This window comes from Rhinolophus sinicus, chromosome 4, assembly GCF_057876585.1.
Source record: "Rhinolophus sinicus isolate RSI-liver-muscle chromosome 4, RSI-T2T, whole genome shotgun sequence".
Taxonomy (NCBI): Eukaryota; Metazoa; Chordata; class Mammalia; order Chiroptera; family Rhinolophidae; genus Rhinolophus; species Rhinolophus sinicus.
Genome location: NC_142504.1, coordinates 19464107 through 19608285, shown reverse-complemented (window position 1 = coordinate 19608285; position 144179 = coordinate 19464107). Strand labels below are relative to the sequence as shown.

General features: G+C 36.8%; 1 protein-coding gene across 6 annotated transcripts; it reads left to right on the top strand.

Annotated features, from left to right (window-relative positions):
- Positions 1-55092: 55092 nt before the first annotated feature.
- ITGB8 (integrin subunit beta 8) lies at positions 55093-128206 on the top strand. 6 transcript variants are annotated; one of them, XM_019727478.3, is made up of 14 exons: positions 55099-56665; positions 79936-80021; positions 85937-86108; positions 93471-93717; positions 95077-95242; positions 95804-95962; positions 105752-105847; positions 109031-109120; positions 112521-112655; positions 115138-115543; positions 117907-118132; positions 119422-119528; positions 122502-122665; positions 122762-128206. In XM_019727478.3, exons 1-14 carry the CDS (start codon positions 56539-56541, stop codon positions 122882-122884), a joined length of 2304 nt encoding a protein of 767 aa, XP_019583037.3. In that variant the 5' UTR covers positions 55099-56538; the 3' UTR covers positions 122885-128206. The 6 variants fall into 6 exon arrangements, with proteins under 6 accessions (XP_074196927.2, XP_019583041.3, XP_019583039.3 ...); XM_019727482.3 differs by lacking the exon at positions 112521-112655 and having other exon boundaries at positions 55096-56665; XM_019727480.3 differs by lacking the exon at positions 105752-105847 and having other exon boundaries at positions 55097-56665.
- The last annotated feature ends 15973 nt before the right edge of the window (positions 128207-144179 follow it).

The following is a 144179-nucleotide window of genomic DNA, read 5'->3' as shown; positions in this document are numbered from 1 at the left end:
CACCTAAAGCACTTGGCAGATTGCTTAGCACTGAGTAGCACTCTGCAACTGTTGTCTTATTATTTTAGAAGATCCTGCTAATACAATTTTCTCTGTCTCTCTGTGCCTGTTACTCTGTGTATTACACCAGATACACAAACATATTATAAAAGCATTTGCATATGTAGCTGTACTTTATATACAGGTATGTACTCGTATAAATGCAACCTAGGTAAAACATACTATGACTTCTTGAGCCTGCCTGCATATAGTGGGGGCAGGGGCCCAGGAGGCTCAGCCACACGATAATGCAAAGCAGATGTTAGTCTGTTTGATCATTTTTTCTTTTTGGCAGATTAAAAAAAGAGGAGTTAAGTAAACATTATCTGGCATGTTTGAAGAATAAGGTAATCAAATGCTATAATGAATAGAGTGTTAGCACATAAATCCAAACATGGATTATCAATTTTAAAACATTTAAAATACAACGAAATGCATTTAACAGTAAATCTTAACTAACATGATTAATTCATTTTTATTTCAACAACTTTTTATAAATAATTTACTCTTTTCTTAGCTTTCTGCTAAGCAGTGACTTATTTTTTGATGAAATTTTAGGAACTTACAAATTTTGAAGATAATGGTTTTAAGTATCTTTTCTCTTCAGAAGTGTAAAAAAATGTAAGAGTTTATGCTAGCTCCATATATTATGATCTGAAGGTGTTTTATAAAATATTAATACTACTGACATTCACTTATTTGCACTGCATTTGCCTCTTTCATATAAATGTAGAATACAGAGTATAATATACACATAAGATGGCTGCCCTTCTTCTCTACAAATTAAACTCTTATGTCAAAAGCTAGGAAGCTCTTTTGTATTATAAATTTAAATAGTTTTCTTTATCTATCATTATGGGAGCTTAGAAGATATCTAATTCTTCGCTACCACATCCTTAATAAAAATTAATTCTGTGTTAGCATTTAGTAAGGAAGTATTTACTTGTTATAATTTGTAATAGTTAACAAAGTAACTGTCATACCTTTGGGCAGCTCAGCTACTGGGAAATTCTTCCCTATATTTAACAAAATCTTGCCTCAAATTTATATACAATATATTGATTATGTAATCACTGGAAACAACAGAAAATAAGTTTAATTGTTTTCATATAACAATCCTATATATACTTGACATCAATTCTTAAACCTCTTATATACATATGTACACACACACACATATGGATACACACATGTATATATAGAATGGATACACACATGTATATATATGTATATATTCAGACGATCTTAACTGGGGTTTATTTTCAGGGTAAGTCTTATTTTCGGGGAAACACGGTGTTTCCCCGAAAATAAGACTTACCCTGAAAATAAACCCCAGTTAAGATCGTCTGCCAGACAGATGCATTTAGTATGTTATGAAGATGTTCCAGAAGAAGGTGACATGACTGTATTTGAATAAATGTAGATTGTTATACATGAAAAAATAACATATCCCCTGAAAATATGCCCTAATGCGTCTTTTGGAGCAAAAAATTAATATAAGACCTGGTTTCATTTTCAGGGAAATATAGTACATACACACACACACACACACACACACACACACACACACACACAGAGGAGAGAGTAATAAAGAAATAGAGCAAAATATAAACAACTTGTAAATCTTGTGCTATTATTGCAAATTTTTGTAAGCTTGAAACATTATAGAAATTAAAAGTTATTACTACAAACAAAAGAAAGTTATAAAATGAAGCCAAAATCTTACCCCCCCCACCAAGTTTTGTTATAACAAAGACTTATATGCTATACTGATTATTTGGTAAATGAATGTGCATAAAACATGAAGTCATAATGCTAGAAAGTTTAAACCTAAAAATATGCAACAATGAGCTATTTATAGTGATAGTTATATCAATGACATTTTCTTCCCAACATTTCAGTTCAAAGGGAAAAACATCTTAAGAAATGAACTGCAGTTAAGCATAGGGAAATTTTAGTTAGAATAATTATGTTGATGTGAATACTTAGGAATGTGTCTCTTTATCTGCCAAATGAATACAAAACACACAATATTTATCAGTTTCAAGGACTCTATACCAAAACTGTGAGAAAATATTTTGAAACCTGAAACAAGAATAAATTCAGCTAATTTAAGGTCAAAAATACACTTGCTATATGTCCTTTAAACTTCAACAAATTACAAAGTGCATTTACAATTTTTTTGGGGGGTGTAGGTCATATGTATATAGTGGTTTCATTTTTCTTCTGTGGGTTAAGCATCCTTGTTGCCATTTCTGTTTTTAGATGAAACCTCACAATCCTACTGAGAACCCTCACTTTCATATTGTTTTTGAAATTAGACTTTCATGATGAGGTCACAAAACAACTCAGCAATAAAACACATTAAAGAAGCATGCTCTTTTGAATTTATATTTAGGGAATTTGGCAAAGAAACCATCATAATTTTACAAGTCAGAAGCAGCCTAGCACACAAAATCTAAAACTACATCTAAACTCAGATTGCTCATCCCTCTCCACACTCACTGATCTCTCAGCTTGCTTTCTTCCTCCCTCCCTCCCTTCTTGCTTTTTTTCCTTTTGTTCTTAATTGAGTCTTTGAAGAACTGGAAAATAGCACGCAGGCCAGAGCTGGGCAGTTGATTTCTCAGAACCATATGGTAGAAGCAGAGAAAAAATGCTATAGTCAACTCTACAATCAGGAATTTTGTCATAAGCAGAACTTGGCGACCTGGAGTAGTTAGTCACCACCACAAATTCAAGAAAACTTCATGTATAGCCACAAACATCCTATGGGTTTAGAATTAGAAGAATAACACCCCAGGTATTCCCCAGGTGGGCAGGGACACTCCCTTGGAAGTGGGTGAATTCCCACTGGATGTCCCCATTTCTGTTGGGGATCTCAGTTCACATTCCCTGCATGGGGAGCCCCATGGGTTTCATAGCTGCTTTTTTCAGGGATGGGAACAGAATTGAGAACCCTGCCATATTGGGGAAATCTAGACAGATCTTCATTGCTTAACATAATATGGGATAAACTAAAGGAATCCCAAGGACCCTTCCTGGTATGGCTTCCATCCCTTAACTCTGGTGAATGACAGGATTTAATCATTGTTCTATTGAAGAGACCCAGGAATTACCATCATGAAATTTCCACCTTGTAAGTAAAATGAGGTGGTGATTCAGTCCTATCTGCTCTTTAGATGTAGCTTCACAAATTGGTATTTTATTGATTGCACATATTTATAATAAGGAAACATTTGCATAGTAACAAACTAGCATATATATACATATATATGTATATGTGTATATATACCATCATCACATAAAGTTTAAATGTTTTGGCCTGCTGTCTTTTAATTCAAAAATAGCCTCTTTCAGAACACAATGGATGAAAGGTAGTCTTTTACAAGAACTGGTGCTGAACAACTAACTGGACATCCACAAGCATAAAAATGAATCTAGACACAGACCTTATACCTTTAACAGAAATTAACTCAAAATGGATTGCAGAGCTAAATGTAAAACACAAAACTATAGAATTCCTCAGTAATAACATAAGAGAAATCTACGTGACTTTGGGTTTGATGTTGACTTTCAGATACAACACCAAAGGGAGGCATGATCCATGAAAGAAAGAATTGATAAGCAGGACTTCATTAAAATTAAAACTTTCTGCTCTGCAAAAGGCACTGTCAGGAGAATGAAAAAACAAGCCACAGGCTAGAAAAACATATTTGCAAAAAAACCATGTAAGTTATCTACTACGGCATAGTAAACCATCCCAAAAGTTAGCTAAAAAACAATGATCTTTTATTTCTTTCAATTCTATAGGTTGGTTTTCTGCTCCACTTAGTGTGGACTTGGATCACTCAATGTGGCTACATCCAGCTCAGAATTCAGCTGGGGTTGGAACATTCAAGATGGCTTCATTCACATTTTTGGCAGCTGGTGCTAGCCGTCAGCTAAGATCCCTCCTTTCTCTTCTACGTGGCCTTTTATCCTCAAGGCCTTCTTTCCACATACCTTTTCCAACAGAGTAACATTAACTTCTTTATATGGCAGTTGGTTTCCAAATGCGTGAAACAGAATCTGCAAGGCCTCTTAAGTAGTAGGCTTGGAAATTGCATTCTATTGGTCAAAACAAATCAGGAGATCAAATTCAAGGAAAGAGGAAGTAACTCCATCTCTTGATGGATAAAGGGGCAAAGTCACATTGCAAAACATTACATGGAACGGAAAGGTTGCTGTGGAAACGGTCTCCGACATACACTTTTCCACACTACTTTAAAGTTATATTGTTTCTGAGATTTTAAATATTTGCAAACTGCAGTAAGCAAGTGTCCTGTGGAATTTTCTTTATAGAATAAAAGTTTGACTTTAAGTCCTAAACTTTTTATCAAAGACCAAATTATTAAATCGTTAAAATTGCAAAAATATCATCACATATATATTCCATTTATGTTCCTCCCCACAAAAAACCATCTTGACAATTTTTCGAGAGCTCCCAGAAGGGAGTGGGTGTGGATTATATGTTGTGATGAACTAGTCGGTTTATTTTCTAATAATAATGAGAAGTATATGTAAGCCATTATACTTCATTCTTTGCCTTGACTACTAAAAAGCATTTTGTTATATCACCACTAAAGACATATAAAAATAACGTCATTCTTTTGATTTATTGCTTGATTGTTTCTTTTATTCTGTATTAATGTGTTCTGGGATATTTTTTGCCCTACTTCTTTTTTGCTTTGGCTGTAAGCCACTTAATTTTTTAGGAAATAAAAAATAGATTTTAAATAATCAGTATTATGTTAATATCTAAAAACAGAACACAAGAATGATGGGTAATAAGGTTATTACCTTACAGATCAAGAAGCCAGAGTTATGACAAGTAACACGTCTCATGAAAGTCTTCTCATCACTTCCCACATAAATAGCAGGAAGCAGAGGAAGGCACTCACCCTGAGTCTCAAAATCCAAACAGTTTCATGATTATCATAGAGGAACAGCCTTCAAAGGACTCAAATTGGTAAATGTAAAGCTAAGGCACAGATATGGTCTTTCTTTTTAAGATTAGCAAGGAATACATGTTTCTACCCAATACTTATTAATATGCATGTACTCAATCCCACTCATAAATAAACATATTCTTTTAAAAATAACCAACAACTTTTTATCCAAAGATGTTTAAACACATGGTGGAGGAATCTTAGGGAAAATCCAGAGGCTGAATCTAATTTATTCCAAGAAAAGGACAGGAAATCAAATCAGTAAATAAACTCACTATTTGTGTACTTGAAGTGCTGTTGGTCTTGTGCACGGTTTGCTTATTGGTGATATAGGCATGTTTCTTAAAAATAGTGCTAAAATTTTCTACTCGGTCTAACTACATTTGTTTTGAGAGGGGAAAATTTTGTTTTCCAGATTCTAGAAAATCCCCATTGCCTTTTATATGTCTCAGTATGTACAATTTTCTAGAACAGACTTTTAAAGAACATGTAATTGAAACATGAATGATTCTCACAGCCCCATAACTGACCCATTTTTTTTATAGGTCAAACTGGAAAAAAACCAAAGAGCAATACAAGGTATGACATCACTTGTGGATTGTCATAATAGCTAGGCTTGACTTTATTTTTGGCTCCAGTTAAATATCATTTTCTTTTTTAATAAAACAGTGTATACTTCTTTAATACCAAATTTACAAAATATTTGACTTCAGTATTTATCAAGGTATAGGCTTATATTACATTGCTTCATTGTAATATGTAATATGGGTTGTCTTGTCACCTTGAGCCCTTAGCAAGTGATGCTGTGACTAACATCAGATAATCTAAATCATTGTTCCTGACACATTTCCTTTATTTGCAAGAAGCAAACCTTAGTCAAACTAACAAAACAAAAGAGGGGTTTATTAGAGGATATAAAATATCTCAGAATACTAAGACAGAAAATGAAGTATAGTTGGGGTTCTCGTGACCTGGGACTTCAAGATTGGAAACCAAAATTACTCAGTCTTTCAAGAACTGCCTAGATTACTTCTCTGTTTTACTCTATGAATGTATTCAATCTGCAATATCTTTTATTATCCTCTGCTTTCCCATCTTTACCACAGCCCAACATGGCTACAAATCCAACTCTGTGTTACTACCAATGAGTTCTAGGGCTGAATTCTAAATGACCCAGGTTCCTCTACCTTGAATCCAAGTTTCTAAAGAAGGTTTATGATCGTTCCTCTCTTTAATGTTTACCTAGATTGTGTCACTTCAGATTATCATAAACATCTGTCAACCTATAGGTTCATTTAGTTGTGACTGTCATTAAAATAGAGTCATTTGACCACCTGGAGCTCTGGGGAGGCAGACAATGATTAATATGTCTATTGCAATTTACTAAATATATATCTTGGAATAGGAAAATATATGAATCTGTTTCCTCATGTGCAAAAAAAAAAAAATGTTTACTTAAGCCTTGCCTACCCTTAAGTTCTATCTATAGGAACAAATGAGTTAATAAAAAAGAAAGCATATGGACAATCATACAGCACTGGAGTACAGCCAATAATAACACTTATATCTACTATCAATCAAATTGTTGATGAGGAAACATGCAATGGATAAAAATCACAGTCTCCTGATTGTATGTCAACTATAATTTAATAAAAAATAAGCAACCTCTCAAGATGTTGGGGACTTTGTACAGATCATTTTCAGTCATAACTTGGATAAAATCAAGAGTCTAATATAACTCAAGTATTTTTTTTTTTCTTCCCTGATCATTCAAGTTATAGTGCTTTTTCTGTAGCAACTGAAGAGATGATTCTCTCATCTCAATATACAAGGTTTGGGGGATATATATTGATTTCAAATCTTGTTTAAAAGTTACTATTATTGCAGGTGTGCTCATTAGGTGTGGAATTTGGGTGCTTTCTTTGACTCTTCTTTGCTTCCTTATTTCTATTTGATTTTTCTTTAGCTGCTGCTGGTTCTGGTGGTTTATTTATTTGGTACTTTCTATTTTCTAGAAATCTAGCAGTGGTAAGGACTTGAAGATAACAGACTAAAGAAAAAGGAAATTAGTAAAAAGTCCAAGCCCTGACAGCAAATGGAATTCATCCACCAGTTTGAAAAACCGAATGATGCTTTATTGAAAAATACATTAGAAAGGCAGAGGCTTGAAGTCTACGCGCATTTCATCTTATTCATTTTGGAATGAATGCTGTATTATCTGTAGATTCAAAATACTCTTACAATCCCAGGATGTTATGAGCAAGGACACAATTCAGCCTTTGTCAGTAGTAGGGAGAGCTTTTCATTCACTAATTATAATAATCCATTGACTTTTTAGCATTTTATATTTATAAATTATCATCATTCTCCAAATTTAGTTATAAATGTCTATGGGAGATATTGTTTTCACCAATTGCAACAGAGTATAGAGCTAGCTGGGATTTTTTTTTTTAATAAATTTTTCCTACAAGGCCAAATCAGCAAAACTGGAAATTCAGCCTTTCTACTTTTTCTGTGGAAATGTTCGACATATTGTCTACAAGAGAAATGCTTAGGATTCATAAAACTTTTTTATGATAAGTGACACAAAAAAATTAGATGATTTTAAAAGGAAAGTAGACTTTTAAAATATTTATTGAGCACCTATATGAATAAAGCATCACATTTATAACAAAGACTTAAACATTCTAAAAGCGGTTTTGTTTCTTGGGACAGAAATTCTTTGGGGGAGATAGGCAGATAGATCTGACAAAGTTACTAAGACTAAGGTACTATAAGCATGGCAAATGCCAAATGAGGAAGAAAGAATGAGCGTTCTACTGGTTCAGGTGAGAGAACAATAATTGATTGCAAGAAAAGTAGCTATGGATTTCATTTTTTGAAGGACATTAAATTGAGATGGGCCTTAAAGATAGGAAATATTTGGAAAAATAATATAGCATTTCGGCCAGAGGGAATAGCTCAGGCAAAGACTCAGAGATCAAGTTCCACAGTTTGAAGTGGGAGAATTGGTTCCAGAGCAGAGAGAAATCCCTTTGAGGAAATTTTACCCTGGATGGATCTCTGTCACTACATACCCTTTCTCCCCAAATCACACTGAAATAACAGGGGGAAAAAAAAGTTATAAGGTTAAAACCACAAAGAAAAGGGTGATGGCAGTAGACCAAAAATTCTGAGCGATTTCTGTAAATAGAAAGTAGGTAGGATAAAATTGACACAGAAACCAAAAAGAGAAACCAAGTCTACAGGGAAAAAAAAAAAAAAAAGTGAGTACTCTCTCTTCCTACAGGAGGCCCAGAAAAACTCCTAGCTCAAACTGACTGAGCACAGGGAGGAGTGAATTGACGTGTCATCCAATTAATCACATTAATTTATGACCAATTATGTATTTATAAATTAGCTAACTGATTAAAGATAATTTAATTGAAGATATCTTTATAAGGTAGTTGGCGCAGAAATACCTCTCTCCAACCCCATCATAGGAGCACTGGGCTACCAGTAGTAGCTGTTTGCCTCTAGGATAGTGTTTGTAATCTGCTCTAAAAATAAAATGCAGGATCTTTTCTTATAGAACTCATGCATTGGATATAAATGACAGGCAGGGAAATACTGAAAAAAAATGGGGAAGTCCACAATGGATAAGGAGGAAATTACTTTTAAAACGAAAGACAACTTTGCTTGGGAGTAACATATACTGAAGCTCTCTCTCTCCTTAGATTAAACTTTATTTTTAACTGAATGTGAGACCCTCAAGATTGCCTGTCCACTTGATGCCTACCAGTCCTGAGAGGCTTTGCTCTCCCCTTCTGAACACAGTACCTGCCACCATAGCCCCGCCATCAGGCAAATGTCCCACTGGGGAAATACGCATACAGACCGTGTGTGCGCTTGTGCGTGTGTGTGTGTGTGGGGGGGGGGCTTCCCCACACCAACAAGCAATTCCTGGACACCAGCATATTGTCCAAGAATTCAACTCAAATCAGACAATATCTACCCAAAGACAGAATCACATTCTACATGTAAAGACCTTGATCCCACAAGACCCCCTCCACTTCACATGCCAATCGCAAGCCCAGGTTTATTACCTGTGCTTCTGACCAACTGACAAATTAGAGGTTCCAATGACCCTCTCCAACTCAGGATGCCAGGTTGTTATCTATCCAGTAATCCCCCTTACCCATGGTTTTGCTTTCCACGACAATCTTGGTCCAAAAATATTAAATTGAAAATTCCAGAAATAAATACTTGTAAGTTTGAAATTGCACACTGTTCTGAGTAGCATGATGAAATTTCTAGCCATCCTGTTCACTCCATTGAGAGAGACCACATTTACATAACTTTTATTACAGTCTATGATTATAATTGTTTTATTTTATTAGTTATTATTGTTAATCTCACAGTGTGCCTAATCTATAAATTTAACTTCAGCACGGGTATGTACGCATAGGAAAAAACACAGCACTATCTTCATTTCCAGGGTCTCCTTGAGTTGGATTTATTTGCCAGAGTGCCTCATAAAAATTAGGAGACCTATTTACTCACTAGATTACCAATGTATCACAAAGAATATTATGATACAAATCAACAACCATATGAAGAGATGCATACGGTGAGGTCAGAACAAAGGAACTTCTGTGCCCCTGGAGCTTGGGGCCCCACAATGCGGCATGTGGGAACATTCTGGTTCCCTAATGTGGGAGCTCCCCAAACCTCCTTCCTTTGGGTTTTTATGAAGGCTTCATTATATAGGCATGCATGAACTCATTGGCCACTGGTGACTGATTCAACCTCTAGCTCCTCTCCCCTTCCCAGAGATCAGGGAATAGAACTGAAAGATCTAACCCTCTAATCACGTGGATGGCTCCAAAGTAACCAGCTCCCACCCTTTCCAAAAGTCACCTTATTAACGTACAAGACACCTTTACCACTCTCAACACATAGGAAATCCCAAGAGTTTTGGGAGCGGTGAGCAAGGAACTGTGGAAGAAGGCGAAATATATATATATGAGAAATATATCTGAATGACCAAATACGTATTTCTTATACATCACAATATCACAGTGAATAACAGTAACATCTAATAGATGTTAGATGAATTAAATAAACACCTAACTGGCGGCAATATCTACAGACATCATTAGTTGTCACAGTTGGGGTAGGGGACGTATTGGCATCTACTAAGTAGAGGCCAACAATGTGAGCAAAATTTCTCCCAGCACAGGGCCGTCCTCCACAACAAAAATTGTCCAACTTGAAATTTTAATGGTGCAGAAGTGGAAAAACTCTGTGCAAGACAATTTCTTCCCCTACACCTAAGTTTTCACCAGCATTCTGAAAAGAATTTTCTAATTCACCTCAGTATATGCTTCTAGAATACCCTCCTTCCTTCTCCATCCCCAGGAGATTCTCACTATTTTTATAAAGCTGTTCTCTCAAAATGTTGGAATCCTGAGAGTAAACATCACCTTGTTCTTGTTGACTATGAGCTTAGAATTTCTGTAGAATGTATTTGGGGGGCAAAAAATCACTCATGGTTATCCCGTTTACCAGTACTTTCATGTGTCTACGGGAGAATGGTTTTGCTTGTGTGTTTGCTCTGGTTTCTCCTTGAAGCTAAGTGCAAATCCTTTCTAATTTGCAGAAAGTTTTGACTGCTGACTCTCTTTTTTTAGGTCCTAGATAAGTTATTAATTTATTCCCTGCCTATTTTTGGGTGTGTGTGTCATTTCAATAGCATTTAGGGGAAGAAGAGAGGGAAGCACATATTGTTAGATTGCTTTTTTTAACTGAAAGTTGTTGGTTATTTTTGAAAACTTACATCCATAAAATTTACAGTACAAAGAATTACCAGTAACTGGAATTTGTGATCATTTTCAGGTGTGTTTTTTTTTTATTATCATAAACATCACTGAAACTATTTCCTATGTGTTTTTGAAAGTTTAATTTTGACATCGATATTTTTACTAGAGAAAAATTTTCTTCCTACAGTCATTTCTTAAAGTGGAAAATAATTTTAAAGCTAGATATTGATAAACATAATACTTCATATTTTATAGACTTTCAGATATGAAGTGCTTTCCTAAGCACATTATCCTATCTGAACCTCACAACCCCAGGAGTAGGTATTGTTTTGCTCTCTTAACTGTGAGAAAACTGAAGCTTTGAGAGGCTAAATGACTTTTAACTGAAGTAACACAGCTGACTGTAAGTAAGTCTTCTAACTCTAGATTTAATAGACCTGCTGGTTTACCACACTGCTTTCCTAATTAGAGGATGTAGAAATATATTTACTTTGACATTATATCAGTTGCTCCATCCCATAATGGGGAGGGAGTTCTATGGTGATCCAAGAAGAGGGCCTTAAATTAGACCTCTCCTGACATTGCTCAGTAGATGCCAGCCACAGAGCCCTATTAACACGAACGTATCACTAGGTCATTGTAATATACATACATACATACATACATACATACATACATACATACATACATACATATAAATCAATACACAATGACAGTGCTCATAACTTAGAAAAAACTTCTAAGGAACTTGAGGCATAACAAGCACAGCCAGGCTAACTTCTGGGGTATCAGACCAAAGAAAAACTATTTTTAAAGTAATTTTCCAAGTCATGTTATTTCGCGTGTACATCGTGTTATTGGGGAAGCAGAGTTTTTCCATAATCTAACAAATGTCATCACTTAGGAGCACAGCAGGAACAACAGAAAGATTATTTGTATGAACCTCCCACTAGAGGACAAAGACTTCTGTCTTCACTTTTCCTTAGAACTGATATTAGGAACGGTTTCTAAAAATAGCTAAAATTTACTCAATGTTTAATATGTCACATATTATTTTTTAAAGTAAGTATTTTGCATTATTTCATAGTCCTCACAAAATCCCAGTGAAGATAGTACAATTTTCACTCTGATCTTATAGAAATAAAAGGAACAGCAAGAAAGAAGTAGCAGCTTACCTAGGAAGTAGTAAAGCCTCAACTCAAATCCAGTCTGTCCAACTGTAAAGCTTGCTCCTAAATTATTTATTTCAAGTAACTTTTTCTTTTTTAGGAATAAAGGAGTTTTTCAATACAACATCCAATCTCATTTTTTACCATTTCTGACATATTTTTTCATGGTGAGCAAATATACCACTAACTTTTTTTTTTTTTTAACTAAAGTTTATTAGTAAAGTTACATAGATTTCAGGTGTACAATTCTGTATTACATCATCTATAAACCCCATTGTGTGTTCACCACCCAGAGTCAGTTCTTCCATCACCTTCCATCACCATATATTTGATCCTTTTTACCACTGACTTTTCACATACTGTGTGAGTCAGAGTTGTGGATAGAAACATCAACATGACATAAACAAAATTTTTATTGTATTTGCAACTAAAAATAATGTTTCACATTCCATAGAGTGGGTTTCATTAGTGTCTCTAAAGTGTTCGCATTTTTAGTATATGTGCTGCCGAAGTGAGCACATTGTTCACATTTTTGACAGAAGATTGTAACTTGGGTACATCATGGTTTTTGTCATGAATCCTTTCATTTTCATCTGTCTAGTTCTTGGTAAGGTCCCTTTCACATTCTCAAAGGGACTGTCCCAAAGCTCCAGCGTTGTCTCAGGATCATGACTCTCACTCTCACCTTTCAGCAAATACCTCTGCTTCCTGTTTCACAGACAACCATAGGCCATCACAAATGAATGCCTTCAAGTTTCCCCCTCCACACCTCTAACCTTCAGTAATGACACGCATTCTCATGGTCTTGTAATCTTCTGTGGAGGAAAGAATGCTCTTGATTCCTGGTAAGCTAAACTAGTTCTTCTAATTTCTTTTGAGATAGTAGACTAGCAATTTATTCTAATCATCTCTAATTTCAGTATTCCTCTTTCCATAATCTGTTTTTCCTCATACTACAAACATACTTTTAAGTCTTTCTATTAAAAAAGAAAAGAAAAGAAAATCCTTCCTCCTACAAACTAGACAAACTATTGCGAACTTCCCTCCTTCACTACTTCCTTTCTTGAAAGTTACATAATTTATATGCACCACTTCCTTAGATTCTTTCATTCCTCAGTCCACTGAGTTTGGTTTTTGTCACTATCGTTTCTAAAGTCATCTTTAGCTCACTAATGATCTGTGACAACTGTACCTACAATCAATTTTCAGTTTCCATCTTCTTCAATTTCTATAACATTCATCATGTTTAAAATACCCCCTTCTCGAAGGTCTCCTTCTTTGTTTTATTCGGAAAAGGGGAAAGGTATCATTCCTTTTGAAAGACTATATCACCTAGAATTTTATAAAGATTCTTATATGTAAATATGCAACATATATTTTAAATATAAATGGAAATGGAAATATTAACATAGATATTGAAATAACCTAAGCCGGAGTGATAATATGGATATCTTATGGAGTATCTGTAATATGAAGTTTAGGAAAGTTAATTTGCAGGAACAAACTAAGCACATATTTTAAAAGGGTAAGATTTAGCCAGAACTTCTTTGTGTCACATATATGTCTTTACTTAGCTAACCAGAGTAAGGCCATCCCTTTTCCTCCAAGCTGACCTGCTACTACTGTCCTGTAGTTTTCTTCTCTTCTCTCTGCCAACTCTTTCTTCGACATCTGCATGGGCTTCTCTTCCTCAACTGGCTTGTGACAACCTTGGGTCCTGCTCTGGTCTCTCACTCTGCCTCCTCTCTCTAAGTGACCTAATTCAAATTTATGGCTTCAACTATCATCTATTCAGTGACTCTGAAATAGTATATATTTAACCTAGAACTCACCATTTTTTAGTATACAGTTCAGTATTATTAAGCACATTCATATTTTGGTGCATTCATCACTACCATCCATCTCCAGAACAATTTTCATCTTACAAAACTGAAATTCTATACCTATTAAACAATAATTCCCCATTCCCCCCTTACCCTAGCCCCTCCCAGCAACCATATTTCTACTTTTTTCTTTATGATTTTGACTACTTTAAGTAACTCATATAAGTGGAATTATACAGTATTTGTCTTCTTGTGATGGACTTATTTCAATCAGCATACTGTCCTCAAGTTTCATCTGTTTGAAGAATATGACCGAATTTCCTTCCTTTTTGAAGTTGAATAATATTCCATTGTATGTGTATACCACATTTTGCTTATCCATTCATCCATCAATGAACTTTTGGGTTGCTCCCATGTTTTTGCTATTATGAATAATGCTGCTGTGAACATGGGTGTACAAATATTTCTCCGAGACCCTGCTTTTAATTATTTGGATCTATACCCAGAAGTGGAATTGGTGAATCATACAGTAATTCTGCACCATTTTATAGTCCCATCAATACTGCACAAGAGTTCCAATTTCTTTATATCCTGGCCAACACTTACTGTTTTTCTGTTTTTTTAAAAAAATAATCTCCTACCTAATGTGTGTAAGGTGGTATCTCATTATAATTTGCATTTGCGTTTCTCTAATAATTAGTGATGTTGAACACCCTTTCGCTGCTCATTGCCCAGGTCTTCTTTGGAGAAATGTCTCTTTGAGGCCTTTGCTCATTTTTAAATCAGGTTGTACATTTTGTTGTTGTTGTTTTTAGAACTGCTCTAAATATTCTGGATACTAATCTCTTATCAGCTATATGATTTGCAAATATTTTCTCCCATTCTGTGGGTTGCCTTTTCACTTTTGATGGTGTTTTTGGATACACAAAATTTTTAATTTTCATTAAATCCTATTTGGTTTTTCATTTGTTGACTGTGTCTTTGGTGTCATATTCAAAAATCACTGCCAAATTCAATGTCATGAATCTTTTGCTCTATGCTTTCTTCTAAGAGTTTTATAGTTTTAGGTCCTAGGTTTAGATCTTTGATATATTTTTGGGTTAATTTTTCTCTATGGTGTTAGGAAAAGGTTCTACTTCTCTAATCTTTATTATTACCTTCCTTCCTCTAGCTTTGGGTTTTTTCTTTTTTTGTTATTTTTTCTAGTTCCTTAAGTTGTAAAACTAGGTTGTTGATTAAGATCTTTCTTCATTTTTAATGCAAGCATTTAGAGCTATAATTTCCCCCTTAGCACTGCTTTCACTGTGCCCCATAAGATTTGGTATGTTGTGGTTTCATTTTCATTCAACTCTAATTTTTTAATTTCCTCTGTGATTTTTTTTTTGATTCATTGGTTAAGAGTGTGTTGTTTAACTTCAACAAAAGTGTGAATTTTTCAGTTTTCTGTGTTATTAATTTCTAACTTCATCCCATTGAGGTTGGAAAAGGTATTTTGTATGATATCTAGCTCTTTAAATCTATTGAGATTTAATTTATTACCTAACACATGATCTATCCTGGAAAATGTCCATGTGTACTTGAAAAGAATTTGTATACTGTTGTTGAGTAGTGTGTTCTTTATATGTTTTTTTAAATTATTTGGTTTATTTTGTTAAGTCCTCTGTTTTCTCACATCTGTCTGGTTGTTCTGTCCATTACTGAGAATGAAATATTGAAGTCTCCAGCTATTATTTAGAACTGTTTGTCGATTTTTGTTTCATACATTTTGATGGTCTGCTGTTAGGTACATAAATGTCTGTAACTGTTATATATTTTGCTGTCAATACAGCAAATCTTTTATTAACATACTTCCTTGTCTCTTATAAATTTTTTTGATATAAAGTCAATTTTGTCCAATATTATTATAGTGCCCCCCACCCCTGCTTTCTTTTGGTTATCATTTGCATAGAATGTCTTTTTGTATCCTTTCACTTTCAACCTATTTGTGTCTTTGCATCTAAAGTGAGTCTCTTGTAGACATCATATAGTCATATCATGTTTCTATTTTTTTAATCCATTCTGCCAATACTGTCTTTTGATTGGAGAGTTTAATCCATTTACATTTAAAGTAATTACTGATAAGGAGGGACTTACTTCTGTCATTTTGCTCCATTTTCTGTCTGCTTTATGACTTTTTTGTCTTTCATTTTCTGTATTACTTTCTCTTTTGTGTTTACTACTCAAAAGATAACATTTTTTAGTGAAATGTCTTAATTTGCTTCTGATTTCCTTTTGTGTCTGCACTTCAGTGATCAGAAGCAGCAATCGGGGATCAAAACACAGATTCCTGACATTGGGAGGGCAGGGTCTTTATTTCTACTCTGACTCCTGCAAGCTGTCTGTAAGCTGCCTCAGGAACATGTGCACGATGTTCGGCTGTGGAGTGGGGAATGGGTAGCTGAGAAGTGCGGAACTGGAATGAAATTTATCACACTTTGATGTGCAAGCCTTTCCCTGTAAGTAGCAAGCCTTCAATAAACTGCAGAGTTCCAAAATAATTACATCAGACAAATTCTGCCAATGTAACTATTATCTGGGTGAAAAGGCAGATTTCTGGTGCTTCCTATTGCACCAGTTTCCCAGAATGCTCTCATGCCCAGATAGCCTTTTTAAGGGTCATCAATAGCTTGCTATAACTGCAATGAATACAATGACTCATTGGAATGAGAATATAATTTTCGTAAAATAATTTCTAAATTGAAGATGAAATAGGATGCCAGGATCATTGTCCTACTGCTTTCTTGATATGTTTGTACAATTCTGAGTGTTTTTTCCAGTTGTTCTAAAATATACTCTAGTAGATCTGTTGAAGAATTTCTATTGAGGATTTTTAATAATCTTCATTTTCAGTGTTCTTTCTTATGGAATATTCTACTTAAAGACTCTTTAACTCAAATACAAAAAGAAGTTTGCTTTCCCTATGGGTTCCATAAATGCCTACTGAGAGAAATGATTTTCCTTGCCTGGCGATATTGCCTGTAGTATCCAAATTATTTGTTCTCACAGTCCCAACTTCAAGATTGGGGAAGAGCAAGAAGTAAAAAACAAACAGTAAATACCACCTAAAAACAAAAGTTACTAGACTTATGGTGATCACTTCTTAGGTATACAAATGTTGAATAACTATAGTGTACATATGAAACTAATATAATATTGTATGTTGGCTATTATTTTAATAAAAATCTTTTTAAAAAAGTAAATACCATCTGAGTCATATCTTTAAAAAACATATATCCAAATAACTTTTTTAAAGGACCATAATCTGTTAGATAAGAATAAAATCAGTGCACAAAATTGCAATAAAATATAAATATTCAGATGTATTTCTGAAGTGATGATATTAAGTATGAAAATACACGCTTTGACCTGAGGAATTTTGTTCTTTTGTTTATGATTATGAACAATGGTGGGACTGAGATAGGGGATTCTCCTTTCCCCTGGAAAATCCCTACTTCTTCCCTCTTAGAACTGAAAGGGGCTAACTCCATGTTACGAGGCTACTGGGGGATTTCAGCCAACTCCTGTGGGGAAAGAGATGGAAACAAGCATTCCTCAACAACCCGACTGATGAACCACAGGTTTCTCATGAGCATCTCTCGAATTCCCATAGGTCTCACTGACGGATAAGTGGGCAAAATGGAATCACCACAGTTAGTCATCCTTACTACACTGACTGCCACTAACTGTAACAACTATTCATTCTTCCTGAAACCTGGACCCGTCTGGCACATGCTAGAGGGTATGGGGCAACAGGAGGCCTTAGTGGTCATTCTCACTTCCTGGTAGGCTGGATCAGCTCAGTATCGAAAGGGAGCAGGAGATCTTTGAAATCAGATCGCCAGAAACTTGGGTCCATGCTACTACCAAAGTCATTTAAAATAAAAGTTCCACCAATTACATGGATACACATCTGTGTCACTTCCGGTTAAGCCACAACTTCCTACCTCCCTGTGCCCCTTAGTCACCATCGATGGAGCTCATCAGTCCTAGTATCCCCTCTTCCCTCTGCTCCTTTCCCTCTGAATGTTCTGCGTCTACTCTCATTCTGACCCTGCCACAGGTCTTTGGAACCTTCCATTCTGAAAAGCAAACAAGCAATCCCAAATCCTCTACATCCTCAAATCCTTAACTTTTCCCAAGGCCCCTCCTGCATGCCCTTTTCTCAACAGAAACCGAACTTTGATGGGAGGTCAGTTCTTCTTCTGTTTACTTTTCCAGTAGAGTCTGCACATTCTCTCACACAGCACCATGCACATCTCAGCCCCCGAGGCAGGGCTGGCATCCTCCTAGCTCTCCACTGACACTTCCTATTTATTATACATTTATTTCCATTCAAGAAGCCTCTTCTCCTTTTAAGCTTATGCTGTCTGGCTGTGCATCCATTTACCTGGACCTGCTGCTCTCATCTTCTAATCTTCGGATTATTCCCCGATATTTAATGAGAACATTGTCATCTGACCCATAGCCTTCATCCAACATCCTACCCTACATCCCAGCTACTCAAGTGACCTCCTCTATCCCAAAGATTTATAACTCCATTCAACTTCCACAATGTAATTCCAAAGTCATTCCATAGGTCTACTTAACCTCTGGAATTAATTCACCTTCAGAATCTTAAATTCTAACTGTAAAACCACTACCTTAACTCTTTTATCACATTTAGAGAAACAAAAAAGAGAAGAAAAAGAGAAAAGAAAAGGATGGAGGAAAGGAGGGAGGGAGGGAAAGAGGGAGGGGAAATTCTGTTCTTCCTCTCTAACTGCTGTTCCATTTCCTTTCCTTTCTTTCACAGCCACATTTCTTAAAGGAATTAGTTGCCCTCACTATTTCTAGTTCTTCACTTCACATTCTCCTTCAGTCTGTGACAGTGCAGCTTCTGCCCCAGTTATGGGACTATTGCCACTAAGGTTATAGTGTCATCATCTTCCTAATCACTTGGTACTACCTCACCTTTGAAACTCTTTCCTCGTTTGGCTTTCCTGACTCTTCTCTGTTCTAGGTTTCCGGTCACTTCTCTAAGTATTCCTCATTGAATTCTCAGCATACCTCTTAAATATTAGTGGCTCCCAGAGCTCTGCCTGTGTCTACTCTCCTTCTGTGCACTCTTTTCGAACACCCCTCTCCACTGCCATTACTTCAGCCACCACTGCTGTACAATGACTGCCCAGTCTATGAACATCAACCGGCAGCACTCGCAAGTTTCAAAACAAGATTTTCCTTTGCCCCTCAAGTATCTCCACTTTGATGAACTATAGATACATGAATATCAATGTGCTCTTCCTCCAGTTATTTATGGAGGACATTATACCACACAAGCAAGGAACAGGTAAGGCTGCTAAACTAAACATCCTGGGGCTCAAAGCTCTCTTTTCCGTTTGTATGGCTGCTTACTTACACACTAATTATTTCTCTGTTGAATTATTGCAATCACCATCCAGGCTATACAGCCAATACTCTCCTTTACATCTTTATATTTTATACTCACACTTCTTTTCCTTCTGAATATTCAAGATACATAATATACGATAAAACTTTTTAAAAATCTGAAAACCACCTGATATAAAATTTAAGAGGATACTGTCTCCTTTTAAACTGACAACAAATTTCAGTACTGCTCTTATTGGTTAATGAAAATCACATTTGTGACACAAGCCTCCTTCTATTCTTCTAGTCTAAAGGAATCGTTTCAGCAAAGGTCATTAGAAAATCATTTTAGAAGCCACAAGATCATTAGTAGAGTTTCAAAACAAATGAATTCAAGAATGTCATAATATTGATTGATCTAACCAAACTGGAATCCTGACAATAGAAAAGGTGTTTCTAAAATAATGGTCAAGTCCATGGTAAGTGAGTCAGTGGTATAAGCAGAACATGTCCCATCAGCCCATGCAGGTCCAGTCCCCATTCTTCTCCACTCTGTTTCATCCTGGGAGGCTATTAGGCCAAGGGAAAAAGAGAGGGAAGACCAAGAAGTTGGACTACTTCTTCTCCAATGCCGCCCTGTGTGATGGTTAATTTTATGTGTCAGTTTGGCTGGGCCACAGTACCCAGAAATGTGGTCAAACATTATTCTGGATGTTTCTGTGAGAGGGATTTTTAGATGAGATTTAACTTTTAAGTGGTGGACTTGAGTAAAGCAGATTGTCCTTCATCCAACCAGTTAAAGGTTTGAATAGAACAAAAGGCTGACCTCCCTTGAATTGGAAGGAATTCAGCCAGCAAATAGCCTTGAGACTCGAATTGCAACAAGGGCCCTTCTTGGGTCTCCAGCCTGCAGCCTGCAGCCCAACCCTGCAGAATTTGGGCTTACACAAATCACATGAACCAATTCTTTAATCTTTCTCTCTCCCTCTCTCTCTCTCCATATACTTTCTCTGGAGAATCCTGACAATTATACCTGCTTCAGAACTAAGTGTCTGGAAGCAGCTGCATCCCCCGCAGTACTACAGCTCTGGGAAAATGGCCTCTCCTCCACTTCTCCACTGTTCCAGTTCTGAATCAATCCATTGTCTCCTTTGTTCTTTGGTCATAAGGGTAGTACTGTCTACCCCCATTATTAGTCTCTGGTGTCTTACCATCCTTTGCTTCTTCACAGTACCAACACATCTGAAAGTAGTACCTTCATTTGAATCATTTGAGATGAATTTTGTTTCCAGCCACAACTCCAACCAATATGCTGTCATCATCTAAAATCCCCTTCAGTAGTTCCTCTCAAAGTTTAAAGGGGGAAAAAAAAATGTTTCTTGAAAGCCTACAAGCACCTGTATTTTTCATATATTTATTTTCTAAACTGTCAAAGAACATTTTACTTTTAAGACTGCCATTTTACTTCTCTCATTCTTTCCAAATATTCTAATCCATTCATTTGTACTCAAAAACCTGTCTCCCAGCTATTTTTTACATACATCCCCCTCCCCCATTTCTTATAGAATAATCTTTCTAATCAATGAAAGTGTATGACCTATATGGTAAGTTGAAACTTCTTGGTTAGGCATTAAAACCTCTCTACACTCATCGCAATCTGACCTTCCTAATTCTCAACAACCTTCCACCATCCCTGGTCCTTACATCCTACACTCTACCAAACTATTGTCTTCTCCTTTGACTTCCCTTTTTCCCTTCAAACCTCCACTTCATATTAACAAAGATCATTTTTCCTGCCTGAGACTCCCTCCTGTTCTTCAGCATCCTGACCCTTCAGTCCTTCAAGACTCAACTCAGATGTCACCTCCTTAATGAAGGCATCTCCAATCTCTCTATAATTTTCAATAAGGGGCAACTATAATTACTTAGCTCTCTGAGGACTTGGAGAGATTTCCTGAAGGAAGGGACTTATAAACTGGGACTGGAAAAGAGTGAAGGGGCAAGTGATGGGGAGATGGGAAAGAAAGGTTCAGATGGCTTACATAAAAGCCCAAAGATGAGACAGCACCCATAGCACATGTGTGATGAACTGCAACTATGTCTATATGGATAAACAAAGGAGACTGATAAATAATGAGCCTTATAAGGAGTTTTGTTTTAATCCTGATAGCAATGGAGTGTATAACTTTACAGTCATTCACAAAGCCATAGAGAAAAAAATTGGAGGAAAGAAAAATTAGAGACAGAGACCACTAGAAGATTGTCACAGAAACCCAGAAGTTCCTCACCTGAGGTAGGTCAGTGGCAGTGAAGAAGAAGGCAGGTGCCATTTTCTATATTAACCTTAAGTATAAAAATTATTCATTTGCATGCTGATTTGTTAAGATTCAGAGTAAGAATTGAACACTTCTCAGATTCTTTCGCTGTGCTTAAATATTATATGCAAATGCACATTCCTTTACAAGTTAGTCAAGTATGTTTAATGGCATATATGTAATAAATCAATTACCATCAGCCATGGAATTAAAAGTCAACCATTTCTTTGTTTTCCTTCAAAAGTCAGCAAGAGCTTTTTCTCATTCCACTACTTTTTTTTCTTTTCTATTTGACAGCCTTGCTGGCCATTTGAGTATATTTGTCTTTATAGGTACATATATAAATCTTGAAAAACCTTTTTTCAGTGTATAAAATAGATTTTCCATGAATACAGCAAAAACTAAATATTGTTAAAATGTCAGTAACTAGGAATAAGGGTGGACTCTCCATTACTAGCTCTGCTGTTGTCATGGTAGGAGAATATAATTCGAACACAGCATAACTCAGAGTTAGAATTCTATTAAAGGAGTTTTCTTTTATATATTGAAAATGTATTTACTACAAAAAAATGAAGAACTTAACCTTCCTATTTTAAAATAATTCTAGTGAGGATATTACATCATAGGGTATTATACACGCAGTAACATGAACCACACGCTACACATTGATGGCTGAAATGGCACGCAGCCATGTATAAAGCCAATGTCACCTCAGACAATCACATACAAAGACCCAAATGAGTCTCATTCAAAGCATCGGTTTGAGTTTGATGTGCTAAATCCTCCCTGTGAGGATTATTACCATACCTGAAAATTTCTAAGGCCTTAATTTTTTTAGGTCTCTATTGCTTCCATTCCTAAATCCATGCAGTCTGATGTCCTGGCATGAATTTCCATGTCACTTTTCGGGGATCTGCAAAAACTCACTCACAACAAGCATTCTGTGAGTCTAGTAACTTCAGTGGTCATGAGGAAAATAACACTACCCATAGAACAGCTGTCTTCCATCTCCTGTTGCCTCTGCTTTCTTCCCATTTTCATCCCTTCATTGTGTCCTCCTCTGCTCCTTTGTATACAAACAACCTTATCTGTACATCGTACATACACATGTGATTCCTGAACCCCTAGTGTGTCCAACACCATATCTGCAAAAACTTACCTCATCTATGAACTTATCTAGAATTTTCCAAATAAAACTTGTGCTCTCCATCTACTAAACAAATGAAAATTGCTTTATCTCATCATGTGTAATACATGTAAATGTGGAAGATAATCTTTGCCTAATGGAGTGTGATATTTTATCCAGGTCATAATCCATTTGGTATTTGCCATTATCTGTCAGTAGTTCTCATTACTCATCTTCATAGATTTTAACACATTATATTCTATGAAGAAATGAATGACATTGAGAAGAAAAACCTTTCTCTTACAAGGAAGGAAAGGGGGATGAGATGGGAAACTTGGAAAAACAAACTATATGCTATGTGATATATGCTATCTGAGGCATTTTACAAGTATCACCACATTCAATAGCTTTTTAGTTGAGTCTTCACAACAAATAAATAAAGGAGATATTCTAATCCCTCTTTGTTCAAATGAGAATCCTTAGGCTGAAAAAGACTGAGTAACTTTCTCAAGGTCACAACCACTATTAAGTAGGGTAGGTGAAGTCCACATTTATTCTGCTACAATACTGAATTAAAGATTGGAATAGAGGTTAAGTTTTCTTTAACATCTCTTTTTATAGCTATGACATCACTTTTCAACCTCAATTCTTGTTCCTGTATGTGCAACTGATCAAAATTTAAGCAAGGAGGATGTGCCTTAGCTAGAATTTAGGCTCATTATAGACCCATGGAAGAGAATTTCAGAAACCTAAGGCTTGGGATATCACCTGCTAGAAACAGTAATAGGAAATAGTTAATTTTTTATCTACTAAAGCAGTCATTCCTTGATTAATTTATCTTAACAACACCATCACCTTATTTTAAAGTCAAGATGAAATTTGAAACTGAACTTGGATCCTGTACTCTAACAAATCTGTGACCTTAACATATTTACCCAGACTTTTACCACTCACAGTCATCGCCCAGACAGAGGAAATGACTCATCTTTTTTAAAAACTGGAAGTGATAAAATTAAGATAAAAATACTGCTTTAAATATGTTATAGGAAGTATATATTGTGTTTTGTAAGTCTAATCCAATTGCAGACTTTCCATTCTTGGGTACCTATGTCGACCTTTCAGTAAAAGGAAACCCATAACTGAAAAATAAATGTATTAACAGCAGAAAGGAGCACATGTTCTTGAATTTAATTATACCAAAAAGTTTCATCTGAAATTTTAAAACTTATTTTTAAAAGCACGTCTATTACTATACCCCCAAATGTAACAAAGTTCCCCAAAATGTTGAAAATGAGAAACCATGAAGTACTTCATTTGATTACAAATAATCTATGATGAATTGAAAACATGACTGTGCTAATTTTTACTTAAAGATTTAGCTATTCTAAGACTCAGTTGAAATCAAAAGACAGATTGACTTCGACACAGGCATTGAGCAGGGAAAAGCCATCTTCACAGAGATGGTACCCAGTACACAGCATATATTTCTTGATATGATATAGCACAGCATCTCTGAAGACAGAGAGAATAGCTTCAGATGCATGCCTTGAAGAGAAACTAAAAAGGAAAAGAAATCTATATCAAAAGGAAGAAACAAAGGTTTGAGGTCTTGCTCAAAAAGAGAGATTTTGTTTTAAACTACACCAGAAAAGGAAAATGGCTGGCTGACATCCAAAAATGAAGAAAGCTTTGGCATTCCTGATCTTGGATACCTTAATGAATGACATACAAAAAGCCATATATGGCACAGTCCTATTACTAAACCGCTGTGCAAGAGGGAGGAATCACCCTGTGGGAGACAGGGTATATACAAGACAACTTCTAGTGGAAGGGTGCTGGTGCCAGGATCTGAGACACAAGGGTCCAAAATTTGAATGGATATAGTTTTCCAGAAGTGCCCAGAGTGAAAGCACTGAAATAAAGACCAAAGAAAATCCTGAAGTTTAATGTCAAGACACTAGGAAACAAAGACAAAACCTAGAGTTAATGCCTGGCAGAACAGAAGGTAACCTGAGCACACTGTAGGTGAAGCAAAGCAGTGAGACGTCAGGTTTTGTAAATAAGGTTGTTTTTAGGGCTTGCTTTTTTTTCCGGCTGTGTAGTAGAGATTGTGAAGGTGTGTTGTGTATGACCTTAAAGTAATGGGATATTGGAAGACAACAGGTCTAAATAAACTTGGTTGGACATCTGGTAATAATAGACATTCCCTACTCTTCGCTTTTATTCTCCTTCCCTTTGCTCTGGCTATTTTCCTGTAACTCCTATCTCATTCAATGACACTATCATACCCGTCTTTGAGGAACCCAAAAGCCAGGGAGTCATCTGGAGTCTTCTTTCTGTTACTGTACTTATCTGTTTCTAAATAGATTCAGCATTTTAAAAACTTAAATAAATGTGTTTAAATGGAAATTCTCATATAGTTAATTAAAATGGAAAACCACTATCAGTTACTATAAAAGAAAAACTTTTTTTAATAAAGCGGTATCATTCAATTTTAGCAGAAATCCACTCCCTCTGTTAGAAAGGTTGATTAGCAAATACCATTTAAGACACAGATTAGTATCAACCTAGGATTTTTTTCTCCTAAAATTAATTAGAGGGATTAAAAGATAATTGCCAAAATTATTTTTCCTTGTATGACTTAACTATGATTTAAAGCTGCAGCCTTGTACCGTCAAAATGTCATCTGTAGATGAGTCCCACACTTTGGGAAGCACTAGACTAAGGGACAAAATCCAAACTCCATGGCCGGCTATAATCATACTCCTGAATACCTTTCAATTTCATTTCCTGCCACCCCAGAAGCCACATACCCTGACTATATTTAGCCCCATTAATTTCCCCACTGTTTCTGCTAGGAAAATTCTGATGCCTCTCAGGTCAGGAGGTTTCAGATGTGAAGTCCTGAGAGACCGCCCCAGGTCCATTTCTCCTTAGCACTGACAAAGATTCCTCTGTGACCAAACTCTAGTCAGCTTCTTCTGAATCCTGTTCTTGACCAGGCTTTAACCTCGGCCGATGAAGGCTTCAGAAACCTTCAATAGACTTTAATATAGTTTCTAACAGCTCATAGCTGCATCCCTAGGATGACCCTAACGCCCTTAAAGTACAAGCCTGAGAAAACTAAAGGCTGTCCAAAGAACTCACTGTTTATTCTAGTCAGCACCTGAAGATAAGACCCTTGTCTCCCAGTCTCTTCAGAGAGGAGCCTAACTCTGATAAGTGCCAGTTAGCAAACCTGAATGGACTTCACATGGACTAAATCCCCTCTTCCTGCCTTTTGTGATTTTTTTTTTTAACTTCCTTGGGAAAATATATTAAACCCTCACTGGCTCCCTTTCCTACTCCCTCATTCTCCATTTAAAACACCACTCACCTTTGTACAACTCACAGTTGAGTTCACTTCACACTGGACTCTCTCCCTATTGCAATGGTTATTACCGAGTAAGTGTCACCACTTCCACTAGTGTCTGCCTTTGTTTATCTTCGACAGCACTTCCTACCTGATCCTAATTTACCGCGCTGTAATTACTGAACTCTCACCCCTTTTATTTGCTAAGCTGTGCTCATCTTTGTATTCCAAGAGTACAGTACCTGTACAGGGTCTCCCATATTTGAAATACCTTTTTTTCACTCACAGGTTAGTAAAGTGAAGTGATTGAATAGTATTTTGTCAGATAGATTTTTGCACTATATGTGTACTATGTGTGAAATAACTAAACTATGTTTTGTCACATAGATACCTATCCACCACTGAGGTGTAAATAACTGCAAACAGAAAGGGGAACTAAGTTATCTGACTACTGTGAACAGGGCCACGTGGAGAAGATCTGACCTGTTGCTTTAGCTTTTGTTTCAGCTTACAAGTCATAAAAGGGACATCACACATCACATTAAATTTTACAGCTTACAATATTTTAAAATCTTTGATCAGCTTATTTTCTTTCTTTCTTAACTTTGTCAGTATCATTTTTTTTTTTTTTTAATTCCAGTGTTTCCTTTAACCTCACATCTTCCTCTTTTGGATGTCCACTTCCTTTTAAAATAACAATTGTCTACTTCTTTTCATATCTTTTGTTTTCTATTAGTAAGAGCATTTCTATAACTATAGCATGGGGAATTTACATGAAAGTTATGGGAGACGCTGGGTTTTTACCTCAAAATTTGTTTTGTTTTATTTGCTTCTAACTTACAGGCAAAAAACGCTACTTTATGTAGAGGCCTATTTTATTCCATAAAATTAAATGAACCATAACCCCAAAGTGCAAGGAGACATACACAGCATGACCACATTATTTCAGAAAGCTGATGAGTTGCCAGTCCGTTGATCCGACTTTATGAACCACAGCACAGGTCAAACTGGTTTCCCGCAGCAGCTTTGAGCTTCTGTCAAACAGCCAACTGCAGGACTCTGAAAAGCGCAAGGTAAGGAGATTGCACCTAGATACATGTTTTGATAATGTTGACTTTTTTACCGAAGTTTATTTTGTTACTTTCATTGAAGGGATTGCTGTCACATCGTACATTTTTCTTACTTAAAGATAATACAGAAATTGTTAGGCTAGCACACTACTGAAAAGGTTAAACTGAAGGTGAGGCCTGTGTGAGTGCCCTCATTTTGCCAAGGAACAGTAAATGCTTCTTCCTATATACAACTGTACCAACACTAGACAATAGATGTAGATCTGTGGGTTGGATCTTTGGCACATCAAGTCTCTTTTTTGTTTTCAGTCGCTACCTGTTTCAGCATCACCCAGTTGCCTAACACCTTATTGTTTCAGTCTCTGCCCCAGCCCCTCCCTGAGTCAGTCCTAACGCAACCAGGCAATATCGAGTCATGAAATGGAGCCTGGAATTAACCACACATTCCTGGGCTCAGAATCCAGAGTGCCTACGGAGTGTCCCACGCATGCATGCACCCAGTGAACTGCAGCCCTCTCCCACCCATAATTCTGTTGCCTAGTGTTTGTGATTGAATGCCTATTACTCCCTAGGATGCAGCGGGTGACCTAAGCTAAACCACCACTGGTTTCACTGGTTGAATCTGGCCTAGCACCTCATACCTTGTACCTTGCCAGTGGCTGGAGCTCTGCTTCCAACTGACTGAGCTCTTTCGTCCCCTTGCCTGGAGCGAAACCACTAGCACTGCCAGGAATTCCTGTTGCCATAACCCCTCTCACCAGATTCCAACCCCTTATAAATCACTCAAGGCCCAGAAGCCCAGTCCATCTTCCCTCAGAAATTGTGACTGTAACTGCTGGTCACTCACCCATCTTGGTCCCAGCATCCTTTTTCCTGCTTACTTCTCTTCCTTGACCTGAAGCCCGGCACACCTCACAGTAGGTGTGATGTGGGATAGGACCACGTCAGGGTGCAAAGCACTCATCACATAAAATCCCGAAGCCATCGTTTTGGACTCAATGCAAACGCTCACTAGAATTAATCTGTTTAGTGGTTTCTATTGTTTAACAAAAAATAAACCTTTACACTTTTTCTGATGAGAAAACAGTATAGTTTCCTTTTGTTCTATTGTTCCAAAATTTGATAAGCCATAGAATCAAGGTGTTCTTTTTGAGATGTCATAATATGTTAGAAAGCCCAGCTAGTACTTGCATTAAGTAGTTAACTTTGTGCTGTAAGGAGCTTGATTCTTCCTATACAGCGTTCTGTACTATCTATATTTTGTGCTACTTAGTTTCCATGGCAACATGTTTGTTCCCATGGAGAAACAAAAATGAACACCTGAACAGAGTTAAACTTGAAGATATAAAACTTCACTCAATGGGGAGTTTGCTCAGAGGCTATTAAAGAGCAAAACAACAAGACACATAGGCAGAAAATACATCTAGGTGTCAAGTTCCAGCTCAAAGCTAAGAAACTGCTTCTGATTTCTTTTGATCTGGTATCTTAGTACCCTTTAACAACAACTTTAAACAGACTGTTCCTTCCCCCAAAAGCAGTTTTTAAAACTCACTGCCTAGGCAGAGGGCCTGTTTAATGGGGATTTGATGGTTAGTTTTATTTTAACAATTTGGTTCTCATAGTGGCAATTTGTATTTACATGTTTCAAGAATTACTGGGATTTTCATAAAACTGCCTCCAATTAAGTCAATTTGGCTTGAAAAAGGAAACCTATACACTAAAGTAATGAGACTGAGAACAAATGAGCATAGGATTATTTTTTAACAAAAACAGTCTGTTTCTTTCTTTCTTTAATGTCCAGTATTTTCCAAGCCCACCTATTGCCAATTTATGTCATTTGAATAGAGCTTGCACACTGCAGATGGAGGGCATTTGGGGTGCTTTGGATGACTATGAAGGGAAATTGGTGGCCTCAGTTAAGCCTCACACCACAATGCCAAATTCCTAAGACTGTTACAGCAAGACTTTGAATGATACCACTAAAATAATTCCCACCCATGTGCAAGCTGCACTCAAGTGATATAGTCTTCACTTGTAAAAAAACAAAGCAAAATCACTGGGCTCCAGGGCTCCTTGCTCTGCCACTTCCCTCCCTCCTGCCTGCCTACTTTTCTTCCCTCTTGGTAATCTAGACACTGCTCCCTCTCCTTTTGTACCCCACTTCTTTGTTTGCTGTTCTGCAGCCTTCTTTGTGCTTTTTTTGCCCTTAAGCATTGACCTCCTTTCCCCCAATCTGTTCTGCTCTTCCTCCTCTGCGTTTCCCTCACTTTTTTCTGGCTTCACCTTTGTTTTACACTCTCTTCCTCCTTCAATCTTTAGCTTTTCTTGTATTATCCTTATTTTCAGTGTCCTTCCCTGCCTTTATTTGCATTCTTGCCACCTTTTCCTCTATTTGCACCCCTTCTCCTGGAAACTTGTGCATTTTGCTCTATCTTATAAAAAAATTCTTATGTATTGTTTCTGGATGAATTCGTTTTTTCAGTTCTTCCATGTATTCTTTTTCCTGATTGTTTGAATCCCAGTCCCACTGACTTTGTGCAAAAGATTATGACTGGAACAATTTAAAGTATTTATTTAATATAATAAATGTAAGCAAAAAATCAGCCTTAGAAAACAAATCTTAAATTGTGGACTGCCTTTTTAAAAATCAGGCTCTTTGTCCCCTCTACAGATTCACAGAGAATAGAATCAATGAGATTTGTCCTCTTCTGTATTGTCTAGATCAGGCATTATTCACCCTAATCAATCAAAGCAGTGAAGAGCAGGATTATGAATCAGAAAGTCCAGCATGCTGAGCTGTCACCACTCAAGAGAAAGTGACTTTTGTATATTTTGTGGTCCAGTGACAAGCAGCAGGATAAACATGTGGCCCAGGATTTATTGTAGTTTTTGAAGTAATAGTTACAAGAAAACAGGACACAAAGGTTTTTCTCTTACTTTTTTTTTTGTGTTTTTTTTTTTGTGTTTTTTTGGTATGGTGTTTGTGGTGTGGCACTTCCATCACTTTATGTTGTTTATTCCAGAATAGCAGATAGAATAATAAAAATTCCGTGAATACAGACCTTTTTTTTTACTGGTCCCTTATCATCAAATGGGCATACATTTGGAGTTGCTTTCTTTTACTTTTCCTCTTTTTTTTCTCTTTTAGTTTTCGGAATTGAATGCCCATCTTTCTTTTATAGACTTTCACCTGATTTCCAAAAGCATGCAGTAGTGGATTGCACGTAAAGATAAATGGTCCATTCAGGTTTAAATGCATTGCTTTGAACTATGAGATATACAAGATCCTAATATCTGATTCATTCATAACCATATAGTTATGTAAATTATATGAGAGAACTATATATAACTAAATCCATTAGCATAAGGCAGATTCTTTATTTACGCTTCAGCATACTTGAAATTAAACTTTAATGTAGATAATATTTATTAAGCACCTAAAAGTCACATTCATCCCATGATAAACTTTCAGTCTTTGAAATCCATGAGAAAATATTGATGCCCCATAACATCTACTGGTTTTATAGCACTCACGGCCTTGGTCACTCATTTTCACTCACCTTCCTGTTTTCCTCAGTTTATTACTTTTGCATTTAAAGTTTTTATCTTTCTTAAAGGCTCAGGTTCTGAAGAAAGACCATGACTGGGAAACTAAACCACTAAAATTTTTAGTGCAGAGGAACTTTCCATATCTTCTTTACTTTTGATCTAATTTTAGAGCAAACACACACAGTCATGCCAGATAAGCAATGCTAGGCAGCCATTCTTGATCTACGTGTGGGGCCCTGTATGGAGTTGGATTTATTTTGCAATTCTCACTAAACTATGTCATGATCTTTTTCATCTGATGGACAAATTTTTTACTTTGATAATGTTGAATTATGTTTTGTTTTGTTCTCTAAAAATCATGAAATTTACACTTCACAGTTAAGAGGAAACTTAGAGTTCATCTGGTTCTCCTCTTTCATGTTACAGAGAAGGAAGCTGCTTCCAAAGAAACGATGTACAGACACATACCTCATTTTATTGCACTTTGCTTTATAGTGCTTCACAGATATTGCTTTAAAAAATATATGTATATATATACATATGTGTGTGTGTGTGTGTGTGTGTATATATATATATATATATATATATATATATATATATATATATATATAAATTGAAGGGTCCTGGCAGACTTATGTCAAGAAAGTTTATCGGTACCATGTTTCCAACAGCATTTGCTCATTTCATGTCTCTGTGTCACATTTTGGTAATTCTCACAATATTTCAGACTTTTCACTATTATTATATTTGTTATGGTCATCTGTGATCAGCGTCCTTTGCTGCTACTACTGTAATTGTTTTGGGGCTCCACGAACCACACCCATATAAGACAGTGAACCTAATCCATAAATGTTACATGTGTTCTGACTGCTCCACTGACCGTCTGTTCCCCCATCTCTCTTCTCTCCTATTCCCTGAGGCCTCCCTATTTCCTGAGACACAACCATATTAAAATTAGGCCAGTTAATGGTTTAGTGGTCTGTATAGACCAGGGGTGTCCAAACTGTAGCCCACGAGCCAACTGCGGTCTGCAATCCATTGTTAATTGGCCCGCAGCAAATTCCAAAAATATATTTAGTTTACTTAAATAAACCAGGTGAGGCAATACGTACCTCACCTCGAGTGAGTGGCCCGGCTGTTTGTGTATTTTACCGCAAATGGCCCTTGGTAAAAAACTTTGAAAAAAGTTTGGACACCCTTCGTCTAGATGATCAAACCAAGCACAACATTCTCTTAAATCAAAGCCTAATCCAGAGCAAGGCCCTGACTTGTCTTTAATTCTATGAAGACTGAGAGAGGTGAGGAAGCTGCAGAATAAAAGTTTGAAGCTAGCAGAGGTTGGTTGACGAGGTTTAAGGAATGAAGCCACCTCCATAACATAAGAGTACAAGGTGAAGCAGTAATGACCATGTAGAAGCTGCAGCAAGTAATCCAGAAGATCTAGCAAAGAAAATTCATGAAGGTTACACTAAACAACAGGTTTTCAAAGTAGACAAAACAGTCTTATACTGGAAGAAGATGCCCTCTAGGACTTTCATAGCTAAAGAGGAGAAGTTATTGTCTGGCTTCAAAGCTTCAAAGGACAAGTTGACTCTCTTGTTAAGGGCTGATACAGCTGGTGACTTTAAGTTGAAGCCAATTCTCATTTACCGCTCCAAAAATCCCAGGGCCCTTAAATTATGCTAAATCTATTCTTCCTGTACTCTATAAATAGCACAAAAAGCCTGGATGATATCATATCAATTTACAACATGGTTCACTGAATATTTTAAGCCCACTGTTGAGACCTAAAGCTCAGGGGAAAAAAAATCCTTTCAAAATATTATTGCTCATTGACAATGCACCTGGTTACCCAAGAGCTCTGATGAAGATGGACAATGAGATTAATGTTCTTTTCATGCCTGCCAACATTCTGCGGCTCCTGGATCAAGGAGTAATTTCAACTTTCAGGTCTTATTATTTAGGAAATACATTTCATAAGGCTATAGCTGCCATAGGTAGGGATTTCTCTGATGGGCAAAGTAACCTGAAAACATTTTGGAAAGGATTCACCATTCTAGATGCCATAAAGAACATTCATGATTCATGGGAGCAGGTCAAAATGTCAATATTAACAGGAGTTTGGAAGGAGTTGATTCCAGCCCTCATGGATGACTTCTGAGGGGTTCAAGATTTCAGTGGAGGAACTAACTGCAAAGGTGGTGGAAATAACTAGAGAACTAGAATTCGAAGTGGAGTCTGAAGATGAGACTGATTTGCTACAATCTCATGATGAAACTTGAACAGGTGAGGAGTTGCAGCTTATGGATGAGCAAAGAAAGCGGTTCCTTGAGATGGAATCTAGTCCTCGTGAGGGTGCTGTGAAGACTGTTAAAACAACAGCAAAGGATGGAGAATGTTACATAAACTTAGTTGATACGGCAGCAGCAGAGTTTGAGAGGACTGACTCCAATTTTGAAAGAAGTTCTACTGTGGGTAAATGCTATCAAACAGCATCGCATGCTACAGAGAAATTGTTCATGAAAGGAAGAGTCAACCCATGTAGCAAATGTCACTGCTGTCTTATTTTAAGAAATTGCCACAGCCATACCAACCTTCTGCACCCAACCACCCTGATCAGTCAGTCGCCAGACATCAAAATCAAGGCGAGTCCTTCCAATACCAAAAATATTATAACTTGCTGAAGGCTCAAATGAGGGTTCATCAACAAAGTATTTTTTTAATTAAGGTATGTACATTTTATATATAATGGTTTGCACACATAATAGACTATAGTATCATTTTCATATGCACTAGGAAAACAAAAAAAATTATGTTATTTGCTTTACTGTGATGTTTGTTTTATTGCAGTGGTCTGGAACTGAAACCAGAGTATCTCCAATATCCTGACCACAATTTTATCACTATACATATCATCAGAGTCAGGGTTAGAGGCAGCTCTCCTGATTTCTAACCTCAGGAATATCATTTTGAAGAGATTCCTGGTGACATAGAAAATATTACATTCCTACCACATAAATCTCATAGGTACAACTTTCTAGATTTTCAGCCTAACTTTACTCCTAGCAATTTTATATTCTGAACTGCTAGAAAACTGAGTAATATCTGGCTAATTCTCCTTGTGCAGCTTGCTGTGTAATACAGCAGCATACTAAATGGTTCTTGAGAGAGCGTGTCACCGTTTCCCTCGACTAGCATAATGGAGAGTACTTAGAAAAGGAGGTGTTCAATGCTGCTGTGTCATCTATATTACCACAGTATAATTTTGGAATGTTAACACTGAGTAATTGAAATCGAATTTCTTAGGAATTAGGATGTTTACTTTCCCAATAATGTATGGGAAACCACCAGTATATTTATCTTCTCTATGGAACTTTTCTTTATTAATATAATCAACCCACACTTTTCCTTGTCTTGTTTTTTTATTACTCAACAATAACGTGTGGTTTTGCTATAGTATTTTAATTTGTTTCTGTTCTCTTGTTGCGTCTAGGAAGCTTGTTAACTCCAACAGTACCGCGTTTGTCTTTTATTTGCTTTCTCTTCTCCATACAGCTGAGGTTAAATGTGTGCTATTTAAGTAGACAAGAACTGAATTAGAGAAACCATCACAGAAGTCCTGATTAATTGGAAGCAAATATCCAAATTTAGTCTTTGTTGCCAAAAATGTTGTCAAAGGGGTACCTCATGAATCTAAATGCTAACAGAATTAATCATTAATGAAAAAAACTTTTAAATGAAAATTATTATAAAACAATATCTAATAGTGATATTTAAAAGTGCTATTCTTCGAGTAGACTAATGTGTATTAATGACAAGAACAAGCCGGGAGGAAAAACTAGTGCTACTATCATAAAAACATGATAATTAAAAAACAAAAAATCCATCTTTCCCTCTTTTTTTAAAACTGAAAGAAGTATATGATGAATTTGATCATAAACTTTCATTTGAGAGCAATGAAAGAAAAAGAAAAACACATTAGTACTCTACGAAGCGATAGCTTTTGGCAGATGTTGCAAGAATGAGTTAGATCATTGACCTTTGTTTCTGGGGCCTGTGTCAACTTGGAGTGGAGTTTCCAATTGCACAATGAGCATCTGGAGAATTTTGACATCTTTATTACACTCTCTGAGTTCTTACAATGCTACCATTTTGTTTAAAGATAGTTTCTATCAAGATTAAATCAATTATTTAACTGCCAAGCATAATTAATCCCATGGCTCAATATCAAACAATTATCTTTCCAGATCTGGTTTCCTATATTCATAATAAGAATACCTGTTATTTAATCCGAATTAAGACTTGATTGGTTGTTTGATGCTATTAACATTCAAATTCATTTCTTTCTGGGCCTAATTCTGTTTCTTGTGTTTGCTTTGTACTGAAATATTGTGGCTTAAAGAGGCCGTTTAGCATGACCACTGTCAAACAAGATCATAAATTCTCATAAAAGCAGACTAAGGAATTCATAATCACAGCTCTTGGCCGCCACCTAAAGGTTTCTTTCTTGTTTTATTTTATGTAACACCTACTGTACATTCTTTTTATAATAACATTGTTGCCTGTATCGTCACGTTTCTAAGTATAGGGTAAAGAGACTTATTTCAGTATGCTTTTCACTTTTGTATATTTACATTAGCAGCCTATATAATTATAGCCACTTCTCAACCTGTTCCATATACAAAAGCAATTTAAAGTAGGTCCTCTAAGTGGTGTGAAACATTTCTATTCATTCAAGAAATAGCGTGTCCTTAGGTATTATGTACTGCCCTCACTCCTAGGCCAACCTTAGAAATAGAAAAATATTTAAGTCACAGTCTCTGGCTTCAGGAAGCATGTGACAGTTACCAATGTTGTAAGAAACTGACCTCTTCTGTGTCATAATCTGTATAGAATTATCATTAACTGGATGCCAAGGAGTAAATCTAGAAGTCTGAATAAAGACAAATGTTTCTCATTTTCAACTTTCCAAGGTAAAGTCAATCAAAATTATGTTTATTGAAGCATTGCTGAAGGCAATGTATATGCTAAACTCTTCAAATTTCATAGAGAACATTAATAACTGGTATAATCTCTTGATTATGCTTGAGGGTAAATGGGAAATCAGAATTAATTATTCCCTGCTCCATAGCCTACTCACACTCCCTTTGTTCTCCTGAAGAAACCCTTGATTAAATCAAACCAAATATCACCACCCCCCTACTTGGATTCTGACAGTCATGTTTGGAGAATGAAATCAATGCAATCTATGAATCGTGGTGCAAAGTTAAATAGGAAACTCTACGAATTTTTCCTTCCAAAATCTATAGCTATGAATCACCCAAATTATTCTTAAGCATGTAGACATGTTATATTAACATGAACACTTTCCATTTTAGGTTCCATTTATTTAGCCCTTGATTTGTTTAAAGGCTACTATTCATTTATTCATTAATTCAAGAAACGTTTATTAGGCACCTACTATGTGCCAGGCATTCACCATTGTCAGTGTTCAATGAAACAGACTGGTCTTTGCCTTCATGAGACTTGTAATGGAAACAGGAAATAAATAAAACATATAATACAAACTACAAAGAAACTTATCACACTGCCCTCTGACAGAGAATAATACTGAGGAGAAACAGACAGACATTAGGTAGGGTAATTAAGAAAGGCCTCTTGGAGGAGGAAATATTCAAACAGACCTGAAGAATAAGGATCCAGCTCTACCAAGAATGTAAAGAGGCAGAGGGAATTGCATGTGCAAAGGCCAAAATACTGAAGGAGAGCCAAGGGATCTAGAGCAGAGTGAACAAAGGGGAGTTTCATGAGATGGGATTGGAGAAGTAGGAAGAAATGCAACTGTGCAGGACTTTGAAAGCCCAGGATAAGGACTTTCGATTTTATTTGAAATGAAATGGAAAGCCACCATAGCAGATGAGTAATTTGATCTGATGGAATCGAGAAGGGATTAGAGGCAGCCAAGAGAAGATGGAGACAGAAGTGTAGTATAGAAATGCAGATGGGAGAGCTGATGGTGACATGGACAATGGTGGTGGCACTAGAGGCAAAGAGATGTAAACACATTTGAGATGAATTTTGGAGCTAGACTCAACAAGACTTAGTGGCAGGTCAGTTGACTCTTTGGTTCTGCCCTTTCTTCCCAGGTTGTTACCATTTGTTGATATGAATATAGCTCTGAAGCGCTGATAAAGTTTTCCATATTAGATTTAAATATCTATATTAGGTTTTACATCACATGTAAGCTTTTAATTTAGTAAAAAAATAATTTTAAGAAAATATCTTAATAGAATGAACTATTTGTACATCAATAATGAAACACTTGTTAGCTAACATCTTCTATAAATGAAGCAATCTGTGAAAAAAATTATGGATAATGGTAATTTGTTTGCTAAAAGTACCAAAGCTTGTTTAATTTTAAACACTTAGAAGGATTTTTTTCTATAATTGTTAAATATTTGCCCAATCTCTTAAACACAATATATTTAAAATAAGTTAAACTTTTCAAAAACTCCAGCTCACATGATGAAAAATAGTTGCTGTACTTCTGTAATATAGTGGTACCCCTAAAAATAGTGAGAAAAAAGGGTTTTCCCTATTCTGCAAAACTGAAAACTACTCTGTTTTGAAATAATTAAATTTTTGTTGATGCTTCAGTTGCTCCTAATTCTCTTTGTGTCAGGCTGTAGCCATCCACTCTGACCCTGCTACCATTAGGTTTTTTCCTTTGCTGTAAGCTGGAAACCCTGTTATCATGGATTGATGAAAGTTAATAGTATGTAGACTCCAAGTAAAGCATCCGCATTTGCATTTTATTTTGATTACACAGAAGTTTTGTGTGTGTGTGTGTTTCTTTCTTTCTTTCTTTTTTTTTTTTTTTTACATGCTGTTTTCTCAAGAATATTTTAGGTCATTGATGTTTCTTGGTCAGCAAAATTGAAGTCGGGGAGATGTTCTATACTAGCAGTTTATTTCCCATATTTTTCATGATGCTCCTTGAAAATGGTATCCACCTTACTATATACATTATCATTTTATGTTGCTACAAAGGATCTGTTCTTATGACACAACTTCAACTACAGCATTACAACTGCTGATTTTTCACTTGATGCCTAAAGTATAGTTTTCAAATACAACATAAAAGTATGTAAAATTTGACCATAAAACTACACCAAAAAAAAAAAATCCCTAGTTTCTTGACTTGTACTATAATGTTATCTCTTTCCTTTTTCCATTTTGACATGCATGGAAACTAAAACAAATCAAATGTCTACAAAACCCCAATCAGCAACACTACTTTCAAAGTGTCTTTTGACAAGTAACATGTGCATATTACCGACCCAAAGGCATATTTTTCAGCAGCTCTTCCAAATAGCTATGTTGCCCCAAAGCTCTCTCTGTATCACCACCTTGTTTCATGGGAGAAAATGTGCAAATACGTAATGAAAATGTGTAAATGATTAAAGCATCTGTATAAACAAAGAAAGTCTCAATGCACATAAGAATTATCTTGAGGACTTCTTGAAAAACCAGATACTAGATGCCTAAAGCTGAGCTGCCAAGTAACAATCTTTAAGAGAGAAGTCCAGAAATTGGCATTTGAATCAAGTATTCCCCAGCTTATTGATATAGGTGGTCCTTAGAAAAATCTTTAGGTAGCGCTGTTGTGGACTCCAGGTGAGCAATCCTAAATGATCTGCCTTTTCAACTTTATGGCAGATTGTATTTTCCAAAGATTACTGTACCAATACATACTATCCTATATGCTCTTCCTTTAAGGGGACATTGACATCTCTCCATCAAAAGATAGGGTTTATGTTCCCTCTCCTCGCATCTGGGCAGACTTTTGACTACAGTACAAGTGATGTTATGTGACTTCCAAGACCAATGAATAAAATGCAATGCAAGTCCCACCTAGTTTTCTCTGGACACTTGCCCTTTGAATCAAGCCACGAGGCTATGAGAGAGTCAAGCAGCCACAAGGAAAGGTCACGTGTAGGTCTTTCAGCGATAGCTCCCACCGAAGCCCCCACCAACAGCCAGCCATCAACCATCAGTCATGTAAGTGAGCTTTTAGATAATTCTAGCCCTCCGCATTTGGGCAACCCCAGTAAAGCAAAAACCAAGCTCTCTCACCTAATTATGGCCAAATTTCAGATTTATGAATAAAATTAATGTTGTCACTGTTCTAAGCCACTAAGTTTGAAGCGTTGTTTTTTCTTTACCTAACAACAGATAACTAGAATAAATTTCATATACTTCTGTGGCTTCTTTGGATGAAACATAAAGCCTCAGATAAACCTTCACACATTCCATTTTGCATATAAGGATTTCTACTTCTACCCATCCAGATCCACACCGGACCCTCTTGTTAGATCTTCCTTTAGTTTATTGCCTGGATCTGTGATTCTCGACCAGGAGTGATTTTGCCACCCCACCGCCAACCCCTAGTGGATATTTGGCAATATCTGGAGATATTTCATGATTGTCACCACTGAAACTCAATTGGCATCCAGTAGGTAGAAGCTAAGAATGCTGGTAAACACCCTACAAAGCGCAGCACAGCCCCTTTCCCCAACAACAAAGAATTATGAAGCCTAAATAGTGTAGAGGTTGAGAAACTTGCACCTATATCTGGTCCAACAGTGAGGAACTCCATTCTTACCCCTGATTTTCTTCACCGAAGTATAGTTCAGAGTTCTCAACCAGAAGTTGAGGAAATGGTGTGTGTGGGGGCGGGAAAGGGGGAAGTTAATCTACGAGGATTTTCTATGAGGATTTTCAACCTAAACAAGTAAGCTGTGGTGCTCAACCCTAGCAAACAATTAGAATAATTTGTCAAGTTTTAATTTTTTGCAAAATTTTGATTTTTACCAAAATGTTTTGGTAGTTTTCAAATACCAACTCTATTTAAGTACCAGCTCAATCCCCAACACTAGATATTCTGATTCAAAAAATACTGGATGCCAGTTTTTAAAGGCACCTAGGTGATTCTCATGACACTGACACTAACTAAGCATGAGAACCAGAGATGTGGGCCCCTTCACCTGCAGATTGTGAGTCTTAACTTGGGAAGAAGTGTTGGTGAAATCTGGAGAGCAACACTGGCAAATCCTGACCCGTGATTCTGTCGGCAGCCCTCTCCTCCTTCTGCCACTGAGAACCTACATGCTCCCCTGCACTTAGCCTGCCATGTTCTGGCAAGAAAAGGACCTGTGCCAGACTCTTACTTCATTTTTCTGCACGGAAGCAAACCTTAAGGCTTAGTTAATTCTTATGAAGCCATAAACAGCACCATTTAGTAAATACTGAACAGCCAGTTCTTGTATAATGGGCTCTGTCTGTTATGCACCCCTCCACCAACAAAATCAGCTCTATTTACTAGACTTTCCATTAATTGCTTAAGGTGGATATAAAAACATCAGTCAATATGCCTAGAATTTTACACTGGAGTGTCAAGCAAAATCAAATAATTTATATGATTTACATAGTACAACATGCTGACAAAAGTTGTTGAGAGGAAGTTATACTTCTGAGTTTCAATTCTTTCTAAATAGGACTTACCTCGTCCCCTCCCCCACCAAAAAAAAAAAAAAGTGAGGCAAATACATTGCCATCTGCTTCAGATACTAAGCAAATAAATGTCTGCTTATTAAAAAAAAATGACTTGGGTGGAGAAGGAAAAAATGTGAAATAGCCTATTATTATAATAATTACCTTGGCAAAAATGTGTTATTTCATCATGACAATAAGCTCTTCTGAACATATTATTATTACATTTGTGTTAAAAAATACCACTTGATTTTTCTTTCCAAAATGTATTTGTCAAAAAAAACATCAATTTAATACATTAAATTTTTCAATAATCATCGAGTTGCAACTTTTCTGCTTTTCAATCTTTACCACAAAAGACAAAAACAGAAAGAATCTTTAATGCCATAATTACACTTTTTATCTGTAAGAAAAACCTGAACGTCTCTAATGGCTTTGAGTACTAACTGTACAGTGTGTGTGTCTGTATCAGCTAGAAGACGGTCATGATTAAGACAATGAGGTCTTGAATCAGATTGCCTAGGTTTAAATCCAAGTTCAGTGTGATCTTGGGCATGTTATCTCATCTCTTGTGACTCAGTTTTCTCTTTTGCAAAATGTTAATTATAATAGTACTCAGCTCATAATTGCTTTTGATGATTAAAAAATAAATAGAAAATGCTTAGCATAGTGCCTGGCATGTAAGATGTACTCAGTGAATGAAAATAAAATCTAACTGTCAAATCTAACTGATGCTGGCTCTATAACAATTTACTTGAGCAACGTTAAGTCACTTTACTACACTAATATTCTATTTCTCATTTGTATGAATAAAGCTTTAATTCCTAAAATCTAATTCAATGATTATCCATTGTGCCAGGTTCATTCTCACTCTGAATTTCTAAGAATCTGGTCTCTAAAGCAGGTTTGGGCCTATTTTCCCATATCAGAGCTTCTAATCAATGCAAACAAAACATATGTTTTATTTTATCTGTTAACTAGTGTAGTGCAAAGTCAGTTTCCGTAGATCGATTTCACTTCTTAGGGCATCAAGTTAAGTATTTTTTGAAACACTGGGGTGTTTTAATTTTCCTGTCAAGTGTTATTATCCACATTACTAATTTTCTTTTCTTTTTTAATTTTCTTAGACTGAAATTTGAAATATCAATTCCTACCCCCAGGTAAGCTGTCTTATCGACATGTTTGTGTTGAGATACCAAACAAAAGTCTCCATACTGATCTTACAAAAATATAAAATACGGTGTGGTAGAAGAGAGTAAAGGGGGTCAAATATGTGGTGATGGAAAGAGAACTGACTCTGGGTGGTAAGCACACAATGTGATATATAGATGATGTATTATGGAAATGTACACTTGAAATCAATCTAATTTTACTAACCATTGTCACCCCAATAAATTATAAAATATGGCAGCATATGTAAAGATTCTCTGAGAGATATAGAAGTCTCACTCTCTCAGGTGATTCTCTGACCTCTTTCATTCTCTTCTCATCTCAGCATCTCAAAAGATGTCTGCAACTTGTTCATGCACTCCGTTTGGCTTCTAACGCGCCCTTCGTGGAGGAGGCCCTCCCTAGTGGGTCCCAGTTCAGTGGGGAATTGGAAGCTCTTGTGGCAACTAAATTTTCTGTAGCATTTTACCTTCGAATCACTCCTTCTTTTAAGAAATGTTTCAGCTCTCTTGGTTTCTATCAGCGAGTCTCTACTATTATTGTTCTCTTGCTTCACTGACCATCCTGTCTCAGCCTTCAATTGTGAAGTTTCCCAGATTCCTCTTCTTGGTCGTATTCCCATGAATGCCCACGACTTCATGAACCACCTAGAATATTTTACTCCCAAGTTTATAATTATAGTTCATACTTCTCTTTTAAGCTTCAAACCTGTATTTCCAACTGCGTTCAGGAAACCTCCATCTGAAATTCCTGCAGGCCATTTCTAAATTATCTTCTCCAATATATACTAGTTTTCCTCTTAAAGTTCTTAACTAATCACTGAATATATCCTCAATGTCTCTTTTTCCCTCCTAAATATCTCTTGAATGTATTACCTCCTCTCTATCACCAAATACCACTTTCTTGCTCGGGGTCATTTTCACTCCCACCTAAGCCTGCTCCAATCTCATCCTCTCACATTCGTTCTTCACTCTAACACTGGTGTGATGTATCCAAAACAATCATCTGCCTGGGTAGAACTTCTCAGTGACTCTTCCTCATCTACAGGACAAAGTCTAAGTCCTTCGCCAACAGACAGGGTCCTCCAAGGTTTATTTCTACACACTTCTCTAACCTTATCATTGGCTACTTTCTTCCAAAGTCAAACTGAAAACCACTATACAATGTAATACTCCTGTTCCCTTCTCTTCATTACCCCAGCATCCATTCACTATTCATTCTTCAAAGCCCAGGCTTCTCTCATGTAAAGCCTTTCCTGATTCCCAGATACAGTACATTTCTTACTCCCCTATACTACTGCACATGTTCCAAGAATATTGCTACTGTTGCTCATATAATCCTGTATTGTAGTTATTTTTTAAATGACTGTCTCCCTCAATATTCTATGAAGTCCTAGGACGTACAGACTATACCTTATTCATCATTGTATCATAGCACCAAGCAGAAAGATGGGTATACACCAGAGCTCCAGAGGTTTCTCTAATTATTAATAGAATAAGGATATAAATTACTTCAGTAATGACTTAACTAAGTATACAATGTATAAAGGCCTAAGATAAATACAGCATATAGTTAAAACTATTTTTTAAATTTCAGCTTTATTGAGGTATATATTTATAAGATGTTCTTTATTTATTTACATTTGTATTGTATATTTAAAGTGAGCATCATGGTGATCTGATATGGACATACACTGTGAAAGGATCCCCCCCATCTAATTAACACATCTGTCACCTCACATATTTATCTTTTTTTTTTTTATGAGAACATCTAAGTTCTATTTTCTTAGCAAATTTCAATTATACGAAACAGTGTTATCAACTATAGTCATCATGTTTTACGTTAGATCCTCAGCCCTTATTCATCTTACTAAAACTCTGAATTTTAGTCCTTAAACTTTTCACTCACACCTGGACTCTGCCCCCACACACATCCACCTCACCCCCACTCTGGTATCACCCTCAATCTTCCTGAGCCTGTTCGCTCAGCTGCTCGGTTTTTGGATGACCGCGTTCTGAGAGAACTTCTTGTGTTACACTTGAAAGACTTTAATCACTTAGTGAATCTAACATGTGCTACTAAGAATTTTATCTCTTTGAATCCTGCTCAGTCCTAAGAATGTTTCCCGATTAGCAAAACTGATTTTTCACCTTCCTCAAAACAAAAATGTACGTGTATTCTAATATGTCCTTGAATCTGCTGTCTTAGGGCCTAAAATAAATAAGAAAAAAGCAATACAGATTAAGGTTTTGGGAATGATTTTTCAAGCTCTTGTCTCCTCTTAAACGAAAGTCATAGCAATTATGCCTCAGATTGCTGTTTCTCTCCTTTCTCTAGAGACATGTTGCTTGATATCTGGGTAAAATACTTCAAATAAATGTTTAACTTCCTCAAACTCTTGTTACCTGTTATGCTCTCTAATCCTCTAAAGAATATTCATAGTTTCTTAAAGGTGCTAGGTCAAGGTCATACCGAACACTTCCCATAAATAGTAAAACCTGAGGCTGCCCAGTTGTTCTACTCGCACATCTTTGCTTGAGCATCTAATGGTGCCTCCAGCATCCATGATGGACAGTCATATTATTATGTAGTTTCAGGACCTAAAACCAACTGGGCAGGGTCACGTTTCATAAAAGTAAATCTGTTTTAATGGGGGAGAAGCTGCTGTAATTCTAAACGACTTTCTGCAGGCTGAATAAAACACCGAGAAGAGGCACAACTAAGTGAGAAAGGTCAGGACACAGGGCAGGTAATCACTATGGGGTAAAAGGAATTGAGAAAAAACTGTAGTTTTACTTATTCCACATCCATTTGGCTATAGTGTAGCTCCTGCTGCATTGCTATTCACTGTTTAGCTGATTCCAAGGAAACAGAGAACCAGAGGCTGGGCACCGCCCTCCCGCCTTTGTCCATGAGCCACTAGGGCAGGGATCACAAACTTAAACATCTACAGGACTGCACGTAACATATTTGCTAACCCAGCCGAGGCATATGAAAAACAGTAACTTTCATGCATAATGATCGCAGTGAAAAATGGTAACTGCCTCTCAGGAATACAACCGGAAGTGGTGAGGGCTGTGGCAACCTGGAGAGCCTGGCCCCTATGAGGTGGCAGCAGCTCCAGCTCAGTGCCCTACACAAATACAGTGCCAGTTGTGCCCAATATTGGGATTATGCAAGAGAAGCTGAAAATAGGATTTTATGAAATCTGATTTTAAAACATTTGGCAAAAAATTCCAACAATTTTTTAAACCACTCTACAGGCAGATCGCATGAGAACCAAACAAAATATGTGTTCATATTTGATTCTGAAACTTACATTTAATAGTCAATGCAATAGATCCAGGAAAGCCAAGCAAACAATTAGAGGTATATTTGAGAGGAAAGGGACCTTAGCTAGCAGCAATACAAATACTTAATAACTAGGCAAAGGTGTAAAATTTAGACTAAGAAACAATTTTTATGTTTCTTTTGCTAATCTTGCCAAGATAGATTATGGCTATCTTCATCAAGCCAATCTTCTTTCCCTTGGCCATCTGATCTCCTTTAAAGCCAAATACGTTGGATACTTTCCCTTTACCCATCCAGTTCCCTTCTCTACCTTCTGTGTGTCCCAGGAAGCTGGCTAGTGTAGACGGCATTAAAGGGTTACTTTATCTCTGGCTTCCACTGGGTTTCACCCATCTGGGGCATTAGCAGGAGTTTGGAGGATAGGAAGAAACTGATGTCAGGGTTTTTATTGGCCCTGCTTTTTCCCTGCTGGTTCACTGTTTGGCTCCCTTCTTCCTATCTGGAGGCCCTCTTTATATAGCTCCCCCTGACCCCCCCTTTGTTTGTTTGTGTTCCTTGAAATACTGCCTTTTCTTGACCCTTCAAGCCAGGGTGCTAAAGGCTCCCCCCACCCCCGTTATAAATCCCAGAGGACCACATCATTTCTTGTTCCCTTCCATAAAACCTGCCCTATAGGCTTCAATTACCCAGCTTAACTCTGCTTTCCATTTCCCGCTGGGAGTCTGTCTTAAAATGCCATTTCGAAGAACACAATCATTCCCCAGGGCTGGGATGGTAACTGGGCAAAGCTTCTCATCAAGTCCTTTAATTCTTCTTTTTCTGGGTCCCTTGGAAAAGCAAAGTTATTTGGCAGGAAGTATCAGAGGCCTTGAGAACATATCTAACCTTTGACTCAGTAACTTCACCTTGAAAATTTTTCCTAAGGAAAGAATCTTAAATATTCAACAACTTGAATAAAGATTTATGCAAGTATGTTTATTATTAAAATGGTCAAAAACTATAAACAACCCCCATCCCATCTTAGGTGTATGCCAGGTATCTTTTGTTTCCCCTACCAGCTTCCCACTCCACTTTGCTTTCTCTCTGCCCTGAGAAGCCAGATTTGCTGGACTCCAGCTACTGCACCACTACCTCTGGCTTAGAGATGGGCTTTGCCAATAGTGTGTCTTGATAGGAAATCAGAAAAGGGGAAAAGAATGAAGTAGGGATAGTTATTCTTTCTGTCCCTTCCCTGCAGATGACCTCGGGCTGTCTGTGACTCTTGCACCAAGGTGACAGACCTTTTCAGGTGATATCCACACAGTCAGTATCTCTGGGGTTCAGTAATTCACCCTTCTTTAGCCTTTTGAAGCCTAAGGAGAGGGATGCATCTCCCCACTGTTTCTAACTCAGGGAAACAGCACCATCGCTGATACCCTATCCCCATGTTTATAAACAGTCTCTTTATTAACAAATTCTCCTCAACTTATCCAGTTAGAGTATGCCATCTGTTTCACTGCCACGAATCTGGTGGAATCCAGCAGCATATTTAAGTACACTGAACAACAAACTCACTAGGGAATAATGTATAACATAGAAAGATACTCATGAAGAATGCATATTAACAAAAGTGGCAAATCCAGTATGAACAAAGCTACATCAAAATAAAGCAACTGAAATCCACCACGAAAATTCAATATATGTTTCAAATTTTCTATAATAAAACCACATTACTTTTTAAATGAAAATTTTTTATTTAACGATTATTTAAAAGTGAAAGACACTGTAGATTATGCCTAGAAGAATTAGGAAAGACTTCATAGAAGTGGCATTATAAATGATTCTTAACTATCAACTAGGACAAGTGAGAAGGAAAGGGGGGGAAAATGTTTAGCTGAGGATAAAGCCTATGAAAAGGCAAGTGAACATGCTTGTAGAAACTCAGGACTCTGTGCTGTAGAGCACAGAATAGATGGAGTTGGCAAGAGGGAAGGAAGATGTTATAGAAAATGGTACTGGGAATGTGAAGTGGGGCCAGAATAGCCAAGGTTTCATAGTTCATGCTAAGAGTCTCTTTCATGGCCTGGAGAAAGGTTGGGAAATGGCATAAGATGAACCATAGAAGGTTTTTTTTGTGTGTTTTTTTAACGGATATGTTTGTATTAGTGTTTCGGAGGGAAAACTTTCAGAGTCCTATGGGGATGAGATGGCTGAGAGTTTAAGAGAGAGAAGAGAAAAGCCTGAACTAAGGCAGCAGTAAAGACACTAAATAGAAAGGAAAAGACAGCAGATACTCCACTAATGTGGGGTTAATATAATTTGTTAACTAATGAAAGACAGGGGTAGGCAGTATGCATCTCTGAGAACAATAATACCTGGGACACACTTAAAAAGCTGATAATCTTTCTCTACTTCAAACTTCAGTTTGAAAAGGATTTGAATGACTGAAACATCATTTGCATTTGTTATGATTGTATATCATACTGAAATGGGCATCTTTGTAATTTTCTTGTATTTCCAAATCTTTAGAGGACTAACTTCCCAGACATGAGATTAGTGTTTCAAATATTCTAAGGTTTTATTTCATGTTGTCAATTGATTGCAAGAAAGTTTGAGCCAATTTACCATTCTACCACATATGATTTCCTATTTCAACCATCTATTGTTAGCATTAGGTATTGTCATTTTTAACTCTTGGAGCATTTAATGGGTAGAAATTGCATCTCCCTTTCTTAATTGTTATTTTTTGATAACTGATGAAGCTGAACTTTTCTCATGTTTTAAGCATTTGTACTCCCTATTCTTGAATTGTATGCTGATGTTCTTTGCACATTCAACTATTATAAACTAAATGTTTTCTGATTTATTTGTATGGACATATTCTATGGCATGTATTTTTACCCATTTCTGAGACGTTTATAAACATCAAGCTTGAAAGAAATCACCATCAAATTTGTTGATTTGTTCTTTTGAAACTGGATAAGTTATTTTTACATTTAGAAAAAAACTTTTTATTACTAATACTAGAAAAAATGATATATATAGTTTTGCACTAAGCCCTTTAATTCATCAGAAATGTATTTTGGTACAAAGTAAGTTTCTAAGTCAATATTGTTTTTTCCCAAATAGCTAACAATTGACCCAACACCATCTATTATTTCTTCCCTCTCCATTGATTTCAAAGCATATTTTGTGCTATATTAAATTATTGATATTAGTATATATTTCTGAGCTATTCTATTTACCAACTCAGTCATTTTTTTTCATTATTACATATTATTTCCAAATCAGATTATATCTTTGAGAAAAGAATTGGGTTTTACTGATGCTCATATTTTCCACAGGACATATACTAAATGTTCAATAAATATTTACTTATTTATTAAATGAATGTTTACATTAAATATCCTGTGCCTAATTTACCAAGAATTTCCTCGCTGTGTTAAAAGGTCACATTCTTCAAGGTGAAACATGAAGTAATTTTGAAATGGGAGAAGGGGGCTGAGAATGGAAGCATTCCAAGCATAAAAATGCCATGTGAATTTGATTAGAATAATTTAAATTTTGTAGTGACTTCATTCTCCAGAGGCGATGTGATCATGAGAAAATGCTGAAAGGGAGATGTTTAGTCGTGGGCTCCTCTGAGTTACTGAGGTTCCGAAAGGCCTTTGTCTGTGTGGTGATGTCCACGCCAGTCCACACGCCGCTGTGACTCAGCGGATTAACTATGTCACCCGTGGGGTGTCTCTGTAAATGTCTGCTGGTGCCTTTACTTGGGAGAACCAGCCGTGGACCCTTACCATCACCATATACTGAAGAGTCTGGAGCAATAAAGCAACAGTATTTATAACGTATTATATATGCATTTATCCTCCTCAATACGTATGTTTAAGCATGTTCAATTTTAAATAAAGGGCAGTATTAAGTATTTGTCACTGTCATGAACAAGTAAGTGAAGCTTTCATATAGTTTTATGTCAAACTGTACAAGGATGATTGCAGGCTGAAAATGATGTGGCACAGTTTTGTTTGATTGAGACATAAAACTAGGCTGTAATAAAGAATGCTAGGATCACAGGCTTCTATATAAAGATATGCTTGCTACATCTATTAATGTGGGTAAAGAATTGTATAGTTACCAGGAAAGGAAAGTTGTGTATTCAGCAAAACCAAAGACATTTGATGTTATTTTTATGGCAATATGTAAGTCTTGAAATAAGCATTTATGTGTATTCAATGTTGTTTGTATTGTGAAATTAGAATAATCTAAATTACCATTGCAAAAACCCTTGGGATAATATATGGTGATTTCTAAAATGTTTCATTCATGATCTCCTTTGATTCTCACGATAATCTAAGTTGGTTGTGTGTGTGTGTGTGTGTGTGTGTGTGTGTGTCTGTGTTATAGACTTTATTTTTCAGAGGAGCTTTAGGTTCATAGCAAAATTGAATGGAAATAGTGCTCCTATATGCCTCCTATTCCCACACACACAGCCTCCTCCAGTCAACATCCCATCCAAGCAGTACACTTGTAGCAACAGAGGAAGCTACACGACACATCATTGTCACTCAAAGGCCATAGTTTACATTACAGTTCAGTCTCGGTGTTGTACATTCTATGGGTTTTGACAAATGTACAGTGACATATATCCACTAGTGTAATATTACAGAGTAGTCTCACTGCCCTAAAAATTCCCTGCGCTCCATCAATTTATCCTTCCCTCCCCGCTTACCCTGGCAACCACCTTTTTACTATCTCCGTACTTTTGCCTTTTCCAGAATGTCATATAACTGGAATCACATAGCATGTAGCCATTTCACAGTGGGTTCTTTTCCTTAGCAATAGGCATTTGAGTTTTCTCCATGTCTTGTCCTGGCCTGCTAAGTCATTTCTTTTTAATGCTGAATAATATTCCATCGTCTGCATGTACATTTATTTATCCATTCACCTATGGAATGACATCTCGGTTGCTTCCAAGTTTTGGCATTTGTGAATAAAGCTGCCATCAACATCCACATGCAGATTTTTGTGTGGACAAAGTTTTCAACTCCTTTGGGTAAACACCAAGGAGAGCAACTGCTAGATTATTACATGGGAGAGTGTTTATTTTTATAAGAAACCACCAAACTCTTCCAAAGTGGCATTACTATTCTGCACTCCCACCAGCAATGAATGAGGGTCCTGCTGCTGTTCCACATCCTCACCAGTATTTGGTGTAGCCAGTATTTTGAATTCTGGCCATCCTAATTGAAATGTAGTGGTACTTTGTTTAATTTGCAATTTTGGTAGTTATTTTAATTTCATCATTGCATAAATGAATAATCAGAGGATCAAGGAAGTTAAATAACTTGCCCATGATTTCACAGTTACTGAGTAGCGGATCCAAACTTAGTTTTTTTCAGGCTCCAGAGCCTTAGTGCTTTATATTCCGTGGGTTGCCTTATGGTTAAACAAGAACAAAGCTCAAATTCACACATGGAGGACACCAGGGAGTAGTTTCCGGGATCCTTCAGTCCTTGTCTTAGGGAGGTACCTCCAGAAGAGGACCCTGAGACAAGGAAATACCAGGAAGCAGGGGAGATATGAGAGAGGTAAAGGTGGCCAGTGAGGGATATGTTTGAGTACAGTTATCATTGTGGGCGACTGCACTTTCTCCTACAGTGAACCTGGGACCAAGAAGCTCAGTATTACTCAAACTATGGGGTGTGACAGTACCAGTCCTTGAATTGTTTGAGACTGGTTCAGGATAAAGAATGTATCAAAAGTAAAAATAAGTATTTAGAAATTTTTATAACAATTTAACATTTTTGTATCCATTTTTTTAAAATAACTCATTTTATTTTTTAAAGCACAAATCCATGAAGGATTGAAAATAAAAAAACTTGTCCAAAAATAGTTTGAGAAGCACTAATGAGAACATAAGGCCCAATGTGATTCCACACACAGAGCCAGGGAGCTGGGGTACTTACACCTGACCTCCCATCAGGTCAGTCCTTAGTTGACAAGTGTTCATTCCCCAGCACTCTGGCTGTGTGGAATGCAACAGTGCGTCTGGAGGGACACAGGAAGGTCAACAAAGCATCTGTTACACACTTGGTCAATAGAGAATTTGATAAAGTCAAGACATTAATTCAAGCCCCACATCTCTATAATCATTCTAATAATGAATTAAAGGCTAAAGGAGCATTAGTTTGCTGCATGCTATGGAGGATAACAGAAAGCTAAGATGAAACTAGGCACAGGCAAAATGTCTCATTCAAAAGTACCCATGAAGATAACGAATACTGCCAACCGAAGCATCTATTAGTGGGCAGGGTAGCTAAATTAAAGCTTCATCATTACCCCAAATCCAATGGTAACGAAAAGCAGGAGCCCGTGAAAGTCAGGATATGTGAGTAATGAGCATGTGGCACTTTTCAGGACTCCCTTCGTCAACCTAAGAGAACTTTATGTCATCTTGTTGGAAAACGATATTAGATTTACCACTAACAAAGCCAAAGGCAAGGGCTCCTCCTCCACCCCCTCCATCCCCAGAGAGCCAGGGGACTGACATGTGACTAAAGTTCTGAAAGTTAGACATTCCTAACCAGATTCTGTATTTTGAGCAAGTGGTCGCAAGATGAAGGGATGATTACAAAGTCTTCTCCTTTGCTGACCACTGCTACTGCTTAATGCCTCCCATTGTTTCTGGCCCATTCAGTCCTGGTCCCTCAGCCTCCTGCTGACTCTGTAAACTCTCAATTTCCTTCCAATAAATTGCCTATTCACTTATGACAGTCACAGTGTGACTCTGTTACTTGAAACCAAAAGTCATCATGGACATGAGGTGGTGGAGAAGAATCAGAGCTCTGATTCATGGTTGCTCAGTGATTTTCTTGAAGTGAGGTCAGTCTCCTCACTGACTTGGTTTCCACGTTTGTAAAACAGGATTAGTTCAGCAGTGTGCTTTGTGGAAAACAAGTCTGTGAGATGTTCCCCGAATAAAGGGTTCTTCCTTTGGAGAATCCAATTGCATACAGGCCTATTTAAGTGTCTGGAAAATCCTCCAGCAAAGGATTTAACTTAATTTTAACCCAGCATTTTCCAAACTTCATTATGGAAGACCTCTCTCTGAAAACATTAACATCTCACAGAATTAAGCATCCATAGAATACCTGGGAAAGAGACATTGGCTCCAGCAGTTCATTTTTCTTTGACTTTGCATTTGATGCTGGAGTTTGTCAATAAGCCCACATGAGGCCTTTGAGGAATCTCTGTATTAATCCATTATGGCAGGGGCTCTTAAACCTTAGTGCATAAAGACCCATTCGAGAAACTTGTAGAAATGCACACTGCTGGCCACGATGAATTCAGAATCTCCTGGAATGGAACTAGTACCGTGTTTCCCCAAAAATAAGACCGGGTCTTATATTAAGTTTTGCTCCAAAAGTCTCACTAGAGCTTATGTTCAGGGGATGTCCTCCTGAAAAATCATGGTGGGGCTTATTTTCTGTTTAGGTCTTATTTTCGGGGAAGCACGGTAGTGGTTACTCACTCCACAGGTGGTTATGTTGGAGGCAGTCTTCAGGCCAAAGGATGAAGAACATGGCCTCATATAATATTTCGGTGAAAACTAACTTCCAGTGGCTTATGTTCTTTGTCATTGGTAGAAGCTAGGTGTCGTAGTCACCGTAATACATCCGACTGTCTGGGCCACTCATCATCTCTTAAGAGCTGTGCATGAAGTAGCTCATAGACAACCTGTGAACATCTGCTTAAAAATCTATGGAATATCTCCAATACCAACTTCAGAAAGATATGCAGACGGTTCTGACTTACAAAGGCGCGACTTACAATAGTTTTTCTTTACAAGGGTGTGAAAGCAAGATGAACTCAGTAGAAACCGTACTTCCCAGTCTGAACTTTGATCTTTTCTTTAACTAGTGATATATGGTATGAGACTCTCTCGTGATGCTGGGCAGCAGAAGTGAACCTCAGCTACGGGTCAGCCATGTGATCACAAGGGTAAACAACTGGTATTCTATAATGTATTCATTGTGTTAGATGATTTTGCACAACTGGAGGCTAGAATAAGTGTTCTGAGCACGTTTAAAACAGGCGAGCCTAAGCTATGATGTTCAGCAGGTTAGGTGTGCGAAATGCATTTTCGACTTACGGTATTTTCAATGTATGACGGTTTTTATCGAGATATAACTCTATCATAAATTGAGGAGCATCTGTAATATTAAAATGTGAATATGATTTTAGCGGTAACTATGAGGTCAATAATTTGGACAAAATATAGTTAAAAGGCTGAATACACGGTAAGAGGAGCAGTCTCTCAGATGTCTTTCTCATTCTTGCTGTGTATAGCTTATTCATTTCTCACCATAAACCGAGTCAGTGAGAAATTGAGGTTAAAGGAATAGAAAAGAAACTTAATTTACCTAATTTTATGTCTTGTTAGCAACTAAAAGACTCTGATGGTAAAAGGCTGGAATGAATAGCTAACATGTTATTTTTAGACGATCTGTAAATTTCATTTGCTCTCATTACCACAAATGATGAAAAATTCACTGTCAGAAATTTCAAAGCAAGACAGCAGAATATGACAAAAACAGGAATTAATCAAGTCACCATCTTCAGGAACATTTTTTTTCCGTTAGAATTCTTCAGGTAATATGAGGAAGATAATACCACATTTCTTCATAATATGCTGTACATCTTCTTACAGGAAAGAGAATGAGTTGTGGTGGCCAATGACATTTATTGGAAACAAGGAAACTTTTTGTTCCTAGGCTCCTAATTATATTTACTGTAAGAAAACCCTACAGATGATTTGCAGGGCTCAAGAGAATTCACATTTATCTTTATAGCCCAAAATGTACAGATAACTTATTTGTAAATAACTTAACAAGGATCACAGTGTCACAGCTGGGATATTTTGTCTTATGTTATTTTGATCACCAGAATTATAACCTCTTTTCAACTGGGAAGTGGTGATAAATGGTACTGTGCTTATTCCTCAATAACTCCATAAAACTGGCATCCTGACATATCAGCCTGGGCTTCATAAAACAAAATGTGGAAGTCTTTCTTTCCACACATCCTTATTAGTATTACGGATTGACTTTTTTCCTTTATTGTAGCACTGCCCTTTCTCCAGGGTGGCTGCATTCCTTTGGACTGTGAAATCATCTCTGGAAAATATACATGCTGCTTTATTGAAGGGTCACTAATCAGAGCTTGAATATATTCATTTTGTGCTTTAATTTCAACTCTTCATCCCCACCCAGCCACTTTTCAGGCCTTTCCTTTAAGACCACAGAAAGCAAAACTGCGGTTATTCAAACTTGGAACTAAGGAAAGAAAATAAATAATGAAGCTGAGCTGGATTTCATTCTACCTAGTGTACATTGCCTACAGTGGTATTTACAAGGTGTTTTCAAGTGCCAGCTTTTCACATTCGGATCATTCATTTGGTCTCAGAAGAAAAAAGAAAAAAAAAACCTGCTTTGTAGATCCAGGGCACTTGTAATTTTCCAACTGGGTTCCCGGTTAGCTTAGCTAATTCTGTGGGCTTCAATGTGCAGTCCACACCTGAAAAGGGGGAGTTTTCAATGTTGTGGTTTATTAAACAGGTACTTTCCATTCACTCAGTTAACAATTAGAAAACAGAAAGAAAAAAGAGAGAGAAAGCCTCCTACTTGTTTTTTTATTCCAAATATGGAGATGGAAACTATTGAACAAGTAAGGAGGGAAACTCCCGCATATTTCACCTTGACCTGGCTGGACTGGTCTGATGCCTGTAAGAGGAGGCTGTTCTATGAACGCGGTCAGGCAGGCTGCTGGTGGAATAAGGAGAGGTCAGATTTTACCAGCGGGAATCACTCCTGCCCCTAGAGGGAAAAAAAGAAGCATCACCCTGTGTCTCGGATTGGAAACGGCCTCGTTTTCAATCCGGTGGACTGGTTTCCCTCCCTCGGCCTAGCGTGGTAGTGACAGGACCCAAGGAGGCGTGCGGCTTCCCTGACAGTTGCCTAGCAAAGCACCCGCTCCCTGCTTGCACCTAAATTTCCGATCTACATGCAGGCAGAAATGCCCTCCCACCTCCTTTCCTAGCTTCTGTCCCGGTTTCACTGCGCATTGTAACTTCTTTGTTCCGTTTATTAGGAAGGTGATGCTTAAGGTCAAAAGACTCACTGTAACTAGCAAAATCCCAGAGCCACCACCAGACCCTGGAAAAAGCAGGGCTGTTCAGTCCAGGGCTGAGGCTCCGAGTGGGGAAGCAGCGAGAAATGTCGTCCAGCAACTCTGAGTACAGCCTCTGTGGACTGGCCCAACTCTCCAAGGGTCGGGGAGACGCCGCACGGTCTTGGGGTGGGGCAAAGGGTGAACTTCTAACTCTGCAAGTAAAGTGGGCAGTGCGCACCCGCGGAAAAGAGGGTGTTGGGGGCGGGGAGAGGCCCGTGGACTCCACTTTGTATGCGGCAGCTGCCGAGCAGTGAGTATCTCTGAACAAAGGAGCGCGCAGCGCCTGGGTGAAACGCTGGGGTTTGCGCGCAGCTGCCACTCGTGCCGAGCGACTCTCTACACCCGCTAGGCGAGCGTTGGGGTGCAGGAATTCGGGGGTGGGGGGCGGACAGGGCGTGCGATTCCTGTTGCGGGTCTACGCCTCAGGAGTTCTTGTGAACGACAGGAATGGCAACTATCAGAGCCAAGGGGGAGAAAAAGCTGGAGTGAGCAAAACAAAGAGCGAGTGTGGGCCGCGGTGACTTCATGCCTCACTAATGTCCCGCCCACGCTGATCCGAGCAATGGCTGTTGCTGCCACCCCCTCGCTCGCGAGCGGCCAGAGCAAAGCGCTCGGTAGCGTGGGGCGGTTTCCTAGCAACTCCGGGCCCGAAGCGCTCCCAGCTATCTGCACTTCGAGCGCCCACCTCCCCCCTACCAGGGGCCAGGGCAGGACCACTCCTCCCCGCCCCCCACCAGCTTGGCCTCCCTTGCATCCGCGCAGGGTGCACCCCAGAGCGCGCCGGCAGCCTGGGCTCTGGACTGTCGGACGCCTGAGCCGAACACCGGGGCCAATAGAACGAGGGCACGAAGCTCCCGCCCGGCGAGACCCGGGTCCTGTACCCCCGCGGAACCTCCCCTCCTGCGCTCGGCCCGGTGCGCTCCACTCCTAGCCAAGCAGGGAGCTGGGATGCCTAACTCTGTGTCCGTCGGCGCCAGAGGGGGCTTCTAGGGCGCTCACGGAGCCACCTCCCCCGGCTGCTGGCACCCGGAGCTTCCTTCCTCGCCAACCAGGACGCTGCCACTTTGACTTTGCCCGCTGTTCAGCTAACGAGGCTGCAAAGCAACTAAGTGGAGTTGGCCTCCCTGCCCACCTGTGGAAGAAGCTCGAGCTGATTGATGCCCCATCGACTTTTTTTTTTCCCCTTCAGCCTCGCTGGCGTCCCCTCCCACAGATACAGCATCACCCAGTGAATGTACCATTAGGCTGGTTTTTCCCCCTAGCTTCGGGCTTTGTTTGGGTTTGATTGTGTTTGGCTCTTCGTTAAGCTGATTTATGCAGCAGAATTCCCATCGGCTGGGGAGAAACAAAAGCTCTTTTCTTTGTCCCAGAGCGGGCTGCGGAGCCATCGCTCGCGTCGCCGCCCCAGGCCATTGGCCGTCGGAGGAGGTGCTTCTCGCGGAGATTTCGGGACCCTCTGTGCCGAGCTTGGAGGGCCAAGGGGCCCTGAAATGCCGAGCGGTGCCCGGGCCAGCGTACTTGCACCGCTTGCTCCGAGCCGCGGGGTCCGCCTGCCAGGCCTCCTGGAAACGTCCTAGCGACACTTGGTCCGCGGGCCCCGAGGTGCGCCCGGGAGGCGCAAGCGCGCATCCGGAGAGCAGGCAGTTGGCGAGCGCGGTGCGGGCTGCTTTGCATTATGTGCTGCTCGGCCCTGGCTTTTTTTACTGCCGTATTTGTCTGCCTGCAAAACTGCCGGCCAGGTCCTGCCCCATTTCTCAGGGCGGCCTGGGTATTTTCAGTTGTTCTTGGACTGAGCCAAAGTGGTAAGTTTTTTGTTTTTGTATGTTTCTTTTTTCCTTTTGTTTCTTTCTCTTCCCAAAGGTCTTGGGATGTCATGAAGAGCATCCTGGCCAGGTAAGTGGCCCAGTGTCAGCCTCCTTCCATCTGCCCCGAGAACTTCAGAGGGCGGTGTGTGGCAGCGTCCACCATCGTATGTGGCCTGAGGGAGGCCAGGTGTCAAGCATTTTCCGCCCCGGAGTGACAGCAATAACTAATTATACGAGGAGATACTGTGTTGCTCCCTGGTGTTGGGGAAGCAGTAATAGATTGGAAGTTAAGAAGGGTGGGCGCTCATAATTACAGAAGCCAGTGCAGGGGTTCTGCCCATCTTTGAAGCCATCTCCTTGAAGGCATCCTTAAAGATGCTCCCCATCTTGCTAGCATGTGGGTCTAACCACTGGCTTGCATTTGATACAAGGCTGACGATAAATTGGTGTAGTAGGAGTGAGTCTTCTGTTCTTTAGTTGATGGAAGAAAAGGATGGTAGCATAGAAGTTTCTTCTATTCCAGTGTTCAGCCTGAATGAATTGAAGTGCGAAACTGTTTTGGATCTTTTCAATCATATGTAAATGTAAGATAGCTCTGCTGGGTTGTTAGCAAACAGTAAAACATATAGTAAGTAATAGTAATAACCAGCAATTTAGGATGAGTTCGTATTGGTTTTATATATAAGCCAAGAACTTATTTTTGCCAAGGCAATGATTATTGCCATAGTTTTTTTTTTCTTTGTATGTACTTTACCAATGTTTGATCATCCAGCCCTTAAATGCTATTAGAGACTTGCTTGCACTGACCTCTCCTGTTGAAGGAAAATTGTGATTGTTCTGTAGACTAAAATTTTCTCCTATGCTTTGAATTGATGTGCCAAGTTTCTGCGTGCAGCTAATTAAAATGGTCAAATCATAATCTTATAAATAAAGGTTTATAATGGAAACATCCAGCTAGCTTCACTTACTTGTTGCATATATAGTTGTTTATATTTAATTCAAAAGGAGATTTACCTAACAGTTATGTGAAATGAGAGCAAGTAGAGTAAATTTTTATCTTGTGGTTATTTTTTGACTTATATGTTGATCTCAAAGTAAGTGAAACTTAAGGCAAAGGAAAAAGTAACATTCATTATCAATTATCTCTTAAGTGGAACGTGCACATATTTTGCAGCAGATTTTCCACTGAGCATAATTCCATCCTGCGTTAATAAATGACAAAATATTTTTTTAGATTTAGTAAACACATAAACACACATAATAGTAAAATAACCAAAACTGTCAACAGAGTATATTTTGTCGCCAATACATAGGCAAAGGAAAAAGTCCTACTTGGCTCTAGAATTTACTAATAATAGTAATAATTTTAAAATATTCATTATGCTTGTAAAGATTAGTCAAGTTCTCATGTAACATCATTGTATTTCCATCCGGTGACTGTAACTGATTTAAAGCAAATATTATGAATGGGCTCCCCTGCACCTGCAGTAGTGAAAAGGGAATGCTTATCTAAAATCAGAACAAGGCATCCTTTTCCCAGTCTCTGTCAATATACAGAGGTTTCTGATGTATACTGGTTTGCAGTGCAGTTAAAACATGCAAAAAATTTAAATTATAGCCAGCACAACTCAGAAAATTAGAGATCAGCATAAACTGTTGTATTTTCGTGATATAGCTACAAGTCTCAAATTATGTGTCTTCACAGTGCAAATTAGACGCTTAAAGCAGAATAGAAATTGAGGTTATCAGTTACAAAGGAAATTTTGTCCCCTTGCTCAGTAGTTTACACCAAGGAAATGTTGAGGGCAATAAAGCCATACAAAAGAAACTATAAACTGCATAAACAACAACATAACTTTGGGTTTAATTTTTGAAGTAGAATTTAGGTCCCAAATACATAGTGAGCAAGAAGGATGTTATTAAAATCTGAATATTTTTCTGATCTAGAAAAAAAGTTACTGTAGTTCATTATTCAACTTTCCCTGGTGGAAATTACCAACAATTAGAGCAGTAACACTAAAAAATGGTTAATGAGTAACTGGAAAACACTTAAGAATACCTAGTGGTTAATATTTAAAGAGTTAATGTAGCAGCACTGTTGTTTTTACATTTGCTAGTTTTGAATGGTTAAAAATATTTTTAACTAAATTTTTATACAACAGTTTAAGAGTGGCAAATTTCAAAAATTCCTATTTCTTTTAAAAACATGGTAACTATTATTGCAGTGAAATTTTATCTTCTGTGCCTAATCAATTATTTGTTTTTTAAATAACAACCAACTGGATTAGCATTGTTTTTTAACTGTAGTATTATCTATCTGTGTATTCCATAACATAAGTGTTCTCAGATTTCCTTATAATTACCTAGAGGATATTTAAGAGAACCAAGCCTTCCTTTTTAAAAATCCAGTCTTACAAATTATTTGCACAATAAGCATCCAAATCAATTCTATCTTTAAGCAACTGAGACACTTTCTGATTTAAAAAAAAAAAGTTTGTGCTGTATATGAAAGCAAAGTAACTGATAAGATTTGGAAAATGCCATAAAAATTATTATGCTCCCAAATATTCACCTGTTACCAAATTATTTGAAATTTCACCACTTAATGGATTTCTTTGGAATAAGAATGGCATTGACACTATGTTTCTTTTAATTTTTAACTTTATATGATTTTCAAATACATATAGAGTAAATGATTTAAGGAATCATAACCATCACCCAGCTTCATCAACCATCAACTCAAGGCCAGCTTCTTTCATCTCTCTCCCCACCCAGTTCATCTCTTTCCCCTAACGAGATTATTTTGAAGCAAATCTCTCATATCATTTTATCCTAAATATTTCAGTAAATTAAAATAATACTGGAGGAGAAACACAGTCATTAATCCCACAGCATGAATTTTTTAGCTGAACTTTAGGGCCACAAGAATGTTCAGTATCTTTGATGGGAAGAATGCGGAAGTGAGGGAGGGGAGCAAAGACAGTTTCAACCACTTACTTTTCAATGGTTCTATTATGGCTCCATTAAAATTATTTTTCTTAGAAATATGCATATGTCACAGTTTTTTGGTATGCATGTATATGAAGGATACATCTGTTTCCCTAGACAAAAGTATACCTTGTTTGAGTTTGTTGGAAGGACTGTTACCTGTGTCTTGAATCATCAGTTTTGCTCCTACTGGATCACTTACAGCATTTGCATAGCCATACATAGTATCTCTCCTCCATTTCTTGCTCTTCTTTATAGCCAAAATCCTTGAAAGACTTGTCCATACTGCTGTCTCCAATTCTCCTCACCTGCTCTTTGAATGCATTGCCGTCAGGCTGTCTTTAGCATGTCTGCAATTATACTACTCTGTTAAAATCACAGTGACTTCCCTATTGCTGAATCTGATGGCCAATTCAGTCTTCACCCTGCTTCACCCATTATCTGTCAGCAAGTTGGCACCGTTTACCACACCCTCCTTCAAAACACTTCTTTCCTTGGCTCCTGGACCCACATTCTCTTGGTTTAAGCTCTTTCTCCATCTCTGATATCAGTTCTTTCTCATGTTCCAAACTCTGAAAGAAGTGGCTCAGGACTCAGTCCTTGGACTTTCTTTTCCGGCTTATACTAAGTCCTCAGGTGGACCGATCCAGGGTTGGCTGTTAAGTCCCATTTCTATGCTGGCAACTCCAGTCCTGATCCCTTGTCTGATCTCCAGAAGGTACAGCAAACTGCCTGTTCAACATCTCCACTGTATGTCTAGTCTAAAAGAAAAATTAACCCTAACATATTCAAAAACAGACTTCCAGTTTTCTCTCTCAAGCTTACTCCTGTCATACTCTTCCTCACCTAAGTGGTAAATCAGTCTTCCCGTAGATCAGGGAAACATTCAGGCAGCATCCTTGATCTCTCTGCTTCTCTCCTCACTAGAAGTTGAACTTTAAGAAATACAGTTTTCTTTAAAAGTGGGTTCTACACTATAAAAGTTTGAACACTGTACGACACTTGTTTCTGCCGCCTCAGTCCACCTCAGAAAGCAGTCTTGTCTCTTGACCTTATAGGCAAGTCTTGGGCAAAGATCAAAACAGAGACTTAGTAATTTTTAATCTACATTTTACAAATTTGTTTTGCTTTCAAATTCTCTGTGATAATTATTTTCATTATTGGTAATTAAGTATGAAAAGTAATCCTGATCCTTTACCACAATCTATATTTTAAAACTGATTTCTATTTAGGCTATACAAACCAGAATTTGCAGTCCTTTGTAACCAAACACTAAAAAAGGTAATAAAAAGGCAAACTATTCTAATCCATTTAATTAACTATTATTCATTCAGATTTTCTTAAAAGCACCTACAGCCTTGTGTAGGGCACGGTTCTGGGTTCTACAGTTACAAGAATAACAAAAGTTAATATTTGTGAAGTATTTGCGATATGCCAGACACCCTGCTGGACATACGGTATGAAAATAAATCCTTTAATGCCTGCAACCCTCTGAGGTATACTGACACTCTCATTATTCCCATTTTATAGGTAAGTAACTTAATTAAAGAGACGTTGAATAACGTTTTCAAGATCTCTTAGCTAGTAAGTAATGGAACCAGAAGTCAGACCTGCGTGGGTTTGGCTCTGCACTCTCCATCACTATTATCTTCCAGTGTAGAGGAGTCTCTACCCTGCTCTGGTCCTCCCACAGGCAAGGAATCCATGGGGCATGCCTACCCAGAGTCTTCAATCCACTTCTAGGTCATCTCCAGAATTCTCTGTCCAAACAACTTTCAGGGCCATCCTCTGGGATGACTGTGCCATCTATATGCCAAACCCTAGGAGAAGGGAAGTAAACAGAGCTTGGACACGCAGGCTGGAGAGCCCATGCAGGTAACTGACAGGCTACCTGCAATGCAGAATAAAACTAGAAGTGAGAGTAAAGAAGGGCAGGTCAAGGGCTGGAGGGACAACCCTTCACACACTGCCAAGTTCCCAACCAGAAATCGAAAGAGTGTGAAATTCTAAATTCAGACCTAGCCCTCTAGGGCATTATAAATGTATACTATCAAATTAGGAAAAGAGAACTTATTTTACTTAATAATTTCTTAGCCTGGATTCTAACAGTTAAATATTTTGTCCTGTTATGTCCATTATCGTTTGTACTCTTGCTTTTGGCTCTGAAAAAGTTAGGGATACATTTACATATTAATTTAAATATTATTGGGGGTGGGCAACAGTGAAAGCACCAGAGATCACCACATAAGCAGAACTACCTCATGTCAAGGTGCTTTTATACATTAGTAACTAAATGTCTTTTGGTAAACTCTAAGATGTGTACAGATTACACTGAATTCTATTTTCTTGCCAACAGTGTTATCGTGAGAGTCTAGTACAGAAATATTTTTAATTTAGCTTTATTTTTTTATTTCCCCTTTTTAACTTAACACAAGTCACAGAAAATAACATTATACTGACATGAATTAGCCAAATTTGGTTTAAGTATTTGGCTGATAATATATTTAATATCTATAAGTGAATGAATATGTAGAAAAAACACTGCCGTAATGCCTTCATGGACTAAAAGGACTTTTCCATTTAAAAACCAATCTTAATGTGACCTCCTTTCTGTTTTCACAGTAAATTAGTATAATTTGCATATCAAAGAAAAGTGTAATGAAATTCAAAATGGTTTGCACTGGGATTTCATAATTTAATTAAAACTGTCCTACCTATCAATTTTTTCTAGGAAATACTAATATTAAACATATATTAAAATTATCTTTCCTAAGTTATTTAAAAAGTTTCCCAACTAAAATTAGTTTGGGAATAAGATCATTAAATTAAAATTGCCATGTTAAATTAGGTGGTCTTATTGGCTATATACTCTTAAGATGATTTTAAAAGATGATTTCATTTTGAGTACTATTATTCAAAGTACTAAGTGTTCATATTTTAATAGCATACAAGGTCTCAAAGAGTGGCCTTTCATGGTGACCTTATCAATAAGCCAACTCCATACTCCAGTGATTTTGGAGATATATTGTCTCTCTTTCCCAGGTATTTTTTGTTGTTTTGTTTTAATCAACAAATACTGTTACATTTGTCAAAGACTGAGTCTGTTGCCATTCCAGATCAATATTGGTGCACTTTGATTCTAGAGAATTGCCCCCCCAAAAAATCACAATCTCCAGATAAGGAACCAGTGTAGCTGCCAAACGCTAGTTTACGCCCAAGTCCGTGGACGTAACTGAGTTTGGAAGTGTTGGGAAAAGCTAGTAATGAAGACAGGAGGATGAAGATTAGAAATATGTCAGTGCTGAAGAAATGTGCCAAATATGTGTTAAAGTACGTGAGGTATGCAATGGCTTTTGGCAAGAGATGCTTCGATGTTTGGGACCTAACTTCCTTTTAGAACAAAAAAAGTTGGTATTTCAAGATACGCATATGCTGATGGTAAAATGCAGCCACAATTGAGGTACTGTTGTTCCACATGTACATGGGATACTAGAGTCCTTAGAACTGAACCACATTTTCCCAGGTACAAGAACTTTTTCTGATTTCAGTGAAGGCCATTTATTTAGTATAATTCCCTAGGAACTGTTACAGATATTGGGTAGGGAAAGAGGCTAGGTGGAAAGCTTCATCCTTATGAAATGAGGTATTAAGACTATGCTTCAAATGAGCTTTTGAATATTATGAGGTCAAACAAAGAAAATAATTAAAAGAAAAATTCAAAATTCTACATGATTAGGTTAACAGGAGGTTCCTTAAGGAGTGCCAAACTAGGGAATGTCTTTCCTAATTGCCTGCTCAAGTGGGGCTAGGAGGCTGGCAATGCCTAGTGTGTAAAGGTATTCATTAACTGGAGTAGAACAAAGAATGCAGGAAAGTTTGGGGTGTGTAGAAAATGCTGTAGAACTGGTTGTTCTAGTTGGAAACAAAGAACTCATTGTAGCAGAACTGTATTACTGGCAGAAAAATGACCTCCCTGGTTTCTTTCCTTGTACAAGGCATACCTCCCAAGGTATTGCTCTATTGTCTTTGTGTACATTTGGTTTGGATTTTATGGTGAATTGAAGACACGTAGGCCACAATTTGCCAAAGAAAACCCTCTATAAATGATATATGGGGCTCAAGTTCCAAGATAATTTATCTGGAAGACAGTAACGCTGAAAAAGACGCTCAAGGAGGTAGTCAGTTTCAGGCGTCCTGAATTTTGGTTAAAAAGGTCCCTTTGGATGAGTGTTTCAACCACATATAACCATAAAAGCAGAACACTAAGGTGAGGGCCAGTGAATATAATCACAGTGCCTGACCTCTGAGGTTGGTAATGGAAATATGAGGACTAAATTAGCACCGTCCCTAATTCCGAGGCTATAGCATGTTTGATGCCTCTTAAGGAATTGCAGGCCACGTGATGCTTGGTGGCATCTGATGGGACTAAGATGAGGGGGGGAGAGCAGAGGGAGTTCTTGAGCAGGTACCTGTGCCCTGCCGAAGGCAGCACAACAGCAGGAGAATAAGGCCCAGTGCCCCTGTTTGGGCGCACGTGTGCTGATACTCATGTCCAAGGCTGACCCTTGTCTGCTTGGAGGTCAGCACAGCATTGATGCCAGAGGTCACTGTTCTCTGAGAACACGGTTGCAGACAAGATTATGTGGCTATAGACTTGTTGGGATAGAAACTGATTTATGGGCATTATGATATCAGGTCTTTGGGGACAAATGATGCTTCCCAGAAATGTTTGAATTTGATACTGAAAAAGAAATTACTAGTGCTACTTCCTTGAGGAATTTGCCAGGTCCGTTTATTGCATGACTGCCTCTCTATTCGGTCTGGCTCCCAAATATATGCTGTGTGTTAGAAATCACACAGTATTGTTAGGTTGCCATTGAGAGTCAGCCCATTCAGCTGGATCACTGAAAGCTGGGAAAACAGCCACAGCCCATTCAGAGAAATGAAATCATCCCCCAACATCCAATAGTCCAGGTCTAATCATTGATACCTGAACCCTGTTTCTTACTCAGCTTCCCCTTGGACCTCAGATCTCTTTTGACTACCAACACTTCATTACCCTTTTCATGTTCACCCTCTACACTTCTGCTAAAGTCACCCAGGCTGCCTTTTTAAATATACAATCAAGTAGGGTTCTATCTGAACGGGTAAATGGGCTACTCGCTCTCCATGACTGAGGCTACAGAGTGCCTTTGGACCCATGTTACAGACCCATGTTACAGACCCACTGAGGATGCAGAGATGGGTCAGATGGTGAGTAAAGAGTGCTGGACAGGGAGGTGTGGACACTCCTTACTTCCCCGCTGGGTTTGTTTTTCTCTACAGAAGGTGCTAGACATATAGAACCTTCCAGCCTGCTACCCATTTTATTTATTTTGTCTAGGATCTGCCTTGTCCCATTAGAATGTGGTATCTGAGCCAAGTCCCTAAACCAAGAGAGAAATATGAACAGGACAGCATCTGCGTCAATGATATATCATTTTAAAGGAAGAGAGTGGCACTTAAACATATTATAATGTAATAGATTCTGTAACTTAAACTAAAATCCAATAAGTACTAATCATTTAACAGATATTTTTTTCACCAATGACTAGTGTGGAAAGCAATGTTCAAGTTATGTAAAAGACATCAGGAGACAAAAGAACAAAAAACTTGTCCTCATAAATTTTGTATCTTGGGGGAGGAGAAACAAAATAAAAAGTAAAAATGATTATAAGTAATTATATCGTAGGTTGAAAAGTGATAAATGCTATGGGAAGTACTGTGTTTCCCCAAAAATAAGACCTAGCCGGACAATCAGCTCTTTTGGAGCAAAAATTAATATAAGACCCAGTATTACATTATATTATATTACATTAATTATATTACATTAATTATATTACATATTATATTATATTATATTATATTATATTATATTATATTATATTGGGTCTTATAGTAAAATAAGACCAGGTCTTACATTAATTTTTGCTCCAAAAGACGCATTAGAGATGACTGTCCGGTTATGTCTTATTTTGGGGGAAACACGGTAATATAGCAGGATTGGGGGAAGAGGCAGGAGTTGCCATTTTAAGTGGATTAGATGGGGTTGACCTCATTAAGAAAGGGGATATTTGAGCAATGTTTTGAAGGCAGTGACAGTTAGCCTTGTGGATAATTGGAGAAGGGATCAAGAAAAGTTAGGACATCAAGAGATGTAAGAGATGTGCCACAGATGGGAGGACTGGAGGTGGCCGACTATTGGTGCCTGGATCCTAGAAGTGAGTGAGACTGGAAGACATGAGGCGTGATCTGGGCTGCAGTTACTGGTAATTATAAGGTCTAAAGCTATGACTGTGGAAGCAAGTAGGCAAATCAGAGTGGAGGACAACATAATTGGAGAAGAGAACAAGGAAGTGAGGCATCCAGGTAGTGTGAAGATGATCTGCATATGGACTAAACTGCCAAGCACCGAGCAGTAGTCCTGTTAGGGAGAGTGATGATACACAAGGGGTCAAAATTCTCTAGAAATGAGAAGGCATCAGCCGGGGTCAGTACATGCCTGCTGTGATTCGGGGTTCTGTGTGATATAACCTGAGTTCGGAGTATGAAGGCTGGGACGGGGTTAGGGATGGGGGCAGGGGGGAGAATGCTCTGGAAGCGGCCATGAGAACTGAGAGGGCAGCTCTCTGCCTCAAGGCCCAGCATCATGACAGCTGTGGGAGAAATATCAGCCAGTGTTCACGAACTCAGCGAGGGAAGCCCCACCCTCAGGGGAGACCCGGGTTTCCTCAGAGCAAGAAGGAATGGGAAAAATAATAGAATATTATATACTATTATATACAGGGAATTCTTCGGGAAATGGACTGTGAATTTTGGACAGACAAGGAGAGTGTTTCTGGAGCTGTAAAGGAGTGTAGACGGGAAAAGGAGAGGTTGTGTAGAGCCTCACAGGGATTAGAGCGTGGGGGGGAGATGAGGGACATCTGCCAGTCAGACTCCTTGAGGGGCTGGCGTAAGCAGGGACAAGTGAGATGAGCCTCTGTACACTCAGGTAGGTAGTAGTAGTGAGGCTGTGAGTGGTGAGCGGAGGCAGAGGTTCTGGGCTTGCTCCTGATTGCTATGGAAGGTCTGAGGAAAGCTGACTCAGGTCTGGTGTGAACTGAGGGGTTCACTTTACCCTGTCTCCTGCTAAGTCGGAGACGGACTTCCTTTGTAGGCCTTGGGATACCCTTGAGCCCAGATGATGAAGCTGATTGCCTGAGGGAGTGTACAGCACCTGAGAATTATACCTGAAGGTGGTACAAACAATGTTTTGGAAGTGAAAGGGTTTAACAGAGGCTTTCCAAACTACCTAACATCATCTCCTCCCTGGGGATGTGCTTCTTGCTAAGTATATTTCCATATGTGTAATATGTAAATTATATACACACTTGCAAAACACACAGCTAACTAAAGACAACACAAATGACTAAATAACATACATACAAATAACTATTATTCAATGCAGAGTGTAAGGATCACAATGCAAATTTTATAAGGATTCGAAAGTGGAGAGATCAGTCACATCTGAAGTGAACAGGAAGGAATTGATAGCAGAAATGTGTCAGATAAGTGTCTACATTAACTAAAGGACTGGAAGGATTGTAACAGAGGGAAATGCCTGGGATGACTATTCAGGCAGAGAGAGGAAGCGTACCAATTGGTCATGACATAGGGCATCAGGGGAGAAGTGAAAGAGAGCGTAGGGTAGGTATAGGTAGGTTTGTTTGAACTTTACTACTCAGGTGGCAGGAAATAAATCAGTGAAAGCTTTTTATTCGATTGTTTGGTAGGGTAGTAATGTAAGGACAATGTATCAGGAAGTGAATCTGGCAATAATGTATATAAAGAATCTTAGTGGTAGATGCCCAAGGAAAAAGACTATGAGAAAGTTATGACAATAAAGCAAATGATAAATAATGGAGCTACACTAGGGTTGAAGTCCACTAAGGGAGAGACGAATGCTGAAGATACCTAGGTAAAGGCAAAGACATCTTGGTGACTGACAGGTGGGATTATGGTAGAGAGAAGAGTTAAGGTTGACCACAGAGATTTAAAGCAAAATAACCAGGAAAAAAATGTAATTAACAGAAATAAATCAGTCAAGTCAAGAAGAGCTATTGGTGGATAGGAAGATGATTTTTACTTGAGACTTGCAGATCTTGAAGTTCTAACAGGAGTCTAAGTGAGAAGTCCAACAGATTGTTGAAAACTCAAGACAGAAACTTGGATGAGAGTTTGGAACTGCAGATACTATTTGGTGATCACGTGCAGGGAGGTGAGACTTAGAGTCACGTTAGTTCATGAAGCCATCCAGGTGTAGTTTAGAGAGATGTAAAAATCGCCAAAGATGTAAAAAGGTAATTAGTTGTGAGAATGGAAGAAGTGACAGGGTGGCTACTCACTGTAAAAAGATGGAGGATATTTAAACACTGCTAAATACTAGTCGCTAAATAAAATTAGGAAATTATTGTTTGCCTTTGAGTGAACAAGTCACTACACAGAGAGAGGGAATGATCCTGGTAAAGAGGGAGTGTCTCCCTCCAAAAGGAGAAGACAATTTTGAGTTAAAAAAGGTAACTTAGATATGCTAGGTCACATAAAGGTAAGGTTAGGGTCACGTCTTAAGTATGAGGACTTTGTAGAAGTGTTTGGGGATTTGAAGAGAGAGAATTAGAATAGTGAATGTGAAAAACAATGATGGAAAGTCAACAAGAGGTGAATAAAAGTAAGGTCCAGGGCTAGGTGACCTAAAAAAGGAATTTGGAAGAGACCTAATCCTTTCTATGGCACAACAGTGCCCCATAAAGGCAGCTTCAAATGCTAAGATGTAAGCTGTTGCTTAGGACGCATCCCTCCATTTGAGTCTGACCTACTTCTGTTTTTCAACTTCATGTTTAGAATTACTAGCTCAGGAGCCTGCCTTCTGTCCCATCCTGTGGCTTCTCCTGAATTTGTCATTCATTCTGCTTCTCATTGGTCTTCGGACCTAAAAACTCTTTCCTGGTTTCATGATCCAGTTGCCCATTTAGCTCATGAGAATTCCCTGTGGCAGTGCCTGGCCCCAGGGATTCCCACTGACTCTGTCCAAGGTGGATGTGGGGGGATGTGGGGATGATTTGGATGATTACATGATAATCTGGTAAGGCAGAAAACCATCAGCAAGGTGGTGAATACCTTGTAAAATTTACAAGAGTGTCTGGTGATGATAACAAAGATGGGGAGGGGCATATCAAATAAGAGCTGTGAACTTTGAAAGAACAGAGGACAATACTGTCTGGCGGTGGGGGGTGGGACTGAACTCTATAAGCAGCCAGTGAAAGCAAGCAGATTAGAGTGTTAGTTGAAGATTTACCCAAAGAATGATGAACTCTGATAAAGCTCAGTTTTGATGAAGGAGGAATAGTAGCTGGACCATTCTGAAAAGTATGAAGAATATGGAACAAGAATTTCATAGTATAATATGGGCTATAAATTAGTTCATGACATAGTATCAATATTAAATGTCCTAATTGACCAACTCTATGGTGATTTGTAAGAGAATATCCTTGCTCGTAGGAGCAGGTAGACTGGTAATTTATATATATGTATGCATGTATTAGGTTGGTGCAAAAATAATTGCAGTTTAAAAGGTTAAAAATAATTGCAAAAACCACAATTACTTTTGCACCAACCTAATGTAAAGAAGTACCTAGTCAAATTCCAACCAATGAAATTAAACTGGGCAATTATTAATTGAAACAGTTTAAGGTAATTAAAGCATTGTAGAAGATTAAATTTCTATCCCATAATACAGTTAGGTGAAAGTCTTTTGATTATAATATAGAATTTCCCTTGCCTGAGCCCAAAAGTAAAATTTACAATGCTAATTTAAATCAAGTGTACTGATATAACTTACATCAATAAACTGCATCTATTAAAAGTGTCAATAGATGGGTTTTGACAGATGTGTAGAACCTGTGAAACTACCACTATAGTCAGCATACAGAACACTTCCATCCTCCCACAAGTTTGCTTGTGCCTCTGCTGACAATGTTAAAACATGAAACGGCAAAGGATTCTGCATTACTAGGCAACTGGTATATTTAACAGATAGGTTTTGGATGGCCTTGAAAAGAAATCTTTCATATAATAATAAATTACACCTTAAAATATTCCCATATATTAACAGAATAATGCATGCTATGAAGCAAATGTTCTCCACCCATCATGTCATTTTAACTTATACTCTACTTTTTAAAGTGTTTTTACAGCTCAGTGGATGCATACAGCACATAAAAAGGAGGATCATTTTCCCTACCTCATCAGCAAGGAAGCAAAACCTCAGCAGAGTTAAATTATGAAGCCAAGGTCAGAGGATAGGCACAGAACAGAACAAGTTGCCTGCTTCCCTAGTCCAGATTTGGCTTCCAGTGTAGAACTGGACATTCACAAATGAAAACAGCAACTACAAATACCATTTCAAGTGCTTCTGCCTAATTAGCATGCAACCTAGAGCCATTCCCTGCCAAGAGGTTGGGGAAACATAGTTGTAAAAGGAGAAGCACTGCCCCACGGTGAGACAGTGCCAACCAATCTGATTCAGGCACTTGGTGCAATGTTCAGGCTGGGGCTTTGGTGTCTGGTGTTCAAACTCAGAGTTTCCTCGTGCATGGAAATAAAGTTTTAAAAAGGGCACTGAAGTATTATTTAGGGAGGTCTTTGGCACTGGGAATAGAAAATTATTCTACCAGGGAGAATCTAACATCGTCATCTGTACAGTGGGACTAATGATGGGAAAGTAATGACATACTATTAGGTTGGTGCAAAAGTAATTGTGGTTTAAAAGGTTAAGAATAATTGCAAAAAATGCAATTACTTTTGCACCAACCTAATACTTATATGATAGAATTATCTTGGCCTACATGGGAATTATTATTGAGCCATCACTTAAGGACAAATAATAGTACAATTAGCAAGGGTTTTAAATGATACTTTGGGATAATTTTTTTTATGGTATTCTCTATTGAATATATGACAGTGTTTAAGAGAAAAGACTCTCTAGTCAGCACTGGGTTCAAACTTGGTATCTGTACTGACTAGCTGTTTGACTTCGGGATGAGACTTTGCTTAAGCTTTAGTTTCCCGTCTGTAAAATGGCAGAGTCAAATATAAATATCTTTTTAGTGTTTGAAATGTAATTACAGGAAAACCAAATGCTAAGAGTGAACTAAAATTCACTTTGGGTTTTATTTTTTCATTTAGAACAAAAGTCTTTACAGTATGATGTGTCTCTTTACAGCTCTAATCGAGTACACACCTGTAATGTGACTTCAGGTTTAAAAACTATAATGTAGAAAATTCTTTCCTACTGTCCTAAGGCATTTTTTTTTTTTTACCTCCTTAACTGTGGCATTTGAGGTTTTGACATGAATTGCAGTGTGATTTTTTTTTTTTAGAGGGAGAAAGGAAATTCATACCTGCCAAGAGTTGGAGAGGAAAATAGGAAGAGCCCCTGGAACTCCAGTGTATTAGATTAAAAACATTATTTAGAGGAACAGAATGGGAAACCGGTGAATATTTTGGCTTTTATAAAAAGGGAGTGTGCCTCATAAACAGGACAGTTGGAATGTATGGAAAAGTTCCAGTTAAAACAAGACACAAAGCACATGACTAATATTGCTTTTCCAAGTTAGACAAATGCAGCTTTAACCAGAATTTGCCTCAGAGGGGCCTCAGGAGCCCTCCCCGAATCTTGAGATTTGGATACTTTTTGAACTTCCACGTCTGAAGTAGGAAAGCTATACTGAGAGATGGTGTGTTTTGACCCCTTCTTTCTTCCTGAGTTTCTCTAGCTTTCTCACAGATTCCCACCAGGTGAGTGAGTGTCAGAAGATACACTGATGTACTCAGGTAAAGGAGCAACTGCAAAACTAGATGTGATCCTCGTCAGGAATGATTCTTGTTTGTATGCTGAATACCTGTTTGGCCCACCAAGAGAAACTTCACTATCTAGGAAAAAAAATGAACTACAAAGTCATTTTCAAGTGCAAATGACAAATATTCTTTAGGCTCTTTCATCTCTTTTGCACATCAAAGAATATATATCAAGATGTCGATGGCATGTAATCTATTTGACCTACCCTTTAACCTGTCAGGCCCTCCTTAACGTGAAGAGTCCTTCATCACTCACTCATGGCACTCACTTTGTCCTTTCACATTTCCTGTCACCTCAGCATGGATTGTGTGGTTTATTGTTTTTATTTCTTGTTCTACACCACCAAACTACTGTGCACGCAGGACCTCAGCTTTCCTGAGGAGTTCCAGTTTATACCTGTGGCACCAGTGTAATTAATAGTGCCCTCTTTCAGGTTAAAAAGTGTTCTGATGTAGAGGGTAAGCTATACAATCATCCAACGCATGCTGCAATCAGAACTTTTTCAAAGCAAAGTTGATTAAAATGTGTGTAAATGAGTAACAATGAAAGCTGTGATATGACCCCACCAGATCAGCCCTGTAATAGTCTGTTTCAACACATGAGTGTCATCAGTGGCTTCATGATGGTTCTTCCTGTAAACGCCATCATGAGCTATTTTTGATTTATGCCATCCAGCACACCTTCAACTCTGACTCATGTCCGATTGCCCCAAACAGGGCAGGACAGACTAATGGAATGCCCTAACATTGCTTAACCTGCCCCGCATTGAAAGTGGCTTTCTTCCCTTCTTTGGTTCTCCAGAAATCTTTTTTGCTAGCATAAAACACTACCGAACTCACATGAACTTTTTGCTATGCAACAAAGGAGGCTGAAACTTGTCCCTGAAACACAAAGATTACATATAATAAAAGCTTAATAAATCTGGATAATGAGAAGAAAAGATAAAGTGCTATTTCTTAACATTGGCATTACAAGAAAGTTCTGTTTAGTAGGAAATTACTCAACCTTATGGGCAGTGTGGGAGGCGGGCAAAGAACATTTGCTGAGTTGAAATTTTCTTTTTAATTAAAGTTGATTGGGGGTGACAATAGTAAAGTTACATAGGTTTCAGGTGTACAATTCTGTAATACATCATCTATCAGCACTGAATTGAAATTTGATTTAGATCTGAGCAATAAGAAAAAAATAAGTGAATTTGGTGATTTTGCCTCAGATAATGGTACCATTAAAAAATGCTATTTCAATTCAGTATCACTCCATCACATATTCAGAGTTCTTTAAAAAGAAATTAGCCTTGCTTTAAAATAAGTCAGCAGAACTGTACAATATCAGAAGACCAAACGTAAAAAAAAAGTTTGAAGTTTGTCACTATAGGTATGTTTGGTTTTTTCACATGAGGAAACAGCAAGATGAGTTCATGCAGACCTGTATCATTAAATACATATAATTATATTGTCATTTGCGACAAATAGGTTTGTAAATGAAGATTATTTGAAAATGAAAATAATCAAGAGCTACACAAATCTAACAAATTAAACTGCCAAATTGATCTCAATTTAAAATATAATTTATTTGTCACACATTTATTGAATGTGCTCCAGACACTAGGCTCAAATACTGGGAATAAAAAGAAAATATGAGTAAGCACCTGTCCTCCAAGAACTGACAAGTCCAAGAACTGACAGCCTAGTAATCGTACTTCTTCAAGGAAAAACAAAACATGAAAAACAAACATCTCTTCAGAGTGGATGGTCTGCTTCATGTAAAGTAGTGTTATGCTTAACATTTCTAAAAAAGCATTTGCATTCATCCTGTTCTTCTTTCTCCTATTATCTTTCAAAACTCAGGTGAACTTTTCTTTTACATCAGAAACAGCTCTGAGAGATAACCCAGAATGTGGGTTATCCACATTCCACAGTGATGTGAGCGGCCTGGGCCCCCTTTGCTTTTGCCACCCTTAGCATTGGCTTCCAGGAGAAAGGCTCCCTCGGGTCTGAAGATGGCTGCTGCCAAGTCTAGATATGCTTTCATAGGGCTGGTGCACAATCCCCATCAGTTTCTGGCCATTAATGGCTCATAAATGCCACCTTCTCAAAAGAAATGGCCTCCACCGAAACAAGCCATAATGCTTAGAGATGTCTGGAGAGTAACCCACCCTAACCCCCTTCCCCCTCCAGAATGCCCTCAGCCAATGACAGCCTGGTATAAAAGCCAGACACCCCACATCAAAATAGGACAACTCTGTAGTATCATTGGTGCTCCAAGTTCTGGGTGGAATCAGGCTAAGGCCAGACGTCACTGCAACAATGTCTTTCTTTGCTTAGCACCTTGCCCTGTCCTGATCTCCTTACCTCACTTCCCATCTCAATAAATCACTTGCCAATAATCTCTACCTCAGGTTCTTCCTCTGGGGAGCTAAGACAACTAATTTTTATTATAATGTCCTTATTCCCTCAACTTTTCTTCTGAGCCACTATATATCAAATTGAACATTATCATATGACCACCTTTTCCTCAAAATACACCTCTAGACTATCAAGCCAAATCACTGGAACAGCTAATAGAAAAGACAAGAAAAAAGTCCAAGCTGTTTTTCACTAAACATAAATACGGGCATGTTTTTGCAAGTACGTATAGAAGCAAAATTATTTAGACCAAATGGTTTGCCCATAAAGATACTCATTTTCATTTTCACGAGCTGAATGCTCATTTGCCCCTAGTTGTCTGAAACAATATGGTAGAGGCAGAGGAGACGAATATTACTCTAGGCTGGGTATTGCTGCTAAAGGGTGGTATTTCCTCAATGTATAATTTACTAGCAAACTACAAATATTAAAGTGCATTTTTCAACTAATTGTGTATGAGCACAGTTGAAGTATGCATTTGTTGCAAAAAAGGTGAAGTTTTGACACAAATGTATTATTTTAATTCTTTTAATTATATCTGCTGCTTGTCTGTTTCACCAGTAAAATTATGCTTCATATATTCGGAATACTAAGTAAAAGAGCAAAGGAAAATGCTAATAAAAAATGCGGTTTTGGATTATGTTTATTTGAAGTCCAAGGGGCAAAAAACTAGGAGAAAGAGAAAAATGCAAGTAGTTGTGCTATTTCCTCTACCCCTCTGTTTCGAGTGCCTGGGGCGTGACCATCTCTAGCTCTTCAGAGCTTCCTACTCAGATCTACCTTTTGCAAAGAGCCCCCCATGCTTCCACCTCTTCTCCTGTGCCCCTTTACTTCATCTATATTAAAAGTTAACTGACTTTGGTTTTGTTTTCCGTGCCTGCTTCTCCAAGAAGTAGCCCTAAACACCCCTTCCTTCCCTATATTTTTGTAGGGGCTTTTAAGGAAACAGTTCCTCGATCAAAACATGGAATGACTAGATAATGGCAAGTGATTAGAACACTCACTAATCTATTCTTTTGTTTTGAATTTTATATCAAATGATAGCATATATTAAATTTCTGTGTTCAAAAGAGAGCTTTCAATAATCAGGTAATGTATTTTGAAGATATTTGTTACATTAGATGACCATGATATACTTCTAGAACACGGAAACCCCAGTTATACAAGGAAACCCCAAAGTTATACTCCAAACTTTAATCTATGTTTTCCTAGTTCCAACTGTTATCAAAGTAGAATATGTACTCATTATAACAGTGTTTACTTTGTTGTTTTTGTTTTTTAAAAAGGAAGTAGCTTTTATAATTATCCAAGTTTAATTTAATTTGTACAGTAAATGCAATTAGCAAAAAGGATACTTCCTGGAAAAAAAGCACATTTCTACATTTTTCACAAATCATTCTGTTAGGAGTAACAGGAGAGTCTGGAATGATTGATTCTGAATACCAAGGACTATAATCTTTATCTCTTTGAGTTGCTCCTTTTTTCAGGTAACTATGGACATCCTTTACATTTTGAAAGGCATAGAAATTTTGTGGCATAGACTTAGAGCAGAAAAACATTAGAAATGTTTCCTAAAACTTTCACTTGACCTGATCACTTGATTTACGGGAAGATCCCAATCTAAACATTAAGCCTTCCATTGTCTTCTTTGTTTTATTTCCTTTTTTATTTTTTGAAGAGTCCATTCTCTTCCTCCTTTCACTTCTATAGATTAAACTTTCTCAAAAGAATATGAATAATCCCATCATCTAAAACAAAGAATAGATGAGTGTCATGAATTATGTAGTTTCCTGATTTCTGTGTACTCTATCTTGTTAATGATAGATATTTATTATACTTCATGACAGACAGTTATAGAGGTCATTTCATGCGTCATAAACATTTAATTCTGGGAAATAATTCAAAACTTATTCATATTAAGTCAATGTTCACTGCAAAATGTGACTAAAATGAAGGCGTTCTAAGAGATTTTCAGAAATCCCATTATAGTCATGCCAAAATTGTATTTGTAATAGATTGAAGTGACGTGTATATTCGACTAAATTGACTTTCAAGAATAATTTTTAAATAACTAAAAAGTAACTTTTAACTTAATAGTTATTTTTATATATTAGCTATATTTTTAAAACTTTGCCTTTATGACCCAAAGCACATTCATTTTAAAGACAACCAAGTGCATTTACAACAAATTTAAAGACACGTAATGCTTTCCCTTTTTTAAAGCTAGAATTAAATACATACATATGTACATATGCATCTGTTTATGTGCGCATATAAGTTATTATAATATTAGTTATAATAATATTACAATAGTCCCTTTACTAAGTGCCTACTCTGCCCTAAGCACCACTATGTTTGTCATGGTTATACTTGCTCATTTCATCTCATATCAGTATTTTGAATTAGATATAGTTAGCCCTGTGTTACTGTGGAGGAAATGGAACCTAGGAAAATTTAAGTAACTAGACTAAGGGCACACAGCTACTACAGAGCAGTGCTATAAAAATTTGGAACTTTGTTCCCAGTAACCATTTAGCAATGCTACCCCATCACATCTGTAACCTCCAGTTGTAATAAAATGAGAAAAAAATAAGACACTCAACCCATGTTCATAGATCAAGGAATAGAATTATTTATAGCGTACACACTTATTGACAATATGATGTTAAATCATCTTCTGATTTCTGTCACGGCAGCCCATTTTTTAATGACATGGGGTTTGTGAGGCACTTAGGACTAAGAAAATTTGGTACAAAAGAGGGTTCTGAGGCTATGTGGTTTACAATATTATCATTCTGCTTCCATTGGCTTAAGAATTTCTATTAGAGTCCATAAAAAACCATCCTTAATGAAAACACAGTGCTAGGACATAAAGAACAAGGTGTTTATGCCACATCACTGGACAAAAAGCTGGAAAGCAGCTACCACTATCTTAAAGGGAAGAAGAACCCCTCAGGCACACCCTCTAATGAGGTGTCAGCACTGAAGGCTGATAGGAAACCACTCTAGAAAGCAGCTTTCCTGCCATGTTGCATCAGGGATGGAAATGGACTGAGTAGACCTGGAGGCTGATGACAAATGGCCATTGTCTGTAAAGAGCAGTCATGCATCGATGTAAGTGCAGTGTAAAGAAGATTTCTATTTGCACAGAAGTGTGTGTGTGTGAAAGATTAACAGAGAGGAAGGGAGGGAGAGAGGGAAGAATGGAGGGAGGGAGAGAGAGAGATTCCTAACACATCGTGACAACCCCCATAGTAGCATGGCCATTTAGTGGAAAGAATTGCTATAATTGGTGTGATATTTTAGTGTTAGGTACTTACTTACTTACATGTTTTAAAATTAAAAAGGAAATCCTTCAAGTTCTGCTTACCAAATGCATCTGGCTTGTCTTCTGTAACGTCTAACCATGACAATCTCCAGCAATAATGTTTGACACTATTCCCATGGAGTTCAATTTATGGCCTTCCTCCAGTTCCGCAGAACTGTTAAGGTCCACCTCCTCCATATCCATTTATGGGAACATTTTTCCTGTAGTATGTAGACTCAGAAATGTCAGCCTCAGAACCTGGGAAGTATTGACAGAACCAAAGTCTCTATCCCTTTCAGTCATTATCCCTAGGTGTCTGAAGTTTGAGAGCAGAAGTTGGCAATCGAACTTTTTAAAGAAAACACTCAGGAAGCAGAATACAAAGAAAACAGATTTTTGCTTGTAAATTCATTATTTACCACATGTAAATGGAAGTAGGAGCCCGACTTGAACTTGAATCTGGGTTAAGTTAGGACAAAGTCAGAAAATCATTAGAAACAAAGACCAGAGTCATAGAATCTGCTGCCTCACTTCCAGGAGAATGCAATGTTAACTGCCAGAGAGCAAAAGTCCTACCTATTCAGTAAAAGGCTTGGTCACGGCTGATCTGTAATAAACTGGATTCCATGTTCCAATTGGGTCAAGTTTAAGAGTCAGTAAAGGTCAACCTAGGTCTGCAAATATGCTTGATCTCTAGACCTGAATTGGTTTTCTTTCTGGGAACAAAACTAAAAAGGTCACTTCCTCTTCTGAATGCTTTAGGAATAAGCAGGTTTTACAGTGTTGCTGACTAAGCCAGATGGAAGGTTTCCAGGCTATGAAGTCTTCATAGTTAGGTGGCCACACTGGTAGTAAAGAGAGCAGAAAACATTAGCTATATTTAGTCCTTGAAATTCTAAGCCAGTGAAGAAAATTCTAGGCCAGTGCATCTAGATCAGTGAAGACGTTTTGGAAAATGTATTTTAAAAGTTGATATAAAGCCAAGGAGAGAGGGTGCAAGGGGGCACAGAAGAGATAGTAGAACAGCAGGGATGTTAGGGAAGGATGCTTTCAGCTTAATTCACTGGTATCTGGGGAAATACAGGGAAGGGGGCTCACTACCATCCCCGTTATGATTACTCTGCTATGATTACTCTCCTACAGTTCCCCTTTCTTTTATCCCACTGCAATCCCCATCCCGTGCCACCTCCAGATCAGAACTGTTTTAACCCTGTGTTCTAGAATGTTGGCCAAGTTGGGAGAGAGAAGGAAAAGAGAGACCAATTGGATGAGGACAGCTAGAGACTGTGTGGGCTCTATCCCCTTTCAAACTACCACGGCCATGTGTGATTATGTACACAACACGCAGATCGTCTTCTTTCATGCCTAGTCCATTTTTAAAAAGAGATAAACACAGATTAGAAGGAACGAAATGAAACGGCAAGGAGACAAACTAGGCATCACTGCCTCTGGAGAGCCATCCTTAAACATGCCCTCATCCCCACCCCTGCCCTGCCCTCTAAAGCAGAGTGAGAAACTCCTTACTCTGTTCCCATAGTTCCTTGGTGGTATCTGTCTTGTGCTTTATCATTATCACACTGTATTTTATTGGTTGCAGATATACTTCTCCTCACCTGGACTGTGAGTTACATACAACAGGGTGTCTATGTTATTTACTGTGTGCCTGAGTGAGCTGGATTGAATGCTGTGGTTTCCAGTGTCCATGGGACATTTCATAGTAAATATTAAAGGATGGAAAGTAGGAAGCATGTAGGAAAAATATAGGAAGCATGAGATTATTCCACTGAAGACTCATAATACAATAATTTATGACTCACTGTTTATTATATTTTATGTGTATAAGTCTATAATGATGAGCCTCTTTTTAATGATATATGTAGTCAGTGGCTAGAGGAATAAAGGCAAAGTTCCCAGGCCCAATTACCGGTATGTTATTAAAACGTCATGGCCAAGTGAGGGCATCTATGGAAAACTGAATTGGTCGTGATCTTAAAGTGGTCCAGTCAAAGAAACTAAATTGGGCTAACTAAAACAACTCATTAATTTTAACCACTTTACCTTTAAATTACTGAATCATGCCATTATATCTGGTTCTCATATTCTTCAAGCCAAAATAATCAATATTAACACAAGTTAATTACACTATACGTCCGTCAAGATTATTTCTCAGAAAGTTCATTCACTATGACTCAACATAGACTTACATGTTGAGATTGAAGTCTGCATATAATTATTTTTGCAGGAAAAATTCTAGATCCAAACAAACCTCACTGGTTTCGATGACAGGAAATAAGGTGAAACTGCAGCACACTAAAAAACTCGGAGGGTCCTTTACTGTTGCAGCAGAATTCAATCCAAACCCCAGAACCTAACTGAAATCACATTTTCACCGCCTTCATTTTCCTAAACCTTTATAAAAACCAAACAATAACTGTCCAGGAAATGTGGTATCTAGTCACTGCAGTGAGCAGGTTAACTCTTCCCCAAGAAACTGTATAGGTTTTGACGTCACATACTTAAAACTATTGGTCAGCTTACTTCAATCTTCAGAATATGTTTTGGTCTAGAAATGCATGTCCTTCCCCACATGAGAGTAAACTGTAACGCCTCGTTTTCTCCTTCGTTACAGAGAACAATAGATGTGCGTCCTCCAATGCCGCGTCCTGCGCCAGGTGCCTCGCGCTGGGTCCAGAATGTGGATGGTGTGCTCAAGAGGTGTGCCTTTTTTTTTTTTTCTTTTCTGTTCTGTTTTTCTTTTTCTTTTATTTTGTTTTTCTCTCTTTTTCTCACATTTGACGTTCTCTTTAGCATCATTTCTTTGCCCTAACATGTCATTGAAGGTGCATCAGGAAAAAGAAACATACTGATGAGCATCGGGGAAATTTTATTCGGTTTTTTGCTTAGAAACAGCATATCTGGCTGAATATGAAGTGTAAGCTTTTTATTAGGAAAATTATGGTAATTTTGAAATGAAGTGCAAACCATTTTTATGTTTTCCATCTGTTCTATGAAAAACTTGGCAAACACAAATAGTAACTTTCGCTAGGTCAGTAGGCTGTGTGTGAAATTCTTGCTGCAGTTTGGGGCATTAGGTTATATATCCAAGTTGAAGCCCTGTCCTGTACTTGCTTATTAAAGAAAAGCAAGCTAATTTATTGGTCTGTTTCATTCCTTTTTATTTGAAATACTTGGAGATAAGCGTTATTCCATTTCATAACGCTGTCCATCAATTATGGAAAGTGGGGTGCTTTTCCTTTGACATGTGACCCGATTCATGCGATATTTTATACATTTACATTCTGTGGAATGGAGAATAATTCAAAAAATGTTTAGTGTTCAAAATTAGCGTTTTTATATTCTAACAAGAGAAATATATCCCAATAACAAATTTCTTAGTAAAACAATTATAAGGTATTTCTTCTTTCTTGGCTCTAAAGTTGTTTTGTGAGTGTTGTTAATTTTGGTCATGGTAATATTCGATCAGAACTACCTTATATAATAAGTTACAATGAAGAAGCCATCTGCTAATTTGATGTTTCTTTTATGAGACTGCCGAGGTACTTTTACAATTATTTATGCAGCCTTTTATGGGAATTGGAACAAATAGATCTTCAATAGCCTTTTGCTTGACATGAAGAGAAATCTCTTAGTTTTGCCTCCTCTGATTTAGCGCAAAAACTGCACCTACCATCATCTTTCCAACATTTCCTGATACTGCTTGCCCTTGTGTGTCCCCCAGGAGGCAAAAGAAAGCTGAAATTCCGCAAAAGATAGTGGACATTACGTTCTTCTATGAGACAAGTTAGGAAAGAGGCAGGGGAGGGGTTCATGAAACAGTAGCCATATCTGAAACTAAGCCCCCCTCCTGCTGACCGCCCAAAGGTGTCCTTAATGTAGCCTAGGCTTTACCAGTGAGGACATCAGATGTCACTCAAAACTAATCAGTACTTCGTGAGAACCCAGGGAGTCAAGCAATGTTATAGAGAGGACAATACCAGAGTTCCTGGGACCAATCTCATTGCTTCCATTTCCTATGAGCCAAATGACCAGACAGAATTCACTCTGTTCTCTGAGCCTCCCTTTCCTCATCTCTATAACCTTGAGTTTGGAGTTTACTACCAAGTTTTTCTCTGTCAAGAATGTTTCATGGCTTGATAGTTCTTGACCCTAATCCATACTCCATTTTAGATTTTTATTACGTCACCAAGGAAGATCCTTCGAGTCCTGAAGTTTGTGCCAACTTGACATCAGTTGATAAGAACTTTAATAAGTGTAGTTTAGAGGAACTTTCAAAAAATAGTTCAGAAACCCAATGTCAGCTTAAGGCAATCTGCCAGCCATATAGAATGTCAGTTCCAGAGGGACCCCTTCTCCATCTCACACCTCTGCTGGCACGAAAAGTCTGAAGAGTTATAGGAGTTGCAATGTCAGTCCTGCCATGGGAGGAGGGATTTTGAGTGTTCCGAGGAATGGCTGGTCAAATGGGAGGTAAGCCAAGGGGGAAAGGTGAGGGGGGGGGGGGGGGGGGAGGGAGCTGCCAGAACAGAGAAGGAAAACCTGTGTCTGCTGTTGGTCAGGTCTTCATAGGGGATCTCAGAAAATATTCAGAAATGACTTGGCTGCTGCTGTCCCAAAATATTCTATGTAGTGCAGGGTGGTCTAATTTATATGCTAAAAAAGCAGGCTCTGAAATGAGATCAGCTTGGATTCAAATCCCAGTTCCATCAATTTCTAACTGTATAAATGTGGACACTTTAACCTGACCCACTCTAAACCTGTTTCCCTGAGCTCTGAAATGGCAATAACAAGTGTACCTATGACACAGTATGGTGACGATGAAGTGAAACAGCATGTGGGAAGCCTTGGGCATGTAGGCATTACTTAAGAAATGGGAGTTGTTACTACAAGAGACTCGGGAGCTTCACTCGGGCTTAGGAAAGTCAGAGAATTGCCTATGTTAAGAACACACCCTCAGAGAAGCAATCAGTGAGAGAGCTCAGCCACTAGCCACATCATTAACAGAAAGAGCTGTCCACTCCCTCCAGGCTGACCTGACATCGACAGGAAGAATGGAACGGTTAATTCTGAAAGGTTGCCCACCACTTACGTCTGTATGTAACTCATATCTTTTATTTCTCAAGCAGCAAAGGTGGAGGGACAAGAAAGGACGATGCAGTTTTTCCCTGTTCATGATTAGAAGAGATAAACAGTAAAAAAAAATTAAGTCTGGTGTGTGTAATTCTCAAAGCTGGTCAAAAGTAAAAGATCGCTAGGAAATTTACACCGGGTAAACTCAATCTGCCTACATTCTTGGGTAGCACGTTAACCTGCCATTCTATACATTCTGCCTTCCTTCTCTCCACACTACATAAAAGTAACTGAAAAATATTCAAGATAGAATTTTACCTAGTTTATCGGAAAGGTTCAATACTACCTAGTCTAATGCCTCATGTTTCTTTGTGAACGACCTGACAAGCTGCTCTTCCTCTCCTGCCTGGTACGTCCAATACAGGCTGTGATTGCACAGCGAGTTCACAGGGCAGCCCTGGAGCCTCATTGCACTAAAATAGGATACAAAGGGCATTCACTGTCAAAGGCAAGGTGATAGAATTCTTTCATTTCTGTGCAGCCTGCCAAATTACAAAGTCAGAAGGACTCAGAAATGAGTAAGAGAAAACACTTACCTCCCCAGATTATACATTAAATGGGTGAAAGCAACAACTGAAGAAAAGCCAACCAGGGTAACGTCAACCTGGCTGTTCATTTCATATACGTTTTAAATGTGCACAACTGAAGTATGAGTATGCTTGAGTTATTTCTTGTAGAAAAAATAAGAATTAGAAGAAATTAAAACGACACCAAACACCAAAAATTAAAAGGGTGTGGTTTCAAATTCTTCTGTTGTATACAAAGTGGAAAGTAGGCCACAGTGGGTAGGGGCAGCATTCCGTTCTTTATTTTGATGCCACGGTCTTTTCTTCTCTTTTCAAATCTAATTGTCAAATTGGCAGTGTTTTTCTAACTTAGTTTTTCTTTTTTTTTTTTTCAACAGAAGTTATCTACTTTATTCCTATTATTATTATTTCTGGCCTCCACATTGGCCTCTTTATTGTTCCTTGCCCAAGCCTGACATACTTCTTTCTGCCTGGGGGCTTTTACACAGTATGTTCCCTCTCTGTGTGATTTTTTTTTCCCTCCAGAAGTCCCTCGAGTTCACTCTCTGATACTTTTGTTCAAATGTCATCTGACGGTCCTATTTAAAAATGCGAACGACATCCCATCCCCTTTTGACATTCTTTTTTTTTCATTTTTAAATTATAGTTGGCATATAATATTATATTGGTTGCAGGTGTACAACATTGTTTTTACAGTGGAGTAAAAACAGCCATGCTGATTCAGACATTGCAACATGACTGAAACTGTTTTGCCTATTTCGGCAAAATGATGTGACATTTAAAGGTCAAATTGCATAGCTTGATGTATAGTTGCAGTGAATTTACTACGCTCCCTCCTTTTCCGTTCGGTATACACGAATAACAAAATCCCTGGCTGAAAAGAAAACTTATTTGTACTTTATTCCTTTCCTGATTTGAAGGCTTGGGGTTTTTACATCTGTGAAACACATGTGGCCCTGGGTCTGTGTCCTCTCTTGTGAGGCATGAATGAGCACACATGTCCAAGCCTTATGCACCCTCAATATTCCCCAGGCTCTGGGACAGGTGAGACCCCCCCACCCCACCCCACCCCCATCATCTAGCCTGAGGCTTTCTGAAAGAAAATTGTACATAGGATAGCAATACGTACCACCTTTCTCTGAGGAACTCCAAGTTGTTTATAAACCAAATCTCACATTCAGTACCTCTGTTTTATCAACAGGATAAATTTGGATACAAGAAATTAAGGCTTTGAATGTTTTAAACTTCAGGCTAAAATCTAGGTGTATGGTCAATGGCACAGCAAATTGAGTTTTTCTGTTTCCATGAAGTCATTTACCAAATGACACCTGGAAATCTTGAAAAGGAAAAAAATCTCTGCTGTGTTTTAATTATATTTATATTACAAGTATGCTCCACACCTAAGTCAGGATCAGTACTGTAAAGGGTCGCATAGTAAAAATTTTTTTAAGTTTTGTGGGCCACATACTGTCTGTTGTACACCCTTTTTTTATTGTTTTAAAGCATTTAAAAAATGTAAAGAGCACTTTTCAGTACACAAGCCATACAAAAACAGGCCAAGGGTTGTAATTGTCCCACTGTTCCTAGTTTTCTAACCCCTGTTCTAAACTGAGATAGGAATTAAATTAAAATCCTTGTATGAATGTTTTCATATTGCTTACCACCATCCCATCTAATTACTCACCACGCCAGGGATGTCCCTGTTCATAATTAGTGATCTCATATTCAGCTGATACCAAGCTTGATAATCTCCTTTCTTCAGAACCCTATGACATTCTGTGCTTCCCCTAAATGTAATGCCCACGATAATTACATTTGCTTGCTTAGTGGTTGAATTCACCGATGGTCTCCTGACTCTCTGACGACAGGGACTCTTTCGATCTTGTTCCATTCTATATCCTCAGCACCTACCAAACTTCTGTCTCTGAGTAAGTATTCAGTCAACCTATGTGACTGATAGATTAACTGACTGGACAGCCAATTCTCTGAATCAGCTGAACTAAAGGAGGAATGACTGAATACCACATCAAAATAGCCACTGCCAGGAAGATCACAGAGCAAATATCTAGCTAATGTATAAGCAAACACCCCAAATAATTCAGGCCAACATTATAGATAATGAAAAATATTTCTATACATTTCCTGTTCTTAGGAAAAAACCTGAATGGTTCCATGAAGAATCAAAATATCATTTTTTTTTCTCAGTCAAGATAAATTAAATCTTAAGGTTGTTCCATTATTTCCAACTTTATTGGATGGCTATTGCATAACCATCAACTAACCAGTGCTGAACGGTAATGAAATTTCCAGATTCAGTTGCAAAATCAGGAGAATTTGAGTTGCCATCTTGGATCTCCCTGCCGCATATGGGCATCTTTCTTGGTTTATTGAATCACTTACAAGCTGTTGTGTGTATAACATGTTGGTGGATTTTAGAGTCTAAGAAGAATGTATTTCCAATTCATTCTTTCATGAATTTTCTGTACCTAATTAGGCATGTGACTTCTGAGGACTTGCTCTCATATTCCAAACATAATAGTATGTAATAAACATACCAGTTGAGATCTTTCAGAACTGAGGCTTACACTTGGAACCACTGAATGGTCTGTTTTGGCTAAATTTTCTTTTGGAGCAGTCTTCCCAAAGTAAAATATTTAGAAAGAATTAAGTTGGTATAATTTTACGGTGATCAGTTAACAATATTTAAAGTACTTGGTTCAAATTTCCTCTTTAATATTCATTTTCTTCTTTTTAAATAAGATTTAGAAATTAAAGCTTTATTTAAGACAAATTTGCCAGCACTCTTATTGGAAATATGCAGCTATTTTGAGTAGTTGCATAATTTGGGCAATATTAGAAGATGGCTTCTTTGCAATATTTGTTATGTGGTTTTCTTTGGTTATAATTGAGATGATATGCACTAAAAACGTCAGTGATTTTCCTTCTTTTAAACAGGATTTCACTTCAGGTGGAACAAGGAGTGAACGTTGTGATATTGTTTCCAATTTAATAAGCAAAGGCTGCTCGATTGATTCAATAGAATACCCATCTGTGCATGTAATACCAAGTGAAAATGAAATTAATACCCAGGTGACACCAGGAGAAGTGTTGATCCAGCTGCGCCCAGGTTTGGTGACTTCCAAATAAATCTACAATGATTCTTAATTTGCAATTACATTTAGTTTTATTTGTTCATATTTAATATTTTGTGGTAGGCAGTACTGTTGTAGAAAAAAATAACAGTGGGCTCAGAATCAAGAAATCAGAATTCTAGTCTTTATTGTGCCTAAAACTAGCTAGCTGTGTGGCCTCAGATACTCTGCAAACCTGACCACACTATATTATAATTCTCTGTTTCCAGACTTGATCACATTGTAATGTAATTGTGTTCCTACTCCACCGCCAGCTCTGGAAGAAAGAGAACATATTTTATTCCACTCTCTTTCTCCAATGCCTAGCAGAGTGCTGGCATGTAGTAAGCATTCCACAAGTATTTGTTGAATTTATGAGTTGAATAATTAATTAGTAATTGATGTGAATTAAGCTAAGTCCTGTGGATTAACAACTTTTAGACATAAAACTACCATTCTTAATTGTCATCATTTGTATGGCCGCTGAGATTAACACACTTTTCCTCCTATATTCCCCATGTATTTGCCCTTCCATCACATTATATTCCACAGTTTGACACCTGTAGCAGACCACCAGAAATTACTCATTTTCCTCCAGTGCTAGAGAATCCCAGTATACAAGCTGCATATTTCAAGATAAGTTCAGGTGCACCAGACTGCTTCACTTAATTCAATGCATTTACTTTTAAGCAGTATGCAGTTGCCTTTAAGCCTTTATTATTTCATTCTGGGTGGTCTTGTCCTGTCATTAATTTTTTAAATAACCATTATGACATATGACCTCCCTATTCCAAAGCTGAAATATTTTTTCCACTCTCTTGGATTACCATATAAACAAAAACCATTTCTTTTTTGGCCCTAGACATATTCCAAGCTTCCAATTAAAACTGTGCTCCTCACCATGTAAAACAGTTATAAAGCACAGTATGGACATATATGAGCAACAGTTGGAACGGGATACACAAAAATGAAAGTAGTTAGGTTGGTAAGCTTATGGCTCTTGCCACCTCTGTTGTTGCCATAACAAAATGCCATACACTGGGTGGCTTAACTGAAATTTATTTTCTCACAGTTCTGGAGGCTAGGAAGTCAAGAGCAAGGTGCTAGCCAGTTCAGTTCCTGAAGGAGAGTGAGAGTGAGAGAGAGAGAGAGATAGAGAGAGCTCTCTTTGTTGGCTCTTCTTATAAGGCACTAATCCCATCATGAAGGCCCCACCCTGTAAGGCTCCCTTAGAATCTCATTGAAACCTACTTATCTCTTAAAGGTCCCATCTCCAAACACCATCACATTGTGGATTGGGGCTTCAAGATATAAATTAGGGGAGGGGGGACACACAATTCAGTCCATAGCACTTGATATATAAAATAATTTCAAAGGCAATGAAATATTTTCAGAAATTAATCATATTTTAGACAAAAAAATCAAAAAACTGAATTCCAAAAAGTGAAACTGTTTTTGAAAGCCAATATCTCTGAGCACTCAGTCTGCAATAAAATTTGAAATAAATACAAGAGGATAAATATTAAATAACAGAGAAACTAAGAAAAGCTTCTCCTAAGTAAATTCTATCTCCAAGGACAAATCACAATTCTAGTCATACATTATTTAATAATAACAGTAATAACAAAAACACACATCAAAATACATGGGACGTGACTGAAGTTGCTCTCAGGAAAATTCAAAACTTTAAATGCTTTTATTATTGAAAAAGAATGAACCCAAATTAACTAAGTATCCAGATAAAAATAAAGGAAAAACAGAAATGTAATTACCATAAGGAAAACAACAGGAAGGAATTCACAAATTAAGAAAAATACAAAATTAACGAAATGCAAAATAGAAATAAAACAAATGTATAAATCCAAGAGGTGGTCCTTTATAAAGCTCAATAAAATAAATTCTTTACAAATCTAATTAAGAAAAGAGGACAAAAGGCAAATAACCTAATTATATAGACTATAACCAGAGAAACAAATATTGGAGAAAAACTACTTTAACAAAATATCAAACACAAAATCTATGGTAAAAATGTGTAAATATTCATAATATAGATAATTTGTAGGAAAATATATGATTAAAATGGACTCAAGAAGAGGAACAACCCTAAAAATCCTAATAAAGATATAAGAAATTAAGTACACATCAAGCTTATCACATATGACTTGCCTCTAATAAATACGACTACACTCTTTGAAAATGTCTTGCTCTTTTTTAAATACCTGAAGATTTGAAAATGACAGGGTGTATTTTTTTCTACTGTTATACTTAAATTTATACACTTAAATGAATTTAGCTTGTTCCCTTTTGCAGCTATAACAGTGGTTGAATCCTCCTGAGACTATAAAGTACCAGTTTAAAAGTTGGAAAACTGTTTCAGTGCTGTTTCCGTAGTGATACTAACGATAATGACAGTAATGGTAACGAGGCAGTAGAAAAGTGGACTTGAGCGAAAATGGGGAGGTAGCATCCTCACAGTTTGGTGATTAGTGAGCGTGGGGACATGTGGGCTCTGTCTCAAGCAACTAAGTGAGATGGGGAAGACTGCCCTTTGTGGAGGGGGTGGTACTGAGTTCAAACCGAGACTACTTGAGTTGAGGTAGTAACTTGTCTATAAGAGGCTGAAGTTCAGGAGAGAGATATAGGTTGGAGACAGAGACCTGGCAGATGTCAACGTGAAATGGTAAGTGAAGGCAGTATGGATGAGATCAGAGGTAGTAGGAAAGTGACAAGGGAAATGCTTAATGTCTATGTTAATCATTATGGGGCATGATTTTATTCAATTTCCCATTACTATTTGAATTTCTGTATGCAAATTAGTATAATTGTCTAATGTGTGTGAGTCATCTTTACAACATAGCTATGACAGATCTATATTTCGTAACCTGCGTATATAGATAATATTTATTACATTAGATTTAATAAGTTCATTTAAAAGTGCCTTACGGCATCAAAGACATGCCAGCTTTGGGGCATAATATATAAAGCTGTTTTTTACCAACTCCATATATATATAGAAACATCACTCTTTATTATGTAAAAGTTCTTTCCACCATGGTACATATAAGAGTTGAGTATTTAATATAATGCATAACTAAGTGTAAAATGTATTTATCCCCTAATATTGATTTTGATTTATTTGATTTAGTTCTAACACTTTATTCTTTTCTGATAAAAATACATGCCCTTCAATGTAGAATCTATCAAGATTTTTTTAATTTAATGGATATTTATATTATATCATATACTGACTACATTTTTAAAAGAAAGTTAGGACTACATAAAAATATATACAATATATAATCAAAATATTCAAAATGAGATTTGAAAATGGTATTTTCTTCTACATTTCACTTCTTAAACTACGCTTTTTTTTATTTTTACCTATCAATCTTATGGAAAAATAATAACAGAATTAGGTTACTAATCCTAGTTGATGTTCCCTAAGAACACTGAAATGAAATCTCTAGGAAGGTAGGAGAGAGAAGGGAATTCTTTAATCTGCTTTGGAATAATACGAGGTATATGATAAGGATCAGTATAATCGATACCCATACTTTACTAATTCAAGGAAATATTTCAAACTTGATTCATTTTAATGTTGTAAAGAAAAACCTTTAATTTAGTGTACCTTAATTTAAAATGTAAGATTTTTCAGGTATTCTTCCTAAATTCAAATTTTAAAAAAAATAAAATAAAATATAAAAATCATGCATTTCCCCCCCCTCACCCCTGGCACATATCTCCCATTTTATCCCCCACAAAAATTGAGAAATGTGCTGCTGGAGTCTGTGCCTTGCTATTTCAAACCAGTCTCATTCTTGGGCTTTCTCCTTCCCCTGCCCAATTATAATTAATAGTAATTGGCTGCTCTTTTCACCTGCTATACTTTTACACATTTTCAGTTTCATCGGATAGAAAACATTTTAAATGATCTATTCTTAATGTCCAGCCACGTTTGTTGCAGCCAGTTCTTTAGAGATGCTCACACCATTACTTGAGTGATTCAAAATTCATTCTAACAACTTTTAATTCTTTGGGCTATTCAATAGCTCAACAGCAATAGCTCTAAGTGTGTCTCTACTTTCCTCAAAGTCCTCTTTCTTATTCTGTCACAGACTCACTTCTTCCCTTTGAATTTAATTGAAGGAAACAAGGATCTTTAGCATTTCCAAAGGTATGAGGATGAGGCTTTCCTGCAGATAATACACATGGTAGCATAAACATTTGGGGCCAGATGATAACTCTTTTCCTCTTAAAGAGATAAGCTACCCCTAAACTGTGAGAAAGAAGTCATAGGTATTAGCTTCTTACTGTGATAAACGTAGGTCTTTTGAAATGCTGTATAAAAATGTGCTTCAAATATAGTCTCGTTAAAGAACACTTTTGAGTGATTATGCATGTAGCAAACCCAGGCTTCAGAGATGAAGAAATAGTTCTTACCCTGATGTTGCTTAGAATCTATTAACAGTAATGGCAGTAGTTACTAACATCTATATATTTACCATGTGCCAAATACTGTGGTAGATATTTTACATAAATTACCTCAGTTAGTAGCTCTTAGCCAGGAAAACTCCACCCTCGCATAGCTTCTCTGTCAGAGTAACATGTAAGACATGACAGCTTGCATTGATAACCTCATAATGGTGACGGCCACAGACATTGTCTTATTTTTAGATGTGTTTCTTTCTCATCCAATATATTCAAAACCTCTTAATGTCATCTGCTCTTTGACCCCTGTGTTGGTGGCACCCTAGTATGAACTGAATGGGAATATTATCTAGGGACATAGTATCCATTTTCTACAACCTCCAAGAGAAAGTTTCTCCCTCATGTATAATTATTCAATCCAAAGCTAACTTGAGAGCATATTGTGGGAAGCATCTCAAGCTCATGGGCAAAGTATAGTAACCCAAGCTTGGCCCCTTCACTGTCCTCCTTAACAAGTAGAATGGGGTTTGGGTTCAGCCTACGTAGGGCTGCCTGCTTGAGCCGACTACTTAAAGCTAGAACCTTACAGGAAACTCAAGTGCCTTGCAGTTTGAAAGTGTGATTACTGTTCTCTCTGGCAATGATTAAAGGCCTGTGTATGGAAAGATTCTCTTTTCTCCTTTATTGAAAACGTGTCTTACTGAGCTGCCAGGCCATGCTGAGATCTTAAACTGACCCGGGTACACACGGTGCTAATGCCAGCATCTATGTAATCCAAAATCAAGCTACAGCAGCCTACACCTTCCAACCCTGCTCATTTGGCAAGGCTTCTTTACAGCTCCCTTCTCTGCTGAGGCCAGTGAGACCAGGATTTGCTTGCTAGGCGATGAGCAGCTGGTGTGTGCTGAGGTTAGCTGTGTGGTTAGCTGGGGCTCCCTGAATAGCTTAGGCCTCCAAGGACTGTGTTTTTGCTGATGCTTCACAGATTCTGCCTGTTGGCTGAAAAACCAACCAACAGTATAACAACCTGCATGATATGCTTAACTGGTTTATTTTGCAATGACTTTATAAAACTAGACAGACATTTATTTTCAGACAGAGCCACCATAAACTGCAATGATCCACCAATATGACAATACCATGTGGCCAAGGCCTTCAGCCATATGTCCAAGTTAATAATTAAACAAGTACACAATTTGTAAAAAAAAATAAATAAATAAAAATAAAAAAATAAACTAAAAAAACAATTAAGTACTGACCCACCCCACTCCCCAATTACGCTCTATTTCTATTTTTTCATCAATCCAGCTCTTTCTACCAGATTCTATCATTCTCCTGAATTGAACTTCTCTACCCAAATTGCAGGATACTTCCATATGGGCAGCCTTTTTCACCAGACACCCGGAAAGCAGAGCCTTTAGGAGGCAGCCCCGCTCCTACAGGGAAGGAGTGAGAGAGTTGGAAGCAGTGAGAATTGGGCTGGCTGACGCATGCCCAATTTCTCCTCCCAAACTCTAGCGGCCCCAAAATTAGGACTGTTACATTAAAGGGGTTTCCTCCATAGAACAGCAAATTAGGAATGAGTAAGTAGCTCCTTTCTCCCATAATTATTATATACCAGAAAAAAACTTACTATTTTGAATACATTCTGTAATCTGACTTAAAAACATCTGATTTATGAAATAATTTATAAGAAAATATTGCTACTTGTAAGCCCATGAAGACTGAAAATATAATTTGATAAATTAAAGGATTCCTTTAATAGGTAGATCAAGCTATCAATTCTGTATGCAAATTGGTGTTTATTAAAAATGTTTTTCCACTTAAAATCTCGATAGACAAATAATTAATGACTTACAATGCACTTGCTTTATTATTTAAACAGTAAAATTCAAAATCTGCCCATATTTAAATTAATAATTTTTCACTATCTACTGTTAAAAATTAAATACAGAAAGCTCAGCACATGGAAGGTAGGTCAAAATATGAGCATTTGGCTGCTAGAAAGAGCCCTTTTTCTTACCATTTTGGAAGTCCGATTCTATATCAACTGTATACAGTGCCATATGCTTGTGTACAGGGATCCAGGTCCTTGTATCAAATGCTAATGGGCAGACAACTAAATAAATGATTATTACAGACAGTTGTCTGTGGCAGACTCCCACAGTTCCCCTTGTGGTGGCCCTCTCGCTCATGCAGTTCCTTGGCCTCTGTGATACGTCTTCAACATATGTTCACAGAGAACCCAGTATGGGTTGGACAGCTGCTGTCCTCTACATCGCCCCGGTCCTCAATGTGGCCCTGCTGGGGACCGTTCTTTAGACCACTGTCTCACTCCTTCTCACAACTAACTGCTGGGAAGAATCTTATCAAGTAATTTGTGATGAGGTACTAATTATTTTTAATATCTTCACGTACTTCTCAGTAACAGAGTTTTCACATCTCGTATGTAAATATGCCTTAACTCAAAAGAATGAGTTGATACCTCCATCCAATAAAAAGTAATTATTCTTAAGATAACCTTTCTGTTTTTCTTCAAGCCTGAAAGCCACCTTCAAACAAACACAGCCACCTACTTTCTCGATATAGAATGCTGTTTGCTGTTTTATGCTGTGCTTTGTAGACACCAGAAATACAGGTTCATATGGTGGCAAATATATTCTCTATTATAGTTATATGGTGCTGGTCCATTTGGTGTTATCTCTATCTGCCCTACAGGATTGTGAGAAATTCACTGTAGAAGGCGGAAACTAATAAATTTGTATGGTTTTCAAATTGCCTTAAAATTATTCCAGGAAATTCCTAGTTTCATTCATTATGTCCAAATTTGTGATAATTGTTCTATATCTAAAATGTAACTGATTTATTGACGGCTTATCCTGAGATGTTTAAAATGAATACTACATGGTATTTGTCTTTCTTTGAACTAGGAGCTGAAGCTAATTTTATGTTGAAAATTCATCCTCTGAAGAAATATCCTGTGGATCTTTATTATCTGGTTGATGTCTCGGCATCAATGCACAATAATATTGAAAAATTAAATTCCGTTGGAAATGACTTATCTAGAAAAATGGCATTTTTCTCCCGTGACTTCCGTCTTGGATTTGGCTCATACGTTGATAAAACTGTTTCACCATACATTAGCATCCACCCAGAAAGGATTCATAATCAATGCAGGTATCTAGTGTTTGAGGTGGATTTCATAATGCCAAATGAAATTACTTTCTTATAAAATCTCTTTGTTTTTATAGAAAGGACTTACTAATTTTATATTTTTATTTTATTAAACGATAAGTGAAAATTTTGGAGAGAAAGTATGTTCCTATTTGAAAACTTCTGAGATTATCTGTAGTTTGGTCTTCTTATATTTTTTCAAATATCATTCAGTTAGTTTTTATCACAAAAACACAAATAATACTAATAATTTTGGACAAACCTCCAATAATCAGGCTACCCATATATATAAATACCTCTTTGCCAAGTCTGTATTTCTCCTTTTTGATTGCTTCAAATTTGTTGATTTATGTTGCATCTGTATTTCTATTACTGCATTATGACTGTATTTGTAATTATGTTATGATATGATTCAAAAAAAGCTCAGCACATGGAAGGTAGGTAAAAATACGAGCATTTGCCTGCTAGAAAGAGCCCTTTTTCTTATCATTTTGGAAGTCCGATTCTAAATAGCACATGACCCACTATGAAACGAGAACTGACCTTAAAAATACAAGTTTCTCATACAATGTTCTAATTAGCCTGTTGGATTTTCGGAGAGAAATATAAATGTGTTTAGTTCTTCCTTAATAAAACATTTCCTTTTAACACTTTCTTTCCTACTTGCACAAACTGCCCGGCTCACTTTACAGTACACACTCTCACCAAAACAACTCTGCTGTCTGTGGTAGTGGAACAGGGACTGACACATCTCTTCAAGGAGGGTCACGTGCCTTCTCCCTATGGGGCTGTACCTAAGGAATGATTCTCACTTTGGGGAACATCACGGAATTCTCAAAACAATTTTAATGAATTTTAATTGTTCATCAGTAATTGCACACCAAGCATCACTTTAAAAATTAGCACGATGTTTTAAAATAATCTAACAATAGTATAATATTTTAACTAAATTCTTAAAAGAAACATTTCCCAAAAGATATTTTTCAGCTGTCCCATGCTCAAATGTGACAGGAAATCACTACAAATTCTTATCTCCTCTTAAAAAGTAACACTACATATTAGCATAATAATATGTAGCCCTTAGGTGTCCTATATTAAAGAAACATGTTTAATTTGTCTTTATTTTACAACACCAAATGGTTATATTTCTATTTCCTACTTGCAAACAAATATTCACCAATATGTAACTTTTCTCTGATTTTACACAGTACAGATTTTCTCTTATAAAATCTCCTTGGCGAAAAAATAAACCAATGTTTTCCCTTCTCACACCACCCACACAATTGTACTGTGAGTAGTATACCTTGAATCTTCGAAGAAAGCATAGCAAAATAGAACGTGCATTTCTTCTTTACCAAACAGTGACTACAATTTAGACTGTATGCCTCCCCATGGGTATATCCATGTGCTGTCTTTGACGGAGAACATCACTGAGTTTGAAAAAGCGGTTCACAGACAGAAGATCTCTGGAAATATAGATACACCTGAAGGAGGTTTTGATGCCATGCTTCAGGCAGCTGTCTGTGAGGTAAGACATTTCCCGTTACTCAGTGTTTGCTTAAATGCAAAATTCTTCAAGAATTTAGGATTTTGTTTTTCTCTTTGATTTATGGAGTGAAATCAGAGCATAGAAGAATACCTTCTTCTCCCTCTCATTTGTCACTAATGTTACTCATTTTGGTATGTGTTCAGGACAGAGAGGAGAGGGCTTTATATAGGAAAAGATACACTTGGAAAATCCTTTCCCAAATGGCTGCTGTGCTCACTCACCACCATCCAAGGAAAAACCAGAAGGAGCCTGTTGTCCTACTCACGTCATACTGGCTGCTCTGCACTTCGTAATCCTGGCTTGTTCTTCCGATGGGAGAACACTAGAAATCTGTAGCCATGAGCTAGTGTGGTCAAATGGCTGTGGTAAAATAGAGAATATACAAATGAAAGTTAATTTTACTTATGAAACAGCATTGTTTTTATGCACATCATTCTAGCCTGACTTAATGTTTGTGAACTTGAACTTAACGTTTACTTGAAATAAAGACCACAGTACAGATTTATGTTGTACAAGGTCTAATTACATGTTTATTTTAAGAGTCATATTGGATGGAGAAAAGAAGCTAAAAGATTGCTGCTGGTGATGACAGATCAGACATCTCATCTTGCTCTTGATAGCAAATTGGCAGGCATAGTGGTGCCAAATGATGGAAACTGCCATCTGAAAAACAATGTCTACGTCAGATCAACAAGCATGGTAATGTAGCTATATATAGCCTCTTATTATCACTCTTGGTTAAAGTGTAAGTTTAAATTGGCAATTCAACTGTTTTTGTAAAGAAATTACCTCAAGGAACATGATACAGTCAGTATGAGCCATGAGAGAGAACTTATGAGACAATGCAATGTATAAATGCTGGTCACTAAAATGTAAGGTTAAAATACTTTGACAACATCTTATAGCTGACTCTCTGATGTACTACAAAGTACTACATAAATTACAAAAATAAAAGTGATGGAAGAGCTTACTTTCAATGCAACTGAAGGACTTTTAAAGAAAAATACATACACACACACACTTTATAGCTTTATATAAACAAATTAGTTCTGCATGGTTGGTATATAAACACATATTAAGGATTAGTAAGAAAAGTATGTGGCGTGAGGAATCCTCACAACAGGTACAATCTAAGTAGAGACCAAAAAAAGGGTAAAACAGGGATAGCTTTTAATATTCTGTACCTCACTCCTTTCCTCTGAAGCTTGTCTATATTTAGCGGCTCATTTTTTAAATCAGTGACTATCTGGATGCTCTGAATCATATACTTACATACAATCTCCTAGAACCCTAAGCTTCCCAGCATTAGCTATTCTACATGTGAAAAAATCAACCGCACAAAGCATCATTTATTTCTGACATGGGCACACATTTATACATTCATGCAAATGTTGGAACAGAAACTTCCAAATTTTCTCAGATCTTTAAACCCGCGTGTCTCAGTAATTTTCCTTCCCTGGTGCCCCTAGACCAAAACAAACAAAGCACCAAAACCTGACAGTTCTGTTTATTGAGTAGTCAGGTACAAATAACTATTTCTGTCCTAAAAACTTAGCAGTCAGTTAAAAAATAATAATCTACATCATAAATATTATATACCTATATTTGTGTCATTCACAGTAAATAAGTTACTAATGGGAACTTCCAAGCCATGGAATCAGATTAGACACTGCCGTCCTCACTCCCTGTTTCACACTGATCTTCATCCTGCCCAGCTTTGCAAAGATATGATGTCCTCTAAGGAACAAAGCCACTGTATCTTAAAACGGTGAACTACTTCCAGTAGTAGTTCCTAGGTACCTGACAGATGCCGAGTCTCCCTGAATTTCCCTTGAAAATTGAAAACATTTCAAGGCACCTTATGAGTATACTGCCGTACTCCAAGGCATGTCACGGAACTGCAATATTTGAAGCATACAAATTATGCTGAAAAAGTGTGTGGTTCCATGAGTAAAATTTAAATTGTTTAAGTTTCATTAATCTGGAACGCCACAGAGGAGCAACGTATGACCACGTAAAACAAGTTCAGCCCTTAGTCGGTTTAGTCTCTTGAAAGCAGCCTCAAATTTTAAAGATTTTAAAAGGCAAACTAAAGTTTGCATTGAACATTTTAGGATTTGGCATTGTTCCTGCGGTGTCTTTACCCTCACTTTGGTATACCCGCCCACTTCAATTTAGTCATTTCTTATATTTCCTTCCTTCTCGTCAACCTCTTTTAATCTAAAATAGAGTCCTAATTTATTTACTGGGCAGTGGAGGAGGAGACAAGAAAAATTACTCTGTTGTGAGACAAGGAAAAGTTTTTTTGGTTTTTTTTTAAGGAAAAATAATATTCACATTATTCTCCAATTGCATTGCTTTATTCTTTTGAAGTTTTGCCAAGTCACTGATGTCATCTCTCCAAAACTGTATTTTAGAGGGTGCTGTTGCTCATCTAGGAAGGATTCATTAAGGCAAAGATGCTCATAATTTTAGACCCATGCCATGCCATATACCCTTATGGAAATAAATTCTAATCTTGGTGGAATTTTACATAGCATTTGGGCTCTTATGACATCAGGAATTTGGACCATCTATTATGCACTTCATTTGCCTTCTTCAACATTGTTCAATTACTTAAAAGAATGCACCTTCCACATATCACTCGTGTATTGAGTCAACCAAGGAGCGGAATGTTTGTTAACACCTAAAAGGAATACTTCTATCACATCTCAGGTCTGTGTGTTAAGGGATCCTCTACCTAAGAATTCTCATTCCCTTCATTTCTAGGAACATGGCCCTAAAACAAAAGAAGCTGAAGCATTTTGATTGATCCCTTGACTATGCATTTATATATATGAGATGTGCTACTTCTCTGAAACCTACTATATCTAAAGCTACCCTGAACTTTACCAGAAGCATATTTACCTGCTTATTTTAAAATGACCTCCATCCTATCTTATTTGGTCATTGTAGAAGAATTATAAAAGGTATAAATGAGACAAGTAATCAAACACTTTGCTTCCTGGCTTTATCTCCAGCAGTCAATACCAGTAATGTTGAATACTATGTGAGCTTCTTGGTCCAAGACTCTGGTTCTTTTGTTTATAAAAAGAAATAACTGATAAAAGACCTTTTATATGTCTAAATTACATGGGCCAGAGTTCTACTGCTTGTACACATAGCTATTTCATGGGAGTCAATATGAACTCCAGGATAGTAATAACTCCATATTTTCAGTATTTACTAACTGAAACCACTGCAGCAAACATTGTATACAGATTCAAATTTATCTTTACAACAGCTCTATAAGGTAGTCATAATTATCCTTTTTTTACAAACAGAAAAACTAAGGGTAGAAGAAATAAGTTGACTAAGGACAGTCAGCTAAAAAGCTAATAAGTAACAAAGCTGGGGCTCAGTCTAGTTCAATCTTATATTTAAATCTGTATTCGTAACCATTTTACCACAGTGTCTCCAGGGGAAAGTAGCAGAAAATACAGTAATGAATTTCTTAGTGTAATTGTTGCTTTCACTTTCCAGTTGCAGTCTCACTTATGTAAGGAATAAAGCAGAAAATTTGGCTTACATAAAATTACAAAACCAGATATAATTTAAAATATTTATATTTACACATTATTACAAATTTGTATATAGCCACTGACAAATGATGTTATACTATTGAATAAATTACATTTTCCCCTGCTTTTTCTCCAAGTGCTAGAATGAAAAACTTGAGTAGTAATATAGTTTTATGATTTATCCAGTAATAATAGCAGTTTAAAATACAGCATTCTTTGGAAAATGTTAATGGTGTTAGAATAAAAACTGTCAATGGTGTAGAAGATAGGTTATTAATACTAAAGGGTCTGAAATTTCACCCTGTCTGCCCATCCAGCTCCTCCAGAGTAATTCCCAACCTCACTTGGAGCCCAAACAACCATTCACCCATCCCTGACAGAGGCCAAGAATAGCATCAAGGTCTCTGGAAACAATGAAAGGGGGCCAAGGAAGAGGCACACAGGTCACACAATGAACCCTTATTAATGGGATTTTCAAATGTTGCTATGACTCTCAGTCCTGGATGGAGGGATGCAAATAGGCAAGACGCTACCAGACTTCTAATTCTATTTAGTAGCTTAGGTTTGGTGTTCCTTTCTCTCATCTCAGCCTTAATTTTTTATGTGCCTCGTCATATTATGATCAGTGATTCTTCACCCTTCCTGTTGTGTAATATCTCAGAATTCCCTTACTGCTGCTTCATAGTTCATTCCCTCTCCTATAGCCTCATTTGGATAGGTGCGCTGCTGAATTGATCACCATCGTAGAGGACTGAGTGATTTGCAGAAGGCATATTAGGCATTACTCAAGAGTTTTGCTCCCCTCTGGTAAAACAGTTCATATTCTGCCTCTGACTTCTTATGCCACTTCGTTTAACATGTTCTTGACTTCTAGTAAGCCAATTAGGAAGCTTTCTTTTTACCATGTATCTCAACTGCTTGGAATTATATTAAATTTTTCCAGAAGTGCAGATGAAAAAGGGAGCTTGAGAATATAATTCATTAATTTAATTCATAACTTTGAAACCTGAGTTAAACTTTTTAAAGTTATAATAACTAGATATTGTATCTATCTGTGTTCTGCATTTTTCCTGAAAGGGCTATTTCTGACATTTTGCTCTCTCTGCTGATATCCCACAACATTCCATGCAAGTATACAATTTTCATCTTCTAATAAAGACACAATTATTGCTGCTGCTCTGTGACTAAGAAATTGCCTCTTCAACTTCAGAAAGTATTAAATGTGTCTCTTTCTCTGCTTCTCAGCTTCTTTGTCTCAGACACATACTAATAAAAATGCTAATTCACTGAGCACTTATTTTGTGCTGGGCACCAGGCTGAACTTACTGCTTATATTATCTCATTCAGTCTTTACCACAACCCACATTCTGAGGAAACTGAAACTTAGAGACATCAGATTTCTGCAAGATTACAGAGCTACCACAATATCAGAGTCAAGATCCACACCTAAGCTATCTCACACCAGAATCCACTGATATGCTTCAACCTGATGCTGTGCAGGCTGCCTCCATTTATTACCCTTGACCCTGAGCTCGGGGATCTTCCAGACCCTTCGCATACCTGAGCTCATTAAATCTCCGTATCAGCTCAGCTTGGTAGGCAGCATCATACCCATTCACAATAAACCAAGTGGAGAGGGAGACTAAATACCTTGTCCAGGGACCTGACTCTCAGGTCGCTAGCTTGCCCGCTATGCCACCACCTTCACACAAACTCAATGCTGGCTGCCCTCCAGAAAACCAGTGAATGCAACCGATTTTGAAGACACTGAAAGGAGCTATATTAGGAGTCATTTAAAAAACTATTTTAAAGAATATTCAACTCTGAAGCTTCTTCTAAAATAATTATTATTCTAAATGTTTAAACACTTGAAAAAGATTAACTTCCTAAACCCAAGTTTATACAGTATTCCTAATTTTGCACAATACCAAATACTATAGCTAAACAAACAAACAAAAAGATCTAGAATAACTCCAAATCTACCTTTTGTCATAGATTAAGAGTTAACAGCAAAATAGCTGTTTAAAGTCAAATGAGAGGCCATTTAAACCAAAACTATTATTTTAAGGGGAAAAGAGAAGTATTAATATTTGTTTTGTCTCATAGAAATTACTGATTTGTAATTATGAGAATAATAACAACAGTAATTCTAATATGACTAAACTAAAGCATATAATAAAATTTTTCACCTAATTTCCTGTTTCTTACTTTGTTCTATGCTTCACACTGCATAAAAAAATACAACTTTTTAAATTAATTGAGGAGATAAAATCAGTTTAGAGTGTCAGCACCTTTGGGTTTTTATCAACACGCACAACTAGGAAAGTATAGGAAATGTCACCCAGGCAGAATGCACCTAAAACGTTTTAGGTCCGTGTGCAATTGGATTTTTTTTTTTTTTTAATATTGTTACAACATTTAAAACTAACAAAATGCCTGATGGCAACTTACTGCTCTGCTGAACTATCTGTTTTAAATTGTAAATGCCATGAGAACAAGAATGACTTCAATAACTTTAGCACAGACCTAATTTAAGTGCTTCTCAGACTAGCAGTAAAATAGCCAGGAAATGATCTCTGCAAACAATATTTATTTTTTTTCTTTTAAATTGAAAGCAACAGTTGCACCCAGAATCACCTGGGCCAGACTCCGACTAGCCCAGCACTGCTTTTGTAATGGCTCTGATAACAAGAAAAACAATGGATGCCAAAGTCACACAATGAAAACAAAATGTGATGAAAATATGTATGAAATAGATGTTCCAATTAAATTACACGTTCATTCATATTTAAGCACAAAACTTTTTATTCCACTCTCACTGAAAAGCTTACACAAATTATTAGTCCATGCCCCTCACTTTAGTAACTAGCATATCATGATTATAATTGCTATTGTGTTGGACAGGAGCTACAAACTCAAACACTTTGGGGTAAATAAATCAGGCGAGTCAAACAAAGCACATCCCAGAGCCCAACATCTCGCCTTTAGTAATGGCCTCCAAATGTCTGTTATTAGGTGGTCTGTTAATGAAAGCTGTCTTTTACTAGGCAGTCCTGTTGTGTTTGTCCCTTACATTTACATAACACTAGCCAATGTCCTGGTGAGGTGTAGACATGCTGTTACCTATGTTTTATAAATAAGAAAACAGAGATACTAAAAGGATCAGGAACTTGTGTGTGGTCGCACTGCCGGATGTAGTATCATCCATGGTCAATGCCAAGCAGTGTGACATCAGGACACGAGTCCCTACTCATCACTAGTCTGGGCGTAATAATTACAGAATGGTAAGGAAAAGCCTTTACACAGATTGACCATTTAATCCCCACCACCATAACCATGGGAGGGAGATGCTAGAATTTATACCGATTTTATACATACAGAACCTGGATCGCAGAGATGTCGACAGCCAGCCGATCAGTGCTACACAGCTAGTAATTGGAGAGCCAGGAGTTGAAGCCCCAAGTGGTCTGTTCACAGAGCCCCTGCTCTTGGTATGGTTCTCAACTGGAGGGATGTTGCCCCCCAGAGGAAATTTCAATGTCCAGAGACATTTTGGTTGTTACAACTGGTGGTGGAGGGAGATACTGTCATCTAGTAGACAGAAGCCAGGGATGTTGCTAAGTATCCTCTACTGTACAGGACAGCCTGCCCCCCCAACCCCCACCCACAACACAGAATACCTGGCCCAAAATGTCAGTAATGCCACTGATGAGAAACCCCGGTCTATGCGAAAATAGGCTATTGCGATAGATGGGGACTGGCAACAAATAATTTAAAGTCTTCATCTCTAAATAAATCTCTGCTATGAGATTGCTTTCATGTTATTTGTCTCTTTCCTCTAAACAGTGAACTGTAAAAAAAATAATCCGGGTAATTGAGTGCTTTATTTAACCACGACATTGGGGTTTCTTTTCATATCTTATTATGATATTCAACACTACATATTCTACATTATCTTACAAAAATTTTCTTATGGATCTAACTCTTATGAAGAGAAACTTAAATACTTCATTTTTTGCCCATACATATGCACATTATTAAAAGTCTCCCATACATCTCCTCACAGTTATCTCTTTAACTGAAATTGCTTTCAATGAATCTTTCTTACCTCCTCTTCCCTTCTGACATTTGTAAGTTATTTCCCATAAGTCATAGAGAAGGTGTTGGTGAAGAAGAAAAATATGAAAGGAATCCTTTTGCCTTCAATTACTTAGCAGCTGTCTTGGCATGTTGCTTTCCCTTCTCCCTGAAATGCTGTTATCTGTTAATTATTTTTAGAGTTTAGAGAAACAATATGTAATGGGTTAAACAAAGGGGGCGTTAGAGATGAGGAACAGTGACGTCACCAGAACAGCTGGTTGAGAGGGAGTGTTCCTGCTAGTGAAATACAAGACATAAAAGATAAAAATACTTAAAAGTTAATGTTTCATGGAAGAAAGGGGAAGGGGCTTCAACAATGGCCATTAATCCACAGCTCTCCTGTCAACAGTGGTTTATTTAAACATCTGTTACACATTTGTAATTTTAACAAATCTGTGTCAAGGTACTTGGAATTTTCTTTTAAAACAGATTTCTTGCTAGGGTTCAAAAAAATTTAAGCTTTAAAATCCAGTTGACCTTTTTAATGAGCTTCTGACCAAACTAGAACTTTCAAGATTTAAATTTTGTGTAGTTTCGGTCAATGTGACTTCCTGTTGTTGAAAGGGGAAAGAGATTAAGAAGGCTTCGAAAGCTGCTTACATCTTGGACTGTTATTTAAATATTGATTTTACGTAAGTTAAGTATAAGCTGGTTAAAAACATATGGATTAAATTTTCTTTAAGATATGAACGGTTTTAAAAATTAAGAAGGAGGAATGCCTGGCAAACTTATTATTTTTTTATCAAAGCAAATATATTTGAAAAGAAGTGGTGCCATTAGAAAAATACTCCCACTACAGCTACATTTACCCTTCCTTAACTTGTTCTCTTTGAGTTACTAACATTATGCAAACTGTCACAAATCTATTTTAAAAGTGCACATATTCTTTGCAACAAGGAATAGGAATTTATCTGGTAGAATTTATATTTTGGGGATTGTTTTTCTATATTTTAAAATTATATTTTAAGAATGGTTCTGGGCAGAATTTTTTTTTAAGGAAATCCATGTGGTAATACTCTTTTAAACCTCTTCATGAACTGATTTCGTATCATATTTAAATGTAGTTCATGAAAATTTGATTTGCTTCTATCACACCAATTACAGATTACATAAAAAATAAAAGCGTTTTTGTTATGGTTATTATTTTAGTCTATTTGGGCTATTGTAACAAAACGAAACAAAAAACATAAACTGGGTGGCTTATAAACAACAGAAATTTATTCCTCACAGTTCTGGAGGTTTGCAAGGCCAAGAACAAAGCACCGACAGATTCAGGGTCTGCTGAGAGCCTACTTTCTGTTTCATAGATGACACTTTCTAGCTGTAACCTCACACGGTGGAAGGGGCAAGGGAGCTTTTCCCACTGCCTCTCTTTTATAAGGGAACTAATCCCATTCCTGAGGGCTCCACAGGCCCAACTTTCTAACACCATCACCTTGGGGGTTAGGGTTTCAACATATGAATTTGGAGAGGGGGACACAAATATTTAGACCATAGCAGTTACTTGTGGTAGTGCTAGTATTATTCAGCACAAGGTTACCCTTTATGTCTGTGTATATAAGTTTAGTATGTAGGTCACAGAACCTAGGCTATAAGCAAAACTAGTAAAATTAGCTCTCTGTCACATATTTGCCAAAATACAGAAATGTTAACTAAGATGGTTTAGCAACATTTTCCCTTAAGAAAACACGAATGGCCTTGAGGGGTGAAAGGGGGACAAAAACTACAGAGTAATTTGAACTTGAATAACGTGATAATAATTGGGCTCAGTCACATGATCCTTGGCTAATGCAACGAGGCACCAGTGAACAGGTGGGAAACAGTACAGGTAACGTCTGACATCACCTTTCTGAGAGGTGTCTAGTAAGAAGTTATTATTGGGAAGTTGAAGAAGAACATCTGTAAAAAGCAAAAAATATCAAGAACACTGTCTATATAACTTTAGATATAGCAATTTCTATAGTTGTCAGAATTCTTATATTTAAACTCAATTTTATTCCCCTTCCATTCATCCCACGCTTTCTCACTACCACAAAGAGTGTCACAGTTGGCTCTACATAAGTTTCATTTATCAAAGTAAAACAGATTTATAATATATATGACATTTAGGTTAAATAGAATGATAATAAGTTGAAGAGCTCTGTAACCTTGTATAAGCCATTGGAAATAAAAATCATGATAATTGCTGCTAGTTTTGAGTACCTACTATACGCAGGAAACTGCACTAAATAGTTTGCATACTATTGTTATTTTTTTATCTTGCCAGCAATCATGGAAAGCAGATAACCATTCATGTGTTACAGAGGATGGACCTGAGATAGAATTTTTATCATAAAGTGACAACCTGGGATTTGAGTACAGGGTGTTCTGCTTCTAAACAGAGTTTATAATATGTCATGTTATACATCAAATATAGTATGTGTACATACATACGTACGTACGTATGTATGCATGCATATGCAAATATTTTCATTTCAACAGTTTTTACTTTGAGTCCAGTATTAATGTAAAGAGGCGCTGAACACCCTGTATTATGTCGAATTCAGCCCTCTTCGTTTTCCTGAGTTATAGGTTTTCATGGAGTTTTTGTCTATAAAATATCCTTAATACATTGGTGTTGATCTTATTTTCTTAAAGAATTTAAGTGCTTCCAGTAAAACCATAACCCTACCCAACAAAGTACATTTTTATGTCAGTCATATGTTTTCCCTCTTAAGGAATGTTTGGATATGTGTGGGATCAAGCTACTAAATTTCACTCCCTTCTTTATTTCATTATCCATTAACAGGAACATCCCTCGCTAGGCCAACTTTCAGAAAAGTTAATAGAAAACAACATTAATGTCATCTTTGCAGTTCAAGGAAAACAGTTTCATTGGTATAAGGTATGTTCATTCCCAAAATATAGAAATTAAAATGTTTGCCTTGGTGGTTGACGTTAGAATGCTTCCTAGAACCCCAGAGTTATTGTACTTTGTACAATCTAAATTTGTACTTTGTACAATTCTGGAGTTATTGTACTTTGTGCAATCTAAATTTAATACTGTGTTAACTAATGTATACTACACAGTATCTTAAGTTAGCGTTTAAGTATAAATTATCTCTGTGTTTGTAATACTTAGAACCAAATGTGGGCACTGACTGATAATAATGGAAAAGACTTTTAACAGGTGAAAAGTAGTTCACACTCCAACTATACCTGTCATGTCTGGAGTCCTGCTAGTATTCTAGTCCATGGCATATCCTTATAACAGATTAGGTTGGGGAATATCAGCTTAATTTTCAATAGCGTACCTAGATTTGGTCAAGGTCATCCAATACAGGAACAAGAGAAGCCATGGACGTGGCCTTCCTACGTAAGAATCATCTTAGGTTTTGTCCAGAATCCTTCAGACCAGGTGAGACCCACAAGCAGAATAGACATTTAGCAGCTAGCTGTGTCACTCTGGCAGCACCACGAGACCCCCGCCTCCAACATAGAACTGCTCTTCTGTGACCTTGCCATAGCTTTCTTTTTGTAGTCTTTTAGGTTCTTTCTTCTGGGAAACTCTCTTTTCTTTCTTTCCATGGTGCCATGATACCCTAATTTTCACTGCAGGTGTCTGTTCATGGGTCTTCCTCATCTTTGTCATCTTTGCTTCTTCCTTCTACTCCCAATGTCCTTCACTTATTTTTTAATACCTCAGAGAAGCTACATTTTCATTTGTCTTCAACAAGTACTTGAACCCATTTGCATTTGCCACAAAGCTGGTGTGCCCTCCACCAGCTTCCCTAATACCCAACAACCATAGTTATCGTCTGAAAGCACTACTTCATCATACCACTTCTTCCCTTGGAAATCTATAGTGAAACTTTATTTCACTGTTTTCCCAAATTTATATACCACAGAACCCCTTTTTTAATGGAACAATCATTAATATCCACGGAAGGAGTGCTCTGGGCCAAATCAAATGCCCAACCCACTTTATTAACAATAGTAACAGCTTCCACTGATTGAGAATCTACTATTGTCGAGCACAAAGTTTATTAACTCATTTAATACTCTTAACAACTCATAACAATGAGGGCAGTATAACTAGTATGCCCATTTTTGAAAAATGAGGAAACTCATGTAGGGAGGTTATATACTTGCCCAAATTTTCATTAACAGCCTAAATCCTGTGCTCTTAACCTCTAAGCCTAATAGCTGAATTTCAAATTATTGTGCTTTTTTTGGGGGGAAAGGGTTAATTTCAATTATAGTTGACATAATATTATTATTATATTAGATTCAAGTGTACAGCATAGTGATTAGATATTTATATACTTTACAAAGTGATTACCTCGGTAAGTCTAATACCCACCTGGCACTATACCTACTTAAAGTATAACAACATTATTGACTATATTCCTTATGCTGTTTATTTATTGCTTTTGTTTCCTCTTTCTCTGCTCTTTATTATTTCTTAATGGTGTAATTGACTCTAACAGTTTCTCCCTGCTCTGTTAAAAAATAATTTCTACCCACTGATAAAACAAAAACCAGGCAGGCTTAATTAACTGAATCGTGTGCAAAGTAAGAATCAACAGGTTCTGAAAACCCGACAAGCTCTGCTAAGATTCCTGTGTATGCTCTTACAATCACCTACTTTGGCAGCCCGGAGACATTTTTATCAGTCGCTTCATCTGGGCTGTAACAGCTTCTTAACATATCTCCAAATCTACCATCCAAGTGGCTGCAAGATGGTCTATTTAAATCACAAGTGTGACCAACGTACTCCCTAGAGTAAAATGTTCCCACAGTTCCCTCTGACTTAGCAGATCAAGCCTTTAATGTGGCATCGGAGACTATCTGGTCCCTGCTTGCCTCATTCCCCACTATTGTCTGCCTTGCACTTGCCCCTGCAGCCATGCTTCTAATTCTCCTGTGCACACCATCCCCCGGGCTCTTTCTCTCCTTTGTGCCACTGTTCTTGCTGCACACCCACCATGCCTGGAAGCCTTGACTAACTCTCACTCATCCTCTAAGACACATTGTTTGTTGAAATTGTTATTTATGTACCTGTGACATCATTAAGAATGCCAACTAAGTGGCCTAGCAATTTAGCATCCCCAAAGTGGTATACAACAGGTGCTCAACAAAGGTTAAATGGATTTTTAAAATCTGCAAGTGATACATTTTCCCTATTACCTCCTGAGATACCAAGTTGTTACTACTTACGTAATGGCTGGCATACGGCAGGAACTTAATGATACTTTTCAATGATAAAATGAGTGTATAAATGGATTTCAATACTTTTCATAATCTGATTCCTTAGAAATATGTACCTTTACTCCAGTCAGACTGGTTTCGTCTCTGTTCCTACTTCATCTACAACTCAGGGAAACCTTTAAGCCCTTGCTAATTCTTTTTCTTACTGGGAATACCTAGAGTTTTCTCCGTAATAATTCAGTACCATCCATCAAGAACATTCACTCCATGAAGCTAAGCCCTGTGACTATGATTGTTTTCTCCAGTCTGGACCAACATGTAATAAAGTTCATTCATGGAACAGTTGATCTGCAAAATGTTTATATGAGAAAAGTGTTTTCTAATTAAAGAAATGTTGGGAAATGCACTATATAATGCTAAATTATTTCTGAATCACAGGACTTCTCTGAACTTTTAATTGCCAAGCGCACATTTTGAGTCTCTAAGTGGAAGAAACCATATGGAGAACTTCCCAAACTTATCTGCCCTTAGAACCCTTTCATGTTTAAAATCTCAAGACTATGTTCCACAGAAGATACTTTGGAAAATTCTGGTCTGTACTTTGATTAGCTTTACAGGTCAACATGTCATGTGTGCATGCACAGACACTCTTGCACACACACACACACACACACACACACACACACACAGTAATTTCAGGTGTGTATGTTTTGGCTGCCCTAGTTGGTTGCTTGCTTATATTTTTCTCTTTTCGTATATTTTTTGATGCATGTAATATCACCTTCTACTGATAACTACAAGAATTTTTAATATTTGTTGATTGCTAAACCATTGCATATGACTGTCATTAAGTAAATGTCATTGGTATATTTTCTAGGACCTTCTACCCCTCTTGCCTGGCACCATTGCTGGTGAAATAGAATCAAAGGCTGCAAACCTCAACAATTTGGTAGTAGAAGCCTATCAGGTATGTATATGTTAAACACAACTTTCAAAAAATGAACTTTTAACCCCAATTTCTGTGGCAACGTACAAACTAGTGCCCTATTATCTTGAAAGGTGTGGTGGAAAGAACATTATGTTAGGAATTACGTTACCTAAGTTCAGCCTGCTCCACCACCAACTAGCCACGGAGCCTTGGGAATTTCACTTCAGCTTTCTGTACCTCACTGTGTCTCACTGACAATAAACCAACTTAGACTACAGGCAATCTAAGTTTCCTTCCAAATCAAATATTTGGTGAGTCACCAAATCACGGCTATAGAATATACTCTATTACCAAGAAATTTCACAATTTCCTATGTCATGAAGTAAGAAGTCCACACTGTTATTTAAAGCAGCAACCTGTCACGGAAAATGAACTATCTGGAATACAGAGATTACTAAGAGGAGTCTGTTAGGATCTCCTAGATCAATCATTTGATTGTTCAATCAGTTATTTTATCAGTTTTATAAAGCTAGTTTGATTAAAAGAATCACCTTAAGAAATGTACTAGTTTCTTGAGTTGACAGTTGTATACTGTCCCCAGTCTGTGAAGAGTGGGATCTAAATGCAAAGGTTTAAAGAAACATCTGCTCTTTCAACCTAGGTCATTCCTGGAATGAATTCTTTGTTAAGATGCTGTAATAACAGTGACTGTTACTTTAATACCACCAAGAACCAGTTACTTTCCATACATGATCTCATTTAATCTGCACAACTGGCCTATAAGGCAGGTGTTAATACCCCCATTGTGTATTGTAGAACCCCAAAGAAGCGAAGCAAATTAACCAAAGGTCAAACAGCTAACAAGCAAAAGAAACAGGAAGAGAAGCGAAGTCTTCCTTAACTCCAGGCCCCAGGTTGCTTCCTCCTGTGTGATATCACTTGGTTTTGTTGTTGTTGTTTACACAGTATTCAAAGACATGCTTTATTTCACCTTGAATTTATAGACCATTAATGAAGTCTTACTTCCTCAAATTCTCTGAATCCCTTCCTGACACAGCAGAGTTGAAGAGAGTAGCTCAAACATTGTGAGAAAGCTCAGGCTTCTCCTCATTTTCTCCATGCAGCATCTGCCTTCAACTTGGGTACAGAAGGAAAGGCAGGATATAGACACAGAATAGAAAATGAAGGACTTGTTTCAAATTTCTTCGTTAATAAAATAAATCCTGTGAGATTTTTTTTTGGGGGGGCGGGGGCAAGGAATTGTTCTGTGTCTGAAAACTACATTGAATGAAATAAGGAAGAACATCTTTAATTATATTTCTTTCTCCCTGTTACAAAAGAACATTAGGACTGGGGGTGCTTCTTATCATAGAAAATCAAACGTATGTACAAGTCATTCCCATCCGTAGTTTATTCCCAGGAATAATCAATATAAGGAAGGAGCTTACAGTGTTAGAAGCCACCCTAGTTTTTATAGTTTTACCCATTTATTATCCCAAACAAGGAATATAAATTGACAAACTTTCCTGTATGTCAGACTGCACCAATGGGAAGGGAAAAGGCAACATTTGGTTTTATGCTCTTTATTTGCCTAAGATAGGTATGTGTGCCTTAGCTAACTGCAGTTCTAATTAACCTTAAACAATGGAAAAATACTAGTAAATCCAACAAGAACTTCCTCTGGCTAATTAATCTCCTTAAGTTGGGATCCTGTTAATATTTTATATATGTCTATATTTTCAAAATGTTGTCTTCATAATCCAACAGAAACTATTTACATTCATTGAAGAAAAAAAAAGAATAAAAATATTTTCATTCTAACTTTTCATTTTTTGCGCTTCATTTATAAGAATTTTATAAGAGTGCATATAAATTTAGTACATGATGAATGTGAATACATTTGTTTTATGCTTTACATAAGCACTGCCATTAGAATTAAAATTATGTAAAAATTATAACTCTAATAACAAGAGCAATTTAGCTGAAATTAAGATATGAAAAATAAATTACATTGAATGAAAAAGAGAATTGTACATCATAAGAAAATTCTGCCTCTGTATCCATTAGATATTAAAAAGGAAGCTTAAGATTGTGTCTGGAGCTTGTATTGTTATAAGTAGCTTAAGGTTTTAAGAGAAGCAGAATTTCAGAAGGGCAAACTGAGAACACTTTATTATTTTAGGAATTTCCTTCTGATCTGTCAATCCATCATCATATCAACACCATTTGTATATCATTAGACGTTTCTGTTGGTTTGCCAAAATTGTTCAATTAGGTGATTACAATGTATGAGCTCTTTAGGAGATTAAAAAATGTAGCTGACATAGTTTTACCTAATCCAAATAAAATTTACTAATTTGAGGAAGTATCTTACTCTAAAGATTTACTACCGTAATTCCATGACCAAATACTAATTAGTCAGCACACATGTCTTTATTGATTATATAACTGAAGAAGAAAATTTGCTCAAGTAAAGAGTTAGAAGTCACTGGAAATTATTTTTCCTTCATACCCTACTACTCACTCTCTTCCCTTAGGTACATACTTCATCTTTTCCCTTCCTTTCATTTACAAGTATATGTTAAGGACTTTTGCATGTCGTAGACTTTTAGTTGTATGAGACAAAATGCACGTGGATCTGAAATATATATTTATATATATTTAATGCAGCTAGAACTTTTAGAACTTAAAAGATTGTGATGGAAGAAATTAGTATGTGCTTGATACATGGATACATGATAGGTATTACATAGATGTTTCTTGAGTGATTGCATAAATGAGTGGTTTTCCGCTCAGTAAGGGGTGCTATTTCAGTATTAAGAATTGGCACAAATTTGATTGACACAATCAATCCTAGGCCATTCTTGAAGAATTTACAGGACTGTATCTGGCAGGTAATTCTTATGCCTACAGTATAGAAATGGCCTCTCAAAAATTTACCTTTCAATTCTATCTCAATAAGACATTTTTACTTTCATGATAGTCTAACAAGTTTGAAACTGAAATGTTTCTTTAACAGCTATAAATGTCAGAAGCATGTTCCAGATTTTAAGCTGTAATGATTTACCCTTTGTGATGATATGTGTTTTCAATGTTTTATTTAAATTTTATCACAAAATATAAATATTATGGGATTGAAAATGGTTATTTTTGTAACGGGCTGAGTAAGATTTATCTTTGAAGTGATCAAAATGCACAGGCATGGAAATATGCAGAAGAAAAACAGAGCAATTTAATGTAGATAGTGTAATCCTGCAGTATTTCTTAGTATTTCAAATGTAATTAGGTCATGATGTGGAAACACTGTTTTTATTCATCCTTTTATAGAGTGACTTTTTGATTTAGTTAAAACTAGAATGACTTAATAAGCTTGATTCTATTTAGTTGCTTACATTTGAAAACTGCTATCATATACAACTAAAAAATGATGTCTCTGCAGAAACTTATTTCAGAAGTGAAAGTTCAGGTGGAAAACCAGGTAGAAGGCGTCTATTTAAACATTACTGCCATCTGTCCAGATGGGACCCGAAAACCAGGCACAGACGGATGCAGAAACGTGACAAGCAATGACGAAGTATGTGGGTGCGCGTTTCTCCCATTGAAAATAAACTAAGTTGTTTGGCATGCTTTCTCACAGAAAAATCAAACCATTCTGAAAAACTTTACTTACTACTGACTCAAAGGATCTTACTTATACTTCAAAGTAACTTTTATTGTCTCTTTGCAAAGTTCCTACTTGTTTTAACACATTGACTGTTCTCTCCGACTCAAGAGTTAAAGTAAATACATATTATATGTAAAACTTATTCAAAGATAATAACATTAAACTTAGATGTTACAGCCATTATATATATATATATCATATTTCCTCAAAGAAATCACATCTCCTCAAACAAGTAGTGTCTATACTTATGATGATAATACCATTTTGGTATCAAATCTGAAAGTTCTCAGAGTAACTAGAAAACTGAAGATTAATAAGCCACAGAAAAGAACGGGAGTCATGAAGCAGTTGATAAAGACTTAGTATTTCAAAATCTTTCATTTTCGATTATAGTGGCATCAGGAAACAGGACCAGGGATGATAGGGATTCTCCCAGGACTGGCACAATAGAGAGTAAACACACAGAAATATGCCTTTGAAGGGAATTCTTGTTGGATGAAGACATTTTCAGTGAGTCATTTACCTCTTGAGGCATCAGTTGCCTCATTTTTAAATGAATAGCTTGGACTACAAGATTTCTAATCCCTTTTCCTTCCATCTCTAAGGTTCTATGATGTTATTATTTTAATATCATGCTATAGATAAAAAGAAAAAGGGTTACTGAAAGAGATAAAACGTCCTAAGATTCTAAGATTGAATACAAGAGAATCTGCCTTTCTCTTTAGTTTCAGTGTATTTTTCACCAATGGATAAGTTTAGAATCTGCAGGTAGTATAGTTGTTCCATTTGAAGTTGTACCTTTGAAATTACTTTTTGCTAGTTGCTAGTTCTTGAGGCTACTCCATAATCACTCCTTGGGTTTTGTTCAAAAGACATAATATAGTTTACAAAATACATATTTGATTCCCATTAGAGGAAACTGTTCACTAACAAAAAATAGCACTAAGTTACTTTGTGAGTAAGGGTTACCTTCTTAGAAGTTGTTCTTTCAAAATCAGTTTAGGCAGAATGTTTTTCCTTATATCTTACTTTTTTTTTCTTTGTCTATATCCCTTTATTCCTCTCACATTCAACAAATAATGTAAACAGTTTAACTCTCAGGAAGAGTCATATGACCTCTAATTATATAAACCCTGAGTTTTGCTGTATTAATATTGGCAGTGATCACATTATCCTACACATCTGTTAATCCTTAACATTTTTAAAGACAAAAAACATTTCAAGTACAACCCAACTGCACTAGTTTTAATATTGTGAGACTGATTCTAATTTCTAATGCATATATAACATATAAGCCTAAATTTAGATCTTTTATATCATTGTGTGTGTGTGTGTGTGTGTGTGTGTGTGTATGTGTGTACAAATATATTTGTGCTAGGCTTTTGGTTGGGATGGATATATATCTATATATATATATATTATACATCCATATTATCTATTCATTTATATATCCATCCTAAGCAAAAAGCCTAGCACAAATTATTTTTAAATTGTAATGGATCTCAGTCTAATATGGAAAAAAAACCATATAACCTTATTTGCCAAAGTACCTGAAGATCATAAAATGGATTAACAAATATAAATAGACACATTAAACCAATCATGTTTCGCAAAAATAAAAAATAGAGAAAAAGAAAAAAAAATTGGCAGGAGAAAGAAATTCTGTAGTTTCATGAGGAAAGCAATTCCTGCCAGCCCAGATTCTTAGTTCTGGGCTAACATCTCCACTGAGACAAATGTATGACCTTTTATTGAGTGAGATCTGAAAATCTGAGAGTGAGAGTCCTAAATATTTTTTCCTTGAGTCACTCAAAGAAAGCTTCATGTTTTCCTCCATTAACACCATATATAAACTAAAATTTAACTCTGAAACTTTACTTGACCCCTAGAAAATAGAAACAAAATAAAAGTTCTTTCATTTGAACATCCCATCTCAGGGTTTTTAAGCCAGTATAGAAGAAGCCCTTTAGTTTATCTGATCTATTCCTAATGCCAAATATTCTGTAACCCTGCCTCCCTATTTTAAGGACTGAATTGAGAAAATGGTCTAGTCTCTCTCAAGCTCGCTAAGAAATCAATTAAGGATATAAATTAATTATCAAAAGTGGAATTGACATTTCAAATAATCTTGAACCTCTCTGTCCATTTAATGGTTCAATACAGGCAAGTAGCAGTCATTGCATCTTTTAAATTTCTAGTTTATTAATTAGGAAATAAATGAAATTAAAAAGGGATATTACAGCTATATATGAAATAGAATGCATGTGTAATTCATAAATATTAATTTCTGGAAGATGGAATATTATTGATTGAAAATATCATTAACAGATATAATGTTGGTAATAAAAATAATCAAGACATATATTTTCTTTTACCCCTGCCCCAAATTTAGGTTCTTTTCAATGTAACAGTTATAATGGAAAGATGTGATGTCACACGAGGAAAAAGCTATGCAGTAATCAAACCTATTGGTTTCAATGAAACCACTAAAATTCATATACACAAAAACTGCAGCTGTCAGTGTGAGGACAGCAGTGGACCTAAAAGAAAGTGTGTTGATGAAACTTTTCTGGATTCCAAGTGTTTCCAGTGTGATGAGAATAAATGTCATTTTGATGAAGATCAATTTTCTTCTGAGAGTTGCAAGTCACACGAGGATCAACCTGTTTGTAGTGGTCGAGGAGTTTGTATTTGTGGGAAATGTTTGTGTCACAGAATTAAGCTTGGGAAAGTATATGGAAAATACTGTGAAAAGGATGACTTTTCTTGTCCGTATCATCATGGAAATCTGTGTGCTGGTGAGTATAAATCTATACATGCAATTTTTATTAGTCACTATTAAACTACCGTATGTGTTAAAGTATCTTAAAATCACAGCTTTATAATTACTAACCCTGAATCTGAATTTACTATTCAAAGTTTCAAAGTCTGTGAAATTACAGCATGGCAAGAGATTTGTACCACATGATTCTGATACTTATATTTTAAATCATTTTGTAAATACTGAAAAATAATACAAACCAAAAATTAATTCTTATTATCAAGTATGCCTTGACCTTGTAAAAATATATACCAGAAAAGGAAATTACTGATACTGTCTGACAGGTTTTCTATAAATCAGAATATTCTTCTAGAAGGATCTGATTCATTCTCGTAAGTGGTCACTCGCTCCAATTTACTCAGAAGATAGTGAGCTATAAAAATATACTTTTCATTCACTGGAAAATTCTAAATGCATTATTATAGATGGTATAGCAAGTTTGTAGTAATTTAAACCTCTCGTTTATTTTTGGAACAACGCCAGTAACAGAATTGTCAAGAGAGAGCATTTATCAAGAAAATACTGGTTTTATAAGTAATCTAGAAGATTAATCCCAGAGGCCACACACAGACCAAATTTTAAAATAAAATCATTTAAAATGAAAATATCAAAAGTACTTTTTGGCTAATTCAGTCTACTGCCATCTAGAGGTTAGATTCCAGGAAAATCTATGCATTTAAAAATTAATACAAATTATTATTTTTAAATGAATTGATTTTTCTGTGATAGTGTGCTAAATCCACTTACTGTTAAAATGTCATTTTAGTGTGTGCCTTTTGGTAAGTAAATATTAATTAAATTATTGATGAACTGAAATTATCTCATTGTCATAAGCAGATGGAAAGTAAAAATCTATACAGAATAAATTTTCTGTGTTCTTGTGTAAGCTAAAAATTTGCTCTATATCATAAATACGTGATAGAAATTGTCTTTTTATTCTATTGTATATCAAAATATTTTATATTTCAAACGTTTATTCAGCTCTACTTGATATCATGGGCAGAAGAGATTATAGATGACTTTAGAACAAATCAGTAATTATCAGCTAATGTTTTAGAGCTAACCCTGTTTGGAACAGGGAAAAGAAAGAATTCTGAGATCATTTCCCACAGCTGTCAATCTCTCAAAGAAGCGTGAAATACATTGAGAATCCCAGTCTCTGTTTATAGTAAAATATCAAAAAACAATGTACTAGCTCTTCTATATGACTGTGATATTACTGACACACGGGTAGCTGAGAATCTGCTTTGAATTATTTGTGTATAAATTATAAGCGCAAACTGTAGGCTGACAAGCATTTTCTTCACTAGTCTCCTTTGAGAATAAAAACACATGTTCACAGGTCGGCTGGCTAGGATTAGCCGTGCAGCCTGCTTACGGGGAATAGGGTCTGGCAGGCATTTGTTTGGCCTGGACCTCATTAGTTTTACAGTTAGCAAATTGAGCTGATCCAACAGTAGACTCTATGGAACAGTTACCCTATGAGGTGCTCCGCAATAAAGGGAGGGAGGAGAAAAGACAGGGAAGGGAGGGAGGGAGGGAAATGTCTGTGGCTAAATAAGCTGGAGAAACACTACATAACCCTGTAAAATGTACCCCTGTTGAAGATTTGTAGTTCACATTAGCATGTTAAGTTTTGGATACTTCTGCAGTCTGAAATCCATTTAACTATATATAACCAGTGTTTTTGCTCAGCTTATTTGTTCCTGATGCCAACACACACTTATCTACTGCCTCGCTTTCTCTCTGCACTTTCTCATTACCACCTGATAGTGCACAGCACACTTTCGACATGCCCCACAATCTTCAAAATAATGTCCTGAAGATGTGAAAGGGTTAGTTCAACTTCCCTGGAGATTTTATCTTTAAACATGGCAGTAGCAGAACTGAAGCACTAGAAGGGTTTGCCTAATGGACCTTTGAAGTTATCCCAGGCCCTTGGCAATCACAAGAGACTAGGAGAATAAATTATAGAAGCTATTAATCCGATACCCATTTTTTTTGGATTTCAAGTCAGACAATTGACATCACTTCAGCCTTCGTAGCTTCTTATTGTTTGTATTTTTCTTTTAAAACTGAATGTATGGTGACCTTCAAGTCGTCAGGCAGCCACTGCAGCAGGCCGGGCTTCACAACTCAGGAGAGTCTCTACAATAGGACGGCTTTGAAAACAGACACCCCTGCGTCCTGGCATTGTTTCTCTCAGACAAATAGACAATGAGGCTGTTTCCATTCACTTGAATGGCAGTCTGTTTCCATGGAGCTGGGAGGGGAATTCACATTTGGAAACGCTCACGAAGTCCATGGCCCCGGTAACAGGTTTGGGGGTCTTTGTTGCAGGGCATGGAGAGTGTGAAGCGGGCAGATGCCGGTGCTTCAGTGGCTGGGAAGGGGATCGGTGCCAGTGCCCGTCCACATCCGCCCAGCACTGTGTCAACCCCAAGGGCCAAGTGTGCAGTGGAAGAGGCACGTGTGTCTGCGGCAGGTGTGAGTGCACTGATCCCAGGAGCATCGGCCGCTTCTGTGAACACTGCCCCACGTGTCACACAACCTGCAACGAAAACTGGTATGTGTTCTCTGATCCAAACATACATATGCAGTCCTTCGTTGTAGCTTTGCTTATCCTTTTTTATTCTGCCTTCCTTAATCTTAGAAGTTACTGGATCTTCTCATAACAAATTGTTATCATCATGCTAAAAACTAACTGAATGGGGGATTTGGGGATTAGAAGACTTAGATTCCAGTGTCTGGCCACCAGATAGCTGTGGAAGTATCAGAATTTATGTAGGCAGTCACTGCCTTAGCTTTTTTAAGTTAGGTTTTTTTCGTAAAAAGAATAATATTCAGTGTTTGTAAAAGTTCACTGGGGATGTTTTTCCCCCAGCTTTATTGAGATATAATTGACATATAACCTTATGCAAGTTTAAGGTGTACAGTGGGATGATTTGGGGCTGCCTGCTCCTCAGCTTGATATTAATTAGCTGTTAGACTTAGGGCAAGTTGTTGAAAATCTCTGTCCCTCAGTTTCCTGATATTGAAAGTGAGGAAACTAATAATAATGACTTGCCGTAGTTCTGTGAAAGAATTAAATTAGATGATTCATGTAAAAAATAAAAATATAAATTTAAAAAAAAAACTTTGTACTTGGTGCATAATCATAGAAAAGAAATGTTAGCTATTATTATAGTTGTATTTTTATTAAAGATAAAGAATAATGGTGGTTATGAAGCACTGTAGAAATATGTGATGGATAAATAAAAGGTGATATGTTAAGTGAAGGTAGCATTATTGTTTTGTGCCAAGAATTAATTGTCCAATAACAGTTTGAGTCCTGCTCAAAGACCACTCTCTAAACCTCACTGTGCCTTCCAATTTGTTTTATTCAAATTTTTAAGACCTTCACTTTCTTGGATTGATTTTTTTAAATTATGTATAGCAATTTATGCTCTCTTGGAAATGCAGTAAACATAATGATGTAGTTATTTCTAATGAACTCAACATAAATTTGAACTATTTATTCATTGCTAAACTTTTCTAGTAGTGTCTTAATATCTACCTTCTAAAACATCTATATAGGCTAGTTTTGTGTGTGGTGACAGTATCTGATTCATCTCCTAGAGATTTTCTTAAGATAGAAAAATCATTATTTTGATTATCAAACTATTTTTAATGGTTAGAAAGTAACTGTGCCATGGCACTAAATTCAGCCAAGATTACGAATACGTGTCAAAGCTTTCTTTCCCAGTTTTACAAAGCTGCTGTCCTAAAGCAGTACTCTATTTTATTTCTTGTTGAAAATAAGACAGGCTACAACCTTATTAAATATTGTGTATTTTCACTTGTTTCCCCTTACAGGAATTGTGTGCAATGTCTTCACCCTCACAATCTGTCTCAAGTTATACTTGATCGATGTAAAACCTCATGTGCTTTCATGGAACAGCATTATGTGGACCAGGCCTCAGGTGAGCCAAAGCTTAATAATCGAATCATTGAAAAGGTGTTTGTAGTGAATCATGTTGCCCCAAAGGGCCCAGAATCAACTTCCTAAAGAACGGACCGGCTGCTTCAATGTTTTCCATTTCCCAGGGGTGGTACCCTACAAAACCAGCCAAGTATGTTTGCCTGGTTTGGCTGAATCATTACACCTCCCATCTGGGCTAAATTTCCATGCTGTGCCTTTCCACAGAAGTACACAAACAGATTTTCTAGAGAGGCCTCAGTGAGCCAGGAGTAGGAGGTTCCTATGTAAAGTCCGTTTCACCCTGAGACATAAGATCTATGGAGCCATAATTATCCTTCATAACCCAAACTTGCTTCCACCTCTAACCTTCCTCGTATCAAATCAACATTTACTTACATGTTTCAGGTGAAGCCAAAAAATTAAGTATTTGCTTTTGCGAGATGCATAGTTTCAAAAGGGCTATTCCTTCTGGTATTTTTCATTCTAACATAAATAAAATTTAGGGTGAGTGATTATAAAGGTGGCACAACAAAAAGGGCATGGAACTTGGCTTAAGACATGTCCCTGACACTAGTACCTAAGAAATATCAGCCTTCTTACAGTGTTTCCCTCAGCCTCAGTTTCTTCATCTGTAAAATGATCATACCAACCTCAGAGTTGTGTAAGATTAAATGAGCCAATGAACATGGAAGAGGTACGTAAATTTAAAGATGACACATAAACAACAGAAACATGTGAGAGCTGTGTCGAAAGACCATGTTTAAACAAAATTCATTAGAACCCGACAGGTAGCACCCTGCTTTGTCAGATATAAGGTGTTAAGCTACACATGAATTAGAAATAAACTTGAAATTATGCTTTCCATGAAAACATTCATACTGCTACTATTATTTCTAGTCTCTTCCAACCTGTAAGAATAATTCCAGCTCTTAGAGAGAGTGCACAGAAAAATAAACTTTCTCCACAGTTTTGTTTCCTTCTTCGTTCACATCCACAGTGATCTTAGCCCATAATGAATTTGGCTCTGAAAACAGCCCATGTGCTGCCAGCTGGGGCTGTAGCAATCACTCCAAAAAGCCAAGTGCCTTTTCTAATAAATAGAGCCCTTACTGTCAACATGTCATTTATTATGTTAAGTAAACAAACCTACTGTGACCTAAGTGTGGTTACAGAAAGTATTCCATTAAAGCTCCTTAGGAAAAGCCCTTGTTTGACCTAAACTATGAAGATAGTTATGGCCAGGGCTTAATGTTTGGCTATCCAAAATGACATTTAAAAATGCACACACCTTTGGGCCCTGAAAATCAACTCTGTCCTAACACACTAGAAATATTTGTGAAATGTACTGGTAGCTAGGGGACTCCCTTCTCCTCACAACTATTGTGCAAGGACAGGGACAGGGCATCTGTTAGCCACCTCTATTATCTAGCCACTCAGTCACACTTAAAGGGTGTTCTTTGGTCTTTCTGGCTGAGCTCCTACTAGGCGAGGAGCCAGTAAGTGGGATCAAGCCACGTGCCCCCTGTAAGGATCTGCCTTAGCTGATTGAGTAGTTCTAAGTCAGCCAAGGAAATGACAGTCTGTCAGGATGAAAGGTGTGCATGTCACGTTAGGGTCGCCGTGGAAGGCTCCAAGGGCATCCCCTTTGGACAGTGCATCTTGGATTCTCTGTGTGTGTGAGATCTGTGACAAAGGGGAACTTGTATTTGCGTTTGGTGCTTCTGTACCAATCAGTATCCTCCAGCCTCCCTTTAAGCTTTCTTTCAAGGAATCTTACCACTGACCAAAAGAAAACGGGGCTCTAAGTCTTCCCACTTGGAGAGGAGCTCTTGCCTCTGTTACTGAGTTCTTGGTTTATTCAAGAGCATGCTTGGTCATCCCTGGGATTCAGACACAAATCACCATGACTGGGTGATCGCTTTTCTCAGCCTTGGCAGGTCCCCTCCTGAAAGGCCCTCTCAGGGAGACCTTCAGACATTTACATGAAGTCTCCAAAGTCAGGAGAATACACAGAAATCACGTGCCTCTTTAGGCCAGGAGGTAATTTTGTGAGTCTAGGGCAGCTGGTGAGTTCTGTGGAATACTTCTGTATTGCGCAACCACGATCCTCTTGGATCTGGGTAATACCTCTGGCAGCCACAGAGTCTGTAGAATTTCCAGCTAGAGTTTACCAAAGGCCTAGTGCTAAAACAGAGACCTAGAATGCTCCCCTCTTAAGGCAGCATATCCTTTTCCATCTAGTAATTATTTATTCCTGAAAAAATACACAGTGGAATTTTTAGAAGCAAAATAGGGTAGGTTGGATTAACAGACAAGCAAAAAATAAATTCATAAAAACTGAAGGAAGAGAATTGCTTATTGTCCTGAATTGGACGCTCCCATTTCCTGGAGAAGCTATGTATAATAAGCATGAAAAGTTACACTGAAACTTCAAAGGAATATTTATTCATCTATTACAGTAGTACTGATTTAGATTCTGCAGATGTTTACTTTATTTCCCATTACTGGTGTGCAACAAACGAAGAGCAAGCATAACAAGAGAAATATAAACTAATGAGTAGAGCTGTTAAATAATTTTTTAAATCCTATTTTCCACTAGTGATCAAGGGTACAAACTACAAAGATTATCTCTCTTCATTATGGATAAAACTATATTTGATTAAGGGGTTTGAACATATACCTGTTAGTACAATGAAAGAATCAAGCTGCAAACAAATGCTGCTCTTATAAAATACCTTAATGTGGCTATTCTCCAAAAGAGAGTTTTATGTTGAAAATGTTTTAATAATAAATGTTTAATAAAAATTAGAGAGTCACTCTGAATCAACAGCAATGGCAGTCCTCTGTTTTAAAAATGTAGATATGCAAATATCTCTGGTCCTATTAATTGAGGTAGTGAACACAGTTTACTTGTTGGAATCCTTTGATTTATTCATCCTAGTTTTTAATCCTTTTTTTTTTTGCTTCATTCCAGAATGTTTCTCTAGCCCAAGCTACTTGAGGATATTTTTCATCATTTTCATAGTTACATTCTTGATTGGGTTGCTTAAAGTCCTTATCATTAGACAGGTGATATTACAATGGAATAGTAATAAAATAAAGTCCTCAGCAGATTACAGGGTGTCGGCCTCAAAAAAGGTCAGTGAATTCTAAAAAAGAATTACTATCAGTATGTCATTGTCTACTTCCAATATTTAGGCCCTTAATTAATAATAATATTTCTTCTCCATCAAGGACAAGTTGATTCTGCAAAGTGTTTGCACAAGAGCAGTAACCTACCGACGTGAGAAACCTGAAGAAATAAAAATGGATATCAGCAAATTAAATGCTCATGAAACTTTCAGGTGCAACTTCTAAAAAGATAAAAAGTACTTTATGGGAAACTGGATTTTTAATAATTGCTCCTAAAAATTATAATTGTAGAAGTCACAGGAGGAGACAGATTGTTCCAGATCATGCCAGCTGCTGGTTGTCGACTGACAAGCATCCTCATCACCATGTGACTCACAACGCTGCTGAATTCTTCAGAGAAAACATGTGTCTTACTACTGTTTGAGACTAGTGTCATTGTAGCACTTTACTGTAATATATAACTTATTTAGGTCAGCATAGAATGTAGATCATCTGAAGAGCACTGATTACACTTTACAGGTACCTGCCGTTCCTGTGCTTCCCAGAGAGACGCAATGCTATGAGACGGTTTTGGCATTGTATCACTACAAGGGTACAGTAATCCCTGCATGCAACATGCAAAGGAAAACAATAATGAAGGCAGTTATATTAATGTTGCCAAACACTTCAATAATTGGCAGTGAAGAGACAAGAATAGCCAGATAAATAAATGGTTAGTGTTTCACTCATGCAAGAGGTGAAGAGATGAAACCTTAAGTCTTGAGGGACATTGCTTTTGAAACTGAGTAGTTTTATGTGTGTGGTTTCTTTTCTTCTTTTGACCAGATGGATACTAAATCCAGTATTCTCTCCTCTTTGCTTTTATATTTTGGTTTTCTTTCTTATAAGTTTATGTCACAGATGACTGGATTAAATAAGTGCTAAGTTACTACTGCCATAAAAACCTAATACAATGTCACTTTATTAGAATACTGGTTTTAAAAGCTGAATGTTTAATAAGGGACACTTTTATTTCACATCAAAATTTGAGCAGCTTCCTTGCTTGCAGATGTGGAGTTTTATATCTTCTTACCTGGTAAACTGGATGGACTGTTTCACCATTTCATTTAGCTAATCATCACGTTAAAATTCACAAGATATTTAGAAACTCTGCCTCAAACAAACTGCCACACTTTTGAATACATTTTCTCAGATATTTGCTCCAAGTAGCTATTAGCATTTTTCAAATTAAAAGTTATATTACTTTTGCCCTTCCATGAAGCCTAAGGATATTATTTCCCTGTATCACCTCAACACCAGTTGCCAGAATTCTAAAAGTCTGCAATTGAAGGGCAGACAGTATCTGAGAAATAAGCTAATTAATTCACCCTTTTAGTTAGTCAGGGAAACAAGGCTCAGCAAGTTGAAATGATTTCTCAAAAACCTTCCCAGTGATTAAGTGGCAGCATTCAATGAGAACTCCTATCTTCTTATTGACAGACTAGTGTTCATTGTATAATATCATTCTACCTCTTGAGCCTTTGAAATATCCAATTGGCAAGTATTGTTAAATGGGATTTACTGAAGTCTTAAGTATATGGGCATGAGAAAATTTCAAAGCAAAGCAGAAAAGAGTAATTCAAACTGAATTGGCCATGACTGGCTTCCAATCTTTCCTGCTAATCAACTTTGAGGCGCTAACTACAGGGAAACCCATTCGCACCTTAGCCTGTGTGAACAGCACCCCCTAGAGTTGTGCAGAGCTCAGCCCCAGAGATTGATGCAGAGACCATGAGCTTTTTACCTTCCCCAATGGAAACTTCTTCACAGTTACCATATCCCTACAGACTTAGTCTGGTTTTACTGGCTAGAAGTCCAACAGTTCTGTGTGCAGTACAAAGCTTTTCCTATGACAACAATGTCTTCTTATAATTAACTTCCCAGATTTGCTATCTTCCAGCACTTGAGTTAATCATAGATATTTGCATTTCAATGAAGACAAACCCTCACCCCATATTCTACCCTAACGAGCCTTTTAAAACAGGTTGTTCTGGAGCCAACAGACAGAGCAGTTCCATTAGCTGGCCCCCAAAGCCAAGCAATTAGGACTCTAAGTTGAACTGTATTTCCTTCCCTAGATGAGACTGGGGACATGGATAGAATTCAGTACTGTGACTCACTTGTGTAAGATGCCCTGGATCACCAAGGATAACGTAAAAATCATATCGCAGCCTGTCTGTCACACAGAGCATCCTTCTTTAAAAGGAAAATAAGTGGATAGTTGACAGACCCCCAAGAGGAAAAAGAAGAAATTATCCATTTATTCAAATGCTGACAATTTAAAAAAAGAACATTACGATGTTCATAAACTAATTTTCATGTGGAATGAATTACTCGAAAAAGCATAATAAAATGAAACCCCTAAAAATTCAGGGTTTATATTTTTACACTCTCATTAGTTTGCACTAATTTATGATGGACCGAGGCTGTTATCACAGGAAGGAACAAACTTCCTGATAGGCAGTTCAATGCTAAATGATGACTGTCATTATGCTTGTGATGTCTTGTGCTTTCTTTTTTTACTTAAAAATCTAATTCTTAAGGATTTTAGAGCTTATATTTTACTTGAATAATTGATATTTTCTTGTATAATAGCTTGTGAGAAGAGAATTAATATTTGTCAAGTTAGAATTAATTAAAAGGTAAGGGAAAACAGGGTATTCTTAGATTAAATAATATTTGTAAATAGAGCCTATTTTCAACTAATATGAACACAGGAGCCTTTTGAGATTCACTGACGTTAAACACAAATAATGAAATTTTAAATGGTTAACAAAGAACTTGACCACTTTCGGTACGACAGCATTTCTGTGCCCTAAAGTATGTAATGATTTAGAAATGTGCCATACACACACTACAATATAACTGTATGCATGTTATTTCTCTGGGGACGTCTATACTGCAGTGTACATGGATTTATAAGCATTTGATATCTTTTCTTAAATTTATGAATATTTAAAAACCCATAGATATTCTCCATAAGACTCAAAAGTTCACCAAAAATCTGATGATATCCTAAATGTTCAATATAACGTTGGTTAATAACGATTAAAGAAATCTAAAGTTAAACAGAATAGATTTCTCTAGAAGCGAATTTTTCAAAACTCATAATTAAAAATAATGTATGCATCAGATGCAACACTTCACTGAAGAATAAATTCCAAATATTTTAAATATATACTTAATCTTCATTGAAGATATTCTTATGTATGACAACAGGTATCCATGAGACAATGAAATATTTTTATGACGGACTATGAAAATTTTTCTTCATAGAATTATATTCCTCCAGGTACCTAGTATAGCAAATTAGACTTAATGGCTTTTACTTCCTTTCCTTACTCCTGTTTTTTCCGCTCAGTTTTCTTAAGGGACTGCCCTAACACTTCAAACTCAATAAGCCTAATTGTGAAAAAATAACCAAATGTAATAGTATAATGTTCTTCATTTCCAAACGTCTCTTAATGATTTTAAAACTCATTTGAATCTATGCACTGAACAAAGACAGACCCTTTAAAAAGTAAGAATTTAAAATTTTCACAACTGTTAGAGATTCTTTCAGTTTGAAAGCATTTGAGAGCTATATATTTTAATAAAAGTTTCAAGTGAAATATAGCTATGTGGGAGTTGAAGCATATGCATATTGTATTTAGTATTATTTACTTTTAACATTTAATTTATAACTATCCTTATCAATATTGACCTTAAGAACTCCATTTCATACAATGTAAACCAAAATGTATTTTCAAAGAAAAATAGAACTACTAGCATTCTTTCAGATCACTTCCCTTTTCTATTTTCTTTATGAAAAATTTATTATGGATAACTGATTATACATATTTATATCTCATTGATTATGAGCCATCCACTTTTTCATATGACATCTCTGAAATTGTGATGTATCTTGAAATCATTGGCATGTTAGACGCAGTGTTGAAAGTTGTGCTTGAATAAATATTACACTAATTCATTTTTAACTAAATGTTCATGGGTATAGGCACATTCCTTTCTTACAAATATTTGAAAATTCATTTGATAACATATGAGCCAGTTTTCAGGACAACTGAATCACATACAGTTCAATCTGGAACCTGACTGATTATGAGCTCAGATCCTGCACACCTGTACGTTATTAAAGCTCTTTCAGCCTCCTGTTTACACTTTATACTAGTGTCTATGATTTCTGCAAACCCTAACTTAACTGACAAGAATGATTTGGTTTTTCACAGTTTTGTTAACAAATTTTTATTCTTTCTATTCCTTTGAAAAGAATACTTTTACAATATCATCTCGCTTTTAAACAGAATTAACTGGAAGGATATTACAGGAAACCATTATAATTAGATTTTGCAGACTCTTGTATGTCTTATGTCAATGACAGGAGAAATAATATATACAACCAATCAGTGCTGTAGGAAAAAAACCTTTCCCTTTGAGTCCTATTTTTTTATTCTTCTTTAACATTCCTGTTCTTTTTATTGGTTTCTTTACCTCTGATAAATTTGCCTTCAGGCTCATGTAATGACTGTCATGAAACGATGTATTTAAATTATTAGATTTATATTAAACAATTGTTCAGCTATCTGGGCAGCTGTTAATGAAATACCTGAGAGTAACAACACTACTCTTTTATCTACCTGTAATATTTTCCTGCATAAAATTTATCTTTGTAAGCTAACTCTATTAATCAGGTTTCTAACCTCTACAACCTACTTCAGTTAAAATTACTTAAACCACAATAAAAAAAATAAAATAAAAAAGAAAACACTGCAGTCACCAAGGATGGAAAATGTGATTTATATCTATAAAGAACTTTTACTAACTTTACACTGTACCACAGATAAATGTGATTTTGATATTAATGTCACACAATGACAAGTATGGTACATAAATCTTATTAAGAATATTGAATATAAAATATTTTAATTCTAAATTATAAGAAAATACAAATTTGCACATATTAATATAGAAATTCATTTTGTGTATCTTTAACATACCTTTAAAACTATTTTACATTTACCAGCTACTTCATTAAAGTTATTTAAACCTCTGCAAAATAATTTAGAAATGTTTTTAAATTATCAGTAATATAACCTTATTTGTTTCATTTAACAAGTCTTGCCTTTGTTAAAAAAAAATAAGTAGAGTGTATTTTTAAATTAAAATATTTGATTATAAAATAGCTCTAAGAAACAAATTCTCATTAAACAAGTTTATTATTTCTGGCTTTGAAATATATTTAAAATTAAATGGTCTTAACACAGACGATTGGGGTATATGATAATTTCACATAATAAACTATGAAGCTGTTTATATAATTCTGACTGACTACTAAGTTGTTTTATGTATTTATTAAAGAGCTGACACTGTAGTTGTAAGATGTCTATTTTTCTGACAGAGCTTATAACAGTTATGACAAGGCATTTAATTAATGCATCATTCTGTTTAAAAGTAGATGTTAATCAATATAAAAGTTTGTTTTAAAATAAAAATGTAAAGATCGAAGAATTCTCTTTTATTTAACATTGTGTGCAAATGACCCTCAGAGCTGTCAGACAACAGCACACTGTCACATGGAGAAATGTAATAACATTGATATATTGTCACTGGTAGAGGTTGTTACATAATCCCAAAAACTACTTTTAGAAAATTGCAGGGCCAATGATAAAGGTGTGGGGCCATCCTAATTGCTCTATTTCCCTTTTGATAGCTACTCAATAATGGAAGCAGAAGGAATATCCTAATTACAAAGAACTGAAAAATTAACTAAAAGATAAATCAGGTTTTTTTCTACCAGTCAGAGATTTCTACCATCACCTTGATACAAATATAGCGTGTTCATAAACTCAACAGTACATTCTCCAAAGCCTTATTTAATTAAACTACTGAAATTTATGGAATACCCATGTTGTGATTCTTCTTAATTTAATCTAAGGGAGAGAGTAAAACAGATGAGGGAACACATTAAAAGTTAAATAAGACATGTAGGCAGATTCCCTGTCCTTTACGAGTTTTAAGAGTTTGAAGGAAAAGGTATGTGTAGCAAATCTATAGAAAGAAGGGTGTGCTGGCTATCAGAAGGTCTCACAAGGTCTTTCATGTTGAGAATTCATCCCAGCTGGGTGTGAGCTAGTCTCTGAGACTCAGAATCCTGATTTTGTTGTGACTCTTGTTTGGCCCCTTTCTTCCCTTCCCCATTTAGTAATACGACCCATCTCCTGAGTTTCAGTAGAGCACACAACTGAGACTTAACTACCCGTACTCCTTTGCAGCTCAATGTAGTTATAGGACTAATGTTGGTCAGTGGAATGGGAGAAGAAATGAGATCTGCAACCCCAGATCTCACTTTCTTTTTCCCTCTTTTCGTTGCCTGGGACAACTGAAGCAGCTGTCTTAGCAAAGGAATTGTCAGAGCTTCCCTTCCAGCCATCAAATGCTCACCTCAAGACATCCCTGGTAGGGAAACAATCTCTTTTTAGCTAAACCACTACATTTGATGTTATATCAGATAATCTGTAATGATGCATTCTTTATATAATTGCCTCACTGAATCCTTAGCAATACTAAATACCATTTCCCTCAAATTTTCAAATAAGGAATACAAGGCACAGAGGTTAAGGACCTTGTATAAGTGCAGCCAGCAAGTGGCCAATGCAGGATTCATACCCAGATCTGCTTTTCTCCTCATAAATGACTGATCATATATGAAGATAGATTTTACATAGTTTAACTATGTCCCCACTTCCCACAAAACATATACAATAAATAAAGTTAAGGAGCTAATAATATATGTGTACAAATACTAAACAGGAAGAAGTAAATAGATCTTGAAAATGAAAAACAAAATGGTAAGTGCACTCAGATGCTAGAGTTAGACTAGATCAGGTCCATGGAGGATAGCATTGGGCCTAAGCGTTGGAGGAAAGGTGAGTGTGAACATGCAGAAAGGTGAGGTCAAGGAAAGCTAGGGGAATGGTGAAGCAGAAAAGAATGGGGATTCCATCCAAGAACACTGAAATATTGTTGAGGTGCAGCACTGGATAATGAAAGGCAATAACGTACAGGTCCTAGGTTATGGAGAGCTTGATTTCCAGGCTAAGAGATTTGAACTTTGATTACTAGGAAAAGCAAGCCCTGAAGCTTTTGCACAGAAAAGTGATATTAGAATTATATATGATTTAGCATATATTTACATAAACTAAATATAATTTTTAATTAAACATTAATTTTATACCTTCTGATACTAAATGTAAATACTATCTAATACTATTAAATATTTAATGCTATTAAATGATACTTAATACTAAATTTAATTACTATTCAGTACTAGTGTAAAAAAATGGAAGTAGGGGCCGGCCCGGTGGCTCAGGCGGTTAGAGCTCTATGTTCCTAAAAACAAAGGCTGCCAGTTCGATTCCCACATGGGCCAGTGGGCTCTCAACCACAAGGTTGCCAGTTCAACTCCCCGAGTCCTGCAAGGGATGGTGGGCTCCGCCCCCTGCAACTAAGATTGAACACGGCACCTTGAGCTGAGCTGCTGCTGAGCTCCCAGGTTGACGGTTCGACTCCCTCAAGGGATGGTGGGCTCCGCCCCCTGCAACTAGCAACAGGCAACTGGACCTGGAGCTGAGCTGCACCCTCCACAACTAAGATTGAAAGGACAACAACTTGACTTGGAAAAAAAGTCCTGGAAGTACACACTGTTCCCCAATAAAGTCCTGTTCCCCTTCCCCAATAAAATCTTAAAAAAAAAAAAAAAAAAAAAAAATGGAAGTATACAAGCAGAAAAAAAAAGTCAAACTCCCACTTCCTACTAGCAATCACTTTCACATGAGGGCATATGTTCATTTTATTTTATTATGCACTTTACAACTTTTATTGTACTGATGATGCATATTTATTGTAAAATATCCTAAAATGCATGTTACTCCAATACAACCACCCAGAGTTGACCATTGTGACAGATAGATAGATAGATAGATAGATAGATAGATAGATAGATAGATAGATGATAGATGTTTGTCACTAGGAAAGATGTGCTATAAATAGTTTGGTATAAAGATTTTTCATTTTCGAAAACATTTTAAACATCGTCCATGTCAAGATTTAAACAACTGTTTTAATAGGTGAATATATCCCATCCATGAATGTGCCATAATCATAGCTCGTAAGTTTATTGAGAAAAAGAATGCGCAGGATATAATTCCAAATATAAAACACTGGTTAACAACTTTTGTATTCAAAAAGAGGAGATTGGTTAAATAAATTTTTTTGAATGGGAGAGAGTTGCATTTTATAATGGCATAGGAAAAGGAGCAAATATAGAAAGAAATGTTTATGTTGGGAAGGTTTGGATTAGTCTAAGGTACAACAGGGGAGCGTTTCAAATTGTGACAAAGAGGAGTCAGTCAAATAAGCCTGGAAAATTTTTCATGAGGAAGGAAAGGGAGGAAATATGGGCGACTAGTACAAGGAAGATTTGAGAGAACGTGGGGACTGCCTAGATATAGGTGATAAGAAAAACAGCAAGTCAAAGAAAATTCTGATGCCAACTCCAAAAGACACTACAGACTTCTATCAAAATTGGATAAAACTCCCAATATGGTCTCACACATGTTCTTGCCAATCCGTGACATTTAGACTAAATTCTAACTGCATCAAAAGATTTGGCCAGACAAAACTAAAGCTGTGAATTTTTAAACCATGCCAATGATCATGCTTTCGATATTATCAAAATAAACCTATCTTCAAGACACACAGTATCTAGTTTTATCTCGTTCTTTATATACCAATATTTTGATCCTAATTAGAAGCAGTGGTGGGCTGCAGGCGAAAAACAAATGGCACCTTGGCTTTCAGCTTGGCAATCCTTTAGCATTTATTTGGAATGCTGCATCATTTAGTACTTAGGGCCCAGTGCTGTTTAGACTTCTCCCAATGAATTGCTTTAAGGTTTAAAAAATTTCTCAGACTATAGTGATGAGAGGGAAACTTTCTTTATTGGGCTTTGTCATTCTCTGCGTTGTTTTTCTATTGTTATGACCACCAAATACACTCTAATCATCCTTAAAAGTCATGAGAGATACTTATCCACTTAAGAAAACCTTAATTTGCCATTAACAACAATTTTTCTCTACATTTTCCCCTATTAAATTCAGGATAATCTATAAATCCATAGTTTTCAAAGAGGAGTCTCCAGACCCAGAGCATCAGTGTCGCATGAAAACTTGTTAGAAATGCAGATTTTTGGTCTCCACCGCAAATCTTCTCAAGCAGAAACTCTGGGAATGGAGCCCAGTGATCTGTGTTTTAACAAGCTAAGCAATTCTGATGCCTGCCAAAGTCTGAGAACCATTTCCATAAAGAGTGAAAACTAGCATCAGGAGACCACAGTTAAAGATTATGCTTCCAGTGCACCTAGGCCAGTACCTAATACCCAGTACTCAGTGCAGGTACTCAATTAGGTGTCGTGTGAGTCAATGATGTTGCTTTTAGTGAGCCCTTCAGTCATGTCCCTGAGAAAACATTGTGCTCAAAATCTGTCTGTTCTTTGTTGTAGTTAAAATCAAAGTAATAAAACGATTGTCTGGCATGTTGTTTAAAAAAATAAGGTTAACTTCAATTATTTTTTATAACAAGCCTGACATCGCCAATGCCTATGGAGGCCCACATTAAACACTTTTATTATCCGCAGCCAATTCTCATTTTTTTCTGTCACTGAAACTCTCTATTCTTCCCAAAAGCTAAATGTGTGTAGATTTGGGTGCCTGCATGAAACAGTCAGAGGACCTTCTCCACTATCCTGAATAGCAGGGAAATTCGTAACACGGTCTGTGGAATTCCAGCTTCGTCAGAGGACTAAACCTTCTCTTCATACACTCATCTCCACCCAAGTGTACAATTTCTTTCCCGCCTCTGTATTCAGAGCACTTACAGGTGTCCAGGTCTTTCTGTTACCTTCAGGGAACACAAGTGAGACAGTCACACTTCCACTCCCTGGTTACTGGATTAGAAAAGCCTTCCTCTCCCTCTCATTTTCAGGAAGCACATTTGTTTACTCCTTTTCGCTCAGGTCTAAAACATCCCTTTCTCCCTTACCCTAGATCCAGTTTTATCTCATCTTGTGGGGGGAAAAACCCAAAAAGTAGCTCTACAGGCATGTAGCTAAATCTGCCTCTAGTCCACTAAATTTAGCGTTTATTTTGGTAGTATTTCTGCTTTAATGTGAGATTAGAAAAGGAAAAGAAAGAAAATGTATACATATGAGTATGTGTATGTAAGCATCAGGTAGACCAAAAACATAAGAAACTGAGAACCTGTTCTTGGACTCCAGCTCCCTGGGGCCATGGAGGATATAAAGAGGGAGCAGAGATGGGAAGGAAAGGAGATTTAAATTATATATTTTTTTGAGAGATTCTTGCTTTGTCTCTACTCCACTCTTTGTGTATAGGGTAGGCGATATTCTCTCTAACCTCCAGCCTAGTGGGGCTTCAAGGAAACCACTCGGAGCCTTGAAATATATTCCCTATATCTGGGGGACAGAGAAGTCTGATGCCTGGCTCATGCCAGAGAGAGACTTCATCACAGATTAGTGCTGATAACAAATAAGGTTTTGGTCCTATCACCTCCCAGGAAACCTAAAGGGGATAAATGCCAAGACTAGGTGTGTCTATCCTAATTCTAAGTGCCTATTCTTATTCTATAGGTTAGGGTATAATTTGAAACAGAATAAATAAATACCATTTTTCCTTTCAAATATCAAAACAATATCAGACTATGCTTAAGAATAATTTTGGATATAACATCTCCCTCTCCTCTCAAAAGAACTAAATGCATGTATTGAAAACATGTTCAATAATACTGTTTATTATATTTTTTAAATTAATTGGAGTTTATATTTTAATGACTTTAGAATATGAGATTACTTTGCATGAAAAATATTCACCTAAATCTACAAATTGATTTTGTAAACATAGATTTACTTTTCACTTGGCAATGTCATAGCTTCCTTTTGTTTGACTAAGAACTTTTATTTAAAAAAAAAAAAAAACATACAGGCTGTTATTCAACATTTCAAATGACCAAATTAACATTTAAAAACTGCTCTCCTTTGCTCTTGGACAAATTGTAAAGGACAAGTTATTAAGCTTCAAGATTTCATTACCTTGTCCTCTGATGGCATTGAGTCTATCTGGATAAAAAGTATGTAGATCTCTTTGAGTCAAAATTGGAGGACTAGAATGGTAACCATATACATCATCTTTTAAAGTGCCTTTATTAATAAAAGATAAATATGCAATTAAAGTTTCTTCCTATATATTTTCTTTGTTCAAACCTTCAGTCTGTTTTTAAAAATGGGTTATTTTTCTTCTTGTTGAGTTAAAAGAGTTATTTATATACTTTGGGTATACGTCCTTTATATTATAAGATAGGTGTTTTTTCAATTTTTTTCTCCCAGCTTTTGGCTTGTTTTCCATTTAAACAGAAATCATTCAAGAGAAGAAATTTTATGTTTTTATGAAGTTCAATTTGTCTCTTTTTTTTTTCTTTTGTGGTTCATGCTTTTGGTCATATCTAAGAAATCTTGGCCTAATGAAAGGTCAAAGGATTTTTTTTCCCTATGTTTCTGTCTAGAAGTTTTATAAATTCAGGTTTTACTTTTAGATATATAGTACACTTTTGAGGTTTTCAAAATTATACTATAAGTTCATTTTTTGAAAGTCTAATTGTTTCAGTATCATTTCTTAGAAAGACTATTCTTTTTCCATTAAATAAACTTGGCACCTTTGTTTAAAAAAAAAACAATTGACTATATGTGTATGGTTCTATTTCCAGACATTTTTACTCCATTGACTTATTTGTCGATCCTATGCCCATATTAAATTGGCTTTGTTACTCATATTTATAGTATGAATCTTTAGATCATGTAGTATGATGTAGTATGAATTCTCCAGCTTTGTTTTACATTGTCAAAATTTCTTTGGCTATTCTGAGTACTTTGCTTTCTATATACATTTTAAAATACATTTTACAGTTTCTATATAAAAGCTTGTTGAGTTTTTGATTAGGACTCTGCTGAATATAGATCAATTTGGGGAGAATCGACACCTTAATAATTTTGATTCCTCTGGTCCATGAACAAGATATATTTCCATTTAGTTAGATGTTGTTCTTTGATTTCTCCCATTAATGATTTACAGTTTTCATCATATAAATCTTATATATATATTTTGTTAGCTTGATCCCTATGTATTTTATATTTTAATGAAATTGTAATGGTACCGTTTTATTAATTTCAATTTTTAATTTTCCATTGTCAGTATAGAGAAATGCAATTAATTTTTGTACATTGACCTTTTATCTTTTGACCTTGTTAAACTCACTTATTAGTTTTAGTATCTTTTTCATAGATTTTAGGAGGATTTCCTATTTAGACAATCATGTCACCAGTAAATAAAAATATTATTTCTTCCTTTCCAATCTACTTTTATTTCTTTATCTTGCCCGACCACACTGGCTAGGACCTCCAGTACAATGTTGAATAGGAATGATGAGAGCAGACACTTTGCATTGTCTCCAACTCTTGGGTAAAGGCATTCAGTCTTTCACCATTAAGGTATTAGTTGTAGGCTTTTATATTTATATCCTTTTTCAAATTGGGGAAATTCCTTTCTGTTCCTCATTTTCTGAGAGTTATTTTATGATAGAATATGAAGTGTATTTACTGTATCTATTCACATGATCATGTTTTTTTCTTTTTTAGCTTATTGATATGATGATTTACACTCACTGATATTTTTTTAATGTTGAACTAACCTAGCTGCTTTTAAAGACCCTCCACCATACAATCTCACTCCATATAGTCAACCATATTTGCACAAGGTGCAATCACAAACCCTAAGCTGTGGTACCTCGTTATCTTGCTTGACCGATGCTCATCCTTTGACCCACAGTGCTCTTTTCCCTTCACCTATCTGGAACACTGTCTGCCTTCAAGGTCTAATTCTACTTCCTCCATGAACCTTCCTCGAGTTATCTAAATTCCCTCTTCATGGGCCAATCATTTGGACATGAGCACTCTTCCAATCCATTTTTTATTAGCAAGAAGCCATGTCAAGGAGAGGGAGAAGTTGCTGGGGTCAGTGGATGGAGATAATAGTCAATGGAGGAGAATACTGGGAAGACAGGGTAGCATAATATCTGAGTATCACAATTGGTATTTTTCTCCTAGTACAATAACACAGGGAATTTCTTGTTCTAGTTCTGGGGAGATTCCAGTCATGTTATGCTCATAGATAATCCTCCTCCCACCCTTACTGCTCTTGGAACAATTCTGGAAAACTGTGCTCATTTCTTTTTGATAAACTGCAAAGATAAAGAGAACCTCCTGTTTCTCTGAAAATCCTTTGTAAAAATATGGATAAAGGAATAAGATAAAACGGTACGTTTATTTATTCAATAAATGCTACCCATTGTTAAGCTTTGTAGGAGATACAAAAATAAAACCTATTTGACATCTCTAAATTTATATTACCCGTAACATGCTGTATATTATTCTTCCTTGTGTTGAAATCCCTATTTCTTTGTAGTCCGCTACCCCAGACACACACACTCAGCTGCTATTCAATAGACAAATACTAAAACACAAGATTACATAAACATATAATTAACTTCAATTTAGCACTATTTTGCATAGTTTTACACGACCAGTTTCATTATCAAACAATTACGGAATATAATCCTTAATATGTAAAAATCATTTTGAATATTTTCTTATCTTTGAAGAGCAAACCCATTAACATATAGAAAACTAGTTTTCATTAAAAATTAAAAATAAAAACATCTCGGTTAAAGCCAGCTTTTAGAATTAAAACTGTATGGGATCTCTAAACAATGCAGCTTTTGGCACTGTCAGGATGAACTGTGATGAAACTGGCACTTGTTTTCATGGAAGTCTTTTGCCACCTAGGCTTTTGGACATTTTCAGTTTTGGCCTTAATAACAGTCTCCAGATGATTATTAAATTACCTGGGTAAGAAACTGAAAATTGCTAAATATTCCTTTTTGAAATTTATTTGTCTTAGTGTGGCAACCAATAGAAAGTAACTGTCTGGGTAAACAGAAATTGCCAAATGTTGGATTCACACTATCTCCCACACATACACACTCGATCATAATCTTAAAACACAATAGTAAAACTTTGGTGATTTCCATGATCCAAGATGAAAAACAAAGAAGAAAGTCTTATACTGTAAATGACAGTGGGGATTTTTCTCCCTTATATTAGAACTCAGCTAATTAAAGTTCAGCTGGGATTTATAGCATTCAATGGTCAAAATCAAATGTATAACTTGAACTACAAACAAAAGTCAATTGCAACAGGAATTATAGATTAGAATAATCCCAATTTTACGTGTTACCCACCATCACATTCCTTCTGTGTGCAAGTCTTAATTCTACCTTGAATAATTTATAATGAAAGCCATCTGCTTAAGAAAGTCTGTGTATTCCCCCTTTCTTATATTCTCTGATACTCTGATTTTTGGTATGTTTTTCTAGCTAAGGCTGGTCAACTTAAAGTAAATAATTTATTGTTTTTAGTTAAGATGTGATGGTAGAAGAATAAACATCATGAAATAGTTTATAAAAGGAATGTTTATAAAGCCTACAGCTATGTGAAGTCTTCTCGAAGAAGAGTTCTATAAATCACTCATGAAAACCAGTATAGACCATCCAGAGTATTTGAGCTAAGAGGGAATGTAGGAAGTATCCAGAGGGAAGAGGAGTACGATACCTGTTCACCTTTGGGCAGCTCCTGCAGAGCCATACCACTCTGAGGAACTAATCTCCACAAACTCACAGAAGTCTTCCCTCTGTATATCCCCGGATCCCTTTGTCCCTCTTCATACCCTCCCCTTTGTAAGGTGTGTTTGCAGTATTATTTGAGAATATTCAGTTCTCCTATAGAAGAGAAGCAAATGGAGTCAATGAAACTCATACGAAACATTAAATATTGATAGTAAGTATACAAGTAGCTTGTGAGACACAGGAGAATCTCATAATATGTGTTAAGCACAGATAGTAAGTTTATAACCTCTGAGGTTAGACATCAATAAAATAAACAGAGCATAAGTGATAAACATGTGGGGATGGAAAGACCAAAGGCACCAAATAATCATACGGCACATGAGACACCAAAACTTTATGTTCTACTAAATATTTACGAGGCAAAAGAGATGTCAAATATTCATGAAACTTTAATTTGTCCCACCCATTGGTGACACCCATTCTGGCCTGAGACATGCAGATAAAATCTACAACTGCTCACTCAGCAACCTACAGCTGTGGCCAGACATGCTTGCCTGTGTCTCTTCTACAGCACAAACATTTATTGACTCAGGCACCTTCCACTGGCTGAGTGCCTTGCTCACTCTCAACTCTAGTCCTTGTAATTACACTGATGGTGGGGTTGGCCGATAAGGCTGAGAGAAAGATAAGACATAGGAACAAAACTGTGTAATGTAAAATTCACATAGTGAGGTCCTTCTAACCTTCTTCCCTTTTCTAAGTATGTTAACCTACCCCATGTCTTTTCCTTACTTCTCACTCTGTTTTATGTTGATTCAATAAACCACAAGCTTTGATGATTTTAGTTTCTGAGTCTTTCTGTTCTGTGGCCTGTGGGAAAGCTTCTCTTACTGTGTACTTGCAGGTTTCATTGCAACAAGGCAATTTCCCACATGAACGCCCATCCCTGCCACCGCCAGTGCTGACTCTCAGCCTTGCAGTCCTGGTTGGTGAGGAATGACAGAAAGCTCGAGATGATGCTGTTAGAACTTCTTGCTGGCACCTAAGTCTAAACAGTGAAGTGCCTCCCTATACTTGAGATTTTTTTTTATGTGAGTAGGTTAATTTTCCTTACATAACCTCCCATTTTTTCTGACCTTTAGGTTGCCAGTTTTCCACTGTATTAGTTATATCATAATTTTTCTATTTTAGACCATTATTGGAAATTTTTTTAAGTTAGTCAGTATTGCTCCCACTCCTGTCCTCAGTCACCCAGTTTCCTTCTCCATAAACACCAAATATTTTCAGTTTTTGAATAGAAGAAAGGAGATAAAATAGAATGATACAAGTCACTCAAAATTTTTATACTACTTGCAATTCTCGTGAGGAAAGAGGAATTTCTCGAGGAAATAATTTAACCAATATCCACCAAGAAAATATTTTAATAATTTTATTATTAATAAGAAAATAATTATAAAAATACTTAAAAGGCTTTTGGTACTTTGCATTATATAAAGGAATTTTCAAATTATATTTTTGATACTCACTGAAAGGCCTTGAGAAATAAGTATAATAATAGTAGATGTGTGATCACAGGCAAGTTGCTTAACTTCTCTGTGCTTCAGTTTCCTCATCCCGTTAAAATACAAATACAAATAGTACTTATCTTGTAAGGCTGTTGTAAGTATTAAAATAACGAATGCATGTAAAGTGCTTTCAGTAAATGCCTAGCACTTAGTCATTTTAATAACTTCTTTTGTAAATTGTTCATGTCCTTTTTTGATTTCTCTATGACACGTTCATCTTTTTTTTTTAATGTTGCAAGGATTCACTATTTATAAAAGATGTAAACCAGTTGTAAAGATAATACTTAGAAATGGACTTTACTGAACTCTTGCCATGTTCCAGGCATTCTGCAAAGTACTGTATCTAGGTAATCTCATTTACTCAAAACAGATTTATGAATAGATATGTTATTATTGCTCTTTAAAAAACAAGAAAATGGAGATTTATTATGTTTAATTAGGTCACACAGCTATATAGTTAAATCTTAAACTAATGCATTTATTCATTTGTCTCTAAAGTCCATAATGTTAATATTGTGCTTTAGTGCCCTTTTTCAAAACTTCTTAAAATATTTCCCCACTGTATAATTGGCCTTTCAGCTTTGTTTATGTTAATTATAACACAGAAACATTTCATTTTTACATATTAATAACTAAAATTGTTTCAAATTTTATTTTATTACTTTCATAGTTAAAAAGTCATTTCCCAGACCAAGATAAGATATTCTGCAATATTTTCTAGTTGCTTTAGAGTACTTTTCTTTTATTTGCATTTAATTCATTGATCAATTTAGTATTTTAGTATTCACTTTTGTTTTGAATATGGGGTTAGGCATAACTTTATTTTTGCCCCAAATAATTAGCTAATTTTTCCAGCACTGTTTAATGCATAATTCTTTCTTTTACTAATATGAGAATTTACTGTAATCACACAAACTGAAATTGCATTCTTGCTTATAAATTTGAATTATGGGAATTGGAAAACATACACTACTATGATGTTAGTAAAGCATCACTTTGTATAGGAAATTTAATGCCTGCACTCTAAATTAAAATTCTCTCAAGAATATGCTAATTCCAAAAACAGAAGTAGAAAAAATGATAGACCATCTGTGACCCCGTGTTGCATAATCTGATGGTGGCACCTGTAGCACAGCATTGCGTATTCTAGTAAATGATGACTCTGGTCTGTGCAGCCTGATCTGTGAAGCAGCAATGGTAACTCAGACGGGTGGGTTAGTTTGGGCTCCCCCAGAAGATGCTTCCTCCACCCCCAAAGATCTAAGTGGAGGTACTTTATTTGGGAGATTATCTGCGGAAACACTGATAGGGGAATGGGGAATTGAAAGATAAAGGGAAAATGATGAAAAAAGAGTGGCCTATCAAAGTCTACCACTGTGGGCAACTGGATTTTAAGTCTGAGTGGGTGTAGATCTCAGTCCTAGGAGATGTCTAACCGAGGGATGAGGAAGCTGGAGATTTTTTTTAAGTGTGTGTGTGTGTGTGTGTGTGTGTGTGTGTGTGTGTGTAGTAATATTTTGAATATAACTGCCTTTTTTTACCAATTGCATTTTTTTCTTTTTACCCCTTTCATCCATTCCTCCACCCCCAAGCCTTGCCTCACAAACACCAATCTGTTCTCTGTATCTATGAGCTTGTATTTTTTTCTTGTTTTAAGACTCCAATATAAGAGAGACCATGGGTATTTGTCTTTCTCTAGTACTCTGACTTATTTCACTCTAGCATAAGGCCCTCAAGGTCCATCCATGTTGCTGCAAATGGCAAGATTTCATTCTTCTTTATGGTTTACTAATATTCCATTACACACACACACACACACACACACACACACGCACGCACACACACCTTTTACCCATTCACCCATCAATAGACACTTAGGTTGTTTCCATATCTTGGCTGAACATGAAGGTGAACATGGGGTGTTGATCCACTAACACGGGGGTGAATATCTTTTTGAGTTAGTGTTTTCATTTTGTTCAAATAAACACCCCATAGTGAAACTGATGCAGTATATAGTAGTTATATTTCAAATTTTTTTAGAAACCACCACGCTGTTTTCCATAGTGGCTGTACCAATTTACATTCCCACAAACAGTGTACAAGAGTTCCCTCTCCACATGCTCACCTACACTTCTTATTTTTCGTCTTTTTGATAACAGCCATTCTAACAGGTGTGAGGTGATAGCTCACTGTAGTTTTGATTTGCATTTCCCTGATGATTACAGATGTTGAGCATCTTTTCATGTACTTCTTGTCCATCTGTATTTCTTTTCTGGAAAAATGTCTATTCAGATCTTCTTCTCATTTTTTAATCAGGTTGTTTACTTTTTGCTACTGAGTTGTACGAGTTCTTTATATATTTTGGATATTAACCCCTTATCAGATATATGATTTGCAAACATTTTTCTCCCATTCAGTAGGTTGTCTTCCATTTTGTTGATGATTTCCTTTACTGTGCAGAAGCTTTTTAGTATGATGTAGTCCCACTTATTTATTTTTGCTTCTGTTCAGTTGCTTTTACTTTTGGTGTCAGATTCAAAAAATCATCACCAAGACTTACGTGAAGGAGCTTACTACCTATGTTTTCTTCTAGGAGTTTTATGGTTTCAGATGTTATATTCAAGTTTTTAATCCATTTTAAGTTAATTTTTGTGTATGTTGTAAGACAGTGGTTGAGTTTTATTCTTTTGCATGTGTCTGTGCAGTTTCCCAAACACCAGTTGTTGATGAGACTGTCTTCCACCCTTTTACGTTCTTGGTTCATTTATCATAAATTTATTGTCCATATATGTGTGGGTTTATTACTGGGCTATCTATTCTGTTCCATTGATCTATGTGTCTGGTTTTAAGACAATTACATACTATTGTAATTACTATAACTTTGTTATACAGTTGCAAATCAGGAAGTGTGATGCCTCCAGCTTTGTACATCTTTCTCAAGATTGTTTTGGCTCTTCAGGGGCTTTTTGTGGTACCGTAGAAATTTTAGGATTATCTGTTCTATTTTTTTGAAGAATGCCATTAGAATTTTGATAGGGATTGTGCTGAATCTGTAGATTGCTTTGGGTACAATAGGCATTTTAACAATATTGATTATTTCAATCCATGAGCAAGAAATATCTTTCCACTTATTTTTGTCTTCTTCAATTTCTTCATTAATGTCTTATAGTTTTTAATATACAGGTTTTTCACCTCCTTGGTTAAATTTAGTCCTAAGTATTTTATCCATTTTGATGCAATTGTAAATGAGATTGTTTTCTTTAGATCTTTTTCTGACAGTTCTATATAAGTGTATAGAAATACAACAGATTTTTATATATTGCATGTATGTCCTGAAACTTTATTGAATTTGTTTATTCTAACACACTTTTGATGGAGCACTTAGGATTTTTTATATATAATATTATGTCATATGCAAATGGTGCCAGTTTTACATCTTCCTTTCCAATTTGGATGCCTTTTATTTCTTTTTCTTGCCTAAACGCTCTGGATAAGACATTCAATACTATGTTGAATAGAAGTGGTAAGAGTGAATATTCTTGTCTTATTCCTGATCTCAGAGGAAAGGCTGTCAGCTTTTCACCACTGAATATGATGTTTGCTGTGAGCTTGTCATATATGGCTGTTTGTATGTTGAAGTACATTCTTGAGTCAGTAAGCCTGAGTAAGTATAGACATCTTTCCTCAGAGGTGTCCACCCTAGGGATGAAGGAGTTGGAGATCTTCTGCAGCAACTCCCATCAGTTTATCACTGAAAGTTGCTGGCCTCGCTGCTAATTCTCCAGCACTCCCAGCCACTGTGGAGATGTACTTGGCTTCAACGGAGGACTGAGGGAAATATACTTCAATAGTGAGGCCTAGGGAATTGATATTTTCTGCTCACTCAGTAAATGGAAATGCCATAAGTCAGGATTCATCTTGAGTGAGTTGCTGAATTAATGGGAAGTCTTCAGGAATGAGTTCCTTATGACTGCCATGAATGAAGTGATGATCTGTCATCTACTCTCTCTATTCTCGGGTGATTATCTGACCTATTACACTGTCAATCTACTCTTGCACTACTGCAATATTTTAATCAAGATAGTTATGCACTTTAGGGCAAATGCCTCCATTTTATAATTTACTTCAGAATATTTTTAGCTAATTTCATTCTCCCAAATGAAATTCAGAATTTTGCATCAATTCCCATACCCACCCAAGAAAGAAATCCTATTAGTAATTACATTTGAATTTCAAAAATTAATTTAGTAAGAACTGACCTCTTTAGAAACAAATGTTTGTACAAATCTGCAAGTTCAATTCTTTTTTCATACCTCTCAATATGTTGCTGTAGCTTTAGTCACAGGCCACACAAATGTTTTGAAGGATTATGCCTGTATATGTTATAAGGTTTTCTTTTTTGCTATTCAATAAAATATACCCCACCCACTCCCTTCATTATATCTTTTAAGTAGATATACATTGAATATAAGAAAGTTATTGATTTTGTAAAAAATTTCCATTATAGTCAATCTACTTTTGAAATTCTAACCATTTATTATTTTCTTGTGCTAGCTAGTTTATAACCAAATCATTTGCAAAAAATATCATCTCTTCCACCTTCATAAAATTCTTTCATTAAACATTTGTTCCTTTGAATCTAAGCATCATCTCTAAGGCACAATATCCTTCTGAGAGACTAAAAACATATTTGGCTCTTATCAATCATTAGTAAGTTATCAGTGTGAATTCCCTAATCAGATCCTCTATAAGAGGACATTTAATTGAGATAATTAACAGGGAAGTGAGGGAATGTACTGGTAGAAAGAAATAGCTGGGGGTTGTTTCTAGGCCTCTGGAGGTAGGATGTATGAACAAAGCTATTCATCTTGACTGGGGAAATACCAAACACTGTCCTCTCTTCTGCATTCATGATTAGGGAAGGCCCTGCTCTCCAGTGGCCTTTCCACTTATCAACCTGGCCCTTTTCCAGGTCTCCATCTAGCTACTGCTTCCATTCTACTTGATGACAAGAAAGAACAGAGTGAGAAATGCTTTCACAAGAAGCTTGGCTCAATACCCACACATTTTCTGAATTACCTAGGGCTGCATGCTTGGGATAGGAACAG

What these genes read in the sequence shown, in the direction of transcription:
- ITGB8 (XM_019727478.3), top strand. Translation starts at nt 56,539, where the DNA reads ATGTGCTGCTCGGCCCTGGCTTTTTTTACTGCCGTATTTGTCTGCCTG. An exon ending in TCTTGGACTGAGCCAAAGTG is followed by an intron (nt 56,666 to 79,935) that starts GTAAGTTTTTTG and finishes CCTTCGTTACAG; the next exon opens with AGAACAATAGATGTGCGTCC. An exon ending in TCATGGAAATCTGTGTGCTG is followed by an intron (nt 115,544 to 117,906) that starts GTGAGTATAAAT and finishes TCTTTGTTGCAG; the next exon opens with GGCATGGAGAGTGTGAAGCG.